Source organism: Hordeum vulgare, chromosome 3H, assembly GCF_904849725.1.
Source record: "Hordeum vulgare subsp. vulgare chromosome 3H, MorexV3_pseudomolecules_assembly, whole genome shotgun sequence".
NCBI lineage: Eukaryota > Viridiplantae > Streptophyta > Magnoliopsida > Poales > Poaceae > Hordeum > Hordeum vulgare.
The window spans coordinates 262,906,512-263,050,690 of NC_058520.1; the positions used below are offsets into that span (position 1 = coordinate 262,906,512).

The following is a 144,179-nucleotide window of genomic DNA, read 5'->3' on the forward strand; positions in this document are numbered from 1 at the left end:
TACACGGAACTCAGTTCCTAAGGACGGTTCCAATGAAACAACCCGCCATGTACTCCTACATAGCCTTTCACCGGTACCTTTACCAAATCAGGTTCAACACACAACCTTTACTTACTGAACACATTCTCACAATTCTGTTCATCTCCCAGATGACAGAACATACTCAACTCTAAGCATAGCATGCATAGCAGGATAAGGCACATCATGGCTCAAGCATCTACCAGGTATGCAAGGTTCAGCCATTTACTGTGACAAAGACAGGTCATGCAAAGGAAGTGGGTTCAACCAACCTGGCAAAAGCAGTTGAGCATTTGATCCTAATGCAATAAGTAAGTGCAGGAGCGAGAACATGGGATTTATCGGGATGATCAAAATGGTGGCTTGCCTTGTTGCTCACAGGAGGGACAATATCCGTCAGTTGGATATTCAGTGGAATCCGGAGGAGCGGAGCCTACCGAAGGAATGACAACAATCAATAACAATCATATGCAACAAAATGATGGATGAGCATGGCATGTGGATGCAAGATGGTAAGCTAATGTAGCTATCATTTGTTAGGTTTGAAGTTGATTTGAATGAGATTCAAATTTCACTTCAAACGAGGTATTCCCGAATACTATTTTAATTGATTCGACATGATGCTCAGATCAACTTGTTTTTAACATGCATGGGAATGATATGTTAAGTTGCTGGTTGTGATTGAACAATGTTTGATCATATCATTTGATGTGTAATTCAAATGATTTTCAAATTCCAACTCCAAAGCATTTATTTAGTTTAACCTATTCATTGTTCGACATGTTTGGTCCAGTAACATTTTCAAACATGTTTGAGAATGACATATTCAGATTCCTTGGATTTTTGTGATACTTTTTCGTATATAAATTATTTTCGTTGGAGTTACAGGTTAATTTCTATGATTTTTAGAAGTTTTGGGCATTTTCTGGAATTCTTTTAAATCAGAAAATCTTCACTGCATCAGCATGACATCAGCAGGTCCAACTGGCCGTTGAAAGTCAAACCTGACCAGTGGGACCCACTGGTCAATGACTCTGGTATGTTTTAGATTATTTTAAACTTAATTAGCTAATTAACAGCACTGGACCCACATGTCAGTGACTTATTAGATTAATTTATTTTATTTTTATTAATGATAATTATCCAGAGGCTGGCCCCACGCATCAGTGGCTCAGGCCAGCCGAGATCCACCGGCGGCGAGGTCGTCCTCGCCGGCGGTGAGCCTTCGGTGACCACTAGTACGGCGGAGGGGCTCGGAAACGGCGCATAGGCGGCCAAACTCTGCGCGGAGTGCACGAGAGGAACGACACGTCTCCCCAGGTTCATTTTTGCACTTAGACGGGGCTGATCTGGCCGAAGATGACGCCGGCGACGAGCTTGGCCGCGGCCATAGCTCGGGCATCATCGGGGTCATGTAAATAGAGGGAGCTACGCACGGGACTGAGTTCCTACGGCATCTACACGACGGCCTGAAGCTGCTGGTGGCCTCAGAAGGACGAGTTGTTTACCGGAGGGCTACCGACGACGAGCTCCCACGGCGTATCTCGTCGGGCTCTGGTGAAATCAAGGCTAGAGGAAGGGATCGAAGGGGGAAACTTGGGGGAAAGTTGCGCAAGCTCACGGGGAGTGCAGTGGTGGCGCTAGCTTGCTCGGGGACGGCCTGGAGAGGGTGAACGCCGACGATGAACTTCGGTGACCCGAGGAAGAAGACGACTGCGTCTTGTCGTTTCACTGCGTATCGGCGTCGGGCTCGTGGCTAGAAAGCTTCAGGGAGTTGCGGCAGACCTATTGCGCGCCTCAGGAGGGAAAGAGGTAGGCTAGAACGACGGCGAGCTTGAGCTCTGCTCGGGCTCCAATGGCGGCAGTGGGGAACGAAGCAGAGGGGGAGAATGAGGAGAGGATGAGCTCGGACACGTCTCGGGAGGGTTATCCCCTCGCGTGCCAGCGTAAAGCGGCGGCCAGGCAGGCGCACAAGTGCGTGGCTGCACCGGACTATGCAGCGGCCACCTCCTGCTGCCCACTGGCGGGGAGGAAGACGACAGGGAAGAAGCTGGGCCAGGCCAGGTGAGCGACAGGTAGTCTCTCCTTCATTTTTTTCTGTTTTGTTTCTGTTTTGCTAACTATTTTGATTTGCTATTTATTTCAGCTCCAAAATGGTTTGTAAAATTATTTTGAACACACAAGAATATTAGTTGGAATATATCCAACCATTCCTGAAGTTTTCAACATTTTTGAAAACTTAAAGTTTTTGAATTCAAATTTAAACTTGAATCCAGTAGCTTTTTGCATTTAAATAAAATGCCAGAAGTGTTATGAAAATAGTTTTCTTCACTGCTTATTTGCTTCCATGAATTATCAGAAAATTTGAACTTTTCTTGAGGCCATTTTGGGTTCATTGATTTGAACAAGTTTGGAATTTCTTTGAATTTGAGAAGTGGCTAGGGTTTTTGAGTTTTGCTTCACCACTTGCTTTGATCTTGTTGCAATTTCCTTGGATGCAATGCAAATAAGATATGAGCACAATGCTATACTTGATTAGGGTTCCAGGGATGTGACACTTAACGTGTATCTATCTAGAAAATCTACCGTGTACTATCAAAGCAAGCAAACGCTCCTTCGGTAGCAGGTACAAATCGATTGCCATGGTAAACTTTGTTTTTCTCCTCAGATCCAGTGCAATGCCCGACCAAAAAGTGTTGTCCTTTCCAATTTCTCGAGCCCCGGATGGATGAAAGATACCAACGATAGTTAGAACCTCTAGGTTTCACGGTAGCTTGCCCTTCGCTCGAAGTACACTTCCGGTGCACTTCTCACTACTCAACCACTATCGCTTGATTTCTCTCGTAGCTCTTCCACCTACTCCTTTGATGAAAGGAGAAGATTATTGGATCGATCCCTTGATTTGGACACCGTAGGAAGCTTCTTCAGTCAGTGGGCAACGAATTCCAGTAAACTCCCATACTTCCTTCTTTTGTTCGAGGGAGGCCATACATCTTCCTTCATTGGTTGGATCAAGGTCAGAAAGTTATAGGAAGGTGGTGTGCGCAAACAAGTGAGAATTTATAAGAAGGTGTGCGAGCAGTACACTACCCATTTGGGTACTGGCAAATCACAGTCATACTTCTTAGAGTGGGGTGGAGCACCACTACCTTAAGTTGCACCAGTATCTTAATAAGATAGACACCGATTAAGAAACCGAGAAGTCTAGATATGCACACTCTTTAAGTTTTTCTAAGATTTCTTGTGTTTGTACTACTTCACTTTAGACCCGACATATTGTATGTATCCTTTGCCCTTATTTGCAATTATGAGAATCCGTCTTCACCCTTCGCAGAAAACATGGTGGACAGAGAGAAGGTATGTAGATTAATAGAGTTGCTCTTAGTTTGAGAATATATCATGGATCCAAACTTGGTTCTCATGGATGAAGTATTTGAGTAGACAAAAGAAGAAGCTGCTACACGAAGTAAAAACTGGTGCTAAGAGCTGGAGATTATTATTTATGAGGGAGAACTGCTTGGCCCACGATGAGAGAGAACTTGTAGAGAAATGCTAAAAGTAAGTGTAAGTTAACAAGCATGAACCTCCTTGTTGAGCAGCCGCCTGAGCTTTCTCTTTGTTTAGAATTGAAAGAGAAGTTTTTTATAGTGGGGTCCATGGTGTATTAAAAGTGAATATAGGCCCCGGACAAGAAAGCCTTTTCTTAAGCACAAATGCGCTACTATTTTTAGCAAGCAATCTCTTCTACAATAGGCGGCCTGATGAATCCAAAATATTGAGGCATGATTAGGATTTAGAGAATCAAAAAGTGATCAACCATCCCCAAAGAAGTGTTGCTAGAGGGAAATTCTAAAGTCCCATTCCAAATTCCATGAAGGTTGTATTCCTACTAAGAAACTCTGGCCTATACTCTACATCCCATCGCAGCTCGTAAGTAATCCTATTTCTGTATTTGCCTTTGAACAACATGGGCCATGAAAGGACAGGAGAAGGAATGCAGTAGGATGATTCTATATTTCCTATGTATGGGGCCCACGATTCTCTTTCCATACACTAGTCAAAATCCATAATAGGGCGAGGGTACCTAAATATCCATCCAGAGCGAGCTGCGATTCTTTTAATTACAACTTTTTGAAAGATTACACCTTCGACTATATCTAAGCACGCATGTCCCACTATCTATATGTGAGAACACCCTGTAAGCACGCATGCCCCTCCTATCTATGAAAGAGAACTGGAATTCCCTACACCAACATATCTAGCTAGGGTCCTTCCAATCTGCGAAAAAGGGCACTACTAAAAGCTAATTAGTCAAACCAGTACCAAAATAGCGAGTGAGTAACAAGCATTATTTCTACCATACTCTCTTGTCCTTAGATTCCTGTCATTAAGCACTACATACGATAGTAGTCAACTCACTATTTGCACTCCTTACATTCCATGAGGTTTTCTTTCAATAGTAAGCAGGAAATGCGAATAACAAAAGGGTAGAAGAAGCGATTCCTACTAGTACTAATGATTCAAACATAGCCCCTTAGATTGATCCTACCACCTCCCCTGTTTTCAGTCAGAGTACCACGACAACGTGACTGGGCTTTCCCCCATGACCAGCAGCTACCACCGTCGAGATACCCGTCCCGTGACCAGTACCATCGAAGCCACGACCAGAAACTCCTACTCCATTACCTCCTCCACTAAGCCCTTCACAAATACCAAAATAGGAGCAACTTATTAAATAGGGCTATCTATAAAGTCGGTCAAATAGGATCAAGTTTTGCCAATTCCGAATTCAAGTACGAAAACTAAGAAGTTGGAGATTTTAACACAAGGAAAAGGGAGCCCACATATAAAATTGAAAGCGAGTTGGTGCTTGGGAAAGATACTGGTACCTTTAGACTAGGGTCAATAATTCATTAACATTTCTAGATTTTCTTGGCTTAAGGCTTTCACCGCAGTATTGTCTTATGATTTAGGCAAGTATAGCTCTAAATCTGTCTGGTTTGCCAATGAATCATGATTTCCCTTCCTTTTCAGGTAGCCTTGACATTAATGAAATGTGCACTTGACCGTTATCCCTTACTTTGATTACAATCTATCTATTCTGATCTCTTGTCAGGCCCCAATCCTTCTTCACTACTGGTAATCAGTTTTTTGTCGTCTGCCAAATCTTTGCCGTCTGCTGGCTGATGGCAAAGAGTGTCATTGTCGTCAGATCCCACAAAGCAGATGACAAAGAACTGGCTGATGGCAAAGAAGGTCTTTGCTAGCAGTCAATTCTTTGCCGTCTGCCGCCGACGGCAAAGAAGGGGACAGCAGACGACAAAGATGCTCATCTGGCCGGGGAAACCTTCGATCAAACTACGCCCTTCTTTGCCGTTTGCTAGCGGACAACAAAGATGCCAGAGGCAGACGGCAAAGAGTATAGACCCTTTGCCGTCCGCCAGCAGACGGCAAAGTAGACGAATCTACTAACATCCGTCCCAATCCTCTCCCCGTCCCGATCCTGTCAAATGCCACTCTCCCCCCCCTCCTCTCCCTCGACCGCCCATCGCTGCCACCACATCTCACTGCCGCCCCCGGCGCCTCCCCGGGGGCCCACAACCCCGCCGTCGCCGCCCCGGTGCCCACAGCTCATCGGCGGCGCCGGCCCACCGCCCCTGGTGCCGCCCCCGCAACCCCACCGCCGGCGCCGCCGCCCCACCGCCCCCGGCACCGTCCCGCAGCCCCCGACGTCGCCCCCGCAGCCCCAACACTGCCGGTGAGCCCCCACACCCCCACCCCCCATTGGAAATTTACTTGTTGTTTTTTAGTTTGTTGGAGGAAAAAGAAGAAGAAGAGGAGAAGAAGAAGAAGAGGAGTAGGAGGAGGAGGAGGAGGAGGAGAAAAAGAAGAAGAAGAAGAAGAGGAGGAGGAGAATAAAAAATAAGAAGGAGAAGAAGAAGAAGAAGAAGAGAAGAAAATAATAAGAAGGATAATAAGTAAAGAAGAAGAGAAGAAGAGAAGATGAGAAGAAGAAGAAAATAAGAAGGAGAAGAAGAGAAAAAAGAAGAAGAAGTAGAAGAAGAGGATAAAGAAAAATAGAAATAGAAATAAGAGGAAGAATAAGAAGAAGAAGAAGAGAAGAGGAGGAGGAGGAGGAAGAGAAGAAGAAGAACAAGAAGAAGAAGAAGAGGAGAAGAGGAGAAGAAAGAGGAAAAATGAAAAGAAGAAGAGAAGAAGAAGGAGGAGGAGGAGGAGGAGCCCTCCTTCTTCTCTCCTCCTTATTTTTTAGCTTCTTTAGCTAATTATCCTCCAAAATGACATAATAAGCTAAAAACCTTGCTTAGCTCATGAATATTATATTCTTAACTTGTTTTCCTAAAAAATTACATAATTATACATAATTAGCATATTTGTGTTGATCGGGTGGATTTCGATGTGACAGTTGTCTCGTCGCTGTGAGGTCTGTTGCGCAAAGACCTCCCCGTGCATTCTACGAGCTCCGCCCCTGCATTTGTGGGTCAATACAAATGTCATCTCCTCCTCGCCCCTACATTTACTTTGGATCGGTTTTCGTATGAAACTTGCTAGATTTAGGTAATTAAATTAATTTATGAGTATGCGTGACCAGTATGCGTCTCCCGTTCGAAAGGGTTACAGTTATAAATATGCATGCATTTTCTTATATTTATAACCATGATTCTTTAGAATTGTCCAAAGTTATCCATGGACTGGCCGAGTATGTGTAGATTGGGTTCGTTTTCCCATATGCTTTGTTCCGGATCCGATGCATAATTTTTTCAGTGCCTCCCTGTTGTTCTCCGGATACGAATCCTGTCTATTTATTGCGGAGACGTGTATCAGGAGAACAGCGGGGAGGTGCTCCCGAAATTTTGCGTTGGATCCGGAGCAGAGCATGGGAAAATGAACCCAATCTACACATACTCGGGTGGGATTAGGACCTAACTTTACCTATTAGCGTGTAGGATGCATGGACATAATAAAAATGGCGAACTTGATTAACTGATGAATATATATGCTAAATTATATATAAATATATTTCTTGTGTCTTTAGTAGCTAGGAAAGATGACTGATCGTGCGTGGATGTATACCGGTCACCCTAGTTAGAAAGAGATGAAGAAAGAATGGTTTCTAAAAACCAAGGAATTTGTGAAAGCCGTATTTGCAAATGGCCAGGAAAGAAACTATTACCCCTGTCCTGGATGCCACAACTATAAAAAGACGACAGAGGCTGTAATGATTAAACATCTATAGAGGAGGGGTTTCAAGCCTAATTATACGGTGTGGACACTTCATGGTGAGTCTATACAACACACCAGAGATGAGGTGGTCCGTCGTCGCACCGACGATCATGGTATAGGGATCGAATACATGGTTCAATACTTTGATGATGCTTGGGATTTGGAAGATGAGATGGAGGAATCTGCAAAGGCCTTCTATGAAATGTTGGAGTCTTCAAAACATCCTCTCCGTGAGCACACTAAACTTTCTCAGCAGGATGCAATTGCACAAGTAATGGCTCTAAAGGCTCAGTTCAATTTGGGAAGAGAATGCTACGACGCGATGATGACACTATTCGGACGCTTCCTACCCAAAGGCCATGTCATGCCTGCAAACCTGTTCCAGTCAGACAAAATACTTCGTGTACTTAAGATGCCCTATGAGAAGATAGATGCATGTGAGAAAGGATGTGTCTTATTTACGAAGGAGTATGCACACTTGGACTATTGTCCCAGTTGTGAGTCTTGCATGTATGTTGTGGTAGACAACGGTATGGGTGAGAAGAGGCTGACCAAAATCCCAGTTAGTCCTCTTCAGTATATGCCAATCGTACCAAGGCTTCAACGACTTTTCATGGTCGAAGAGACACCGAGACAGACGACATGGCACAAACTGGGCAAAAGAACCGAACTAGATGCAGATGGGAATAAGATGGTGGTACACACATCGGATGGAGAAGTGTGCAAACATTTCGATGGATCGCATCAGGATAAAGCGGCAGATCCAAGGAATCCTCGAGTCTGCGTCTCCACGGATGGTTTTAATCCCTTTGGCATGACGGCAAGCCAATACAGTTGTTGGCATGTATTTGTCATTCCACTCAATCTCCCCCCCCCTGGGCAAATTATGCAAAGAAAGAACATATTTGAATGTGTACCTACAGCCGCTTAAGGATGAATTGGAAGAAGCTTGGGATAATGGGGTCAAGAATATACGATGTCGCTATAAAAAAAACTTCAAAATGCATGTGTGGTACATGTACTCTATGCATGACTTGCCAGCGTATGCGCTATTCTCTGGATGGTGTGTGCATGGAAGGTTCCCGTGCCCCCAGTGCAAGGCAGCTCTTCGGTTTCATTGGTTGCAGGAGTGTCAAAAATATTCTTGCTTTGACTTGCATAGACAGTTCCTGGATCCTGACCATCAGTTCAGAAAAGACAAGAAGAACTTTACCAAAGGTAATGTTTTCAAAAGCATGGCACCACCTTCGTCGACAGGCCAACAGTTCCTTGATCAGTTAAACGCCCTCAAATATCGCTTATTTAAGTTCCTCAACCATATTTATGTCGTTGATTTAAAAACATTTGACAACTAATTTCTATTGACATCTTATTTTCATACTTAGCCCATTTATCTCCAAAATGACAACTTATTTGACAAGTAATTTCTATTGAAAATAATGACATACTTAACCCATTTAGCTCCAAAATGACATAATAAGCCCATTTAGCTCCAAAAAGACATAATTAGAAATTTTAGCTCCAAGAATAGGAGAAGAGGAGAAGAAATAGGAAAAATGAAAAGAGGGGAGAAGAACAAGAAGAAGAGAAGAATAAGAGGACGAGAAGGAGGAGGAGAAGAAGGAGGAGGAGAAGGAGAAGGAGGAGAAGACCTTTTCGTCCTTCTCCTCCTTCTCCTCCTTCTTCTCCTTCTTTTTGATTTGTTCTTCTTCTCCTCCTCCTCCTCTTTCTTCTCATCTTTCATATTCTCCTTTCCTTATTTTCCCCAACAATGACATAATTAGCCCATTTAGCTCCAAAATGACATTATTAGCCCATTTAGCTCCAAAATGACATAATAAGCTCAAGATGGCATAAGAACCTTGGTTACCTCATTAATATTATACACTTAGCTTGTTTTCCTCTAAAATGACATAATTAGCCCATTTAACTCCAAAAATACATACTTAGCAAATTTATCTCCAAGCATAGGAGAAGGGTCCCTCCTTCTTCTCCTTCTTCTTCTCTCCTCCTTCTTCTCCTCCTTATTCTCATTTTTCTTCTCTTCTTCTTTTCGTCTCCTCCTCCTTCTCCTTCTCCTTCTCCTTCACCTCCTCCTCCTCCTCCTCCTTCTTGTTTTTCTTCTCCTTCTTAGCTTCTTGCTTCTTCTCTTTCTTCTTAAATTTAGCTTATTTGTCATATATATGTTGTTGTTCTTCTTCTTCTGACTTTCTTATTCCCATTTTGCAGATTGGATGTACTACATGCATGGAAGATGGCATTGGAGTTCTTTAGTTCTAGTTTTCATTTTAGTTGATGAACAATGTGGGACTATATATATGTATGTATATATGAATGAACAATATATGTGTAACTATTTGTATATATATCTATGGATGAAACTTTGTATATGTTGGTTCTTTCGATCTATGGGATGTACATTGATGAACAAATGGAATTGATGAACTTTATATATATATCATATATGTGTTGTGACCTATATATCATATTTGTGCTATGAATTATATATATATGTGCTGTGAAATAGAAAAAATAAAAAAAATGTGACAATATGGGCTCTTTGCCATCTGCGAGCAACAACGCCTGGCCCATATAGGCTCTTTGACGTCCGCCTCCTCGGGAGGCTCACGGCAAAGCGGACAGTGCTAGATGGCAAAGAAGCCGACAAGCGCTGGCCCAACACTGTGCTGGCCAATAGAAGCAGATGGCAAAGAGGGGGATGGAAGCGGACGGCAAAGAGGGGGAGGGAAGCAGACGAGAAAGCCTCCGTTAGCCCTAACGGAGGCGTCGCCTGTCAGCTGCCATTTCAATCTCTTTGCTGACTGCTCAGTCTCTGACATGGACGGCAAATAGCTTTGCTGTCCACTTAGGGTAGGCTGACGGCAATGAAGCTACAATTCCGTCGTAGGCTGACGCAAAATCTTTGCCGAAAGGTGGCAGCCGGCAAATCTCTTTGTCGTCCGTGTGGACCTCTTTGCCGTCTGTGATGGCAGACGGCAATGAAGCTTCTTTATTCTTTGAATTCCAGGTGTCATCCAACATACCAGCAACATGTGATGATGCACCCGAATTCACTGCTTTGTGAAGTAAAGAGAAGGACGGGATTCCAAAACTTTCTGTTTATCAGTTCAGTCATAAACATATTGTGCTCTTATTTGTTTTTGAATTTCTTTCGTTTAAAAAATCAAATGTACAATCGGCCGATTTGAGGATGAAAGGAAGCTGGCAAGTAGATTTCTTGTTCTTGGCAAAGATTTTTCTTCAAGTGAAAGAATCATGTGCATGTAGATCCTGACGTAAGCTGTGAAAACACAATAGGTATGTGTTTCCCTCTTTAGTGAAGGGAAATGGTCTAAACCAATTAGCTAGTGTGGTCAGTAACCCAAGGATCTTTCATTTCAGGAAGGAATTTTATCAATCCAAAATCATTGGTTGTGGGTTCCGCTCCAATAAATGAGGCATGACGTCTTTTTTATGCGGGGCAGTAGCAGGTTCATCTAAAACAATGATTTTGCTTACCAATCATGGCAAGAGATACAATAGAGAATATAGGTCAGGATGCCACTACTTTTCTCTAGCTAGATAGATGTGACTATTCGATACAAAGGCTATTTACGACATCGGTATCCATTTTGGAAAGGTATCAACTGCATTAACCACCATGAATAGATTGACGGAGAAGCCGCTCTCGCCTCGTCGAACTTTTCTGCAGCTAAGGTGTCTCGCCTCTCGTGGGGAACGTATTGCATTTTACGCATTCTACTCCCGCTTCAATGATTGCTATTGCCCCACTTTTCCGACTCTTCTTTTGTGAAAAGGGACCTAGAAGATAGTAAAATTGGAAAGCAATGATGTTCTACTTACAGGATGTTAGGGATGTCGCTTCCAGCGATAAAAGAAGTAAGATCAAATACAAAACAGAACATCTTCAATACGTCTTTCTTCCCTCCCGTATTCCCTATTCGTACCACGTAATGCGAGGATGGCGACAACATATACTATCCATTGGTCTACCCGCCCGGTGCAACAAAACCACTTCCTATTTGATTTATGTCGCACAGATTTCAAATCAAGTTGAGCACCCTAGAGTGCAAGTAGAAGGCGCTTTTTCTAACTCAATGGAAAATAAGACCAATACTGAAGCGTCAAAGCAGTCAGTGACTGGTATGGCATCATGGTGAATCCACTTTCCTTTTACATCTTCTCTTTTTTATTTTGAAGATCCTAAGTTCCGTTCCGTAATTCTCTTTCTACGGTATCCTTGGGGACCCACACACACGAGCAAATGCCTCGATTCTGCGAGGTATGTTATTGAATCGGCCATGGATTCGAGGAGTGCGGTGAAGAAGAAACTTGACCTCCTTTTAATCCCTCTCGGGGAAATATGTTCAGTGGGGTCGAAAGATACAGGGTTTCAGCATTCTGACTCCGCTCATATATTGGCTATATCGTAACAGTCTGTATGGGGCGTGGATCTCTCTCATCATGAGATGTGTTACTACTATTTTTCTTGAGGTGTAAGTGAATGGACAATTACTACCGTCTTTCAAGACAAGTGGAAAAAGACAGGGAGATCTCATACCCCCATACCTTTTTCTCATCCGTGGGGAGGGTCTCTCGAGTCTTCTCAAACCGAAAAAATCCCTCTTGTTGATTCAAAGTAAAGTGTGCCGGTACATTATGGATTTGAGAGCTCTATGTATCTAGAAAAAAGGAACCTACCAAGATAGAAGCCAAGAGTAGGTGTGATTGAAGAATAAAATCTGAGGAAATTATCTAGCCATGTAGAAAAGTGCACAATTGTCCATATCTTCATCTAGAATTGGTACTCGCACTTGAATGCGAATTCAAATCAGATGACAAGCTCAATGAGGAATTGTCCATGTCGGCTGATCTTGGTGTGTTAATTATAGATGCTCTAGCTATCATTCCGATCTAGGAATGTGTGACAAAGCAAGCTTCAATAATGGGGATAATGCCCATTCTTCATGCATCACAAAAACAATCATGTCACTCTCTTTTTATCCTACTTCTATTCCTCATTGCAGCGAAAACCAATCACATTCACTGTGTAGTAGCCACAAGCGTAGAAGCCAGTTCAAAGGAAAAAACCTAATACACGGGGATACGAAAAGGATGAGACCCGGAGTTGAATCCTTGACTAATTGGAATAAGAATCTCTCTGTTGGTAACAAGTGATAATCAACTTTTTCTCATTTGTGGGCGCCTGAAGATGTTTAATTTTTGGTCAGGGGGCCACTAACTCACGTCATACTCAGGACTGACTTGTTTGAATGTGTTTCCTTATGACAAATGCATGATACTCCAGAGCATAGAGGGAAATAGGTTGGTCGGAAAGATCAATAAGAACATTGATTGTATCTAATTTTTGCTCATACGAACGGGTATCAATATCTCCTCCGTGGGGGACCACCCTCTTTTTTCAATTTCGCTTGGGAATTTTTTGGAAGTCAAGTTCTAATCTATAGTACAGAGGCTTAAAATTCAGTTTGGTTGATCTTTTGGCAGCTAAGCCTTTAACGGTGTTCTATTATATTCTATGACGCTCACCCTCAGGGAAGAGAATAAGCCTCCAGCTGAGATGACAGGACGGTTCTATCACCATTTTTATCCTCTAGATAAATATGTAGTGAACTTGAACTGGTCAGGGCTCAAGAGTGATAAAAAGATATATTCCTTCGCACGCACTCTTGCTTTACTCTGCTCTATTCCAGGCTTTATGAGCACCGCTTGCTTAAAACTAGTAGGACAAGGCTTTGTTTCCTTGAAGGATCAAGATAGTAAATATTTTTACAGCTGTCAAGAAATACTCCATGGTTGAAGAGACATGATCGGCAAGTTATAGGGCTACCTATCGAATTCATCTGAATCTTCTATTTGTTTCACTTGGCACTCCTTGAGATCTCGGAATAGCTCCGAACCAGCAACCTTGAGCGGGTCTCCTCAAAACCACCGTAACTACCCGTTGTGAGCCATGTTCCTTGTATGCTAAGGCGGAGATTAATTAATTGCTACCACAGCTGGCGCCTACCTGTAGACAGATTGGATCGATAAATCTAAACAAAACTTGTCAAGATTTGCAAAGTCCCCTTCTCAAAACAACAACAAGTCAGCACCAGGTCAAATTCTCCAATTACGGTAATATACCATAAACAATCATCCTCTAGGAGTTATATTATCCCTCTAGGGGAGCTAGTATAGTTGGCCATAAGGTCACACCCCTTCTTCATTCCATTTTCTATTTTAGAACTTCGGGTTTCAACCACTTTTCCCACAATAGAGGCTTTGTTCTTTTTGAGCAGAAAGAATGAATCTAGTATCGACGGAATGGTATCTATCTTCTTAATATTCCTTTTCCACGGGAATAAGCCAACACACACAAGAGTGCCTACTAGCTTGTCACGAACGCAGAGGAAAATTAGTAAGATACCCCCGCCCCCGAGCCGGGACCCCTTCTTGTACCGCTAGTTGTCTTGGATGAACAACCACAAGAGAAACCTGAGGTAGTCGAGGAGGAGCCACAAGAGCAAGATGGAGGTGAAAATAAGATATGTGGTAATACTTCTTTGGAATTGCCCCTTACACTACTTAGAGCGACTAGGACTAATGCTGGAAAGCCTACAGTCCAATATGTCTATGAGCATGACATTGCAAATTGAGTTTTAGACTATTATGTCTCACCCTCACACAAAGCATTCATTGCATCTCTACAACCAGTGTCTATACCAAAGGATTGGAAGGCTGCAAAGATGGATCCCCGGTGGAAAAAAAGACGCAATTAAGGAAGATCTTGGTGCACTTCAGAAGAACAAGACGTGGGATCTTCTTCCACTCCAAGCAGGAAAAAGAGCAATTGGATGCAAATGGGTGTTCACCTTAAAGAAGACTCCAGAGAGTAAGGTTGGATTTATAGAAGGCAAGGCTAATTGCAAAAGGTTATAGGAAGACGGGAGATAGACTATGATGAGACCAAAGCACCACTCACAAAGATGGACACGGTGAGAACCATAATCTCATGCGTAGTCAACTTACATCGGGTGGCCTTTACATCAACTTGATTTGAAGAATGCTTTCCTTCATGGTGGTTATTTACACGAAGAGATCCATATGGACATTCATCCAGGTTTTGGAACAAACAGACTGATGGGAAGGTGTGTAGGCTCAAGAAATCTTTGTATGTTTGAAACAGTGGCCATGGGCATGGACAGGTTCAGGAGAGTTGTTTGTGGTATGGGCTACTCTCAGTGTAATGGAGATCATATAGTACCGGCATATACGAATCCATATCACCATTTTTGCGGTGTATGTGGATGATACTGTGATTACTGCATACAATGTTGAAGAAATCATATGTTTGGAGGCAAGACTGGGAGAAGCATTTGAGGCAAAGGATCATGGACCTCTTCGATACTTCCTTCGGATTGAGATTGCTCTGTCAAAGAAGGGGGTAACATTAAGTATAGTGAATAGGTAGCTAATTGTTTTACTAAACGAGTAGGTCCTTGTGAGGTTTTAGCAATTTATAACAAGATAGGCATGTTAGATATCTTTAGCCGGGGGAGTATTGAGTATTGGGATGGGCTGTATAGTGTGTGTTAGGCCCCATGGCCCATGTACCTTGTATGTTTAACAACACATAGGAGCAATGGAAGAGATTGATGATCACTCATCAAATAATACCCACGAAATGAATCCAGACTTAGTCAGTGGTGAAGATCACTGACCAGAATAGGAATATGGAAGATCTAATTATTGAAGAGAATAGTACAATTAACAACTAAACCTAAAGGGATCCACTTCTCACAGAAGCATTTTATAACTAATTGGAAGCGCCTATCTCTTACTTGATATCTGGTTGATCTTGCAGAGCCGAATTAATTGAACTTGATCGACCTTAAACGCTAGTTCAATTCCAGGACGACATCATATAATATACATGAGGCTCAACCAATGATTTTGATTAGACACTTTTCCTTGTTGAATGAAGGAAGAGTGCCGAACGACTAAAGCCAACAACCAGCCCGGATACCAAAACTGAAGAGGATGTTCTACCATAGCAAGATATGATACAGACCAATTAACTGGTAAGCCAACCTTCCCCATTGCTTTTCTTTCAACTAACTAGAAAAAGAAGGGGGCTCTTACGCGACTAGGACGAGGAAACCTCCACTACTAGCTGAAATGAAACACATCATCCCATCCATTCCATCAAGTAAGTACGGGTCCCTAGTGACGTATTAAAGAATGTCAACTTTCTCCCAACCGGTTTGTGAGAAGAATTGCCTAGATACTTGGTATCAGGAGAGCTCGGTAAGCAGGCAAAGAGCAGGGTTTGGTCGGCTGAGCCTCTTCTGGGCAGGAAATTGGTCTATAACCACAGTTGCTTGTGTTTTTTCGTATGGCACTCTTGGGTGATTTGCGAAGTTGTTGTTTCTAACTGTAGCATGTAAGAAAAGAAGTGTGTCTGCATCGACCGCATAAAGTGTAATCTATGTTTTTCAGTACGTATTTCATTTCTGTGGGTTGTGGTTGGCCTTAGGTTTAGTAGAAGGATTGGCGCTTTCTTTTCAATGAGGGAATGGCTGGCGCTATCACCGATGGCACCTTCATCCTCAGTAAGAAGTGAGTAGTTGGAATTTCTGGTTTTCAAGCAAATGGATACAAATTGACCAGGTGGATCCAATGATACCATGCCTAGGAGACTTGAAGAAGAATAAGAAGAAGAAGGCGTAATCAATTCTTCAAGTCAAAGTCAAGGGCTACTAGCAGTTTCCTATCAATAATGATCCTTTGGATCGATAATCATTGAAAGAGGTCTCTATATTACAACAATTGAGAGTTGCCTCTTACTATCACTACCTCGTACCAATCAAGGAGCTCTAAAGCATGCTGAGCTGGCCGGGCGGGATCACTAGCTTCTGGTAATATGTGCTTGTCACTTCACTCGAGCCTTGAGAGAATCTGCCAAAGCATATATCTACAAAAACTAAAGATAAATAAATAAGCAAATCTGGATAAGTTGATAGGAGGGAGTGCGATGTTCTGTTCAAGATTTCTCTCAAGCCTAAACCTTCAAAGCTAACTAGTAGGCTTTGGATCCATGGCTCTGACCTGGTGGAAGATACTCTCGAGTAGCAAAAGTTAGTTCTACAAAATATAGTGATTCTGCTTTCCTCCGTAATTTGGCCCCTAGTAAGAAAAGGTAAGTTTGTGTAAGATATGGGTGTAGGAAGCCTAGACTGTGTTGTTGCTCCCGGAAAGGCTAGTTCCCTCAACTAACACTCGAGAAAGGGAAAGATCTACTCTAAAGATCAACGGAATTAAAGTTTCAAATCTAATCCTAACTTGGTAATTGTCGCTTGGCCTAAGCGTTCACCCGAAACTTTACAACTGAAGATGTTGTAATTCCTTGAACCAATCGATCATAATTCCAATCAGTGCTTCATTCGATCCAATTTAGAATAGTCTGACCTGATCTTGGTTCCAATGTTGCAGGGTTGGGAATTGAATCAAAAGTAGCATGTTATGTTAATGTGGGTTATCATAGCATCCTTGAAACTTTTCACACAAGAATCGAACCTACTTTGCTTTGCGAACATCTTCTTACCTTGACAATCATATTCTGATTCTGTCTTGATAAACATGGCATCGGTCCCACTTTCTTTTTAACACTACCCTTCTCCTTCATCTTGCTTGTTTACCGGTTAGCTTTTCTATATCACAGAGCTGCATCGCAATACCCCTACCTTATCGGAGTAGAGCAAGAACAAGCTTCTTATTCCAAACAGTCTGCCCCCATAGTATTTCTTATTGCCTCCTTGAACAAGATAGTTTTCTACCCACAGGAGCTTTTTTAACCGAGCAGCATTCACGTATTTGCCTTAAAGGAAAGATATAAGATTGAGATAAATTGGGGGGCATTACACAGTACCAAAACTATAGCTTTTCCTGTGTGTCTTTTCCGTTAGCACAAATCTGGGTGCCGATGACACCACTGACCTCGTTCTTTATCCCGACTGGACCATGCCTTTCACCTTTCTTTGTAAAACAAACCCAATATCTTGTCTTCCCAATGTCGCCAATGTTGATAGGCCAGGTACCATCTTGACTTTCCAATGTCGCAAGTCAATCAGAAAAGGAGAATCCCGGTACTGTCAACCAAGTTTAGATAACCAAATAAACCAGTATAGTATCTTTGGATCAATTGAAAAGCTTCAAGTCTGTTATTATCTCAATCCGTATATTTTGCTTTCTTTCGCGCGAGAAGCACAAGCCCTTGCTTGTTGGTCCTTCTCGAGGAAGACTACGTCCTATCTATCTACACCTCTCCAAACACAATATCTTGAGTACCCGGAACCATGTTCAGTGCTGGAAAAGCGCAGTTGTAGCGCCCTAGAATCTTCGGCTCCTCGTTTTTATTCAATTATGAACTGACTCATTTTGATGGAGATTTGTAGCATCATTCAAATAAATACAAATTGAGATCATAGAAACATGAGCTTGTGATATAGCTACACCTAATCCCACACCAATTAATGCTAGAACTACAAATAAGGGACCAAGATCTCCTATGAAATAGAAAATATTATTCAGAAATAGCATAGTCCAAGCAAACCCACTTAAAATCTTTCCTAAACTATGACCGGTCATCATATTACCAAATAAACGTATTCCTAAGATTAATGCACGAAAACAATAAGAGTTTAGCTCAAGGAGTACTAAGAAAGGTGCTAACGTCAGTGGGACTCCCGCGGGTAATAATAAGCTAAAAAATGAAGCCCTTGTCTTTGAAATCCAACGATCATAATGCCTATAAAAATGAAAAATGAAAGAGCTAATGTAATTAGGAAATGACTTGTCACTGTGAAGCTAAAGGGTATCATACCCTGGGGATTAAGAAATAACGAGCAAGTAAAACTGACCAAGATGTGAGGGAAAAACTTTTATTTCACATTTCCTGAAAGAGCACCTATTTGTTTGTTTACCAGGTTCAACACGAAATCCTAAATAAGCTCGACCAAGGATTGCCATGCATTTGGTACTGACTTCCAACCTCCCTTTTTCATAACAACAAAAAACAGAAAAACACCACAACGATAGTGAGCAACATATATAAGGACTGATTTGTAAATGATAAATAATAGTTGCCCACATTCAGATCAATTATTCGCTAAATGGTAAATTGATTCAATGGATTCTCAAAAAAAATTGATTCGGAGCAGGCTGCTGAAAGGCGTCAACAACTGATCAAGGGGAGGTATCCCCGAGAAAAGGAGTATTTGGATCACTGAAAGGACTATTCGGAGCCTTGACTAGGCTATCCAGCTGTAAGCCTTCAGCCTTACATATTTCGTGAAAAAGATGAGCCACGCCCGTCTCCCAAGTGAAGGTTTCGTGCCCATTGAAATGTAAATCTACAAAACTAGCCCAGAGACTCCGGGGTGAATCCAGGCGGAAAAACTAGTCACAAAACTTGAAAACATTATAGGCCGCTGGCAAAACCATTTGTGCGTGCCATAAGAATAATTCTATCATTTTGTTGATTTCAAAAAACAAAATCTCTCTATTTTCGGGTGAAATGCCATATATTTTGGAAAGGAGGTCCCCGTCCTTCAAGGTGGGTATCTCCATCCCTTACAAAAGCTGGTTCACAAGCTGCGGATCCAACGTATGATGGAAAAAATCTTTTATAAAAGAATGGACGTGAGAGACGCTTTGTACTGTTTGTACTGTTAATTCTAAATTTTCCATTTGAAGGCAACTCCATCTTTTCCACCTTTGCTCTCGAAAAGATAAAGGAGACTCATCTTGACGTCGACGTTGGTTTTTCCAACGAAACATTCTTTCACGAACTTTCATGACAAAACAAAATGCTAGTTGCCTCGTGACACATACACTGCAGCGTTTGTACCATCGACGAAGACTACTTACAATATGCGTTTTCTCAAGAGCAACAACGAAAAAAATAGGTTAACCAGGATACCATTAAAGAGAAAGATACATACTACCAAGAAACAACTTTTACTTATTCCTATCTACACCCACACAACCGAAAGAAGAAAGAGAGAGATCAGAAGAACGTGGACTACCTGGTCCATCTATTTCAGGTCAAAAGAACAGAGCGAGAAAATGGCTTGTGCTTCTTGCACGAATGCCTTTTTTCCAATAATATAAGAGCGAGTCTCCCAACTGAGCTATTTCGCCATTTTCTAAAAGACTCATTGACGCGAGAAATGCGATGGGACAATCTTAGTCTTACAACGATTTGGTTTACGGGAACTGCGGCCTTCACATGATGGAATGGCACAATTCTGTTGCAGTCCCATTGGGCTCTGCCATCTTATCAATCGAGAATGGTATCATCACAGAAACTCTTTCCATTTTTATATGCATTTATTAAGAATGGAACTTGGCGATTGTTCTCGGAATTCTTCTTTTTCCCATTCTTGAATTGTTTTGTATGAAAATTTAAGTAGACCTCTTAGGAAAGAAAGTGTGAGTTGACGATGAGCGTGCGATCGACCGGCTAGAAAGGAAATGAATAAAAAATCAGACAATCAAATAGCTAAAGGTAGAGGTAGAGACGAAGTATAACAAGAAATCAAGGACCTCGTGAGTACTACATAGGCAGTCGGCCTCATCAAATAGTCGTGCAAATGAGATATCAAGCCCTCGATTCTGACGGGGCTACGGACAAGAAAGATCCTTTCGAGATTCTATTTCCCCTTGGGTCTCTCATGCTGAACAGTTCTTGGGGATATAAGAAGAACACACTTAGACAACTGCCTACACTACCTCTTTAATGATCCGGATTCCATGACGCATTCATCTGTCCATATATATTCCTAATTTCATATTCATCACCATTTCAAATCGGGGAAGAAGAAGTCGTTGTGTTGGTTCTAGGATGGAGTGATCTTTTGATCCAAAGATGCCGGTGCTAAAACCTCCTGTGTCCCATTTAATAGGACCGCGAAGGCAAGAGCATGGAGGAAGCAAGGATTCTCCCATAACTAATTAATGCAGGAAAAAACAGGATTTCACTGAAAAAAGGTGCCTAACCCCCGAATTTTTTGATACTTTTCTTGATATTGACTGGATTTGGAAGAAAATGCACTGAACCTAACAAATCCTGATCAATTCAAGTGGTTAGTTTAAGGGGGTACATGGGGCTGACGCCGAAGGAGGTAGGAATGAAGTAGGGCTGGCAGCTACCCACGACTGGAATGCCCTATCGAGAGGGAATGCTGGTACCACCTACGGTGCTTGATAGTCTTCAATCCAGATGCTTTTGAGAGTACCTTGACCCATAGCATAGGGCTTGATGTTGTTTTTTGTACTAATCTTGTTTGTTCGGTAGCTCGCATCAACAGCTTTAAAAGGAATATAAAATGAGGCTTTTTCCACCACACTAGGGTCGGGCATTACGCTCAAGAAGGGGAAGTCAATTTGACTGCTACTCGAGAACCTGTTTAAACAATTTGTTCTCTTTTTATATGCTCTTTTGGGGTAGGCATTTCCAGTGGTTGACCTCGGTTTATAACCAATTTTGCACAAATAGGCTCAGCTTGAAACGAAAGACTCCATTGTTGGTAATGTTGATGGAACAGGGCCAATTTCTATTTAAGAAGGAAAGGAAAACGGTAACAGAAATCTCATTTAACACCCAAGTATGTGTCTCCACCCACGAATGCACTTAGAGCGGCTTCAGGACCTGATTTAGACGTGACATAATCAAACAAAGATCACGAGGATCAGTAAGAATGGTCCGCCAGAGCGAGACACTTTGGGAAGATACCGAGCCAAAGAAGTAACATACTGAGAGTTCAAAGGCCTGGCAAAGTGCTTACTTACCCGCATGTGAGCGGGTTTGATTTAAACAGGGATTCGTTAGAATTAACCAGCGGTTAATTATGGTAGGGGACACACATTAGTGGCTCATGGGATTAAATAACATTGGATAGTACCTAACCTAACGATGGCCACATAAGCCGGCGAGGATTAGGTAGTCAGCGACCTTTCGCCACGGTGGAAGGTGACCAGAGTGCCACATGAGCGGTCGCGAAGGGCACTAGGGCGAAGCCCACAACCCCGCACCAAGAGTGGCTCGTGGCGGACCGGAAGGAGGCCGAGGACGAGAGCCACGATGAGTTGGGCGGCAGCGCAGGCTAGGTCTCGTCAGGTTCGGCGCTAGAGTATGAATGCAACTGGTGGTGATAGCGAGGTCCGAGGAGCTCTCTAGATGGCGAATTCAATGATGTCGTGTGGCGGGCGTGGAAATAGAGGAGGACCGCGTTGTTGTCTTGGGGCGGACATGGCTTGAATCGTTTGGCGTGGATACAAACTAGAGCTCGACAGAGGGGTTGGACACAACTACACGAGAAGGAGTGGCCAGAGGCCATTGCTATGGCGATGGCGGGCTTCGGCTCCGCTCGAAAGAGAGCTCAGAGGCAAGAGCGAGGGGAAGAGGCGCGATAGAGAGTGGGATGGGTTAGGGACGTGCATAGCACTTTTAGCGTGTTGGGAAGGCAAGTGGCCAAGGTGGAACTAGCCAAGCGCATAGCCGCATGCACCGGTCGTGTGCCCATATCCTCCTCGGGAGAGCTGAGGGATGGCTCGCACTTGGGCCAGATGGGCCGCCTAGTGCTAGGCCGCCACGTAAGTCGGGTAGGTTCTTTTATTTATTTTTCTATTTTCTACATTTTGTTTGATTTCATTTGAATAACCAATTATTTTACAAAATTATAAAATTTTGCACGTGATCTAAAAAGTGTAAACAGGAGCCCCATAAAAACTTCCAGAATTATTGGACATGAATTTGATATATAAAAAATATAAATCCAATGCAAATAATTATTTGATTAAATGTAATTCCCAAAAATAAATATTTGAGTGATTCCAAAACTATTGGTCTGAACTTTACTTTTTGCCACTATTTTTGGGAATAATAGGAACATTTTCTGGGATTTTTGAAGAAAATTTTATTTGCCTCGTTTTGACAAAAATGATCTCTCAGGTTTGCTAAATCCTCAATTCAATTTCAAAAAAATTAAAATGCATGCATGAAACAGAATGGCAAACAAATCTAAAGCAAGGGCTGTGAAAACTCACCCCCCACTAAACAAGTATCTTGTCTCGAGATTCAGAAATTGTCGGGAAGAGGGCGGGGTACTCGAGTCCAAGACGATCTTCTTGCTCCTAACTTGCTTCATCCTCGAAATGGTGAGACTATTGAACATTGAGAAACTTGATGTCGCGGTGTCGAGTGTTATGCTTGGCTTCATTGAGAATACGAACAAGATATTCCCTATATGAAAGGTCGTCATGGAGATCAAGCATTTCGTTGTCTACTTCGCAGATGGGATCCTTCAAGGAATGCGTGAGTTGGGAAATGTGGAAGATATCATGAACTGTGGAAAGTTCCACGTATACTTCCAATTGATAGGCAACTTCTCCTCGTTTAGTGAGAATGCAAAAGGGAACTGTTGGCGATGCTAGGTCGACACCTATGGGTATCAACATGATACCCTTGTGATCGTAGGGCGGGGGAAGACAACGTCAAGAGCAGATCTAACGATCAATACCCAGTAAGCCTTTTTACCCAGGTTCGGGACACTTACGCGTAAAACCCTACGTCCTGATCGTCTGATCGTATTAAACGTTTTCCATTGTTTGTTACAGTGATGATAACCGTTTTCTTGGCTGATCTCCGAAGAGTCACACCCCTTGTGAATGAGCTAAGAGCCTCCTTTTATTGGCAAAGGGGTCACCTACAGTGCTCGATGGTTGGTTCACTTGATGTTACGGTGAACCTACAGAGGTGCTTATCCTTCTACCGCTGTCAGGTGCATTAAATGCATGTCTTGTCCTTGTCAGCTAAGTGCTGGTGAAGACATGTGTCCAGTTGTTTCGACACCTGGACGCCCCGCTGGCGCATGCGGAATGCGCTGGAACTCGGGTGGCGGTGGCACTATGGCAAGGGTGGTCGCCCTCAGTGCCTTGCCACGTCATCCCGACAAGGGTGCTTGCCGGGGCCTTGGGCCTTCGTCCCGGCAAGGAAGCTTGTCGGGGGCTTCGGTTGTTTTCCCACCGAGGGAGGCTCGCCAGGGTCTTGTACTTGGAGCGCTCATCATGTCCATTAAATGGACGTGGCCTTGGATGTCTTCCCCGCACGGCAGGCTTGCCAGGGCCTTAGATATCTTGGGTGTGCGTCTTGTCTGGACTCTGCCACGACCTTCCGTCAGGGGCTCTTTGCGCCCGTGCACAAGTCTGGGGCACTAGAGACCCCAGTGTTTAGTGCACCGATAGGAGCCCCCGGGCCTAGGCCAAACACGCGTGCGGAGCGTTGTTTGGCCAGTCCGAAATAGGTGTGCGGGCCTTCGTGGCTGGATCTTCTCGGGGTTGCCTTTCCGCATCACGAGCATCGGATGCGCAAAGTGGGAGATCATGCACGGAGTGGCCTCCCCGTCTCCTGGAACGCCTCTGCCACGCGCGTGGCATGCGCAGTCATTGATGGACAGGTGGCCGACGAGGCCTTGAAAGGTGTTGTAGTCGCTAGGCCCGCCCGTGCATGCATTGGCGCATCGGGGCGGTTCTCTATTCGCCCGTGAGCTCGAGGAATTTTTTATTAACGGGTGGTGGCTTCTGGAGTATGAGGGCCTAGCCCCCGCGCCCCGTCCTATAAATTGGGAGGGTTTGCGAGGGGTTTTGGTCACTCAACACCTCCTGGATCCACCAACTCCTCGATCTTGGCCTTTAGAATCTTCTTCTGTCTTCTGGTGACACTTGCCCCTAACCATGGTTAGGGGACGGGGTCGTCCACCATCGTCCGTGAGGACGGCGAGGGGATCCCGTTCGGATCATGCCACAGCTTCTGAGGGGGCCGCGGCGGAAGACGGCCCGGACGCCCGTGGTGGAGGAAGGGCAAGGGATTGAGGTCGCCGCAAAGGTCGAGGCCGGGGGAGACCGAGCGCTACTCCAACGCCTCCGCCTTCCACGGGGCCTGCTCCTATGGCGGCCCATGTCGGAAGGAACCCGATGGAGTTCCTTGTCCAACTGCGAGGGCATATCCGGTCCCGCCTCCGACTCCCTGGTGTCTTCTCCGAGGCAATGGAAGGAGAGGGGGACCCGACCCTGTGGCTCCGCATGCACGGCTACGACAATTGTACGGTGCCGGCGGTTGCGGTGTGCACTGGGCCTCGCACCCTGTTCCTCAGCCGCAGGTGGAAAAGCTTCGCCCGCGCCCACAACCTTTGGGATATTCATGTTCTCTGCTTCAAGAAGGTGGCGGAGAACACGCTCTCCGTCAAGCTATATGGGAGCTCGGGTGCGCGTCTCGGCTGCTGCGAAGCAAGCTCGAGCGTGATTGAAAGCCCTTCCTCGTGTGGGAGTAGTGAGGAAGGGACGTACGATGACGACAATAGAAGCGGGTCAGGTCCCCTGTAGTCCTTGTTTGCATGAGGGGCCCTGCCTTCAGGCTAACCGTCGGCCGTACCATCGCCATTAGTCTGCCGCTCGCCCTTTCCCGTGCCGGACCGACTGGAGCTCACTCATTTTCCCGTCAGCGCCCGGACTTGTGCTCCTCCATCTCTTCGGGCGTCGTTGTCCTCCGTGCAATGCTGGTCCCAGGGGAACCAGCCTAGATCGCGCGCAGGGCCGCTTCATGTTTTCTCGAGCTCTAGTCAAGCGAGCGTAGTTCCTCACCAATGACAAAAGTTTTAGGTTAGAGTAGATCATAACATCCATGTGACATGTTTGAGAAATACCCAAACAGATGAATGAAAAGACTGTTTTTCCCTTTTTCGATTCCGTTCTTTGTATGATTCATTTTTTGCATAACTTGGGAGCTTGCCGGGGACTACCGGTAAGGCTCCTTGCCTCGTTCGGTGCAACCATGGAAATCGCCAAGCGCAGCTTGAGACGAAATCGGGTGCTACATAGCCACTTGCTCTGTTGATCAGGTTCACAATTGTTTGAAGGCGGTCTGTGGCCATTCAGGTCGTTTGAACGAGTTCGAAACAAAGACAAAGTGCACCATGATTTGGGAAGGTCCCGGTATGCTCAAACTCCTCACACAAATATTAGAAACTTTCAAAGGGAAAAAGCAAAGGATCTATCTACTTCAAATCTGAATGTCAAACTTAAAAACTTATCTGTCCACGCCGTGGCTGGGAGGCGCTTGAATCTTTTGTCGGGCTGTCGGAGCCCTCCGCAAGAAGGAAAGCACCGCTCTTGGCGGTCTCTTCTCCGGAAAGGACTTCTTGCCCAAGGTCTGTGTCCATCGCTTGGAGAAAGAGCCAGCCAGGATGAAACCCCTTTGCTTTTCTCTTTCTAGGTTGTGCTCGCGGAGCCCCCGAGCGCGTCCTTGGGTGACGACACGAATCTCTCAGGGGCGCGACACTCGTGCTAGAGTGTGCGCCGGGACTTCGGGACCATGTGGCGCATCCTCAACGACTATGCATCGCTCCACGGAGGTACGTCCGACGGAGTATGCGTCGGGGCCTCTGTGAAGCGCCTATGCGAGCCCTCGAGAGCTGCGCGTCGGCCACCGAGCGATGCATCGGCCTGACGACACTGCTGTTGGAGCCTCCGCTCCCTGCCCGACACGCGCTTGTAGCAACGCGCTCGTGCAGCCTTGGCAAGCCGTAGCAAAAGGGAACATGGCATTGCGCGCAAACTTCGATGGAGCCGATGTTGAGTTTGCTCCGATTCACACTTCTCTCCCCCGCCCTCTACCTGGCGTGCCAAAGATGTTGGCGATGCTAGGTAGACACATGTGGGGATCAACATGATACCCTTGTGATCTTAGGGTGGGGGAAGACAACGTCAAGAGCATATCTAACGATCAACACCCAACAAGCCTTTTTACCCAGGTTCGGGCCGCTTACGCGTAAAACCCTACGTCCTGCTCGTCTGATCGGATTAAGCGTTTTTCGTTGTTTGTCACAGTGATGATAACCGTTTTCTTGGCCAATCTCCGAAGAGACTCACCCCTTGTGAATGAGCTAAGGGCCTCCTTTTATATGCAAAGGGGCCACCTACAATGCTCGATGGTACGTTCATGTGATGTTATAGTGAACCTAGAGTGGTGCTTGTCCATCTACCACTGTCAGGTGCATTAAATGCACATCTTTTCCTTGTAACCTAAGTGTTGGGGAAGACATGTGTCCAGGTGTTTCGACACCTGGAGGCCCGGTTGGCGCATGCGGAATGCGCTGGAACTCGGGGGGCGGTGGCATTGTGGAAGAGCGGTCGCCCTCAGTTCCTTGCCACATCATCCCAGTATGGTTGCATGTCGGGGCCTTGGGTCTTAGTCCCGGCAAGGAAGATTTCCATGGTCTTAGGCTGTCTTCCAGGCGAGGGAGGCTCGGCGGGGTCTTGTGCTTGGTGCGCTCATCACGTCCATTAAACGGATGTGGCCTTGGATGTCTTCCCGGCAAGGAAGGCTTGCTAGGGCCTTGGATATCTAGGGGGTACGTCTTGTCTGGACTCTGCCACGCCCTGCTATCAGGGGATCTTTGCGCCCGTGCACAAGTCTGGGGCACTAGAGACCCTAGTATTTAGTGCACCGACAGGACCAATGTAACAAGGAACCAATTTATCTTTGATAACAAAATGATGGGTTCCCTTCAGAGGTGTAACCCAAAGATAAGCCTTCTCATCTACGACATGACTTACTTCCTTATGACGACGGTCATACTGGCTCTTTTGACGAGACTGGGCAGTTTTCAAGTTTTATGGAATGATGCAAACTTGCTCTTTCGCCTCCTAAATCATATCCATTCCAAAGAAATTTCTTTCATCGGTTTCTGACCTGTTTAACGGCATTTGACATGTTCGTCCATACAAAACATCGAAAGGACCTTTGCCTAGACTGATTGGAAGTTATTCTTATAGGAAAATTTGGTGAATGGAAGACATTTCTCCCAATACATTCTGAATGAGATAACACATGCTCTGAGTATATATATTCAAAGATTTGTCTCACTCTTTCTAGTTGACCACTTGACTAAGGGCGATGAGCGGTGCTAAAGTAGTGATGGGTTCCCATAGCATTGTGAAAACTTCCGCAAAATTTTGAGGTGAAAACACTACCACGGTCTGAATTGATCTCTAGAGGAAAATCATGAAGAGAAACTGTTCGAGAAACATACAGGTCTTCTAAGTGACTGGGAGCTATACTGTCTCGAGTTGGAAGGAAATGAGCAACTTCGAAAGGCGATCGATGGTAACAAAGATGGTATCATCCATTTGTTAGTCTTTGGAAAGACGGCTATGAAATCCATACTAACCTTGTCTCATTTACACTCGGGGATAGCCTAGGGCTGAAAAGTGTGACTAGGCCTTTGATGCTCTACTTTAACGCAATGACAAACATCATAGTTAGCAATAATTGAGCATTTTTTGTCTTCATACTAGTCCAGGAGAACCTCTGGCATAGGTCCTGATACATCTTAGTACTATCGGGATCAATTATGAGAGGAGTTCATGAGCTTCTTTAAGTATCATCTCCCATAGTTGTTGCTTCCTTGGAACCACCAAGCGCTTCTCAAAGAATACAACACCTTGACCATCTACAGAGAAGGGACCAACAACTCTTGTGACAAGATAGTTCTTGATTCGAGAAATTCCCGTATCATGGTTTTGTGCTTCTATGAACTGATCCTAAAGATTTGGTTTCTCCACCATGTTAGAAAGGTATCCTTGAGGAATAATGTGAAGGCTAAGCTTACAAAATTCCTCATGGAGAAGTGGTTGAATTTGTAGCAACATGACGTTGTTACAATAGGATTTACGACTTAGTGCATAAGCCATGACATTCGCTTTGCCTCAGGTGTAAGATATTCCTAAGTCGTAGTTCGTAATCAACTCGATCCAACTTATTTGTGTGATATTCAAATCCGGTTGGGTGAATATATACTTGAGACTCTGGTGATCAGATTAAATTTCGCAATATTACCCAAAAGGCAATATCACCAGGTTAAAAGTGCATGAACTACAACGACAAGTTACAGATCATATATTTGACAATTCTCCTCAGGTGGACGCAACTATCGAGAAGCATAGGCAATCATATCGGGATCTTGCATAAGATTTCAACCTAGTCCTTGTCACGAGGCATCACGAGGCACAAGTAGAGAGGAAGTAGTCAGTAATCTTTACAACTCCTAAAAATGTTCGTGGCACTGCCGGGTCCACTCGAACTTCTTATCTTTCTTGAGGAATTCAGTTATAGGTTAGGAAACTTTGGAGAATTAGTTCTAAATGAAAGAGTGACAATAGGTCACTAAGCCAAGGAAACTCCTAACTTGCTACACCAATTCAGGTGTTGTCCAATCAATAATAGCCTGAACACTCTCGGCATTGACAATAATACGTTTTGCAGAGATTAGTGACCTAGATAGTCACTTCTCGCAACAAAAATTCACACTTAGAGAATTTGGCGTAAATGTGGTTCTCTCGAAGTTTCATCAATACCATCCTAAGATGCTTAACATGTTCTTCTTTGTTCTTCGAGTAAATCTGGATATCATCGTCGTAGACCACGATGAATTTGTCCAGATAATCTATGAGGACCGAGTTCACTAATCGGGAGAAGGTTGCTGGGGCATTGGTTTGACGGAAGCACATGATGGTGTACTCGTATTGGCCAAAACAAGTGATTAAAGTCGTCTTGGGAATGTCCTTGTTCCTCATTTTGATTTGAGGATAGCCTAATCTCAAATCAATGTTGGAAAAGACTGTATATCTAGCGAGCTGGTCTTATAGATTGTTGTTCCAAGGGGGCGGATATTTGCTCTTGATCATGACAACATCAATGGGTCAATAGTCTACAACCATCCCATCTGTACCATCCTTATTATTTATGAAGAGGACAAGAGAATCCCATGGAGAAAAACTTGGACAGATGAAACATTTCTTTAAAGATTCATCAAGTTGGGTTTTAAGCTCAGCTAACACTTGTGGAGACAAATTACATGTCCTAGCGATTGGAGCGGTTCATGGAATAAGGTCTATGGAAAACTCTACTTCTTTGTCTGGTGGAACACCAAGAAGTTCTTTTGGAAAGACATTCGAAAAGTCACGGACTACCGGTGTGTTTTCAAGGTCTGGAAGAGGGTTGGCATTAATAGCAAATACTTGGCGTTCCGAAATAAGAATCATGACATTGACTATGTGGACAGAAGGATGGGTCAGCTGAACACCCTAGAGAAACAATCAATTTTGGCATGATGAACTGTCATCGATTCCTTCCCCAAATGACATTGATGTCATATGTCTTGAGAGCTATCACATAGGCAAGGAATACTAAACCATCGACAAGAATTTTATTTCCATGGCTTACTGTCGTAGTCTGCCATCGAGATACCGGAGTTTGAATTTCTAGTGGAGTGGGCATATCTTTGAAAGCAATGTTATGCAAGACGACATAATGTTCACAAATGAAAGAGCGGGATGCTCTAGAGTCAAATAAGGCTGAAGCTGGATGTGAATTGACAAGAAACATCTTAAAAACGACATCACCATCGTCTTGAGCTTCTTCTGCAGATAGAAGGTTCACACATCCATGAGTTAGAGCAACTAACCTGCCATTAGGATTCTTGGTTTGCATCTTGCAACAAAAAACACCCATTCCTTAAGGGGGTGAAACATAACTACGTAGAGGACAACCCCTTGAGTAGTATCGTGGATGGCTACACTTGAAGCATGGTCCATAAATGGAACGTGGATCTGGGTTGATCCGCTGGTTGGCGAGGTTTCTTTGGGGAACACATGGCATCGGCAGTCGAGACACCACATAGGATGGCATCATTGCATATCAAGAGGAAGAGCAGTGTTCTGAATCCATATTCTATGCTTCTAGGATATAGAAATTGAAGATGATCCAACATCACCGTTGTGCTTGCAGGATTCCTTGTAGTTCAACTTACCAGTTTCTACTTGAATGGCTTTCTTCACATGGACCTGAAAGGTAGTGAACTCTAGCAAGTTGAGATCACGACAAATCTTTGAGTCAAGACCTTTCCTGAACCTGGATTGCTTCTTGTCATCTGTGGATACTTTCTCTAGTGCATAATGCGCAAGGCGTACAAACTCATGACTATAAGCACCGACATCCATCTTGCCTTGAGTCAAATTGTGAAACTTCTCTTGCTTACCATATATCAAGGCAAGCGGAATATGACGTTCATTCAAGTCCTCACAAAAATCCTCACATGAAGTACCATGGCCTGGAGGATGCATGGCCTCGAAGTTCTCCCACAAAAGGCTTGCGAAACCTTCAAGGTGATTTGTGGCATAGATAACCTTATTTCTTTCAGCCACGTTCGCATAACGCAGCTTGTGGGTTATACTATGGAGCCAATCGTCTATGTCAAGTGGCTCAATGGAGTGGTGGAAAGTGTGTGGATTCAATTTGATGAAGTCCTTGATGGATACTAGCTCATTGCACTCATGGTTTGTATTCTGCTCGATGTGCTCCAACAGACTGTTGGTGGCACACTAGTTCCTCTCTATTTCTAGCATAACATGTGCCAACGAAGTTGGGTCGGGAGGACATTCTTCATCCTTACCACCTCCATGGTTCTGTCCATGACCACTAGAACTTCGGGTAACTGGCGACATCCTGATGGAAACCTACCAACAACACTCGAACATACCAAAACCTAGGATAACTCGTACATCATAATGGTTGTACGAACGAGAAAATGAGGCAACCTGCAAGAGATTTGAGTAGCATGACAACTGTACATCATGGGTTCAAGGTAAGTGAGAACATAGGCATCACTTCTGATGACTCCGATGGAAACATGATTTGACATACGAAACCTTGCTGGTGAAGTAAATCATCGCCCCTACGATCCAACCAATTGGCACAAAATCAATAGATTCCTTTTTGGGAGCGATTCATCCTAACCGTATGCAGCATACAACTCCCCATTGTACTACGCTCTTTAAGTGTGTTTCTTCCTCCTTCTCCCTCTAACCATTGCAAGTCCTTGGGAAATAACTCCGATGGGTAGAAAAAGGAAGGCGTTAAGAGACCCTCGTGCCCTAACCCTAGACACTCTAAGATTCTTTTTAAACCTGCTCTGCTGCCATTTATGGAAAATAATTTCACTGTCTTCCTGAAAAGAAGGGAGGAATAGGAAAGTCCTATTGATTGCTGCTTTCTCCACACCACCGGGAAAATCATGAAAAAAGGCTCGAATGGTACGATCCCTCCGTCTCCGACAATGAAAGGGGTGATCTCACCCATCCCATAAGTCTACAGATCTAGTAACTCCTGATCCAAGTAGATAATTAAGAAGCCTAGTCCTTAATCCCCATAGAAAAGAAGAGGGTGACTCAGAATAGAGTGACACGAGTAAAGGAGTAAAAAGATCCTTGCATACCCTTTATAAAACTAAAGCATTACTAGAGTCAACATCAACGAGTTGGGCTTCATGATCCTACATAGAGCCCTTGTCTGATACCAACGTTGTCCGGGCCGTGATCCTAAGCCGTATGAATCTAGCATGCTCATACACTTTGTGACCTAACGCACTATATGCTCCACGGCTGCCACATTAATTTTGCCGGGACCATTTGAGTCTTTTGGCTGACGTATATGAGTATGTCGCTAGCAATCATATGTTAGGCAAGCTCGGATGACGTGACTAGTTATAGATCCAGGTGTCACAACCGTACAGGAACAGGCATACATAACCCAACTATGGGGACCCCAGCTCGTAAGTCGTGATAGTCGAATGCACGTGTACAGTGATCCCAGAGATCAAAGCTCACTTAACACACAGAAGGTCAATAACAAGAGTCCTACATCCATACATACCGTCTTATAAAGATATAAGACCATTATGGTCAAGTCTTACTTAGATAAGACCATGAAGGCCAAACTCCAAACACAACTAGCAGCGGAAATCATGAACAAAAACGTGAACCGATGTCATCTGCCTTAACCCTACAGACATTCTAACCGGGAAGCGTAACTAGTAGGAAAAACCTTATAGGTAGGAGCCAAGTAGTTTCGTTGGAATATGCCAAGCGCTGCTGCTACTTAGCACGAGCGCTGGATCTGCCAAGCGCTACTGGCTATGGCCTTAGCAGTAGCGCTTGATATGTGAAAAAGCGATACTGCTAAACATAGCCCAACAAGGACACCGACGGTAGCAGTAGTAGGAGCGCGCGCACGTAAAAAGCGCTATCGCTAAGTTTAATAGCAGTAGCGCTCGTCTAGAAGCACCACTAGTGCTATTGGGCCCCACTTAGCTGTAGCGCTGCTTTAGAAAAAAGTGCTACTCGTACGCGTGGCTGTGGGCAGGTTTCACCCGCACACCCCCCTCTCCCCCTTCCTCCCCTTGGCCCTCTCCCCTCCTTTGTGCTCTCCTCTCTCTAAGTTACTTCCCCACCATTGTTTCCCTTCTTCTCTCTTCCTTCTACCTCTCTTCTCTCCCCATTAATGCACCTCCACCTAATTATCCTCCATAAATGGCCTCTTCTAACTCTCTCCATACACACACCCCTCTCCCCTTTAACCCACACACACCCCACTCCCCCTTCCATACATATAGATCTAGCTAGCTAGGTCATCTCTCTCTCTCTCCACTAGTTAGCTAGAGCCATCTCTCCTCAGAACACAACTAAATCTAGCTATTTATTCAGTCGTGCACAATCTCTCTCGGGATATAGGTGAGTAAAAAGGTGTGCATTTCAATAATGGGAATATGCTGTTTGCCATATGAAGGGATTTGTGTCAGTGTAATGCCCTGTGAGTTGCTTATGTTTTGCCGAAATTTCCATTTAGTTCCATTTCGACGAATTTCGAGCAAACTCGATATGTCCTATTTTTAGGCAAGGTTATGCCAAATTTTTATATGACTTTGACGCATGCATGAATTTAGTTTATTATCCTTTTTCTTGTTATACCATGTAGTCATGAAGGTGAGTGGAATGAAGGTGGAGCGATACTTGCAATCCGCGGTGATGGACATGTATGCAAATAAATGGACTAGGTTTAGATGTCCGTGTACAAAATGCAAAGAAGTAGTAATTTTTGACCCTTTTGATGGTGGTAGTTTGAAGGCCCACTTGCAGATCAATGGTCTCATGGTACTCTATAGTCGGTGGATATGTGAAAATGATGACGAGGACGTCCACATGACAGGGAATCACGACATGGAACTAGACGAAGAGATGATCAATCGACACGAAGTCGATGGTGCCGAACAGGGCGGTGGTGAAGGGTCCGAACACGGTGGCGGGGAACAGTTCGTACACGGTGGCGGGGAAGAGTCCGGACATGGCAGTAGAGACGATTCTGGACACTGCAAAGAAGCAGAGTCCAGACATTGCGAACAAGAGGAGACGGACACGCCGCAAACTTTGACGCTACTAAGTTCAGTCATGCAGGAACCTCATGTTCGAGATCTTCTTTGCAAGAGTACGACTAGCGACAAAGTTGCTTCTAGAAAGGAGGACAAGCTAGCGCAACTTAAAGTAGACTTGAAGACTCCATTATATGACGGTTGTGATCCCGAGGTTACCCGCTTGAGTTTCACGCTCGAAGTTCTAAAGACGAAGGCCAAAAATAAATGGACAATCAAAAGCCTCGAGCATCATTTGGAGTATCTCCATAATAAAGTTCTTCCAAAGGGGAACCTGTGTCCTACTAGTGTGGATGAGGCCAAGAAAATCGTCGCCCTTTTGATCTACCACACATTAGATACCACGCATGCATCAACGATTGCATCATTTATCAGGGGCAACACGCGGAAAAAACCAGGTGTCCAGTGTGCAATGCTTCTCGATACAGGTGTGCCACGGATACTGTAGATGCACAAGGTACATTGATGATACAATGTCTCAGCAGCCTATGTCAACGGAAGATGGTGGATCTGGGAAAATTGTGTACATGGGGCATCGTAGATGGCTCGCAAAGAATGACCTGTGGAGAAAACGTGCAAATCTATTCAATGGTTTGGCTCAGCATCGAGGACCTCCACGTAAGTGGAGCGGCGCCGAAATCAACGATCTATTGAATAACTGGGAACAGTGCCCTGCACTGGGAAAGATGGAAAAGGCGCCAGAGCCGCTGCTGAAGCTATGGGAAATGAGGTCTATTTTCTTGGAGTTGGAGTACTGGCCCACTCATGACACGCCTCATTGCCTTGATCAAATGCATATCACTAAGAATATCCTCGAGAGCTTTCTTAGCGCACTATTGAACATGCCGGAGAAGACCAAGGATCGGCCGAAGGCAAGGAAAGAATTGAAAGATTTGGAGATCAGGGGGGATCTCCACATGCCCCGTAAAAATTGACGGAGAATATGGTGACGGAGATGGCGGTGGGGCCAAGGGGAAGAAAATCCAACAAGAAGGAGGAGAATTGTTCCCCCTTCTTGCGTCACCTTATGTCCAAAGGAGATCGATCAATTAATGAAGTGTCTGATGACCCACGAGTATAGGGGGTCTATCTAGTCATTTCGATAAGTAAGAGTGTGAACCAAACGAGGAACGGAAGGAAATGACAAGCGGTTTTCAGTAAGGTATTATGTGCAAGCACTGAAATTATCGGTAACAGGTAGTTTGGTGATAGGGTAATTCATGACGGGTAGCAAGTAAGAAATGTAATAATGGTGCAGAAAGATAGCCCAATCCTTTTTTCACGAAGGAAAATCCTGAACAAACTCTTATATAAGGAAAAGCGCTCCCGAGGACACATGGGAATTAATGTCAAGCTAGTTTTCATCATGCTCATATGATTTGCGTTTGTTACTTCGATAATTCGATATGTGGGTGGACCAGTGCTTGTGTGATGCCCTTACTTGGACAAACATCCCACTTATGATTAACCTCTCTTGCAAGCATCCGCAACTACGAAGGAAGAATTAAGATAAATCTAACCATAGCATGAAACATATGGATCCAAATCCGCCGCTTAGAAGCAACACATAAACTAGGGTTTAAGACTCTGTCACTCTAGCTACCCATCATCCACTTATTACTTCCGAATGGTTTCCCCTAGGCCCAAATAATGGTGAAGTGTCATGTAGTCGACGATCACATGACACCACTAGAGGAGAGACAACATATATCTTATCAAAATATCGAACGAATACAAAATTCACATGATTACTTATAACAAGACTTATACCATGATCTTAGGAACAAACGTAACTACTAACAAAGCATATTCATGTTCATAATCAGAGGAGTATTAATAATCATTAAGGATCTCAACATATAATCTTCCACCAAATAAATCAACTAGCATCTACTACAAGGACTAATCAAGACTACTAGCAACCCACATGTAGTAATATGAGGTTTTGAGACAATGATCGGATACAAGAGATGAACTAGGGTTTGGAGAGGAGATGGTGCTAATGAAGATGTTGATGGAGATTGACCCCCTCTCGATGAGAGGATCATTGGTGATGACGATGGCTTTGATTTCCCCCTCCGGGAGGGAAGTTTCCTCGGCGGAATAGCTCCATCGAAGCTCTAGAATGGTTTTGTCGAAGTTCCGCCTCGAGACGGCGGCGCCTCGTCATGAAAGGTCTAATACGATTTTTCCAGGTCAAAACCCTTCATATAGCAGAAGATGGGCACCGGAGGCCTACCAGAGAGCCCACAACCCTGTAGGGCGCGACCAAGGGGTAGGCCGCGCACCCTAGCTTGTGACCTCCTGGTGGGCCCCCTTCGGTATTTCTTTCGCCCATTATTTTTTATATATTCCAAAACAATTCTCTGTAACTTTTCACGACTTTTGGAGCTGTGAAGAATAGGTCTCTCAGATTTGCTCCTTTTCCAGTCTAGAATTCCAGCTGGCGGCATTCTCCCTCCTCGTGTAAATCTTGTAAAATAAGAGAGAAAAGGCATAAGTATTGTACCATAATGTGTATTAACAACCCATAATGCAATAAATATTGATATAAAAGAATTATGCAAAATGGACGTATCAACTCCCCCAAGCTTAGAATTCGCTTGTCCTCAAGCGAAAGCCGAGATCAATAAATATGCCGACATCTTTAGAGATAGAGGTGTCGATAAAATAAAATACGGACATGAAGGCATCATGGTTATCTTTAGAATAGAGATATATTGACAAAGAATACCTTATACTAGAGCAAAAATTCATTCACAAGGCAAAATATGAAACAAGAACTTTATTGAGAACTAATAAACTATGATTTCACTCATTGAAGCATTTCCAATTTATCGCAACGTAGGAAAGAATCAATATAAGAGCTAGTAAGGAAAATGCACATACTCAATTATCTTATGGTATTTCATAATTGCTTACACTCAAGCGGTACCTATGAGGTCAAAGCTTCGATCGGACACAGAGAAACATAGAGGCTTATAGGTTTGCATCCCAACTATTTACCTGAAGGGTAATGTCAACAATAAGAACTCATGAACATGCACATCCGAGTGGATATATTAGTCTAGATCATTCCCCAACACATGACGCTTGCCAAAAGATAAATGTGAACTACAGGAAATGGTGAAGATCACCACGACTCTTACATAAAGGTAAGTACTAGAAAGTAAAGGTAACAGATAGGCCCTTCGCATAGGGAAGCAGAGGTTGCCATGCACTTTTATAGTTGGATGTACAATCCCTTAATGCAAATGAACATCACTTGTGATAAAGAACTTTATTATGCAGTCCGTCACTTTTATTTCTTCTATATCACAAGTTCGCATAAAGTTTATTTTCCCCGCACTAATAAACCACATTGTCGGATTACGGGCTCCGCAGAACCCAAGGATTCGAACTCAGGGGCGGGCGAGGAGGACACTCAACAGATTCGATTTTTTAGGCTCGTCACTCGATGGGTAAGGCTAAGAACTCACGTGACGGTGAGGGTGGCCAGAAACACGATAGTTTACCCAGGTTCGGGCCGCCGTGAAGTGTAAAACCATACTCCTTCTCTTGATGGATTGCCTCTCGCGGAGGTGGTGGATGAACTAGTACAGTGTTGTCGATTCTCCAGAGGCCAAGTGGCTAGGTGTATTATTCTACCGTCCGAATGAACTCCCTCTCTCAAGTATCATACCCTCTCTATATATAACAGAGGCTCGGGTCCTCTTCCCTCATAGCTTCCACGGGAAGGGATCCCACAACGGCCAATTTTGAAGGGGAACAAGGGAACATGCTCCCCTACCCAAAGGTGATCTTTGCCTGCAAAGTAACTGTCCGTGCTACAGAGATGGGACCTTGGGTGACGCTTGCCCTACTGGCGGGTGGCGGTGGATTCGTTGCACCAGAAGGGAAACCTTTGGAAGATGCATTTGGAACCCCTGTACGCTCTTGCCTCCTTTGCACCAAAGGGGAAACTGCCCTGCTCTGCCATCTGCTGCTCGCCTGTCCTGGCCTGGCGTCACTTTTGACTCCTGAGGATGGGCCTTGCCTCGGAATGTCCGCCTCTCCTGAAGGGTCCTGAGGAGGCCTCCGGCGGGTCTTGACGGCGTTCCAGCTCGTGAGGCCTGGCCCCTCAGGAGGTCCCTGTCGAGCCTGCCGATTCTTGGTCGATGGAGTGGGCCAGCCCTGGGCCCCAGTCAGGCGAGTCTAGGTACCCCGATTCCGAGAACGCCGATAGTAGCCCCTGGGCCAAAGGCGTGCCCGGGCTGGCTTCTTGGCGAAGCCTCAGAGGCACTCCGAAGCGTCGCGGGCCCTAAATGTGTGCGGGTCCAGCTTCACGCACGCCACGCAGCCTGGTGGAAATAGTCCAGTTCCCGAGGCGCCTGGAGGCGCGCCTGGTCAAATTGATGTGACGCCTGGGTACAACACCGTCCATCATTGTTCCATGGGGGAGACACCCGTACGCCCGCCATGCGGGCGCGTCCCCTCGCGAATTGCACGGGCCCGGGGACGCGAAGGGACGCCAGCCTCCTTTGGGCAGCCTATTTAACCCGGCATGGGTGATAGGGCTTGCGTCGCCCAGTCTTCTTTGCCTCCCAGCTTGAGCCCTTCGTTCCCTCAACAGGGCATCGATGAGGAGATTCTCTGGTACCGACAAGGCGAAAGCCCCTAGTGAAGGTCCCGCTGCTCCACCTGCCAAGAGGGGGCGAGGCCGCCCCCGGAAGTATGCGGCAGGGCCGGCAGCGTCCTCCGGTGGGCGTGGTCGTGGTTCCACCCGCTCGGGGATCTCCATCGACGGCAATGGCGTGGCGCCGGCTAGATCGGGTGCCCGTGCCAGCCAGAGTGGGATGTCGGTGATGACCACCCATCCGCCTCGCCCGCGGCACCCCTTAGCCGATTCGGCGATGGAGTTCATGACGTGGGTGGAGAGGTCGTAAATCGCTTGGCTCCAGCTTCCGAACTTCTTCGTGATGGCGTTGCCGGCCGGCGGGCCTCACGCATGTGGTTGCCGGCTGGCGGCTGCTGCGGCGGGGCATCCTGGGTGGTGGTTGAAGTCACCCGTCAAGGTTACGTGTATCTGAACAGCGGGTGGCAGACCTTCCCCCGCGCCCGAGGCCAGAAGGGGAGGCGGTACCTCCTCTTCATGTACGACAGGGAGGCGACGCTCTTCGTCAATATCTTCAGGGTCGAGGGCGATCACCTGGGTTGCTGCCTGGAGGACACCGGTCGTGACGGTTCGGTAGATGAGCCAGTCTGTGATGGCGGGCGTCGATCCCCAGCGATGGTGCTACCTCCTCCGGAAGGAGCCCGAGGGTCAGCAGCTACGACGAGCCACCTGGCCACCGTGTCCGAGCCTTGGGGAGGAGCCCCTACGCGTTGTGTTGCCCGTCTGCTCCTACAACGCCTGTGAAGGAGGTGGAGGACACGGATTGATTGTGAGTGTGCGGGTGCCGGGCATCATAGGCGGCGACCGTCTTCCGGGATCTCAATTGCTAGTTGTCTCCTCCTTGCTTTTGACCTTGCATCCATAGAAACAGCGATAGGCCCTTCGGGCGTGTAATGGATTTGGGCGGCCGCCTTGTTTTGTTAGTGATGTTGCTTCTCTGTTCATTTAGATACTTAGCTTGGTAGGCTTGAGGGAAACTCTTCATTGCAACGCATGACTATGGTGCTCGGGGGGGGGGGGGGGAGGGGGGTGTTGGTCGGTTGGTCTTTTCCTTGCTCCAGGTGAAGTGGGTCGATGTTCTATGTCTGCTGGCCCCGGTCCCACACATCTCCCTACCGGCGTGGGGCACGACCCATTACCAAGGTCGTTCCTCACGGGGCAAAGTCGTGGCACCGGGTTGCCAGGTGGCTTTGTGACCAGTAAGGCTCCTGAGGCGTTGTGTTCAGGAGTCCCCTTAGACATTCAAGCGACTCTTTGTGGACAGGTCCCAGTCCCACACATTTCCCTCCCGCGAGGTGCGACTTGTCATGGTTGCCCCTCGCGGAACAAGCCCATGGCACCCGGGTTCCAGGTAGCTTTGCGACCAGTAAGATTCCAGAGGCGCGATGCTCATGAGCCCCCTTTGATGTTCAAGAGGCCCTCGCGAGTTCTATTTTTGGAGGTCCCTAATCTCCATTCAGGAAGCTCTGGGTCGGCAGGTCCCAGTCCCGCACATTTCCCCGTCGTCGTGAGGCACAACCCGTTACCAAGTTGGTTCCTCAACCGGCGTTGCCCCGGCACCGGGGTGCCAGGTGACTTTCTGACCGCTAAGGCTCCTGAGGTGTTATGCTCAAGAGCCCCCTTAGGCGCTCAAACTATCCCAAGATAAACAACTGTTGTGAGTAAAGACCAAATGTTGTTTCCTCTCCAGGACGGTGTGCCGAGCCGTGAATAGATCTCTTGAGCGAGTACTGGTTGGCATGAGTCTGCCGACTCGTCTGTGAGTACCACACGTGGATTCGGGTGCTAAGACCTTGACGAGGTGTCGGCACCGTGCCCCAGCCCCCGTTCGCGGGGTACGAGCAGGCAAGGGCATACAGATGATTGACTCAAAGGGAAAAAGCATGCTGCGAAGAGTTGCAGGGAAAATAAGTTTTTGTGCAAAGATTCATTTCGAAAGGCCCTGAGTTCTGATTTCAAAAAACCAGTAAATCCAAGCCAGAAAAAGCAAATGCAAGCCGCGTCCGGCACCTAATCTATTCTCCGCCTCCATCACCTCCCATGGGTGAGCATCGGGCTTCCACTAGGCATGGGGTGGACCCCTTCCACGTCCTCGGGGGGGCCTGGTTGTATACAGCATCGGCTAGTTATTACATGAGAGTGTGACGGTGGGCGTGTATCTGGGATGTCGGGAGGACGCTTTGGCCTCGCGAGTGTCCCTACCCCCGAGGCATTAGGCGCCTGATTCCGGGTGTCATTGGTTGACTGTGTTGATTTCCTTCCTCTTCCCCACTAGGTGTGGGATGGACCCCTTCCGCGTCCTCGGGGGGCCCTGGGCGTATACAGCCTCGGCTTATTATTACGTGAGGGTTTCACGGGATGAGATAGGTTCCATAAGAATTGAAGGATGATGGAGGGTTGATGCAGAATCGACGAGGAGGCTGTGCAGGGGCGGTGTAGAGTCGCCATGGGCAGAACTTGCGACAGTGCTGGATGTTCCAGGCATTCTGGATGGGGACTCCATCTTGAGTCACCAGAGGCACGGAGCTATGCCTGGAGACGAGGACGACCTTGAATGGGCCTTCCCACATGGGTGAAAGCTTATGCATGCCTTCCCTGGATTGGACCCACCTCAGGACGAGATCACCGAGTTCGAGGGCCCTGGAGCGGATGTTGCGGCAGTGGTAGCACAACAAGGTCTACTGGTACCTCGCGGCTCGGAGAGAGGCCCGGCGGTGCACCTCCTCTCCAAGTACGAGGTCTATCCCCCGCGCAGCCTCCTAATGCTCCTCATCAAACTCCTAGACCTGCGGGGAGCGGTGCTTGATTCATGGGGAAGGATCGCCTCTGCTGCGTACAGGAGGAAGAACGGGGTTTCGCCGGTGGGTTTGGTCGCAGTGGTTTAGATGGACCATAGTATCGACGGGAACTCATTGACCCAACCTCGGCCGCAAGCTCCGAGCTTCTTTTTGAAACTCCTCATTTTGAGCCCCCCTGCAGGACCTCTGCGTTGGCGCGCTCTGCCTGGCCGTTGCTCTGCGGATGGGCCACCGATGTGTAACATACATGTGTATCAAGGTTAGCATAGTAAATCCGGAAGAGCTGGCTAGTGAACTGCGAACAGTTATCAGCGATGATACGGTTGGGGACGCCGAAGCGGCTCACGAGGCCCTTGATGAACTTGATAGCAGCCTCGGCCAGGATGGTGCGCACGGGCTCCACCTCCGCCAACTTGGTGAATTTGTCGATGGCGAAGTAGCGGTAGCAGAAACAACCCGCGGCCCGCGGGAAGGGCCCCAATGTGTCCAGCCCCCAAACCTCAAAAGGCTAGGTGAGCGGGATGGTCTGGAGGCATTGCGTGGGCTGGTGGATCTGCTTGGCATGGAACTGGCAAGCCTCGCAAGACCTGACCAGCTCGGTGGCGTCGTCTAGAGTTGTGGGCCAGTAAAAACCTGACCTGAATGCCTTGCCTGCGAGTGTGCGCGAGGAGCAGTGATGTCCGCAGTCCCCTCCGTAAATGTCGGCCAGTAGCTTGCGCCCATGCTCCCTGGAAATGCACCGCACCATGACGTCGTTCGGGCGCCTGTGGTACATGGTGACGTCTGGCACGCAGTAAGTTGAGGCTTGTCGTAATAGGCGTTCCTCATCCTGTTCCTTGTCTGGCAATGTGCCATGGAGAAGATATGCTCCGAGTTCCTCCTGCAGATACGCCTCCATACGCTCATCATTGGGTGTGTACTCCTTTTTGGAGAGGTTGACGAGGAGCTGAGAGTCGGCCATCACAGTGAGGCGGTGGACCCCCAAGGCCGCCGCTGCCTTGAGGCCGGCGATGAGGCCCTCGAACTCTGCTATGTTGTTGGAGACTTTCTCCCCCCGTTGGAAGCAAAGTTCCACGGCATACCGGAGCTTGTCACCCATCCGGGAAGTGAGCCGGAAATGAGTCCCCGCTCCCATTCGCATGAAGGGTCCGTCGAAGTGCATTCTCCATCCCTCTGGTGCCTCCACTCCAGGGGCAAGGGACTGGTTCCCTTCGAGCCCCCGGTCCGGTGCGTCCGTACATTCTGCCACGAAGTCGGCGAGGCAGCTCCCTTGATGACCCTGGTCGTGCTGAATTCGATGTTGAAGGCCTGGAGCTCGATGTTCCACTCAGCAACTCTTCCTGCTGTGTTTGGGTTGTCCAGGATCTTCTCCAAGGGATAAGCGGAGACAACCTAGATCGGGTGTCCTTGGAAGTAATGACGCAGTTTGCGCGAGGTGACGAGGAGCACCAGAATGAGTTTCTGCTGCATGGGGTAGCGCGAGCGCGCGTCCCGCAGTACCGTGCTGACGGAGTACACTGGGTGCTCGACCAGGACGTGTCCGCCTGGGGTGTCGTGTTCCTTGGTGGCTTTAGGAGGACGGGGCGCTTTGTCGTCCGGAGGAAAAGCGGGAGCCTTGCGAGGACAAGGCTCTTCATGGCATGATTCGCTAGTCTAGGCCTCAGGTCCATCCGCTCTCAGTGGAGTTGGAGCTTGTGAGTCATGCGAGCCTTCAGGCGCATCGGGCGAGGGTCCGCTGGGGCTTCCCAAAGTAGCACACTTGCCGGCTTGCACTTCTCTTACTACCACCAACGCGGCACTGGCAGAGTGTGGGGTGGTAGCGAGGTACAGTAGCAAGGGCTCCCGAGGGCGAGGCGCCACCATGACCAGCGTGCTCGTGAGGTAACGCTTGATCTTTTCAAAGGCTGCATCGGCCTCCGGGGTCCACTCAAAGGGCCCCTCACTTTTCATGATTTTGAAGAAGGGCAGGGCCCGCTCGCCAATCTTGGAGATGAACCGACCTAGGGAGGTGACACACCCCACTAGCTTCTGCATTTCCTTGAGGGTTGTGGGTGCGCTTATCTTGTTTATGACATTTACCTTTACTGGGTTAGCATCCATCCCCCGCTGCGGCACCAGGAAACTGAGTAGCTTCCATGATGGGACTCCGAAGACGCACTTCTCGGGGTTGAGCTTCAGGTACACGTCCTGCAGGCTGGCGAAGGTCTCCTCCATATCCGATAGCAGGGTCATTGCTTGCCTTGACTTGACCACGTTGTCGTCGACGTAGGCCTCCGGGTTCCTCCCGAGCTGCGGCCCCATGGAAATATGCATCAACCGCTAGAAGGTTCCCCGATGTTCCGCAGCCGGAAAGGCATACACTCGTAGCAGTATACCCCGCACAGGTATAGGAAGGCTGTCTTCTCGACGTCCTCCACTGCCATCTTGATCTGGTGGTAGCCCGAAAATTCATCCATGGATCATAGGAGGTTGCAATCCGTGGTGGAGTCCACAATCTGGTCGATGCGTTGTAGCGGGAACGGGTCCTGAGGGCAAGCCTTGTTGAGGTTCGTGAAGTCTACGCGCATGCACTCCTTCCCACACTTATTTGGGACAACCACCGCGTTGGCCACCCATTTTGGGTAGCGCACCTCCCTTATGACCCCTGCTTCCTTAAGCTTGCGCACCTCTTGAGTGATGAACGCCTGCTTCTCCGGGCTTACCTCCTTGCCTTCTACTTCTCCGGACGCACGTTCGGGCACACCATGAGGTGGTGCTCGATGACGTCCTTCGGAACCCCCACAAGGTCGGAGGCACTGCAGACAAACGAGCTCTTGTTTGCCTTGAGGAAATCCACCAATGCCTTCTCTTGGTCTTGGGGGAGATTCGCGCCGATGGTGAAGGTGGGGGCCATGCTCCCTTCGTCCACCGCCACTTGCTTCGTCTCCGCCCAGTCCTGGGAAAACAACTGCTTCTTCTTCACGAGCACGATGTCGTGAACGTCTCCTAGGTCCCCCCATGGCACGTGCCCCGCCCTTGGAGTCGGCAAGCGCTGTGGCGGCGACCTTATGGGATAGCCCGAGCACCCATGAGGCATCCTTGATGTCTCCCACGAAGGTAAGCACGCTTCCACTCCCTGGCATCTTGAGAACGTTTTAGCCCGGGTGGGTCACTGTCATGAACTGCGCGAGGGCGGGGTATTCGAGTATAGCATTATACGGAAGGTGGATGTGAGCAACGTCGAAGTCGATCTTCTCGGTGCGGGTGCCAAACGTGACAGGGAGATCGATCCGTCCGATGGGAACGACCGATCCCGCCACAACCCCAGAAAAGGGCTTCGAGGGCGTGAGCTGCTCGCGGGGTAACCGCAACGCGTCGAACGCCTCCACTGAGATGATGTTGAGGCCCGCGCCGCCATCGATGAGGGTCTTGGAGACAGCCACGCTGGAGATGTTCGGCGTGCACAACATGGGAAGCGCCCCGACAGCCGTCGTGGCTTTAGGGTGGTCGTCGGGGCCGAAGGTGATGTTGACCTTTGGCCACACACGACGATCCATGGGCTCGGGCCTTAGGCAAGCCGTCCTCCCGCGATGCAGGAAACGCTTGACGTGGCGGCTGGAGGTTGGCGCCTGCGATCTGCCGAGAATGCAGGTGGCCGCAAGGATGACACCGCCTGCTCAGACGCCGTGTACCGTCGTGGACCGATGGTGATCAATGGTTGCACTTGCCATGGTGTTGCCGAGTTGAGATTTGGTTCCTGCTATTGGCGTGCAAGCTCCGACATGCGCCCCCTGCCTAGCGCGCCAAATGTCAGATTTCGGGCTCTTCAAAACCCAAGGATTCGAACTCAGGGGCGCGCGCGGGGGCCACTCAACAGATTTGATTTTCTAGGCTCTCACTCGATGGGTAAGGTTAAGAACTCACGCGACGGTGAGGGAGACCAAAACCACGGTAGTTTACCTAGGTTCGGGCCGCCGTGAAGCGTAAAACCCTACTCCTTCTTTTGGTGGATTGCCTCTTGCGGAGGTGGTGGATGAACTAGATGTCGGTGCACTAAAGACTGGGATCTCCAGTGGCCCAGACTTGTGCATGGACACTGGCAGCCCCCTCCACAGCGGCAAGGCGCGTCGCTTGGGCTTAGGGCGGAAGCGAGACTCAGAAACAAACAAGTGCAGATTGCAAGCCCCGGCAAGCACTCGCTTGTTCGAAAGGAAGAAGAGACCACGGCAGGAGTTCCCTCCAGGGGAGATAGACAACTCCGCAGAGAGGCCCTCTTGCCGAGGAAGAATGACTGAGCCCCGGCAAGCCACCCTTGCCGGGAAGGATGACAAGGCCTTGGGTGGCCATCACCTCCCTGTCAAGAGGAACAAGAAGAGCCCCGGCAAGGTAACCCTGTTGGGATTATAGAGAAAGGCCCGAGGAGAGGCGCGGGCCAATGGCGCCCTCGCGACCTGCGAACGCATCCACCGATGATGCATGCTCCACGCGTCTGCCAGCACACCAGCGCAATTCCACGGAGTTGCCACATGTGGGTACATGTCCAACCCCCCTTGTCGAGTTCAGGGAAGTCTGTCGAAGCATTTATTGCACCTCTAACAAGGGAGTAACACTATAACAGTCGATCGGCGCTGTTTCACCGTGAACCCACCGTTCTACCACGGAGCAACTATGGTAACCCCTTAGCCTACAAAAGGAGGCCTGAGGCTTAGTAGTAGTAGTATTTTCGGCTTTTGGAAAATTGAAAGGCTATAAAAAGGGACAGATCTGCAGTAACCCAAAACGAATAACTACACGCATGCAGGAGTAGGGTTTTACGCACCACGCAACCCAAACCTAGGTAAAAAGATCTTGTCGGTCCCTGACTGTTGGTTTTGCTCTTGCCGCAACCCCACTCCCCGCAATACCAGCGAAAAGGGGACCGTTGAGTTCCCTAAGGGTGTCAATCCTTCACCAACATCTTTGGCGCGCCAGGTAGTGGGATCGACGGAAGTAGGCCGGTGTCAGCGCCACCCCGCTCCGACGAGCTGCTCGTTGGCTCCACTGATCCTAGTTCACAGCTGCATATTCTCTGAGTGGGAGGAAGCAGTGGTTCGTCTGACCGCGCAAGAGCTACTAGCACCTCCATAGGAGCTATGCGAGCGCGTGTGGAAGGAGTGGAAGCACCAAGCTCCCCATCACCCGGCTGACCCACCTCCTTAGAATGTTGCGTTGTTGTCGAGGGCGTGACAGGGGGCTTCGGCCAGGCCTCCGACGCTTACTCCGACCGACGCACCTCTCCGGAGTGCTGCATGGTCGTCGAGGACGCGTCCAAGGCCCCGAACCGCCCCTTCACGCGCCCTCCAGCTGGAATTCCTCCTTGGAGCGCTGTGATGGCATAAAGATGCGCTCGGGGGCTCCTGCAGCAAGACTCTTGCAAAAGAGATAAGAAAGCATTACGCCCAGCGTGCCTCTTTCCTCCGGAGTGGCCAAAGGCCACTGGCGAAAACCTCGTCGGCAAGAAGGCCCTTGGAGGCAACATCAGCTGGCCGAGGGTATGGATACTCCTGCTCGGCAGCACCTTCTGATGCTACGGATAGGAATTCCACATCACGCGAGATAAGTACAAAATCAAACTCTTTACCAGAATCTTGGTAGACTAGTTGTATCCTTTTGAAGTATCCACTTTTGTATGAGAACCCCGCGCGTAGATGGACCTTGCTAGGATTAGTGCACTCCTACTCTATTTAGAGCCTGTTCAACGACTTGAGAGGCCATAGAGTGCCCTTATCTCATTTCGAACTTGCTCAATGTTTCAGATGACTACGTAGCACCTTATTTCGCATCAAGCCATGCTCGACGGTTTGAATGGTTGCACTGAGCGCGGCAAGGAGTCTTGCCGGTGATGACCTCCTCTTTTGAGTTTTCTGAAGATCCGCTCCTCTAAGGGCTCGCGACAGGATAAGTCAAACCGGCAAGCTTCCGGGAAGTGCGAGGGAATAATCATACAAAACGACAGTCGAATAAAGGATGCAACTATTCATTCATTTGTCTAGATACATTTGATACAACTTACAAAACATTGTTCTCCTAACCTAAAGTCTCTGTCTTTTAACGATGGGCGACCTATGCGGAGGGATTGGAGTTCATGAAGACGAGGCGCAGGAAGGCCCAGGGTACATCCATGCTGGCTCCTCCGGGACCAGCACTTTACCGACGAGAGCGGGTTCGGCCTCATCAAGCCACAGGAAGGGGCGAAGGACCCGGATCCGACGAGCGCGTCTCCTCCCGGGCTACAGAGCCAGCCCCCGCCCCGGTGAGGTGGCCCAAGGAGGGGGCTAGAGATGTTTGAGCTTGCAGGGGTGCCTCCTCTTCGAACACGAGACACTGACGCCTGCTCTGGCAAGATAACCCCGCCAGGCGCGGGAGAGGCATGAGCGGGCCTCGATGGCAGGGTCGACGGTCAGTTGGAACCCGGGGAATCGTACTCCGACTTGGCCCCCGAGATCCAAACCTGCCAAGAGCGCCACTGTCGACGCTGTCCTCCTCGTCGCTCTCGCTCGAGGAGGGACACTCGGCGCCGCTCAAGCTCTCTTCGCAGCAGCCGAGACAAACACCTAAGCGACCATAAAACTTGACAAATAGCATATTTTCCTCCGCTAGCTTAAAGCGGAGGATATGCCCATCCTCGAGACTATGGGCGTAGGCGAAGGCTTTCCAGCCCCGCTTGACCTGCATGGAGTAGCGCTTCGGGTACTCCACGCATGCCTGCATATCGCCATGGGAGCAGTCGTACGGCCGCAACCATAAGACACGGGTCCTGGCGGCCTCCATCGCCCTAGAAAAAGGGAGGGGGAGATGCAGATGGCCCCACATAATGTCGTGCAGCTCCACGGCGAACTCCAGCGCCGTCCCGTCCGAGTGCCCGCCAATCCCAGGAGAAGGCGGAGACGCTGGAGTAGCACTCCGCCTCCCTCGGCCAAGACCCCGGCATCCTCGGCCCCTCGAGCCTTTCCCCCCATGGTGGATGGGGCAGCCGCTGGATGCGGCCTCTGAAGCTGCGGCATGATCTGAACGGGATCCCCTTGCCGCCCTGGCGGCCTATGGAGGCCGGCCCCATCCAATAACCATGGTTAGGGGCGGGCGCCACCGGCAAAGCTGAAAGAAACAAGAGAAGGCAAGGCGACAGACGCTGAAGGCTTGGAGAGTGATATGGATGAACAAAACCTCCATGAAGACTCCCTCATTTATAGGGAAAATCTTGGAGGCCCACCCTCCTCGCTCCAGAAGCCACCGCCCCTCTATCCCAATCGCCCTCAAGTCATGAGCGGAATAGGGAACCGCCCAGCTGCACTAATGCATGTAGGGGCGGGCCCATCACCACTTGCCCGACCGCCGCTGCGCCTGTCCTACACGTGGGAGAGGCGTTCTCAGGGGGTAAAGAGGCCACCGCGCACATGTCGTGCACCCTCCCACTTTGCGTGTTCAATACGGGACGTGGGGGAAAGAAAGCCTATAACGGCTCGATTCCAATGAGCCCGGTGCCAGCAAGTCCACGCACCGCTTTGGGCCTGGGTCAACAACGACTCCCATGCGTTTGTGGCCCAGGCCCGGGGGCACCTGTTTGTTCACTAAAGACTGGGGTCTCCAGTGCCCCGGACTTGTGGGCGAACACCGGCAGCCCCCTCCACAGTGGCAAGGCCCATCACTGGGGCTTAGGGTGGAAGAGAGACTTAGAAACCACCAAGTGCAGATTGCAAGCCCCGGCAAGCACTCGCTTGTTGGAAAGGAAGAAGAGACCCCGGCAGGAGTTCCCTGCAGGGGAGACAGACAACACCGTGGAGAGACCATCCCACGGAGAAAGAAGGGTTGAGCCCCGACAAGCCGCCCTTGTCGGGAAGGATGACAAGGCCTCGGCAAACCATCTCCTCCCTGCCGAGAAGAACAAGAAGAGCCCCGGCAAGGCAACCCTGCCGGGAAGAAAGAGAAAGGCCCGAGGAGAGGCGCGGGCCCAGCGCTCGCTCGCGACCTGCGAACACCTCCACCAATGAGCACGCCACCGACGAAGCATGCGCCCCGCATCCGCCCACATGCCAGCGCAACTCCCCGTAGTTGCAATGTGTGGGTACGTGTCCAACCCCCCTGACGAGGTTAGGGAAGTCTGTCGAAGCATTTATTGCACCTCTGACAAGGTAGTAACACTGTAACTGTCGGTCGGCGCTGTTTCACCCGTGAACCCACCGTTCACCCACGGAGCCATTGTGGTGACCCCTTTGCCTATAAAGGGAGGCCTGAGGCTCAGTTGTAGTAGGATTTTTGGCCTTTGGCAAATCGAAAGCCTGTAAAAAGGGACAGATCTACAGTAACCCAAAACGAATAACTAACGGGGTATTACGCACCACTCTGGGCACCCCAACTTACGAGCCGAGATCACCGAATGAACGTGCTCAGTGATCCCCGAGATCAATGCTCACCGAACACACAGATACTGAATATTAAGAATCTGACATCCAAGTACTGAATTATTACATCACGTGACCGAATGGTCAAGTTCACAAGGTAGGGCCTATAAGGCCAAATCACACTAATACAACTAGTAGTGGAAATCTTAGGGCTAAGTGGGTGCCCATGCCATCAGCCTACACCGACATGCATTCTGACTGGGAAGCGTCCTAGTTCTCAGGGGCGTCTCCGAAGACGTACTCATCTCCAAACTCTGGTCCCTCCATGTCTGGTCAATAATATAACCAGTGGCAAGCCAATAAATACTTTTGAATGTACTCGCAAACATCCCATGATATGAACAATGCAAGTGAAGGACAACAATAATATGCATCTTTGGTGGATATCATCTTGGTGGTAGAGAAACATGATCATGGTATGCAACATAAGTTAAATGTTGATTTGAAGAACAAGTTACATATACCAACATATCTGTCGAGGACTGAACTCTTCGGGTTCAATCTATATGCCAAGTGACCAAACTTGGTCATATAAACTCTTTATTTTAACACCATGTACCACATACTCACACACACTTGGTTTATGCGGAAACGACTCGACGTAGTTTAAGCAGGATTACCCAACTATCCTTGACCGTGGACACAGCTATTCGAATAGTTTTACACTCTGCAGAGGTAGTACGCTGGACTCACGAGATCCGGGAAACTTCCGTGTCATCCACGACTCATGGTATTTAACATACCCGAGGTAAGTACCCGATCAATGCCTTTCCCATGACGATACTAGACAAAGAGGTCCACTCGTTTGGTACCCAGCCCACATGTCGTACGTCTTACGAGTACCAACTCTAGACAGTATCAACCACGCGGGGACCAACGAGGTGCTTGGAACACGTAAAAACGGCATAGTCGCCCTACCTGGCATGACCCCATCACGAGAGTGACCACACATCACTCCCGACACTAGTAATGTGGCTCTTTGCTAGCACCGACCAGAGTAATCAACAAAGCCGCGTCCCATAAAGGGGTAACCTGGTCGTACATTTAAGGTCGGGACGGTCGACACATCATAAATCTAATCCCATTTCCGAAACCATACTAACTAAAAATACCCGATGCACCACTTCTCCGAAAGTGGCCACTAAACTCGTCATTACCCTCGGGAATTAGTGGCACCCGACGGGGTTTTCATTAACCATTGGTTTATACCAACAACATGCTCATGCTACTGTTATTCTAGCTTTACTTGTCAACATGATATTAGTGTGACCCTCATAGGTGGTAGGATCATGCTCAAAATGCAAGTGCTCCTGAGGAGCCATGCGTAACATCACTTCAATGTTTTACCGGTACTTATGATCATATGCAACAGAAATATTTGCTACACTAGCATGCATAATAACATATGCTCAGTCCTGGTCAAAGGGCTGCTTGCCATCGTCAACTAGGTATCCGGGGTCTTCGAGGTCTTCCGCTTCGACTCCTTCGTCACACGGGTTTTCTAACGTCGTATAAAGATAAAATAATAAGTAGCTCACTCACAAACAAATCACAAAGTCATTTTAGAAATGTTGGTTATTTCTGATAAATCCAGGTTGTTATTTTAAAAATATTTACTTCTGTTTTTAGAGAAGGAATATTTTTAAAATAAACTAAGCAGAAGAATAATTATTCCAATTTAATCCTTTTATTGTTATAAAACATAATAGTTGCTGCAAACAATCAACCAATGGTTCTGTTAAATACTACATATTTTTAGAAGAATAAAAATGGAAAATTATATTTTTACACTGGTTAAATCTTTTTATAATAATCATTGAAAATCAAGTTTTGAAAATAACAGAGAAGGGCTACAGCCCCTGGCCTGGCTTGGCCTGGGACTGGGCCGGCCCAAAGGCCAGCCAGCTAGCCTTCCCAGGCTCGCGCGCCGTTAGGTTATAACCTGACCCGCGGGTCCCTGTGGTCATTGGCTGCGGGCTGTGAGGGAGAGAGAGATGGGCCATCGACAGGTCGGGCACATGCGTACCTTTGGACAGAGAGGAGGAGGAGCACGCCGGCGTGGCTACCGACGTCCTCAGGCCCTAAGGATGACAGGAATGGGTCTGGCACGTCGTCGCCTATCTGATGGTGGTCGAGACAACGCCGGAGAGGCTCAGGTTCACCGGCAACAAGGAAGCCACGGCGGAGGGGTTTCAGGCGAAGGTGGAGGTGGAAGTTAGGGGTACGGATTTGCTCGGGGAAGAGAGGGGAAGATTCCTCGTGCCACGGGGAGTGTTTTGGGGGGTAGAGGGACGCAGGAGCCGACGTGTTGCTGGAGATCGACCGGAGCTCCGAGGCGGAGGGGCCTCGGTCGATCTCAAGCACTGGGGCTCTGCTGGCTTACTGGGGTGGCTAGCGAGGTGCTAGGGGTTGCTGTGAGGAGGTTTGAGGTGTGCTGGGGCGAGGGGGAAGGCTATATATAGGCCCGTCACGGTGAGCCGACTCGGGAGCGCCGGTGATTCACTATGGCACGCATGGGGGTGCAGAGTGGAGCTAGGGTCGAAACCACGGTCTCAAGATGTGGTTTTGGACTGCCAGGGCTCACTGCGAGGAAGGGGGACAGAGGAGAGACGAGCATCCGTGGCCGCGCATCTCAGGCTGCTTCTGGTGCGTGCGGGCACACGTCGCACCAACTCTTAGCGAGGGAAAGGAGGGGCCCTGATGGTTGCCTGACGTAGAGGAGCTGTCGGGGAAGACGTTAGACACCTCGGGGGAGTCTAGAACTGGCCGAGAGCGTCGCCCCGACCTCGGTGTTCTCTATAGCGCGTCCAGAGCACAATTTTGGCATGCCACGGCATGCTGGCACGCTCTCGGGTGCCTTGGACGTGTCTAGCATATCTTGGGCACTGGCCGAGATGTGGCTAGCTGTTGAAGACCCGTGGGAGCATCGGCTGGTCAAGGGAGACAAGAAAAACAAGTGCTGTCAGCCTTGAGCTAAAGCTTAGAATGAGGATTTTGGCATTTCTACTTTAAACCAGAGAGGGGCCAGTTGAGTGGGGCTTGTCATTCATGCTGGCCACCTAATCTGAGAGTTTGGGAGAAAGGGTTGGGGTTTAGCTAAGGTTAGGATGGCTTTTACCCATCTGTCTGAAGATGCGCGAGAGTGGTTTGGGGTGGTTGCACCCCACCACTGGCTCTGCAACTTAACAGGATTGGGTTTGGTGCTAAAACAAGGAGTTTCACCAAGTTTGAGCTCCATTGAACAAGTTTAGCTTTGTAAACTTGAAAACAACACCAAATGACCAGATATGTTCCTTCCAAAGACAGTGTGGGCAAATTAAGTCCCACAAATCCCATTTTTGGTATGGAACACTAATTTGAGGTATTAGGCACTCCTGCAAAGTTTCAATTCCATTGGACAAACTTTTCTATGTAGAGTTGCACTAACTTCAATCTGGACAGAAGGGGATTTGGAGTTGTTTGGTGTCCTTAATCGTCTTGGATCAAGGTGAAACTTTATATGGACACCAAATATGGCTTAGGAATACCACTCGAATTTTCTAGGAATTTATTGAGAATATTTCCTTATGAAAATTTCAAATGGTCAAAACAGACAAAAAGGGTTTTTTAGGGTTTTACTCAAATAATAATAATATAAATAGGGGTTAAAAATCTTATGTAGGGATAATATATGTCCTTCTGATCATCTCCAAATTTTATCAGATTTTTCTAAGGCACAAAAGTATTTTTCCATATAGGAATACCATTTCTGCCCTCAGAAATGGACATGCAAATAAATTAGGAAAATAATTCACAAAATATTTATTTTGTGGTTTTAGTGCACTAAAATTGTGCTAGAACTAGATCACCAACTTTGGGTAAGTACACTTCTTGTCATCAAGGACTTGTAATGCAATCCCAAAGCAGGGTTTTATTTTAACAAGAAATAATAAAAAGGGTTTTGAAAATACTTAAGTCATGAGAATTGTGGTTTGTGATATCACATGATCAAGCATACAAGCATACAATGGCATTCATGGCACTCACAACATTAGTTTTGAAAAAGTTTTAAGAAACTCAGATTTTTGAATTACAGAAAAAGTGGTAGTGAAAACAGGGTGTGACAAACCTATCCCCCTTACAAGAATCTCATCCCCGAGAGTCCTAAGCTAGGTGCTAAAATGGTACGGAAACTCAGATTGGAGATAGTCTTCACGTTCCCATGTTGCTTCTGCTTCGGTGTGGTTGCTCCACTGAACCTTGAAATACTTCATGGTGCGGCTTCTGGTGCAACGCTCTGCTTCATCCATGATGCGGACCAGCTTCTCGTGGTACGTGAGGTCTGGTTGAAGGCCAATGCCCTGATGGTGAATGTCCGTGCAAAGATTGGGACGGTTTGGCGCCTGAAGACACTTCCGAAGTTGTGGCACGTGGAAGACGTTGTCCACACCTGAAAGATCTGGAGGTAGCTCCAACTGGTAAGCAACTTCTCCATGCCTTGCTGTGATCTTAAAAGGTCCAATAAATCTTGGAGCAAGTTTCCCTTTAACGTGGAAACTCGTGGTTCCCTTGACAAGTGTGAAACGGAGATACACCTAGTCTCCGGGAACGAATTCCACATCTCTGTGGTGAGAATCCGCATAGCTCTTATGTCGCGACTTGGCTGCTTTTAGGTTTTCACGAATAAGCTGGACCTTATCTTCTGCTTCTTGAAAAACTTCCAGCCTGAAAAGCAATCCTTCACCGGTTTCGTAACAGTTGAGCGGGGTGCGACACTTTCGTCCGTACAACACTTCAAATGGGGCCATCTGGAGACTGGACTGGTAGCTGCTATTGTATGACAACTCAACGAACGGCAGACAGTCTTCCCATTTGGCACCATGTGCCAAGACACAAGCGCGGAGCATATCTTCGAGTATCTGGTTTATTCTCTCCGTTTGTCGGCCCGTTTGCTGGTGGAAAGCGGTGCTGAAAGATAGTTCGGTTCTGAGGACTTCTTGGAACTTCTTCCAGAATCTTGAGGTGAACTGCGTGCCTCGGTTAGACACAATCTTCTTGGGAACTCCGTGAAGGCTCACGATACGCTCAATATAGAGGCTAGCCAACTTGTAGCCCACATAGGTGGGTCTTACCGGAATGAAGTGAGACACCTTGGTCAGATGGTCGACGATGACCCATATAGAGTCATGGCCTCTGCTAGACCTTGGTAAGCCGGTAACGAAGTCCATGCCTACTTTGTCCCAATTCCATTCTGGCACCTGGAGAGGTTGTCGCAGTCCAGCAGGTCGCTGCTGCTCAGCGTTCACCCGCTGGCACACAGCGCACTTGGCAACATAAGACGCTATTTCCCTCTTCATGCCATGCCACCAGAATTTTTCTCGAAGATCTTGATACATATTGGTACCACCGGGGTGAATAGAGTAGGGTGTATCATGTGCTTCCTGCAGGATCAAATCCTTCAGTTCTGCCTTGTTGGGTATGCATAAACGTTTCCCAAACCACACTACTCCTCGTTCATCCATTGAGAATTTTGGGGCCTTTCCTTATTGGATCTTCTTCTTAATGCCTTCAATGCTCTTGTGCCCCTTTTGGGACTCCTTGATATCGTCACCCGCCGTTGGTTTGACTTCGAGGTTGGCAAGGAATCCTGATTCCACTAGCTCCAACTCGAAGTTCTCCATTTCTTCATTAAGGCGGGTAGCCTTTCCTTAAGCATGATGTTCAAGGTGCTGGTCGTCCTGCTTAAGGGATCGGCCACTACATTGGCCTTACCGGGGTGATATTTAATGCTGAGGTCGTAATCTTTGATTAATTCCAACCATCTTGGTTGCCTCATAATGAGAGGTAATTTGGTAACATGAAAGTTTCTACCACAATATTTTCCTCTCTCATAGCAATTACATGTGGGATCATAATCAAATTCAACAATCTAGCTATCACAAAGGATATTCTTATCATGATCCACATACATGCAAAGTTGACGCTCTTCAAAAAAAGTGAGATTATCATCAACTAAAGTCATGACTTCTCCAAACCGGATTTCAATATTATTGCAAATATCATATTCATCATGAGGCTTAAACAAATTTTCAAGATCATAAGAAAAATCATTACCCCAATCATGATCATTGCAACAAGTAGTGGACATAGCAAAACTAGCATCCCCAAGCTTAGGGTTTTGCATATTTTTAGCATGATTGACACTAATAGGATTTATAGTGAAACCATTGCAATCATCCTTTTCATTCAAGGGACCCTCGTGAATCACTTCATGAATTTCTTCATCACGATTTTCAGATTCACGCATCTCAAGAAAAACTCAATAGAGAAAGTCAAGTGCACTCAACTCACTAGAAATTGATTCAACATACTCGGATCTCTTAAAGAGATTAGCTAGTGGATGAGGATCCATATCAATAGATTTTCAGCAAGCGAAGATGCAAGCATATTGAAGTCACATATCACACAAGCAAAGGATAGACAAAAAAAGGAAAACAGAAAAGGCAAATTGGTGAAGTGGGGGAGAGGAAAACGAGAGGCAACTGGCAAACAAAGTGAATGCAAGAGATGAGTTTGCGACACCTACTTGGATGAGTTCTTGACTTGATCCTCCCAGGAAACGGCGCCAGAAATTCTTCTGCTACGGTAAGAAAATTCCTTCCTTGGCGCTAGCAATTCTTCTTTCTACTTCTCTTGTTCGCGTTGGTTTTTCCCTTGAAGAGGAAAGGGTGATGCAGCACAGGAGGAGTAAGTATTTCCCTCAGTTTGAGAACCAAGGTATCAATCTAGAAGGAGGGTCTCGTCAAGTCCAGAGTACCTGCGCAAACACAAACAAGCTTGCAACCAACGCTTCAAAGGGGTTGTCAATCCCTTCAAGATTGTTTGCAAAGTAAGATCTGAAGGCGGAAAGTGTAACGAAGTAAAAAGTGTAAGGTTGAAAATATGGTGTGGAGTAGACCCGGGGGCCATATTGTTCACTAGAGGCTTCTCTCAAAATAGCAAATATCATGGTGGGTGACCAAATTACTGTTGAGCAATTGATAGAACCGCGCAAAGTTATGACGATATCTAAGGGAATGATCGTACATATAGGCATCACGTCCGAGACAAGTAGACCGATAATTTCTGCATCTACTACTATTACTCCACACATCGACTGATATCCACCATGCACCTAGTGTATTGAGTTCATGGCGAACAGAGTAACGCCTTAAGCAAGATGACATGATGTAGAGGGATAATCTCAAACCAATGATGAAAACCCCATCTTTTTACCCTTGATGGCAACAACACGATGTGTGCCTCGCTACCCCTTTTGTCACTGCGTGAGGTCACCGCACGGTATGAACCCAAAACCAAGCACTACTCCCGTTGGAAGAATCATAGATCTAGTTGGCCAAACAAAACCCACAACTCGAAGAGAATTACAAGGATATGAAATCATGCATAAGAGAGATCAGAAGAAACTCAAATAAGATTCATAGATAATCTGATCATGAATCCACAATTCATCGGATCTCGACAAACACACCGCAAAAGATGATTACATCGGATAGATCTCCGTGAAGATAATGGAGAACTTTGTATTGAAGATCCAAGAGAGAGAACAAGCCAAATAGTTACTAGCTATGGACCCGTAGGTCTATGGTGAACTACTTACGCATCATCGGAGAGGTCATGGTGTTGATTAAGAAGCCCTCCGTGTCTGAATCCCCCCTCCGACAGGGCACCAGAACGTGCCCCAGATCGGATCTTGCGGAGACAGAAACTTACGGCGGCGGAAAAGTGATTTCGATGATCTCCTGATTTTTTTGGGATTTTTTAGGGAATATAAAGGCGCAAACCCTAGATCAGAGGGCGCCCAGGGGTCCCACAAGCCTGTGGGCCACGGCCTACCCCCTAGCCGCGGGGTGGGGGCTTGTGGGGCCCCTGAGGCTCCCTTGCCTTGGCTCTCAAGCTTCCCGATCTTCTTCCATTACAGAAAAATCTTTTCGGGGATTTTCTTCCGTTTGGACTCCGTTTCAAAATCTCCTATGAAAGGGGTCAAAAACATGGAAAAACAGGAACTGGCACTTGGCACTGAGTTCATAAGTTTGTCCCAGAAAATATATAAAAGGCATGCAAAACATCCAAAGTTTGACAAGATAATAGCATGAAACCATCAAAAATTATAGATACGTTGGAGACGTATCAAGTAATGGGTCGAGCGATGCGGGATAATCCTTCTATGAACTTGCGGTAGTATCCCGTGAGCCCGAGGAAACTCCTACCTTCCTTCACATCAATTGGAGACTCCCAGTTGGTTACCATAGTAATCTTGGAGGGATCAACTGCCAGTCCACTTGTTATCATGGTATGACCCAAAAACCCAACTTCATTCAGCCAGAATTGGCATTTATTGAACTTGGCATAAAGTTAGTGCTCTTGAAGCTTTTCCAACACTAACCTCAAGTGTTTCTCGTGGTCTTCTTCGGAATTGGAAAACATTAATATGTCGTCGATAAATACGACGACAAACTTATCCACGTATTCCATGAAGACCGTATTCATGAAGTACATGAAGTAAGATGGGGCATTATTCAACCCGAAAGACATGACAATGCATTCATATAGACCGTACCGAGTCACGAATGTCGTCTTGGGTATGTCTTCAGGTCGGATCTTCAGTTGGTAATATCCAGATCGAAGATCGATCTTGGAGAATACCTTAGCTCCATTTAACATGTCAAACAAGTCTTCAATCTTGGGTAGTTGATACTTGTTCTTGATCGTGACTTCTTTGAGAGAACGGTAATGAGCGCAGAGTATGATAGTTCCATCCTTCTTAGACACGAACAGAATAGGTGATCCCCAAGGTGACGCACTCGGACGAATGAACCCTTTCCTGAGTTGCTCATCCAGCTGCTTCTTCAGCTCTGCTAGGTCTTCTGATCCCATCCTATAAGGCTTCATGTACATAGCCCTCGATCCGGGCATCAGCTCAATGATGAACTCGATGTCTCGGTCGGGAGGCATCCCTGGTAGGTCATCAGGAAAGATGTCCAGGTACTCCCATACTATTTGCACTCGGTCCATCTCTTCTCCTGACAGGCTTTTAACCTGCGGTACTTGAGTGGTTACTTGCTCAGAGACGTACTTGACTTTGACCCCTTGGTCGCTTGTCATGGTAATAGCCATGTTGGCACAGTCCAAGATGATCTGGTGTTTGGCCAGCCAATCCATGGCGAGAATTACTTCTAGGCCTTGCGACTTAATGACAACGAGGTCTGCTGAGAAGCTTATCCCATTGATAACAATTCCAACTTTCCCGCACCCTAGGTTGGTCCTTAACACTGCTCCCGGGGTTTGTATAGCCATTTGTCCGTTAAGAAGAGTAGGCTTTAAACCACATTTTTCCGCAAATCTTTGTGTAACAAAAGAATGCGAAGCACCACAATCAAGCAATATTATTGCTGGGGTGGAGTTGACGAGGAACGTACCCATAATGCAGTTCGGGTCTTCTGGTGCCTCTTGTGCGGAGATATGATTCATCCGCCCCGTGTTGTGATACTGGTAGTTGTGGGGAGCTTGGTTCCTCCCTGGTGCTCCTTGGACTTCGTTTGGCGCATTGGGGCGCGGTGCGTCGGGCTTCTTGTTGGGACACTGCCTGAAGTAGTGCCATGTCTGTCCACATCCAAAACAGGTAACTTGTGCTGGAAGGTTGGTCTTGACTCCACTGTTTTTCGGTAGGTTGATTGTTGGCTTGGTGTTGACTTGCTGCTGAGGCTGCCCGTTCTGGCAAAATGTCGGAGTCTTGTACTGCTGCTGTCGATAATTGGGTCTTGCTGGAGCTGAGTGCCATGGGCATGGCTTCGGGTTACTAGGTCCTCTACTACCCATCAGCTTGCAGTTACGGGTGTCGTCCATTGCACAAAGCTTATCCTCCAACATAAGGGCCTTATTAACCAGATCGCTGAAGGTCCGTCATTCACAAACAACCAGCTGATACTGGAGTGACTGTTGCAATCCTTCCATAAAGCGTTCCACTTTGGCAGCCTCAGTGTTGACATCCTCGAGTGCATATCTTGACAGGAGGTTGAACTTCTTCAAATAATCCTTCACGGATCCACTGCCTTGCCTTAAGGCTCGGAATTCTCGCTTCTTAATGGTCATCATTCCGGGAGGAACGTGAGCAGCGCGGAATCCCTCTTTTAACATAGCCCAAGTGATGACCTGCCCGGCTCGCATGATCTGAAATCCATGCCACCAAGCTCTGGATGTGCCTCTGAGACAGTGATAAGCATAGAGGACTTTCTCACGATCATCAGTGCATTTGACCAGCGCGAGGAGGTCTTCGATAGTTCGGATCCAGTCATCGGCATCCAATGGTTCAGTTGTCTCCGTGAATATGGGTGGCATAGTTCGCATGAACTCAGAGAGAGTAGAGCGACCATCGCCATTCCCGTTTTGTGGCGGCTTGTTCACCAAGACTTGAGGCAGCTGCTGAATAGCGGCATTATTGGCTTGACGTTCCTCGCGGAGAGCTTGAAGGAACTGAGTCATAGTCAAGCTTTCAGGAGGAGGCGGTGGCCGTGCAACATCGTCTTGTTGCTCTTGGTGATCTCCAGCTTGATCATCCCCTCCGGTTCCCTGCTGCTGACCTGAAGAGGTAGAGCTGGGGTTGCCGAAGGTGCTCGTGCGAGTTGCAATCACCATCCTGTCAGGGGAGTAGACAGGTTAATTTTCCAAACTGGCCGGAATCATAAGGGATGATGTTCTAGTAAAAAGGGGGTCTGATGCCATGCTAGTGTGAAATTTTTAAGCCAAAGATTTTTGGAAAAGCTAATGCATTGATTAAAACAAGTGATGCAGTCGCTTACAAGCTGCCTAAGGCAGAAATGTGGCTTGTATCCAAACATGCTTACACAACACTCATGGCTCGCATGAACCGATACATGAATCTACTATGCTTGGGGAAACTCCTAATTGCCTACGTCATGGTCCTAAGCGGCGGACTTCTCGGTCTCATAGGCGGGTTTTGCAGGATCTTCGTCTTCATCATAGTCTGAACTTTCCTCCTTTAGAGGAGTGTGAGCAGGAAGCAGTCCATCACGACATCTCTTGGTTGGGATGCAGCGAAGAGCTCAGTGTACTCTTCCGCGGTCAGGAAGCGACTCTGAATAGGAGTGGTCTGCAGCGGTGGTACTCCTCCTCGAAAAGCAACGTCTGATCGTCCTTCAGGTGCTCTTTCCTTCTTTAGCTTGCGTGTCTTCATCTACTCCACGCGGAGCAGATCCTTGACTTGATGCAGTTCTTCGTGAATCTTTGTTGACTCCTTGATCAATAGGTGCGTCAAAGTGTCGGAGGAGAGGCTGAAGTAGGTCTGAAACCTTAGTGGCGTCCCATCCTGTGAAGATTGGTTGAGTGTCCAACTCCCATCTATCCCGTCCTTAACAAAAGGTAGGTGACGAGTAGCTGGCTCGTTAGCCATCTCAGGAAGGATGTCGCGGAGATGCACGAGCGCCTCTCGTGCGGTTGTCTTCACTGCCAGCATCAGATCCTCCATTTGTGTGCCTTTGAAGAACCAACTAGTCGGGGAGTCATTAGCCTTCACTATCACATCCACGTGATATTCCTTGGTGTCGGCGTTGACCCAGTGCTCGTGGTAGAGGAAGATGGGCGTGCGGTGTACTTGGCACTTCTCGAGGCTATCACCCAAAAGTAGGGGAAAGCCCGTCTCTAGAAGCATCTCAGGTATGGCGGCCATCTACAAGATGTAGGGGAGAAGGTTAGAAAGTTTTTAGTGGGTGCAGAATCTCAGGTTAAGGTCTAGGTGCACTAATCGTCTTGGCTATCGTCCATGCTACCTAATTCTTCCTATAGTTAGGATGGCTGTGATACCAGCTCTGTGGGGACCCCGACTTACGAGTCGAGATCGCCTAATGAACGTGCTCAGTGATACCAGAGATCAATGCTCAGCGAACACACAGATACTGAATATTAAGAGTCTTACATCCAAGTACCGAATTATTACATCACGTGACCGAATGGTCAAGTTCACAAGGTAGGGCATGTAAGGCCAAATCACACGAATAAAACTAGTAGCGGAAATCTTAGGGCTAACCGGGTGCCCATGCCATCAGCCTACACCAATAGGCATTCTGACTGGGAAGCGTCCTAGTTCGCAGGGGCGTCTTCGAAGACGTACTCATCTCCAAACTCCGGCCCTTCCATGTCTGGTCAATAATATAACCAATGGAAAGCCAATGAGTACTTTTGAATGTACTCATAAACAACCCATGATATGAAGAATGCAAGTGAAGGATAACAATAATATGCATCTTTGGTGGATATCATCTTGGTGGTAAACAAACATGACCATGGTATGCAACATAAGTTAAATGTTGATTTGAAGAACAGGTTACATATACCAATATATCTGTCGAGGGCTGAACTCTCTGGGTTCACCCTATATGCCAAGTCACCAAACATGGTCATATCAACCCTTTATTTTAACACCATGTGCCACATACTCACACACACTTGGTTTATGCTGAAACGACTCGACCTAGTTCAAGCAGGATTACCCAACTGCCCTTGACCGTGGACACGACTATTCAAATAGTTTTACACTCTGCAGAGGTACTACGCTGGACCCACGAGATATGAGAAACTTCCGTGTTATCCACGACTCACGGTATATAACATACCCGAGGTAAGTACCCGATCAATGCCTTTCCCCTGACGATACAAGACAAAGAGGTCCACTCGATTGGTACCCAGCCCACATGTCGTACATCTTACGAGCACCAACTTTGGACAGTATCAACCATGCGGGGACCAACGGTGTGCCTAGAACACGTAAAAATGGCATAGTCGCCCTACCGGGCACGACCCCATCAGGAGAGTGACCACACATCACTCCCGCTAGTAGTAATGTGGCTCTTTGCTAACACCGACCAGAGTAATCAACAAAGTCTCGTCCCATAAAGGGGTAACGTGGTCGTAGATGTAAGCTTGCGACGGTCGACACATCATAAATCTAATCCCATTTCCAAAACCATACTCACTCAAAATACCTGGTGCACCACTTCTCCGAAAGTAGCCACCTAACTCATCATTACCCTCGGGCATTAGTGGCACCTGACGGGGTTTTCATAAACCTTTGATTTATACCAACAACATGTCCATGCTACTGTTATTCTAGCTTTACTTGTCAACATGATATTAGCGTGACCCTCATAGGTGGTAGGATCATACTAAAACTGCAAATGCTCCTTAGGATCCATCTCCAACATCACTTCAATGTTGTACCGGTACTTATGATCACATGCAACAGAATTATTTGGTACACTAGCATGCATCATAACATATGCGCAGTCATGGTGAAAGGGCTGCTTGCGTTGGTCAGCTAGGTAACCGGGGTCTTCGAGGTCTTCCGTTGTGACTCCTTCGTCACACATGTTTTCTATCGTCGTATAAAGATAAAATAATATTTACTCTCGAACAAAAAGTCATTTTAAAAAAGTTGGTTATTTTTGATAAATCTAGGTTGTTACTTTAAAAATATTTACTTCTATTTTTAGAGAAGGAATATTTTAAAAATCAACTTAGCAGAAGCAAAACTATTCCAATTTAATCCTTTTAATTGTTATAAAACAGAATAGTTGCTGTAAAAATTCAACCAATGGTTTTGTTAAATAATACAATTTTGGGAAGAATAACAGTGGAAAAATTATATTTTTACAATGGTTAAATCTTTTTATAAAAAACATTGAAAATCAAGTTTTAAAAATAACAGAAAAGAGCTACAGCCCCTGGCCAGGCTTGTCCTGGGACTGGGTCGCCCAAAGGCCAGCCAGCTAGCCTGCCCAGGTGCGCGTGCTGTCAGGTTTAACCTGACGCGCGGGCCCCTGCGGTCAATAGCTGCGGGCAGCGAGGGAGAGAGAGATGGGCAACCGACAGGTGGGGCAGACATGTCGGGGTTGTCTCCTACCTTTGGCCAGAGAGGAGGAGGAGGACGGCGGCGTGGCTACCGACATTCTCAGGCCCTAACGACGATAGGAATGGGTCTGGCACGACCTCGCCTACCTGATGGTGGTCGAGACAATGGCGGAGAGGCTCAGGTTCACCGACGACGAGGAAGCCGCGGCGGAGGGGTTTCAGGCGAAGGTGGAGGTGGTAGCTAGGGGAAGATCCCTGGTGTCACGGGGAGTGGTTTGGGGGGCAGAGGGACGCAGGAGCCGACGTGTATCCCGAGATAGACCGGAGCTCCGAGACGGAGGGGCCTTGGTCAATCTCGAGCACTGTGGCACTGCTGGCTTACTCGGGTGGCTAGGGAGCTGCTAGAGGTTGCTGCGATGAGGTTTGAGGGGTATTGGGGCGAGGGGGAAGGCTATATATAGGCCCGCGACAGTGAGCCGATTCAGGAGCGCCTGTGATTCACTGTGGCGCACATGGGGGTTGCAGAGAGGAGCTGGGATCGAAACCACGGTCTCGGGACATGGTTTTGGACTGCCAGGGCTCACTACGAGGAAGGGGGAGAGACGGGAGACGAGCATCCGTGGCCGCGCATCTCTGGCTGGTTCTGGTGCGCACGGGCACGCGTCGCACCATCTTTTAGCGCGGGAGAGGAGGGGCCCTGATGGTCGCCTGATGCAGAGGGGCTTTTGGGAAGAGGTTAGACACCTAGGGGGAGGCTGGAAGTGGCCGAGAGCGTCGCCCCCACCTCGGTGTTTTTCTGTAGCGCGCCGAGAGCACAGTTTTGGCATTCCACGGTATGCTAGCGTGCTCTGGGGTGCCTTGGACGTGTCTAGCATGTCCTAGGCTCTGGATGGGATGTGGCTAGCCGTTGAAGACCCGTAGGAGCTTCGACTGGTCAAGGGAGACAAGAAAAATAGGTGTTGTCAGCCTTGAGCTGAAGCTTAGAATGGGGATTTTGGCATTTCTACTTTAAACCAGAGAGTGGCCAGTTGACTGGGGCTTGCCATTGATGTTGGCCACCTAATCTGAGAGTTTGGGAGAAATGGTTGGGGTTTAGCTAAGGTTAGGAAGGCTTTTACCCATCTGTCATAAGGTGGTCGGCGGTGGTTCGGGGTGGTTGCACCCCACCACTGGCTCTGCAACTTAGCAGGAATGGGTTTGGTGCTAAAACAAGGGGTTTCACCAAGTTTGAGCTCAATTGGACAAGTTTAGCTTTGTAAATTTGAAAACAACACCAAATGACCAGATATGTTCCTTCCAAAGAGAGTGTGGGCAAATTAAGTCCCACAAATCCCATTTTTGGTATGGAACCCTCATTTGAGGTATGAGGCACTCCTGCAAAGTTCCAACTGCATTGGACAAACTTTGCTATGTAGAGTTGCACAAACTTCAATCTGGGCAGAAGGGGTTTTGCAGTTATTTGGTGTTCTTAATCATCTTGGATCAAGGTGAAACTTTATATGGACACCAAATACGGCTTAGGGATACCACTGGAATTTTCCAGGAATTTATTGAGAATGAATATTTCCTTTGGAAATATTTCAATAGGTCAAAACAGACAGAAAGGGTTTTGAGGGTTTTACTCAAATAATAATAATATAAATAGGGATTAAAAATCTTATGTATGGAAAATATATGTCCTTCTGATCAGCTCCAAATTTATCAAATTTTTGTAAGGCGGAAAAGTATTTTTCCATATAGGAATACCATTTCTAGCCTCAGAAACGGACATGCAAATAAATTAGGAAAATAATTCACAAAATAATTATTTTGTTGTTTTGGTGCACTAAAATGGTGCTAGAACCAGATCCCCAACTTTGTGTAAGTACATGTCTTGTCATCAAGGACTTGTAGTGCAATCCCAAAGCAGGGTTTTATTTGAACGAGAAATAATAAAAAGGGTTTTGAAAATATTTAAGTCATGAGAATTGTGGTTTGTGTTATCACATGATCAAGCATATAAGCATACAATGACATTCATGGGACTCACAACATTAGTTTTGAAAAAGTTCTAATAAACTCATGTTTTTTAATTACACAAAAAGTGGTAGTGAAAATAGGGTGTGACAACCACGCGGTCCGAAGCTGGGTAAAAAAGATCTTGCCGGTCCCTGATAATTGGTTCTGCTCTTGTCGAGACCCTTCTCTCCGCCATACCAGCGAAAAGGGGACCGTTGAGGCCCCCATAGGTGTCGATCCTTCACAGACACTAGTACAGTGCTCTCGAGCCTCTGGAGGCCAAGTGGCTAGGTGTATTGTTCTACCATCCGAATGAACTCCCTCTCTCAAGTATCCAACCCTCTCTATTTATAACGGAGGCCTGGGTCCTCTTCCCTCATAGCTTCTGCGGGAAGGGATCCCACGGCGGCTAATTTTGAAGGGACAAGGGGAACATGCCCCCCTGCCCAAAGGTTGTCTTCGCGTGCAAAGTAACTATTCGCGCTGCAGAGACGGGCCTATGGGTGACGTTCTCCCTACTGGCGGGTGGCGGCAGCTTCGTTGCACGAGAAGGGAAACCTTGGGAAGATGCCTTTGGAACCCCTGTACACTCCTGCCTCCTTTACACCAAAGGGGAAACTGCCATGCTCTGCCATCTGCTGCTCACCTGGCCTTGCCTGGTGTCACCTTTGACTCCTAAGGATGGGCCTTGCCTCGGAATGTCTGCCGCTCCTGAAGGGTCCTGAGGAGGCCTCCGAGGGGCCTTGACGTCGTTTCTCCTTGTCTGGCATGGCCCCTCACGAGGGCCTTGTCGAGCCTGCCAATGCTTGGTCGATGCAGTGGGTCAGCCCTGGGCTGCAGACAGGCAAGTCTGGGTACCCTCGTTCCCATAACACCGACACACACATATTTAAAGAGCAATTTTTATTTCTTGCACCAATGAAAACTTACTTCAAGGATCTTATTCAGTCCATAGGTAGGTATGGTGTACTCTCAAGGCAAAACTAGGTTAAAGGTTTTAGGATGCACAAGTAGATCTTTACTTGGTGCAAGAGTTTGTGGCTAATATGAGGTGGAAGCAAGCGACACATGTTGAAGGATATACAACCATATAACTTCTATTCAGATATAAGCAAACATAACTCATCATGTTGTCTTCCTTGTCCAACATGAATTTCTTAGCATATAATATTTTAATGAGTGCTCACAATCATATTTATGTGTGAACCTCTCTTTCTTTATTACTTCCTTTTAATTACAACAATGACCAATAGCTTTGTTTGTCAACTCACAACAAATTTCAATCGACATACTTTTTATATGTGAAGTCATCACTCCTCATAAGATCACTATATATGCTCTTTCGATTTTATTCTATACTTCTTTCTATTTTTATTTCTCAAGATCATAGCAAGCAAATCCCTCGACTCAAAACTACTCTTTATTATATAACTCTCGGACTTGCTTCCATAGGGGGAACAAAAAGAAAACTGAAAACTAGATCACAATAAAACTTTATTCTAATAGATCAAGATATAGCTAAAAGGATCGAACAAAGAAAAACAAAAAGTAAAAAGGTGTGATGGCGGTATGATACTGGGGGACCTCCCCGAAGTTTGGCACAAGCCAAGGGGAGTGCCCATACCCATGTGTTTATTTGTCTTTCCTCAGAGGTACTGGTGATGTTGGAGTTGTTGGTGAGGTTGGAAGGTTGTCCTCTATATTCCAAGCCATGGGCTCACCATCGTGAAAAGATGAACTAGTCTCCGGAATCTTCAAGCCTCCAACCAAACTCAATTTCTTAAATCTGTATTCATACTCACAGTTTTGGTTTTGCATGTCATAGTTTTGGGCTTGGAGGTGCTCGATTTTCTCGTAAATCTTGAAGGCGTGATCCCCGATGTTCTTGGCGTCCAACTTGTACTTATGGTTAAACTCCGCGATCATCAGGTGATTGGCATTAAGTCCTCGTTCCACGATCCCTTGGCACATGAAGACTTGTTGCTCCATTGCTTCGAGCCTTGTCTCCATGCTTCATGTCTTCTTTGGCCCCTTAACATCACGGATGTGCAGCACCCCCTCATGCATCTCAATTGTTTGAGGGTATTGCAGCACCTCTACAAGGTAGGGGTTGATGACCCTTTGTCCTTCAGAGTACTTGAAGACGCCATGTTGATCTAAATTTGTTGCGGAAACAAATCAAAATGAAAACATGAGGTATTGTCGAGATATGAAGGTCAAAACCTTCGGGAGATTATATAATGAATTTCTGCTGACCCGAAGGAGTATTCCACAAGAAAACGGAGTCCGGAGGGTTCACGGGGTGGCCACAAGATTGCAGGGCACAACCAGGGGAGTAGGCCGCCCCCGTGGCTTACCGTAAATTTTTTTAAAATATTCCAAAACTGGTAAAAATTGCCATTGAAAACGTTTTGGAGTCGGTTTGCTTACCGTAACACGTGCCTATTCCTTTTTGTAGTCCGAGAGGTTCTAATAGGTCTCCCTAATGTACTCTTTTGGAGTTAGGGTACTGATAATATTAGTTTCATGTCACTCTATGGTTTTACCTCACATCAATTGTAGTTTCAAAATCTGAAATTATTAAAAAAATTATCAAATGCTATGAGTGCCATGATTGTCATTATATGTGTCCATGATTGATTGAGTCACCCCAAAAACAACTTTTATAACATAACTTTTTCATAAAAACCTTTTTCTCATTTTTGACTATTTCAAAACCTTGCTTTGGGTTTGCACTACAAGTCCCTGATGTCAAGGGAGTGCCTTTACCCAAAGATGGTAATCTGGTTTTAGAACAATTTTAACTCTCCAATATCATAAAATAATTATTTTGTACAATATTTTCCTATTTTATTTGCATGTCCATTTGTGAGGCCACAAATGATATTTCTGTATGAAAAATTACTTTTGTGCCTTTGAAAAATCTAAGAAACTTTGGAGATACTCAGAGGACATATCTTTACAATACATAAGATTTTCAACCCCTATGTACATTCAAAATATTTGAGCAAATCCTTGAAAACCCATTCTGTCTATTGTGACCTTTTGAAATATTTCCAAGGACATATTTCCAATAAATTCCCAAAAAATTCCAGCATTCTCCCCAAGCTATATTTGGTGGCCATGCCAAGATTCACCTCATTCCAAGGTAGTTTGGTTCACCAAATAATCCTAAAAACCTTTCTGTCCAGAATCATGTTGAAGCAAGTCTACATAGCAAAGTTTGTTCCAATGGTTGAAACTTTGGAGGAGTGCTCAACACCCCAAATGAGGAGTCTATGCTAAAAATGGGATTTGTAGGGATGAATTTACCCACACTTGCATTGCCAAACTTGACCAATGAAGCTCAATTTTGGCGGAGCATCATATTTTTGCATCAAACTTAATCATGTTAACTTGCATCATCAGTGGTAAAATGTAGCTACCCCAAACACCCGTCGAACACCTTCTACCAGCTTAGTAAAACAGCGCTTACCCCACTCTACACCCATGCACTTTCCTCCAAACTCATATCCCAAGCACTCAACACCACACCTCAACTACAGATGAGTGGCCCCCCTCTGGTTCCAAGCAGACGAGCCAAAATCTCCATTTTAGTTTCTGGCTCAAGTCTGGCATAATCTCTTGAATCACTCCCTTTGACCAATAGTGTTTCTCCCGGCTCTCAAACGGCTAGGGATAATCTAACACCACCCCAGGACACACCAGACACGGCCAATGCACCCTAGAGCGCACTAGCATGCTGTGGCATGCCCAAATTGCGCTCTTGGCGCGCTACAGGGCGCACCCGAGAGAAAGGTGGCCAGCCCCGGCCGGTTCAAGCCTCCCCTCGATGCCTCTGCACGTCCCCGACAACCCTCCTGCATCAGGGCAGCCTTAGAGCCCCTCCTCCCTGTTCTGTTGACCGGAGCGACGTGTGCCCATGCGTGCCAGATTCGGCCAGAAGAATGCGGCCATGCATGCACGCATGCTCCTCGCTCTCTCTCCATCTCAGTGAGTCACACGGGTCCTAAACCACGTCTGCAATACCATGGTTTCGACCTCGAGCTCTCCCTGCCTCTCCTGCGAGCCATGGTGAAACCATCAGCGCTTCCTGCTCGGTGCACCGTCGAGGGCCTATATATAGGCCTTCCCCCTCGCTCTAGCAACCTCCCCCACCCCTCCAGAGCATAAATCGAGCCCCTAGCCACCCCATTCAAGCATAGCCAGCTCCGGTGCTTGAGATCGAACGAGGCCCCGCCGCTTCGGAGCTCCGATCTCGGGCTACAGGCCAGCTCTCACGCTCCTCGCACCTCCTATGTAACCGTGTGAGCTCAGGGAGCTTCCCCACCACTTCCCCGAGCTAATCCCTCCCCGTAGCACCCTCTTCATCGACGTCCGGAATTGGCTTCGCCGTTGCGACCTCGTCGCCGGTGACCCAGCCTTCGACCATCAACACGTAGACCGTGACGAGTTGGTTCCATTCCTACCGTCGTTGGGGCATGAGGGCGTCGATGTCGCCGCCTGCGTGCCTCCCCTCCCCTCTGTCCACAGGAGTAAGACGACCCCGACAGGTGTGCCCCACCAATCGGTGGATCATCTCTCTCTGTCACATCCCTGAACCCTTAAGCAAGTTAGCTTGTGCTCATGTTTTTCTTTGCATTGCATCTAGGAATTTCTCAACAAGAACAAAGCAAATGATGAAGGAAAATGCTAAAACCCTAGCCACTTCTCAAAATGAGGGAAAATTCAAACTAGTTAAAATCAATGAACCCAAAATGGCCTCAAGAAAAGTTCAAACATTCCGATAAATCATGAAAGTAAATGAGGAATGAAGAAAACCATTTTCTTGACACTTTAAGCATTTTAAATAAATGCAAAAAGCTACTGGTTTCATGTTTTAAATTTGAAATCAGAAACTTTAAACTTTCAAAAATATTCAAAACTTTGAGAATGGTTGGAAATATTCCAACAAATATTTTGGTCTTCCTCCCCCGCTAGTGGGCAGCAGGAGGTGGCCGCCGCGTACTCCGGTGCGGCCATGCACCTGTGCGCCTGCCTGGCCGCCGCCTCGCGCTGGCAAGCACGGGAATAAGCTCCCCGAGCCCATGGCTATCCATTCCTAGCGCCAGTTCCCCCCTCCTGTCGGATCTCTCCTCCCTCCTTCTACCGCCATTGGAGGCCGAGCAGAGCTCCAGCTCGCCGTCGTTCTAGGCTCCCCTCTTTCCTTCTGAGCCGCGCATTAGCTCCGCCGCAACCCCCTGAAGCTCCCTAGCAATGAGCCCAACGCCCAGATGCAGTGAAACGACGAGAAGCAGTCGTCTTCTTCCTCGGGTCATCGAAGATCGTCGCCGGCGTTCTCCCTCTCCAGACCATCCCCGAGCAAACTAGCGCCACCACTGCACTCCTCGTGAGCTTGCGCGTCTTTCCCCTAAGATCTCCCCGTCGATCCCCTCCTCTAGGCCTAGTTCCACCGGAGCCCGACAAGATCCGCCGCTGCAGCTCATGGCCGGTAACCCTCCGGTGATCAGCTCATCCTTCTGAGGGCACCAGCAGCTTCAGGCCGTCGCGTAGATGCCATAGGAGCTAAGTCCCGTGCGCAACTCCCTTTGTATCGATGACCTCGATAACGCCCAAACCTTGGCCGCCAAGCTCGTCGCCGGCGTCATCTCCGGCCAGATCAGCCCCGGCAAAGTGCAGAAATGGAACCGCGGGAGAAGTGTCGTTCTTCTGGTGCTCTTCGCGCAGCGTTTGGCCCTCTGTGCGCCGTTTCCGAGCCCCCCGACGTTTTGGTGCTCGCCGGAGGCTCCCCGTCGGCGAGGACGACCTCGCCGCCAGTGGATCTCAGCTGGCCTGAGCCACTGACGGGTGGGGCCAGCCTCTGGATAGTTTAGAGATAATAAAAATAAATAATATAAATGAATAAGACACTGACATGTGGGTCCAGTGAGTTTAATTAACTAAATAAGATTAATCCTAATATAAAATTGACCAGAGAGACTGACCAGTGGGTCCCACTGGTCAGGTTTGCTTTCAATGGCCAGATGGACTGCTGATGTCATGCTGATGCAGTAAAAGTATTTTCGAGTATAAGAATAATTACAGAAATGTTTAAAACTTCAAAAATTCATAGAAATTAATCTGTAACTCCAATGAAAATAATTTATATATGAAAAAGTATCAGAAAAATTCAAGGAATCTGAATATGCTGTTTTCAATCATGTTTGAAAAAGTTACAGAACCCAAACATGTAGATTAATGAATAAGTCAATTCTTATAATTACTTTATAAATGGAATATGGAAAGTATTTAAATTTCTTTTTGTTTGACATGATCAAACTTGTTCTAATAACAAACCAGCAACTTAACATGACATCCCATGCATGTTAACATCAAGTTAAACTGAGCATCAGGTCGAATCAATCAAATCGGTATCCGAGAATACCTCATTTGAGGTGATATTTGAATTTAATTCAAATCAACTTCAAACCTAATACATGTTGATTATAATAGTTTATCACCTTGCATTCTCATGCCATGCTCATGCATAATCTTGATTGCATATGCTTGATATTGATTGTTGTCATTTCCTTCGGTAGGCTCCGCTCCCCCGGATTCGACCGAATATCCGTCTCACGGATATTGTCCCTCCTCTGAGCAACAAGGCAAGCAACCATTTTGATCATCCCGATAAATCCAATGTTCTTGCTCCTGCACTTGTTTATTGCATTAAGATCAAATGCTTCAACTGCTTTTGCCACGTTAGTTGAACCCACTTCCTTTGCATGACCTATCCTTGTCACAGTAAATAGCCGAAACTTGCAACCTAGCATACCTGGTAGTTACTTGAGCCGTGATGTGCCTTATCCTGCTATGCATGCTATGCTTAGAGTTGTGTATGGTCTGTCATCTGGGAGACGAACAGAATTGTGAGAATGCGTTCGCTAAGCAAAGGTTGTGTGTTGAATCTGATTTGGTAAAGGTACCGATGAAAGGCTGTGTAGGAGTACATGGCGGGTTGTTTCATTGGAACCGTCCTTAGGAACTGAGTTCTGTGTATGTAATCCAAGACTAGATACTAGCACATGTTGGGCCCTGAAATATGACCCCGCTCGGCCTATTAATCGCTTAGTACTCGGTCCAGGAGTTGCATGTAGTTTCTGGTGTTTATAGTAATGCTGGAGGCCGTGCATGGTGCTGACCTGAGAGGTGGACCGTGATGCGGTAGGCAGTGGCACGGTGTACCAAGTGGCACCTGGATGGTGGGCTTGGGAACCCTGCGCACATCGTTTGAGGCCGTGGCGGAAACCTCGGCCGGACATCCGTACGGGTTACTCTCAGATAGGCGATAAACATGGACTAGGTACTAGTGTGGTTAATGGTCGTGGCCGACTCCCTTGCTGGGCTTCCGCTTGAAGGTTGCCGAGGTGCATGACATGCACATGGCGATAAGTGGCGAGAGCGTGTGTGACGAAGTACACCCTGCAGGGTTATGATCTACTCGAATAGCCGCGTCCGCGGATATGGACCACTTGGAGACATATGTTGTTCATAGATAACTTCAATGGCTACTCATAAAATTGTCAAGATAAGCGTGAGTGTCATGGACGGCATTTCTGTATGGAGACGAAATGATTCCACGATGTTGTACTGTTGTGGTGTTAGTGGACTCATGTGCGAGAAATCAAGTTGTCAAAATTATTTAAAAATGCAAGTTGTCTAGCCACGAGTCAAATGCTGGCTTTCCGCATGAAACCCCACAATACCTTATTGATACCTTGCATGAGTAGATAGTTATCCTAAAGTCTTGCTGAGTACCTTCGTACTCATGTTTGCTTAATAAATGTTGCAGAGGTTGCTAATGACCCTAATGGAGGGTTCTTCGTAGACATCGACGACGACGAGTAGCTGGTGTCCCAGCTACGATCTGGCCCTATGTTGGATCTGTAGTATAGTCAGGCCATGTGCCCTTTTAGTTGCACCTGTGTGTACTCAGACATCTTTAAACTCTTCCGCTGGCTTGTAACTGTATGACTGCTATTATGGGTCGTGAGACCCTTAATGTGTAATATTATGTGTGTGGCTCTTCGGAGGCCCTTAAATAAAGTTTGTATGTTTATGATTATGTTGCGATGCCATCAATGTATCTATACATATCCGTATGCCATGCGTACGTGTGTCGTACTTGATATGTATGGGGTTCGATTACCTAGTCGTGAACTTTAGTAGCACTCCTTACAAGGAAATGCCCCTTTGTGATCCAACGAGCCATGGTAGTTCGCTACTGCTCCGGACACATTGGTTGACCGGCATGTGTCCTTCTTAGCTGCTGTGTCTGTCCCCTTTGGGGAAATGTCACGCGATGTAATGGAGTCCTTGTAGCTTGCTACGACCCGTCTACACTCGCTGGTGACCGACACCTGCTTTGTTGGGTCATGTATGCCTGTCCTTGTGCGGTACTGCCACTATGGTTTGTGACTAGACATGTCGATCCGGGTCTTTGACATTGGAATGCTAGCGGCACTATTGCATACGTGAGTCAAAAGACGCAAACGGTCCCGGCTAAGGTAAGGCTGCAGCCGTGGAGTTAACCGTGCCTGAGACCGCAAAGGGATGCGATGTGTTACAGGCTGGATTCCTATGACTCAGGATCGGGGTCCCGACACTCTCCCTCTCTCCCCTCTTAGCCGCTGACCGCAGGGGCCCACGCATCGGGTTTGAACCTGATGGCGCGCGCGCCTCAGCTCGCTCGCTCGCTGGCCAGCTGGGCCGGCCCAGCCACAAGCCGAGCCAGGCCAGCGCTGAGCCCTTTTTCATTTTTGCTTTATTTCTATTTTAAAATATTTTTGTAGAGTTTGTTGTATAATTAAATTTAATTATTTTTCCACCATAATTCTTCTATAAGTGAGTAGAATTTAATAGGGCCATTGAACAAATTTTTATGACAACTTTTTTGTATAGTTATAATTAAAAGACTTATTTTGAATACTTTAGCTCGTGTTAAATTGATTTAAAAAAAAAAATTCAAGAAAACCATAGACAAATATTATTAAAACTATAAAACAGATTTATCAGAATAGGTAAACATTTTTAAAGTGAGTTTGTGTTCTGTTTTTGAGTGAGCTACTTATTTTATTATTTGTATTACGACGATAGATTCCATGTTTGACAAAGGAGTTGGACTCGAAGACAACGAAGACCCTAGATACTTAGTTGATCAAGGCAAGCAGCCCTTCGACCATGTTGACAAAATATTATTTGCATGCTAAGTAGAGTAATTATTCCCGTTGCATATGATCATGAGTATTCGGTAAATCAATGATATGATGTTTCTGATGGCTCCTCCGGAGCACTTGCATTTGTGGATGATCCTACCACCTATGAGGGCATGCTAATATTATATTTAAAAGTAGACAGTAGTGCTACACATAGTAGAAGCATGAGTATGATGATGGTAAATATCAAAGGTTTTATGAAAACCCCGTCGGGTGCCACTAATACCCGAGGGTGATGATGAGTTAGGTGGCAACTTGTGAAGAAGTGGTCCACCAGTTATATTTTGGTGTGAGCGGTGTCGGTAACAAGATTAGATTTATGATGTGTCGACCGTCCCAACCTTACTGGTGCGAGCATGATACCTGATGACCCACAAGTATAGGGGATCAATCGTAGTCCTTCCGATAAGTAAGAGCGTCGAACCCAACGAGGAGGAGAAGGCTCTGATAAACGGTTTTCAGCAAGGTAATAACTGCAAGCACTGAAAGTAGCGGTAACAACTGAAGGTGTAGTGAGGTGAAACGTAGCAAGCGAAAAGTAACAAGTAACAAGTAGTAGCAATGGTGCAGCAAGTGGCCCAATCCCTTTTGTAGCACGGGACAAACCTGAACAAAGTCTTATAAGAGGAAAAACGCTCCCAAGGACACACGGGAATTTCTGTCATGCTAGTTTCATCATGTTCATATGATTCTCGTTCGTTACTTTGATAGTTTGATATGTGGGTGGACCAGCACTTGGGTACTGCCCTTACTTGGACAAGCATCTCAGTTATGATTAACCCCTCTCGCAAGCATCCGCAACTACGGAAGAAGAATTAAGACAACGTCTAACCATAGCATTAAACTAGTGGATCCAAATCAGCCCCTTACGAAGCAACGCATAGACTGGGGTTTAAGCTTCTGTCACTCTAGCAACCCATCATCTACTTACTACACCCCAATGCCTTCCTCTAGGCCCAAATATAGTGAAGTCTTATGTAGTCGACGTTCACATAACACCACTAGAGGAAAAACAACATACAACATATCCAAATACCAAACGAATACCAAATTCACAAGAATATTATTAGGATGACATATCCCATGTCCTCAGGAACAAAAATAACTACTCACAAAGCATAAACATAATCATGATCAGAGGTGTAATGAATAGCATCAAGGATCTGAACATAAACTCTTCCACCAAGTAATGTAACTAGCATCAACTACAAGGAGTAATCAACACTACAAGCAACCTTACAAGTACCAACCGGAGTCGCGAGACGGAGATTGGTTACAAGAGATGAACTAGGGTTTGGAGAGGAGATGGTGCTGATGAAGATGTTGATGGAGATGACTACCCTCCGATGAGAGGAGTGTTGGTGATGACGATGGTGACGATTTCCCCCTCCGGGAGGGAAGTTTCCCCGGCAGGATTGTCCTGCCGGAGATCTAGATTGGATCTGCTCACGTTCCGCCTCGTGGCGGCAGAGAATCCACGGAAAAGCTCCACCCAGATTTTTTCTGGACGAAACCCTTCATATAGCAAAAGAGGGGGGCCAGTGGGCCACCAGGGCGCCCACAAGCCCTGTTGCCGCGGCCAGGGGGGTAGGTCGCGGCAACCAGGCTTGTGGGCCCCTGGTTGCTCCCCTCTGACACTTCTTTCGCCTAGTATTTTTTATATATTCCCAAAAAAATCCACGTTGTTTTTCAGGGCATTTGGAGTTGCGCAGAATAGAGGACTCAGACTTGCTCCTTGTCTAGTCCAGAATTCCAACTTCCGCTATTCTCCCTCTTCAAATAAACCTTGCAAAATAAGAGAGAAAAGGCATAAGTAAGGTTCCACAAAGTATAATAATAGTCCATAAAGCGATAAATATCAACATGAAAGCGTGATGCAAAATGGACGTATCAACTCCCCCAAGCTTAGTCCTCGCTTGTCCTCAAGCGAAAACAAAGACCCAAAACATGTCCACATGTTTAGGGATGAAGGTGTCGATAAAACATAATACGGACATGAGGGCATCATGATCACACATAGAACAACAATACATCATAGAGATTTTTATGGGAAAGTAACAATTCCTTCACAAAGCAAAGTATGAAACAAAAGCCTTACCGAGAAGTAGCCAACAACAATCCATAGTCATTGAAGCAATTGCAATTTATCATAACATCAGAAAGAGTCAAATAAGAGCTTGTAAGTCAAATCCTCATACTCAACCATCTCTTTTGTTTTCCACAATTGTTACAACTCACGTGGTACTCATGATATCAAAGTTTCAGTTGGACACAGAGAAAGATAGGGCTTATAATTTTGCCTCCTAACCATTTACCTCAAGGTTAAAGTCAACAATAATAAAGCATAAGTACTCAGCTCCAAGTTGATATATGAATATAGATCTTTCCCAAGCATATGACGTTCACCAAGATAATGGCTAAATAAGGAATTGGTGAAGATCACAATGACTCTTACAAGGGCAAAAAGTAAAAGTACAAGATAGGCCCTTCGCATAGGGAAGCATAGGTTGTCATGCGCTTTTGAGGTTTGGTTGCATTTCCTCTTAGTGCGGAGGAATGTCACTTTATATTGCCTCCTATGATAAAGAACTTTATTATGCAGTCTGTCGCTTTTATGTCTTCATCATCACAGGTTCGTACAAAGCTTATTTTCCACACACACTAATAGATCATACATATTAGAGAGCAAATTTTATTGCTTGCACCGATGACAACTTACTTGAGGGATCTTATTCAATCCATAGGTAGGTATGGTGGACACTCAAGGCAAAACTGGGTTGAAGGTTTATGGATGCACAAGTAGTATCTCCACTTGGTGCGGGAGTTTTGGCTAATATGAGGTGGAAGAAATTGTCACATGCTAAGGGATCTCTAACCATATAACATTCTTTGGAACTAAGCAAATACAATTCATTACGTTGTCTTCCTTGTCCAACATCTACTTCTAAGCATGTAATAGTTTGGTGAGTGCTCACAATTATATAAAGTGTCTAAGATGATATATTTATATGTGAACCTCTCTTTCCTTATTACTTCTTATTAATTGCAACAATGACTGGGGTCTATGTTGGTCTATTCTCAACAAGTTTCAATCATCATACTTGTTATATGTGAAGCTATCACTTTCCATAAGATCATCTCATGATCTTTCATGCTATCGTTCTTTTCATACTTTTGATCACGGCACAAAGCAAAGCCCTTAACTAAGATACTATTTATTATAAAGCTCGCAAGCTCGAATACATCGGGGCAGACACAAGGCAAAAGACTGAAACCAAACACTAAAGACTTATTCCACTAAGAGAAGAAATAAAACTGAAAAGGAAAGAATTAAAACATAGGTAAAAGCAAAAGATATAAAGGTGATACCATACCAGGGCAACTCCCCCAAGCTTGGCATAAGCCAAGGGAGTTGCCCATACCAATGCTTGGTTGTCTTCCTTTGGTGGTGATGGTGGTGGTGTTGTTGAAGTAGTCTGATCCTCCGTCTTCCAGGGCATAGGTGCTCCATCATGGCAGGATGAACGAGTCGCCGGAATCCTCAAATCTGCAGCCAACCGTATTGATTTAAATCTATACTCATACTCACAGTTTTGGTTATGCAGGTCATAGATCTGGCCCTGGAGTTCATCAACCCTGTCATGGAGCCTGGAGGGGTGCTTCACAATGTCAATGGCATCCATCTTGTGATTGCTGGTGAACTCTGTGATCATCATGTGGTTGGTGTTGAGTCCACGCTCCACCATCACTTGGCACTTGAAGACTTGTTGCTCCATTGCTTCGAGCCTCGTCTTCATGCTTCCGGTCTTCTTAGGCCCCTCAACATCCCGAATGTGCAACATCCCCTCACTCATCTTAATAGATGGAGGGTGTTTCAGCAGTTCCATGAGGTAGGGATTGATGACCTTCTCGAAGATCTTTCCCTTAGGAACTTTTGGGGAACTCATGATGGTCTGGATCTGCGACACAAACAAGCTCGAAATGAAAACAGAGGAAAAATGCGTGATACGGAGATCAAAACCCTCGGGCGAATATATACTGATTTTTTTCTCGACCAGAAGGAGTGCTTCGCAAGAAAACGGGGTCCGGGAGGCACACGAGGTGCCCACAAGCCCTGTTGCCGCGGCGAGGGGGGAGGCCGCGGCAACCAAGCTTGTGGTCGCCTCGTGCGCTCTCCGGACTGCTTTTTATTTTTCTAATTTTCCAAAAATTCCAAAATGGAGAAAATTTCCTATTGGAAAAGTTTCGGAGTCCAATTACTTACCGAAACAGATACCTCTTGGTTTTCAGGGTCTGAAACAGGCTGATAAACATACCTTATGTACTCCTGTGGAGTTATGATATTGATGATATTGGTCTCAACATTTATGGGAGTACCAGAGATGTAATGCTTGATTCTTTGCCCATTTACCACTCTAGGAAAATTACCTTCCGTGTTATTGATTTTGATGGCACCGAAACGATATACTTCCTCGACAACGTGGGGACCTTCCCATTTAGAGAGAAGCTTGCCTGCGAAGAATCTTAAACGAGAATTGTAGAGGAGGACATAATCACCTACATTGAAGTCTCGTTTTTGTAGTCCTTTGTCGTGCCATCTCTTAACCTTTTCCTTGAAAAACTTGGCATTATCATATGCATGGGCCCTCCATTCATCTAATGAGCTGATATCAAACAACTGCTTCTCACCGGCAAGATTGAAATCGAAGTTGAGCTCTTTGATTGCCCAATAAGCTTTGTGTTCCAGCTCAACGGGTAAAGGACAGGCCTTACCGTACACCATTTTATACGACGACATGCCCATGGGATTCTTATAAGCAGTCCTGTAAGCCCATAGTGCATCATCAAGTTTGCTAGACCAATTCTTTCGAGGCCTATTGACGGTCTTTTGTAAGATCAATTTGATCTCCCTATTACTCAACTCCGCTTGACCACTAGACTGGGGATGATAAGGAGATGCAACTCTATGGTTGATATCATACTTAGCGAGCATCTTGCAGAAAACACCATGAATGAAGTGTGAACCGCCATCAGTCATAAGATATCTAGGGACGCCAAATCTTGGGAAAATGACTTCTTTAAGCATGTTAATAGAGGTGTGGTGATGAGCATTTTTAGTGGGGATAGCCTCTACCCACTTAGTGACATAATCCACAGCACCTAAGATGTGAGTATACCCATTGGAACTCAGGAAGTTCCCATATAATCAAAGCCCCAGACATCAAATAGTTCAATGACAAGTGAATAGTTCATAGGCATTTCCTGACGCTTACTGATATTCCCTATTCTTTGGCATTTGTCACAAGACAAGACAAACTTACGGGCATCCTTGAAGAGAGTGGGCCAATAGAAACGTGATTGCAATACCTTATGAGCAGTTCTATCTCCAGCATGGTGTCCTCCGTACGCCTTGGAATGACACTTATGCAGGATCTGTCCCTCTTCATGTTCAGGCACACAACGACTAATAATACCATCTACTCCTTACTTATAAAGGTGAGGATCATCCCAAAAGTAGTGTCTCAAATCAAAGAAGAATTTCTTCTTTTGCTGATAGGTGAAACTGGGTGGTATGTATTTGGCTACGATATAGTTTGTGTAATCAGCATACCACGGTGCACTATGTTAAGTGCGGATGACATTCAATTGCTCATCAGGAAAGCTGTCATCAATAGGTCGTGGGTCATCAATGACATTCCCTAGCCTAGACAAGTTATGTGCTACACGGTTATCAGCACCCTTTCCGTCAACAACGTGCAAATCAAATTCCTGTAGCAGGAGAACCCGTCTGATTAGCCTAGGCTTAGCGTCCTTCTTCTCCATGAGGTACTTAATAGCAGCATGATCAGAGAGAATAGTGACTTTGGAGTCAACTATGTAAGATCTGAACTTTTCACATGCAAACACGACTCCTAAAATTCCTTCTCCGTAGCGGCATAGTTTCTTTGGGCACTGTCTAGAGTTTTACTAGCGTAGTGAATGACATTCAACTTCTTGTCAACTCTTTGTCCTAGAACAACACCAATGGCATAATCACTAGCATCGCACATGATTTCAAAGGGCATGTTCCAATCAGGTGGTTGAACAATAGGTGCGGTTATCAAGGCCTTCTTAAGTATTTCGAAAGCTTCCTGACAATCCTCATCGAAAACAAAAAGAACATCCTTCTGCAAGAGGTTGGTAAGAGGCCTATAAATCTTAGAGAAGTATTTAATGAACCTTCTATAGAAAGCAGCATGACCTAGGAAACTTCGTATACCTCTGATATCTATGGGCAAGGCATTTCTAAATTGCATCTACCTTAGCTTTATCAACTTCAATGACTTTCTCAGAGATTTTATGTCCTAAGACGATGCCTTCATTAACCATGAAGTGGCACTTCTCCCAGTTCAAGACGACGTTGGTATCTTTGCATCTCTGTAAGACTCGGTTAAGGTTGCTGAGGCAATCGTCAAAGGAAGAACCGTAGACGGAGAAATCATCCATGAAAACCTCAACAATCTTTTCACAAAAGTCAGAGAATATATCCATCATACATCTTTGAAAGGTGGCAGGTGCATTGCACAAGACAAAAGGGATACATCTATAAGCAAAGGTACCGAAGGGGCATGTGAAGGTGGTGTTCTCTTGATCAGATTGTGCAACAGGTATTTACGAGAAACCTGAGTAACCGTCTAGAAAGCAGAAGTGTGTGTGTGTGTTTAGATAGCCTTTCTAGCATCTGGTCGATAAATGGAAAAGGATAATGGTCTTTCCTAGTTGCCTTGTTCAGTTTCCGGAAGTCTATCACCATCCTATAGCCAGTAATAATCCTCTGTGGGATTTGTTCATTCTTATCATTAGGAACGATGGTGATACCTCCCTTCTTAGTTACGCAATGTACTGGACTTACCCAATCACTATGAACAACAGGATAGATGATTCCTGCTTCCAGAAACATTAATTCTTTTCTCACCACCTCTTTCATCCTCGGATTTAATATCCGTTGATAATCCGCAACTTGCTTAGAATCAGGATCGGTTCTAATCTTATGCTGACATAGAGTGGGACTAATACCCTTAAGATCGCCAAGAGTATATTGATACGTCCATTTTGCATCATGCTTTCATGTTGATATTTATTCCCTTTTGGGCTGTTATATTACTTTTGGTACCATATTTATGCCTTTTCTCTCTTATTTTGCAAGGTTTATTTGAAGAGGGAGAATACAGGCAGCTGGAATTCTGGACTGGAAAAGGAGCAAATCCTAGTCCACTATTCTACACATCTTAATATGCCCCGAAAAGTTACGTGGATTTTTTTGGGATTATATGAAAAATACTGGGCGAAAGAACTACCAGAGGGGTGCTGCCAGGGCGCCACAAGCCCTGACACCGCCACCCCCTGGTGGCGGAGTGGGGGCTTGTGGGCTCCCTGACGGCCCACTAGCCCCCTTATTTTTCTATATGAAGCGTCTTGGTCCCGAAAAAATCAGATGGGAGCTTTTTCGTGGTTTCGCCGCCGCCACGAAGCGGAACTTGAGCAGATCCAATCTAGAGCTCCGGGAGGACGATCCTGCCGGGGAAACTTCCCCCCGGAGGGGGAAATCGTTTCCATCATAATCACCAACACTCCTCTCATCGGAGGGGAGGCGTCTTCATCAACATCTTCATCAACACCATCTCCTCTCCAATCCCTAGTTCATCTCTTGTAATCAATCTCCGTCTCACGACTTTGATAGGTACTTGTAAGGTTGCTAGTAGTGTTGATTACTCTTTGTAGTTGAGGCTAGTTGGATTACTTGGTGGAAGAGTTTATGTTTAGATCCTTGATGCTATTCATTACACCTCTGATCATGATTGTGATTATGCTTTGTGAGTAGTAACTTTTGTTCCTCCAGACATGGGATAAGTCATGTTAATAATAGTCATGTGAATTTGATATTCGTTCGGTATTTGATATGTTGTATGTTGTCTTTTCCTCTAGTGGTGTTATGTGAACGTTGACTAAATAACACTTCACCATATATGGGCCTAGAGAAAGGCATTGGGAAGTAGTAAGTAGATGATGGGTTGTTGGAGTGACAGAAGCTTAAACTCCAGTCTATATGTTGCTTCGTGAGGGGCTGATTTGGATCCACTAGTTTAATGCTATGGTTAGACTTTGTCTTAATTCTTCTTTTGTAGTTGTGGACGCTTGCGAGAGAGGTTAGTCATAAGTGGGATGCTTGTCCAAATAAGGGCAGTACCCAAGCGCCGGTCCACCCACATATCAAACTATCAAACTACCAAACGCGAATCATATGAACATGATGAAACTAGCATGACAGAAATCCCCGTGTGTCCTCGGCAGCATTTTTCCTCATATAAGACTTTGTTTAGGCTTGTCCCTTGCTGCAGAAGGGATTGGGCCACTTGCTGCACCGTTGCTACTACTTGTTACTTGTTACTTTTTGCTTGCTACATTTCACCTTGCTACACAATCACTTGTTACCGCTACTTTCAGTGCTTGCAGTTATTACCTTGCTGAAATGCGTTTATCAGAGCCTTCTGCTCCTCCTTGGGTTCGACACTCTTACTTATCGAAAGGACTACAATTGATCCCCTATACTTGTGGGTCATCAAGACTCTTTTCTGGCGCCGTTGCCGGGGAGTGAAGCGCCTTTGGTAAGTGGAAATTGGTAAGGAAACATTTTTATATTGTGCTGAAATTTATTGTCACTTGTCACTATGGAAACTGTTCCTTTGAGGAGTTTGTTCGGGGTATCTGCACTATGAACGGAAGCACGAGGAGTTGTTCCTCAACCTGAGGTACCTACTGAAAATATCTTTTATTAAATTCCTTAGGGTATGCTTGAGAAACTGCGGGCTAATTGTAACGACCAAGATGCGGTCCTTTCCGATCTAGGGATCAAGGCCCCAAATTGGAAAGGAGCGCATCTAAGCGTCTAGCAAACAGGTAACACAGCATATACATCATAATAAAGATAGACAATCAGGGGTTCAATTGCCTTCTCATAAATAATTCAGTGTACATCACGCATACAACCAAGGTAGTTCCGCTACGGACTACAAAAACATAGAAAGGCTATGCTACCCTACCTGCTGGCCCGCGATCACGACCACACCTCAGTCTTCTGGATAGTTCATGTACATGCAGTCTGTCTCCTTATCGTACTGCTACGCCAGCTGCGTGCCGTCGGATCATCTGTCTCTAGGGTACCTGAACCTATTCGTATTGTGGAGGAATCCGTGAGCCACGGGGAGTCAGCAATCTAAGACCTTGGTGCCAGAACTAGTCAAGTTATTAGGTAGGATTAGGTGAAGTGTTTAAGGTTGCAGCATCCTAAGCTTGATTTGGTGGCTAACTTACGTAAGCATTTATGAAGGTGGTCTATACTAGCGGTCGTGAATACTTGATCACTATGTGATCCTGAACACCTACCTACGTCATTCATAACCCTACCGTGTTCCCGATCGAAGAGAGATCTTCGACGGGACAGTCACGGATACGCACACAGTTGGCAGTTTTATTAGCTTAAGTTTAAGTTATCTATAACCGGATGTTAACAAAATATTCCAAGTTGCCACATAAGCATGGGCACGGCTTTCCGAAAGATTAAACCCTGCAGGGGTGCTCCAACTAGTCCATCACAAACGTACAGAGGCTGCAAAGTAATCCTCCATCACGAATCTCGTGATCTCGTCGGATTCCTTAGAGGAAAACCTCAACTCTGGGGAAACCAATGCTTCACTGGGATTCCTATATGCAAGATATATCGCTAAGTTGAGACAAGACTAGCAGGACCTCCCGGTGTGTCGACTACCTCGATAAGAGCCGCGTATCTCAGTCTCAGGACAACACCGTCTATGCAAAGTGGACAAGGACCAAACCTCAAGTTTCCTTGGGGTGTTTTTGCTGACTGCTAGGTGGTTGGACCAACACTCATGAGGAGCACTGGCCCGGGTTGTTGGTTAAATTCCTCAGGGTAGCTATTCCCTATGCAGATTATTAAGTGATTAGCAAATAAAACCAATGTTGGGTCCTGCCGGACAAGTCTTAGCACTATGCGATTTATTGAGGGGGTCCCCATAACAACCCCGAACGTGTTAGGAGCGAACAAATATGGAATCAAACACCGGTAGCCGGTAACTATGGCGGCAATAACCGAACAAAACACCCGGCAAAGTCTAGGCCTTCCGTTATTTACCAAGTATATAGGTGCATTAATTAAATAACAGAATTTAAGATAATGATATCAAGGTCATGTTGTCACATGAGACAAAGCACCTGCATCTAGCAACGCCAACATTAGTAGCTGAGCAAAGCCTGCTTAGCCATTCAGGTTTGCTAGCAAGGGATCAGTGTTTGGGTTCATGGCATATCAAGAGGAAAATATTTCAGTGGTAGGCAGTGAGCAATATGACATGGAAACGCAAACTGGCATAACAAGTCTAGAGATGGAATCAAGGTCATATCATCTTGCGTGTGATATCCTCAGCTTGGAATGGTTCTTGTTCGTCCTGCACGTACTCTCCTGACTCCACGTATTCGTTCTCCGATCCCGGTGCTACCCAACATAAGAATAACATCCAATGAACAAAAGCACCCCAAGATGCAACAATCCCATGATGCATGAGATGAAAAATGAGCATGCATCACTATTTTCTATCACTAGCACAAGCAAAAGAAGCTAATACAAGTTCCTGGACAGAACTGTACCCTAAGATATTTTGACATGCAGGAGAAGGACATGATCAAAAGCGTCTCGTGAAAACGATGCAAAACCATATAAAGAACAATACAATCGGAGCTACGGATCAACGGGAATCAACGAAACAAGATACGAATCCCTACGTGTCAAAATCATCACCACACACTCAAATGGCACAAATCTGGTATTCCCAGGTTGCCAAGACTTAAAACAACCCATCATGGTTCGGGTGGAGCAAAGAAGAACACCACAACATCAACTAAGCACTCACAAACTTCAAAATGACAAAACTACATAATCTGCATCATAGCACTTTGTGAGCTACATGCAAATCACCTACAGCCACCCAACTATGACAAATAATATATGTGGCTGTAGCTAGCCAACAATACTACCAGCACAAGCAAGAATCACACAAAAAGGAATTAAACACGGGAAGATACAAGGCTGCAAACTTTCCCAAAACCATCACATCACAGGGACTTAGTGAAAATTACTGCACCTAACTTTCTGTCTTTGCCCTGAAGCTTTTTTACAGAAGCCAAAACAATACCTACAGGGCTCGAAATGACATTCAATTATACAGGTAGCTAGACAAACATATCAGGTCCAACTTTCTAGTTGAAAGCAAGAGCTAGATCACAACACAATGACCAGCACAACCTCATCTACAGGGGAAGAAAATATAAACAGATTCTCAGACATAGTGAAAATCTCAGATTTTCACTAAGCTGGAATTTCAGTCATAAGCCTACTTTGGATGGGCACAACTTGCACACATGGATTCCAAATTGTGAATTGAAACCAACATGTGGTAGAGGGGAACACCCTCTACTACCACAAGCAAGAAACAAATACAAGAGCACATCACAATCCATGGAACCAAGCTCTAAACCTAGAAGAAAAATGAAAATATGACCTTTCCAGAAAAATGTTCTAATGGCAAAAATGATTTCACCAATGGATTCCTGGGATCTTTCTACTACAAAACCATATATAAAACACATGCACTTGCTTGGAGCAAGTGAGCTCAAACTAGGAAGGAAAAACTACATAGAATCCAACATAGTGAATAGTGCAACATTTCATGCAAATTTCACTAGAACAAGTATCACATAGTTATGCTCATGTGCACAAGGACAATATGGACATGAGGGTTTGGACCCCATGTTGGTGTCAAGCACATCAACAACACAAATACTTCTCACTAAGTCACCCCCACACACACACATCATGCTCTCTCTCATATTAAACATGAGTCAGTGCACAACTTGCATATGGGGCTGTTTTACCACATACATATCACACTACAAGGAATATGCTAGTACACGATACTATATTTTCGTCGCTACATCGTCACGGTTTTTAGTTTACGACGATGTCACAACGAAAAACCAAGCTTCAAAAACGGAGCGTTAGAAATGAACAGGAGCGACGTTTTGATCAAAATCGTCGTAACCTTTACGACGATTCCTGGATTGTCGTAACCTTTAGGATGATCCTAAATCATCATTGGCCATCTAACCCAGTCCTACGTGGCAGTCCTACGTTGCAAAATTACGACGAAATCAAAACGTCATGGTTGAAATCGGCCCAACCCATTTCAATTGATCACATGGGCTGATTTTATTTTTTTGGGATTTTTATTATTGGGCTTCTTTTTGGACCTTGGCCTATTTATAGCCACTTTCAGTTTTTCTTTTTTGAAATTTTTTTTGGGCCCTCACCTTTTAGTGCCAAAATACATTTGGTCCAGTTTCAGATTTGACCTTTTTCATTTTTGAATTCAGCAACTTTTTTTCCAGAACTTGGTTTTTTTTTCTATTTATTGGGCATTTTCAACCAATTATTTGTCCAATATTAAATGCAGCACTATTTCATATTCAAATCAAGAAAACTCCAAGTCGAATTAAAATCATCCATCATATAACATCACATAATACATCTCCCAGGTTTACATAACACAATAACTCATCTGATTCACAGTTGACAATCAGATACCAGTTTTCACAGCTGAAGCATCAACCCATAAGAATCTCAAAAGAAAATACAGAAATTAGCACTCGTTGTGAAGAAGTCATCCTGCTCTTGCTTCCCCACTCCTAGTTTTGCATCCGTGATACCAGCTTTTATGGGCTCTAGTATACCTCCATCCAAACAAAGTAATGTATTATTGAGGCGCAGGAACTAGATGGCAATGCTAAATTGTAAAACGTCTTTAAAAGAATAAAATATCATCTCAGGTGAAACTGTAGCGTAAGTTTAAACAAAATATGAGGCAGAAATAGTTTGTGACTAGTAGTACCATCCAGACTCTAACAAAGGGATACATACACACGATCCAAGATAATAGAAGGACAAATCAGAGAGTTAACAAAATGTCGTGGCGAAATACCGAACTACACTAAGTTGCATAATACCACATACTTCTATGCATTAATGCAGAATATAAAGCTCACATATTGATGACTGAAATTATCGCTGAAATTATCGCCCTTGTGCTTCAGTACAATAGGTAAATTAGATTTGAAATTCATAGGATAATCTGATCCTACTCGAAGGAAGAGGCAGTTTAGAAATTGCTGAACTGCATTTTACTTTACTGTGTCAATCATATCAAAGATAGTAATATACTACTATGTAGACTGCTTGTTCCAAAAGAAGAGATTGACAGAACCAGCAATGCAGGACAAAAAAATCTACTTACAACAGTGACTCAGTCATGACCTTAAGTTCAATTTGATATGCTCGATAAATAGTAAATAACACATACAAGCAAGCATGTATTCCTCACGAGAAAGGAATGTATCATTGGTCTAGTAAGTATAATATCACCTGCGCCAATGAAGTAGCCGCATGCATGTTTTTTTTAATGATCAAGCAATGAAATGTGTCTCACTATGTATTAAAAAATATGCATGCATGTGAGGAACTCTTGACACAAGATATATGTGATAACTGAGAGCATGATAGGTTATTACAGAGAGGTAGGTAAGCACAAACGTAAAGATCTGAGTGGACTTGTGGATAATGCATCCGAAATGGGTTTTCTTTTTGTATGATTCACACTTATATGATGCAGGATAGGTGATAGTTCAGTTTATAATTGCATCTTGCATGCTACTAATAGAAATTTACAATGTTGATTAGATAGAACAAGCATAGCTGTGCAGACTATATATTCTTTCTATTATTTTGGGATAGAGTATAAATTAGAATCATTGGCCGCAACAATTTTGCTGTGTTAAATAATACATCTGAATATACAGCACTGAACAAGCATAATTAGAATCAAGCACACCAAGAAAGATGACTTATTTTGTTGCTACGAAAGCATGTACACCAGCAGGAGTTTTACAACAAAACAAAGCTCTGTCATTGTAGTGCAGAAATGGTAGAGGTTGATCTGTGCAGCAAAGTGTAGAGACCCACAGCAGGATACTCCATAGTCCTAACAATCAGGTAGATCAAGGCCAGATATACGGAAATGCACAAACAATACTAGCATATAACGGTGTTATATAGATGGACAGAATCGAAATCGCGTACAGGATGCAGAGTAGCAGAGCAGAGGACACCGGCCAAAGGGACGGGTATAAAAAACGGTTGATTTATTTGGGGGTTAGAAGCAACTAGCTAGTACCATCATGGCTGGAGTCATCTTTGAAATAGGACATGTGTAGCATCTGGCCGCTAGATCTTCCGTAACTGATGAGCTCGTCACGGAAAGAAGGGTCGACCTCGCGAAGGGCACGGTGTATCACAATTAGCATCTTGAGCGAAATCTAACGAATCAGAAACAAAAGTTTGTCAATCATAAGCACCATTCCACCTTAGTTACTGAACATCACCCAGACAGTAGCAACAGGACAGAACCAACAGTCTAAATTTTCGGGTAAAACGACACGGTGCAGAACTGCACAAACAGGACAAGTTCCATCCATGATCCATCTACTCGGACTCAATCTTATATACCATGAATATGAGGACATTTATGATGGTGAGACATACCACCCAGTTGCGCGTCTTGGAGAGGCGTCTGGCGAGGGAGCGGATGCAGTAGGCCACGTCCGCCCGAGCCCTCCCGGAATTAAGATGCATGAAGATATCTGAGAAGATGAAGCACATGCTTAGAACCGTGGCGTTTTCGAGGGAAGAAAGATCATGCTCTTCTTGCTCCTCCATGTAGGAACATGAGTTTGCTATTACCTCTGATGTACTTCTCCTTTGCAGGCCGTTCCACATGGTTGGTGGCCTTGACGATGGCGATGTCCAGTTGGAGGCACCGAACTAAGAAAAACTTAATCTAACAAGAAGATCACCTGGAAAGACTACCCATGGTTACAACCATGTTAAAATACAGCTGCATTGTACAATATAAAAAATACGACTAATATATGTACTTAGCCAAATCCACAGACCACAGGGCATTCAGCCAAACAAGGCACTTGATGATCAGGGACTCCTAGAAATGTTGATTTTGCTACTCACAGCGATCATATCTTCCTACAAAATAATCTGAGCATTCTAGTACTTAGTAATATAGGATCGCTAGAAACACAGAAAGAAAGTAACCAAGCAAGCTGACAGAGTGATAGTGTTATTAGGCATCTTAAGAAATTTCATAAACACATAAAGTTAAGTTGTTCATAAGGCTACTTTGGCACCTTGCAACAGCCTCTAATCTAAACCATCAGACTAACACCACACGGTATATAAACACAGAAAGAAAATTCCATTTCCACAGAAAAATGGACACCAACTCTCCATGATCACTACACAAACACATTCTAAAACTTGTAGAAACATCTGAAATAATCACATGTCATCGTAAACTGAATACAGTAGAATGCAGAACAAACCAATTGGTAGCAAGCAAGCAGCAACCAAAACACACCAATCAGTAGAATGCAGAACACACCATGAGCTCGAGGTTTACCAGAAGACGGGACACATCATTTGCGAGGCCACAAATTTGGGAACGATGAGAATCTGAACAATTTTTCGACAACAAGAGAAGAAAGTGCAGCAAGCAGCGAGGGGAGGGTATGGGATGGACTGACCGTAGAGAAGCTTCACCTTCTTCTTGTACACGATCACCATGCCACCTGCTCATTACGGACGCCACCCAGACACAAAGGCAAAGGCAACAAACGTGCGTCACATACATACTCGAATACGAGGGGAGAGCAAATCCAGCGAGGAAAGCAGCGAGATAATAATCCCCGAGGGGCGGTTCACCCATGAGGATCCTCGCTGCAGCATCAGACACATGGAAGCACACGCAAATTAGAATCACACAAGAACGGGCTACAGCGAGCTCAAAGCAGAGCGAAACCGGTCGGATCGGGCGGGGAGCTCACCAGATCTTGATGATGTCGAGCTTGTTGAGCCGCCTCCGGTTGATCTTGGCCTTGAACGTGGCGGCGATCCTGCGGAGTGGACAGGTCATAGGAACAGGGGAGCGTCATAAGGGATCGAGGGCGATGAGGATCCGCATCGGGAGTGGATCAAACGGGGGCGCGTCCCGAGACGCCCCGGACCAGGCAGGAATACGCGGGACAGGCGCAATCCGTGGCCGGCGGCCGCGACCGTGTGGCGGACGCCGGCGAGGAGGGAGCGGAGGGGAAGGGAGGGAAGGGGACGCAGTATATCTGGCCGAGCGACGCCTTCCGCGCGAGGAGCTGGTGCGAGTAGAACATCCCGTCCGTCGCCTCCGCCGGTTGGGCCGGGGAGCAACCAGATCCGGCGGTTGAGGCCGTGTCCGGGGGACGGGGTGTTTGTGGCATGGCGGGCCTTGAGGTGGCGGTGGGGTGGATCACCGGTCTGTTGCTTCTATGGTGGTACCGTGGGAGGAAGTTGGAGGGGACGGGGAGGAGGCGGCGGAGGCCAGCAGATGGGGACGAGGGAGGAAGGGTTGGACGTGGGGAGGGGGATCTAAGCTAGTGTTTAGGCTGCGGATGGGGTTATTTTTTCAGTTTTTTTCCTGTTAGTTAGATGGATGGATGGATGCAATCCTGGCCAAACGGTCCGTGTCTGGCGGGCCGTGCCTAGCGGGCCGGCCCGGCTGCCTGCGTGCGAGGGACGCCTCGGGCCCGGCCCGGCACGGACTAATCGTGCCCACGCCCGGCACAAGCACGCCCTGGGCCGTGCCCGGGCCGCCACCCCCAGCCCGCGTGTCGGCACGACACGACACGTTTAGGAGGGAGCGAGGCGGGCCGACGGGGGGCACGTCTTGGGCTGATAGATCTGGGCATCTAGGGACGCGGTCAGCGACATATCTGGTCAGCCGTCAGCGGGGCAGGGCCGCAGGGGCGGCTGGGTGGGACGCGCGCGGGAAAAGGGAGGGAGGCGCGCCGCGCGCAGGAAAGGGAGGGGGTCGCGCGGGAAAAGCGAGCGTGTCGCGTGGGAATACAAGGGGTCGCGCTGGAAAAAGGCGGGAGAGATGATTTTTTTTCGGGCCTAACGTGTCGCGGGCCGGCCCGATTAGGCAACGTGTCATGCTTGGCACGATTACGACGGGCCGGGCCGTGCTGTGCCGGGCCGGCCCGTTTGGCCAGGTATAGACGGATGTGGGATGGAGAGATGGGTGGATGAATGGATGGGCGCCATGTCATCGATCCGTGGGAAGGATTCTGATTGGTTCGGAAAATCAGTGATTTAAAATAGTTTTAAGTAATAAAAATAGAGAAATTTTGTGAAGCATCTATCAAAAATATTCTGCAAAAGGGAATCACATAAATTTTCACTAGAGTTAGACCACATTTTACAGATGAGGACCAATTTATATGAATTTCTGATCTTTCTAGCTATTTTCAATCATTTTTGGAGTGGCAAAATTTGGTTTTTGTGAAGAATCTACCAAATAATTGTTGAAAATTGGACACCATCAATTTTCTAAAATACTAGTCCATATTTAATATATAATTGACCAAATGGTTTGGTGTGAAAAGCTTTTAATATACATGTTACAACATTTTTATAATCGTCATAACAGTTATGACTATCTCATCTTATGCGGTTACGACGTTTTTGACTCACATCGTCATAATTTATATGTAGATTTGATCCCCTGAAATGGTTTACGACGATCCGAGATGAAATCGTCATAGATTTATGACGAATTCATCAACGACATCTTAAAAAACGTCATGTATGAGCATATTTCTTGTAGTGTCACCCCACAATCTCATGGCAAGCACTTACTCCCAAGAACCAAAATGAAGGGGAACTACTATACAAGATATATCATGGAACCATCATATCACCACACTCCTCCTAGGTGCCACATGAGTCAAACTCATGTGTGTGTGGTGCTCACTTACACACACCACACATACATGTACAAATACTTATCTCACTACTCCACATATGCACACACTAGTTGCAACCACAACATCTACACATACTAGCAAAGCCGTGATACTCACACAAGCATTAACACTACATACAAACATAACACACACACCTCACTCCTACAAGTGTGTGCACAATACACACACACACATCATCCTAGCACTAATTATCTAGCAGGCAATAGTAACTAAAATGCCAGTTTAATACCTATTGGCTTAGGCACAAAGTGTAGGATCAAGAATAGAAAAAAATAGAAATAAAATAAAGAAAGACAAAAAAATAGGCCACAGGAGCTTCTGGGATCGAACCCAGTAATTTCTGGTACACAGCAACAGAGCCTACCGCTACACTACTGCCACTTCGTCGACAGGGTAGGGGAAGCAAACAGGCTAACATGTCCCTGTTGCTACTGTGCAGTTAAAAACAGAAAACAAAATAGCGCCGAGGGCGATCAAACCCGTTCCCTCCAACAGGCACACCACACACACATACCATTGGGGTACGTTACGACTACTGAACTAATACGCGCAAAGAAATAGACGAAGGATCCTCTCTGCTATCTGTTACCGACGGTTGGCCGGAACACGGGAGGTGCTCGCCGGCGGTACAGGATAAATCCATCTCCGGCTCGTGGACGGGAGGAAGCCCACACCCACACGAGCTCATTCCAACCCCCAGCTATGCCCGAGGGGCTCTACCACGACGTGACCACGGTGATCAGCGGATCCGGCGATAGAGACAACTCGCCGACGATTTCTACCGCTATGGTGCCCGATCTGGGACACGGAGGAAGGAGGAGGAGCACTACCTCGCGTACGGGTCGAGGAGAGAGCGGCCCCTAGAGGAAGCAGAGGAAGAAGGCCTCCGGTGAAGCTGCTCGTCGAAGGAGAGGCGCCGTCGGGTAGTAGAGGAAGCAGTGCGGGGGAGGTCGATCCAGCGGCGGGAACGGGCTCCTAGAGATGCCCTCGAGCTGCTGGAGCCTTCGAAGATGAAGTAGGGGTAGCAGAACGACGGCGACGACGATCTTCACCCGTTGGTCATGGCGGATCCGAGCCTCCTCTTACCTTGCTGTGACGAGAGAGAGAGAGGGGGGTCGAGATCTAGACGGAGTGGCGGCAAGGAGGAACCCTAACGTTTCTGCACGGACGCCAAGGGGCTATATAGCGTGAGGGGAAGCGTGGGCGTGCCATCGGCCATGTGCGCTCGCTCTCTCTCGATGGAACAGAGGGGAACGGGAGAGAGGGGATGACAGCTGGGGTCCTCTGCCTCGCCGGAAAGGGGGATGAAGAAGGCGTCGTGCACGTGAGAGAGGGAAGGATGGGCCGGCCTAGGTGGGAGGAAGCCCACTAGGGCGGCAGATAGAGGAAGAAGCGCCTGGGCTAATTTCCATTAACAGAAAACCAGAGAAAAGGAAAAATAGACCAGGGCTTTTTGTAGGAGACAAAAACAAAATAAAAATGCCCCTCGTCATGAAAACATTTAACATATTTGAATAAAATACAAAGGGAATTATTGGAGCAACTTGAATAAATGCAAAACAGCAATTTAGTTTCTGTTTTGTATTTATTTGCACCCTCATCTCAACTCAACAAAAGACCAAATATGTCACTCCATCATCCTCTCAATATTCTCTAAACTATGGACATTTTAAAAATAGGGAAGGAACAAGTAAATATTACAACTAGGGAATAAAGAGAGAGAAAGGGGTTTGCAACCAAAGGGTTTTGCAAAGATCCAACACCACACTACCACTTCTACTTTTCACCACAACACATAAGCACCCACATCACAAGAACTCACAAGACCCCACATCATCACTACCACCTTGCAATCACAAAGTCACAAAGAAACAAGGAAGATATGATATGACATGCATGCATGCAAGGAAGAAAATACAAGGGACATCACATGAAGTCATGGCACAATTGATATCATCATATCCCTCACAAGGTGGACCCACTTGCAATAGGTTCCAAATAGGGAAGGTTTACACTTGGGGCACTACAAACTCTCCCACACTACAAAGAAGATCTCGCCCTCGAGATCTAATACTGAAAGAAATCGGGAAATTCGGAATGGAGGTGATCCTTGGGTTCCCACGTAGCCTCTTTATCAGAATGGTGTGACCACTGCACTTCGAGAAATTTGACAGTCTTGTTACGGGTCTTGCGCTCAGTCGCCTCAAGAACCGCAACTGGATGCTCACGATAAGAAAGGTCAGGCTGAAGGTTGATGTCTTGAAGATGCACACTGCGCTCGAGGGTCTTGAAACACCTCCGAAGCTGAGAAACATGGAACACATCATGGACATTTGCAAAGGTTGACGGGAGCTCGAGCTGGTACGCAAGGTCGCCTCTCTTGCCAACCACTCTGAATGGACCAACTAAACAAGGCGCAAGCTTGCCTTTGATGCCAAAGCGCTGCATACCCTTCATAGGCGACACCTTGAGATGGACAAAGTCATCAAGCTCATAAGACATGTCACGGTGCTTGCTATCATAATAGCTCTTCTCACGGGACTGAACTGCTCTAAGGTTGTCGCGAATGATCCGACACATCTCCTCAGCTTCTTCTATCATATCATTCCAAAGAACCTGACGCTCGCCGGTCTCGGACCAGTTGAGCGGAGTACGGCACTTCCTCCCATAAAGAATTTCAAACGGAGCCTTGCTAGAACTAGCTTGATAACTGTTGTTATACCAGAACTCCGCGAAAGGCAGACAATCTTCCCACTTCATGCCAAAAGAGATAACACAGGCTCTCAGCATATCCTCAAGAACTTGATTCACTCTCTCCACTTGACCACTAGTCTGAGGATGGAACGTTGTGCTGAAGCGTATCTTCGTGCCCATAGCAGAGTGAAAGGAGTCCCAGAACTTGGAAATGAACATACTTCCGCGATCTGAAGAGATCATCATAGGCACGCCATGCAAAGAGACAATCCTGGAGGTGTACAACTCTGCCAGCTGAGCTGCTAAAATGGACTCCCTGACTGGAAGAAAATGAGCCACTTTACTCAACTTCTCGATGACGATGAAGATAGCATCATTACCCTTCTTGGACTTCGGAAACCCGGTGATGAAATCCATCTCAATGTGATCAAACTTCCACTCGGGAATAGGCAAAGGCTGCAAGAGGCCTGCTGGGCGTTGATGTTCTGCTTTCACCCTTCGACATACATCACACTCGTTTATGAACTGAGCAATCTCACGTTTCATACGAGTCCACCAGAATGTCTGCTTCAAGTCCTGGTACATTTTGTAGATTCCAGGATGAATAGAGAGTAGAGAGTTATGAGCTTCTTCCATGATCACCTTCCTGAGATCACATTTCGGGACGACAAGGCGATCCTCGAAAAACAATGTGTCCCTAGCATCAACAGTGAAGCACTTATACTTGGGGAGACTCTTTCCCACGCCAATCTTGACCTTCTTCACCATAGCATCAAGAAGCTGTGCTGCTCGGACCTGATCTTCCAAGGTAGGAGAGATCTAAAGGTTTGCAAGAAATCCCTGAGGTACTAGCTGAAGGTTGAGCTTCCTGAAAGACTCAGAAAGACCCGGGTGGAGAGGTTGCAGAATCAGGTTGTTGCAATATGCCTTCCTGCTCAAAGTATCTGCCACGACATTAGCTTTGCCTCGCATGTACTCAACACTCGGATTAAAATCCTGGTGCATTTCCACCCAACGTGTTTGCCGAAGATTCAAGTTAGGCTGAGTGAAGATGTACTTGAGACTCTTGTGATTTGTGAAAACTTCAACCTTACGCTGCAACAAGAGATGTCTCCAAGTCATCAAGGCGTGTACCACAACTGCTAGCTCGAGATCATGCACATGATAGTTCTTCTCTGCAGGCTTCAACTGCCTGGAGGTATAAGCAACCACCTTCTTATCTTGCATCAGGACTGCACCAAAACCCTTGAGAGAAGCGTCGCAAAAGACCTGGTACGACTTGGAATCATCCGGAGGGGCCAAGACCGGAGTGGAGGAAAGCTTCTCTTTGAGTGTATCGAAGGCCAGTTGACACTCTGGAGACCAAGCATATTTAACACCCTTGTGAAGAAGACTTGAGAGCGGCTTAGCTATCTTGGAGAAGTTCTCAACGAACCTTCTGTAATAGCCAGCAAGCCCGAGAAAGCTTTGAAGCTGCTTCACATTCTGCGGAGGCTCCCATTCAACAATGGCCTGAACCTTGGACGGATCAACATTAATGCCATCGGCAGAGATAATGTGCTCAAGATAAACCACTTCTTTCACCCAGAACTCGCACTTGGTAAACTTAGCATACAGCTTGTACTCTCTCAGCTTATCAAGCACCAATCTGAGATGTTCTTCATGTTCTTCCTCAGTCTCAGAAAAGACCAGAATGTCGTCGAGATAGAGCAAGACAAATTCATTGTTGTACGGGGAGAAAATATAGTTCATCAAGCGACAGAATGTCGGAGGAGCATTTGCCAGACCAAAATACATGACCGTATACTCATACGAGCCAAAACTAGTCCTGAAGGCCATCTTCGGAATATCTTCCTCGCGAATGCGAATTTGATGATAGCCCATTCTGAGATCAAGCTTGGAGAATACTTTAGCACCTTTCAACTGTTCGAACAACTTAGTTATGTTCGGAAGTGGATATTTGTTCCTGATTGTCTTCTTCTTCAATGGACGGTAATTGACACACAGCCGGTCCGTGCCATCCTTCTTCTTGACAAACAGAACACCACAGCCCCATGGAGACGAGCTCGGTCTGATCAAACCCAGACGCTCCTGCTCATCGAGTTGCCTCTTAAGTTCCTTCAATTCTTCTGGACCCAGCTTGGACGGCCGTTTGCACACTAGCTCTGTGCCTGGCTCAAGCTCAATGAAAAACTCAACTTCACAGTGCGGATGCATGCCTGGCAGCTCTTTAGGAAACACATCTTGATATTCGTAGACCACTGGGACTTGCTCAATAGGATTGATATCACCCTTTACATTCAAGGAGAATAGACGGATTGTATCATCGCGCGCCGTGAATATAATCACATCCTCCGAAGAGTGGGTGAGCTTCACTTCTTGGGATTCACAGTCAATTGACGCCTTGTTCATGGCCGACCAGTCCATACCAAGAATCAAGTCGATGTCGAAATTGCCCAAGACAATAGGAGAAACCAGAAAAGCATAAGCACCCATCTTGACAGAAACGTCCGGAACCACCATGTGAGAATTCATGATCTTACCAGGAGACACAATTGAAAGTGGCTTAAGAAAATCACGAGTAGGGAACCCATGCTTAAATGAGAATGGCCTTGAGATAAATGAATGCGATGCACCAGAATCAAATAACAGTTTAGCAGGAATATCATTGACGAGGAGGTTACCCATGATCAAATCAGAGGAGTTTCCTGCTTCAGCGGCGTTCACCATGTTGACTCGAGCTGATCTGGTGTTGAACTTGAAAAGAGCGTTGCTTGGAGGTTTGCGTGGAGGACGAGGCGGCAGACGGGGCTGAGAAGTACATTTGTTGGCATAGTGACCCTTCTGCCCACATTTGTGACAAGTGACATCTGCTGGCTGCCGGAACTGAATCTGAGGAGGCCCTTGCTTGTGATGCTGGTATCTTTGTTGAAAGCCAGGATTGGGTGGGTGCGAAGAACCACAACCACCTGAGTGCTTCAGCTGCTGTGAGTGCCGAGGAGGAGGAGGAGAAACCCAAAACCTCTGTTGCTTCTGAACCACCCGAGTCGAGGAAGAGCTGGAATCTGTGAAGCGCTTCTTGGAATTTTCCACTCTGAGCAAGGCTGCCTCTGCTATGAGAGCTAGGTTGTAGAACTTGTCGAACTCCTCAGGATCGTGCAAGGCAAGAGCTAATTGCAAGTCTTCTTTCAAGCCACCCCTGAACTGATAAATCTTGCTCTTCTGATCCGCGATATCCTGCAGCGCGTAACGGGCCAGCTCGTGGAACTCAATATTGTACTTGTACACGGAATTGCCGCCCTGCTTCAAACGCCTGAACTTCTCACGCATCTCCTCCACAAAACTTGAAGGGATGTAGTGGGACCTGAAGTCACGACAGAACTCGTCCCAAGACATCACCCTGGTGCCTCTGGAGTCCTTCAGCTGCTACCACCATATAGAAGCCTGCCGCTTCAACTGGAACGTTGCAAACTTGACATAATCCTCTGGACGCATATTGCTACGCTCGAAATGTTTGTTCATATCACGGATCCAATCTTCTGCAGCAAATGGCTGGTCGCATGAAGTGAACGTCTTTGGCTGGTTCGACAGAAACTGACTCAGACTCGCAAACTGATTTCCACCATGTTGAAAATTGTCTGGCTGTTGGTTGGCTCTCTCTTGCAGCAACTGAATCAGCATCTGGGTGTTTGCATTAGTAGCTGCCATCACCGCTTGCTAGGCCTCTGCAGGAGGAGGCGGCGGCGGTGGAGGGGGAGGAGGTGGTGGAGGTGGCATATCCTCACGCCCTGGGTTCTGACGAGTCGGTGGAGCCATCCTGAAGACGGACAGCATATTAGTCCACAGAATAATGGAAGATATTGCTGAATCAAAAGACAGAATATCTGAACAGAATTTAGCAATTGCGCTTGAACAACATACCAAGAATGCATCCTCAAAGTGATGGATGACAAAATTCTGATAAGGACCACTTCAAACATATGATCGAGATTTTCCAAACCTCAATCAAGTGTCTGTAGGAAGATAGTCCTATAAGATACTACTTGATATCCCACCTACGAATTCCCGAAATAACTGGTCATGCAATCTGGTACACGGATACAAGGAGTATTTCACACAACTCCTAAACTAACCCGTCACCTGTATCACATCCTTCAACACACAACCAGCATCTCGGACCTTCATCTACAACAGATCCTCGTGATCACAACGATACCAAGTGTGGTAGTACCCCCGAACAATCTGCACCAGTACTGGGGACATCGGGGTTATCTCACCACTACGAGTATTGAAGCAATAACGAACATCCTTCCTTCTTAGATACTCAGAAAACTGAATGATGGCGATGTGCGCAAGAATCCCCTGGAGCTCAACTCCCCTGAAACTTAAAGCAGATAGGAGGCACTAGGACAGGACTCCGTCACATCGAAATCATATAGATTTCACAAATACCCGCGTGATCCTAAAAAAAATTGAGCGAGAAAAGGAGTAGAGTTAAAGATTTCCTAAGCCGGGAACCTCAACAGAGCATAGAAGAGGAGAAAAAAGAATCCTACTCTCCGATATAACTAAGACTCCAAATATTTTCTAGACTCGACTCGGCCAAGTAGGATCACACAAAGGCTCCTATGGTCGTAAGGCTATGATTACCAACTTGTAACGACCAAGACGCGGTCCTTTCTGATCTGGGGATCGAGGCCCCGAATTGGAAAAGAGCGCATCTAAGCGTCTCGCAAACAGGTAACACAGCATATACATCATAATAAAGATAGACAATCAGGGGTTCAACTGCCTTCTCATAAATATTTCAGAGTACATCACGCATACAACCAAGGTAGTTCTGCTACGGACTACAAAAACATAGAAAGGCTATGCTACCCTGCCTGCAGGCCCGCGATCACGACCACGCCTCAGTATTCTGGATAGTTCATGTACAGGCGGTATGTCTCCTCATCGTACTGACACGCCAGCTGTGTGCCGTCGGAATCATCTGTCTCTGGGTTACCTGAACCTGTTCGTATTGTGGAGGAATCTGTGAGCCATGGGGACTTAGCAATCTAAGACCTTGGTACCAGAACTAGTCAAGTTATTAGGTAGGATTAGGTGAAGTGTTTAAGGTTGCAGCATCCTAATCTTCATTTGGTGGCTAACTTACAAAATATTCCAAGTTGCCACATAAGCGCGGGCACGGCTTTCCGAAAGATTAAACCCTGCAGGGGTGCTCCACCTAGTCCATCACAAACGTACAGAGGCCGCAAAGTAATCCTCTGTCACGAATCTCGTGATCTCATCGGATTCCTTAGAGGAAAACCTCAACTCTGGGGGAAACCAAAGCTTCACTGGGATTCCTATACGCAAGATATATCATTAAGGTAAGACAAGACAAGCAGGACCTCCCGGTGTGTCGACGACCCCGATAAGAGCCGCTTATCTCAGTCTCAGGACAACACCGTGTATGCAAAGTGGACAAGGAACAAACCTCAAGTTTCCTTGGGGTGGTCTTGTCGACTGCTAGGTGGTTGGACCAACCCTCATGAGGAGCACTCGCCCGGTTTGTTGGTTAAATTCCTCGGGGTAGCTATTCCCGATGCAGATTATTAAGTGATTAGCAAATAAACCCAATGTTGGGTCCTGCCGGACAAGTCTTAACACTACGCGATTTATCGAGGGGGTCCCCATAACAACCACGAACGTGTTAGGAGCAAACAAATATGGAATCAAACACCGGTAGCCGCTAACTATGGCGGTAATAACGGAACAAAATACTTGGCAAAGGCTAGGACTTCCGTTATTTACCAAGTATATAGGTGCATTAATTAAATAACAGAATTTAAGATAATGATATCGAGCTCATGTTGTCACATGAGACAAAGCACCTGCATCTAGCAACGCTAACATTAGCAGCTGAGCAAAGCCTGCTTAGCCAATCAAGTTTGCTAGGAAGGGATCAGTGTTTGGTTTCATGGCATATCAAGAGGAAAATATTTCAGTGGTATGAAGCGAGCAATATGACATGGAAACGCAAACTAGCATAACAAGTCTAGAGATGGAATCAAGGTCATATCATCTTGCATGTGATATCCTCAGCTTGGAATGGTTCTTGTTCGTCCTGCACGTACTCTCCTGACTCCATGTATTCGTTCTCCGATCCCGGTGCTACCCAACATAATAATAACATCCAATGAACAACAGACCTCAAGATGCAACAAGCACATGATGCATGAGATGAAAAATGAGCATGCATCACTATTTTCTATCACTAGCACAAGCAAAAGAAGCTAATACAAGTTCCTGGACAGAAATGTACCCTAATATATTTTGACATGCATGAGAATGACATGATCAGATGCGTCTCGTGAAAACGATGCAAAACCATATGAAGAACAATACAATCGGAGCTACGGATCAACGGGAATCAACGAAACAAGATATGAAGCCCTACGTGTCAAAATCAGCACCACACACTCAAATGCCACAAATCTGGTATTCCCAGGTTGCCAAGACATAAAACAACCCATCATGGGTGGGGTGGAGAAAAGAAGAACACCACAACATCAACTAAGCGCTCACAAACTTCAAAATGACAAAACTACATAATCTGCCACAAACTGCATCATAGCACATTGTGAGCTACATGCAAAGCACCTACAGCCACCCAACTATGACAAATAATATATGTGGCTGTAGCTAGCCAAGAATACTACCAGCACAAGAAAGAATCACACAAAAAGGAGTTAAACACAGGAAGATACAAGGCTGCAAACTTTCCCAAAACCATCAAATCACAAGGACTTAGTGAAAATTCCTGCACCTAACTTTGTGTCTTTGCTCTGAAGCTTTGTGACAGCAGCCAAAACAATACCTACAGGGCTCCAAATGACATGAAAAGTTACAGGGAGCTAGACAAACATATCAGGTCCAACTTTATAGTTGAAAGCTAGATCTAGAGCACAACACAATGACCAGCACAACCTCATCTACAGGGGAAGAAAATATAAACAGATTCTCAAACTTAGTGAAAATCTCAGATTTTCACTAAGCTGGAATTTCAGTCACAAGCCTACTTTGGATGGGCACAACTTGCACACATGGATTCCAAATTATGAATTGAAACCAAGATGTGGTAGAGGGGATCACCCTCTACTACCACAAGCAAGAAACAAATACAAGAGCACATCACAATCCATGGAACCAAGCTCTAAACTTAGAAGAAAATGAAAATATGACCTTTCCAGAAAAATGTTCCAAAGGCAAAAATGATTTAACCAATGGATTCCTGGGATCTTTCTACCCAAAAACCATATATAAAACACATTCACTTGCTTGGAGCAAGTGAGCTCAAACTAGGAAGGAAAAACTACATAGAATCCAACATAGTGAATAGTGCAACATTTCATACAACTTTCACTAGAACAAGTATCACATAGCTATTCTCATGTGCACAAGGACAATATGGACATGAGGGTTTGGACCCCATGTTGGTGTCAAGAACATCAACAACACAAATACTTCTCACTAAGTCACCCACACACACACATCATGCTCTCTCTCATTAACATGAGGAGGTGCACAACTTGCATATGGGGCTTTTTTACCACATACATATCACACCACAATCTCATGGCAAGAACTTACTCCCAAGAACCAAAATGAAGTTGAATTACTATACAAGATATATCATGGAACCATCATATCACCAATCTCCTCCTAGGTGCCACATGAGTCAAACTCATGTGTGTGTGGTACTCACTTATACACACCACACATACATGTACAAATACTTATCTCACTACTCCACATATGCACACACTAGTTGCAACCACAATATCTACACATACTAGGAAAGCCATGATACTCACACAAGCATTAACACTACATACACACATAACACACACACCTCACTCCTACAAGTGTGTGTACAACACACACACACACATCATCCTGGCACTAATTATCTAGCAGGCAATAGTAACTAAAATACCACTTTAATACCTATTGGATTAGGCACAAAGTGTAGGATCAACAACAGAAAAAAATAGAAAAAAATAAAGAAAGACAAAAAAATAGCCCACAGGGGCTCCTAGGATCGAACCCAGTACCTCCTGGTACACAGCAACAGAGCCTACCGCTACACTACTGCCACTTCGTCGACAGGGTAGGGGAAGCAAACATGCTAACATGTCCCTGTTGCTACTGTGCATTTAAAAACAGAAAACAAAATAGGGCCGAGGGGGGATCGAACCCGCGCCCTCCAACAGGCACACCACACACACATACCACTGGGCTACGTTACGACTATTGAACTAATACGCGCAAAGAAACAGACGAAGGATCCTCTCTGCTATCTGTTACCGATGGCTGGCCAGAACAGGGGAGCTGCTCGCCGGCGGAACAAGCTAAATCCATGTCCGGCTCGTGGATGGGAGGAAGCCCAGACCCACACGAGCTCATTCCAACCCCCATCTATGCCCGAGGGGCTCTACAGCGACGTGACCACGGTGATCAGCGGATCCGGCGACAGAGACAACTCGCCGACGATTTCTACCTCTACAGTGCCCGATCTGGGACAGGGAGGAAGGAGGAGGAGCACTACCTCGCGAACGGGTCGAGCAGAGAGCGGCCAGTAGAGGAAGTAGAGGAAGAAGGCCGCCGGTGAAGCTGCTCGTTAGAGGAGAGGCGCCGTCGGAAAGTAGAGGAAGCAGAGCGGGGGAGGTCGATCCAGCGACGGGAATAGGCTCCTGGAGATGCCCTCGAGCTGCTGGACCCTTCGAAGATGACGTAGGGGTAGCAAAACGACGGCGACGATGATCTTCACCCGTCGGTCATGGGGGATACGAGCCTCCTCTTACCTTGTTGCGACGAGAGAGAGAGAGGGGGGGTCGAGATTTGGACGGAGAGGCGGCGGGGAGGAACCCTAACGTTTCTGCACGGACGCCAAGGGGCTATATAGCATGAGGGGAAGCGTGGGCATGCCGTCGGCCATGTGCGCTCGCTCTCTCTCGGTGGAACAAAGGAGAACGGGAGAGAGGGGATGACAGATGGGGTCCTCCGCCTCGCTGGAGAGGGGGAGGAGGAAGGTGCCGTGCGCGTGAGAGAGGGAAGGATGGGCCGGCCTAGGTGGGAGGAAGCCCACTAGGGCGGCAGATAGAGGAAGAAGCGCTTGGGCTAATTTCCATTAACATAAAACCAGAGAAAAGGAAAAAAAGACCAGGGCTTTTTGTAGGAGATAAAAACAAAATAAAAATGCCCCTGGTCATGAAAACATTTAACATATTTGAATAAAATACAAAGGGAATTATTGGAGCAACTTGAATAAATGCAAAACAGCAATTTAGTTTCTGTTTTGGATTTATTTGCAACCTTATCTCAACTCAACAAAAGACCAAATATGTCACTCCATCATCCTCTCAATATTCTCTAAACTATGGACATTTTAAAAACAGGGAAGGAACAAGTAAATATTACAACTAGGGAATAAAGAGAGAGAGAGGGGTTTGCAACCAAAGGGTTTTGCAAAGATCCAACACCACACTACCGCTTCTACTTTTCACCACAACACATAAGCACCCACATCACAAGAACTCACAAGACCCCACATCATCACTACCACCTTGCAATCACAAAGTCATAAAGAAACAAGGAAGATATGATATGACATGCATGCATGCAAGGAAGAAAATACAAGGGACATCACATGAAGTCATGGCACAATTGATATCATCATATCCCTGACAAGGTGGACCCACTTGCAATAGGTTCCAAATAGGGAAGGTTTACACTTGGGGCACTACACTAATCCTTTCACAGGAGATGGATCTTCACATCCAAACTTGCATCTAATCTATGTAGATGAAGTTTGTGGTTTATTTAAGCTTGCAGGTTTGCCCAAGGATGAGGTAAATAAGAAAGTCTTTCCTTTATCTTTGAAGGATAAGGCATTGACATGGTATAGGCTATGTGATGATACTTGATCATGGGGCTACAATCGGTTGAAATTGGAATTTCATCAAAAGTTCTATCCTATGCATTTAGTACATCGTGATCGGAACTATATTTATAACTTTTGGCCTCGTGACAGGGAAAGCATAGCTCAAGCTTGGGGGAGGCTTAAATCAATGCTATATTCATGCCCCAATCATGAGCTCTCTAGAGAAATCATCACTCAAAACTTTTATGCTCGGCTTTCTCATGAAGATCGTACCATGCTTGACACTTCTTCTACCGGTTCTTTTATGAAGAAGGATATTGATCACATGTGGAATTTACTGGAGAGAATCAAACACAACTCTGAAGATTGGGACCTGGAGGAAGGTAAGGAGTCAGGTATGAATTTCCAGTTTGATTGCGTTAAATATTTTGTTGAGACAAACACTTCTAGAGATTTTAGCGCTAATATGGACTTGACTCCAAGATAGTAGCTTCTCTATGTGAATCTTTTGCTGCTCACGTTGATCTTCCCAAAGAGAAGTGGTTTAAATATCATCCTCCTGTAGAAAGCAACATAGCCAAAAACCAATCTAGTTGAGGAGAAAGTCATTGCTTTTAGTGATCCTGTTGTTCCTTGTGCTTGCACTGAGAAACCACCATACCCTACTAGGATAAAGGATTATTATAAAGCTCCATCTTTGATACGTAGGGGTTACATTAGACCACTTGCACCCCCTGGAGAGATTAGAGTTGAACCTAGTGTTGCGATTATCAAAGATCTCTTAGCCGAAGACGTAGACGGGATGTAATCAAATTCGGTGAGGACTCCGCTAGAATTGCTAAACCTCACGCGAAAGACAAACACGGACCTGTAGTCGGCCTGCCTGTTGTTTCTGTCAACATAGGAGATCACTGTTACCATGGTTTATGTGATACGGGAGCTAGTGTTAGTGCAATACCCCGTTCGATATATGATGAAATCAAAGATGAGATTGCACCTGCTGAGTTAGAACCCATTGATGTCACTATTACGCTAGCTAATAGAGACACTATCTGCCCTTTGGGAATTGTGAGAGATGTAGAAGTCCTGTGTGGTAAGACGAAGTACCCTACTGATTTCCTCGTCCTTGGTACTGCACAAGATAGCTTTTGTCCCATCATATTCGGTAGACACTTTCTCAACACTGTCAATGCTCACATTGATTGCATTAAGCAGACTGTCACAGTAAGTTTCGAGGGTGTGTCTCATGAATTTAACATCTCCATGTTTGGAAGACAACTCCATGAAAGAGAGTCGTCTGGTAGAGATGAAATCATTGCTCTTGCCTCTATTCCCGTACCTCCTACGGATCCTTTAGAGCAATATCTTCTTGAGCATGAAAATGATATGCATATGGAGTAGAGAGATGAGATAGATAAAATTGTCTTAGAACAATATCCTATTCTCAAGAATAATCTTCCTGTTGAACTGCTTGGGTATCCTCCCCCACCAAAGGGTGATCCTGTGTTCGAGCTTAAACAGTTGCCTAATACTCTTAAGTATGCCTATCTTGATGAGAAGGAGATATATCATGTTATTATTAGTTCTCACCTCTCAGATCACGAAGAGAAGAAGTTATTAAAAACTTTGAGGAAGCATCGTGCTACTATTGGATATGCTCTTGATGATCTTAAGGATATTAGTCCTACTCTATGCCAGCACAAGATTAAAACCGGTCCTGACTTTAAACCAGTTGCTGATCATCGAAGGAGATTAAATCCTAAGATGAAAGAGGTCGTTAGAAAAATAAATAATAAAGCTTCTGGAAGCAGGAATCATTTATCCTGTTGCTCATAGTGATTGGGTAAGTCCAGTACATTGCGTACCTAAGAAGGGAGGTATCACCGTCGTTCCTAATGATAAGGATGAACTAATCCCACAAAGGATTATTACCGGCTATAGAATGGTGATAGACTTCCGGAAACTAAACAAGGCAACCAGGAAAGATCATTATCCTTTGTCGTTTATCGACCAAATGCTAGAAAGGCTATCAAAACAAACACACACTTCTGCTTTCTAGACGGTTATTCAAGTTTCTCACAAATACCTGTTGCACAATCTGATCAAGAGAAAACCACTTTCACCTGCCCTTTCGGTACCTTTGCGTATAGACGTATGCATTTTGGCTTATGTAATGCACGTGCCACCTTTCAAAGATGTATGATGTCTATATTCTCTGACTTTTGTGAAAAGATTGTCGAGGTTTTCATGGATGACTTCTCCGTTTACGGATCTTCCTTTGATGATAGCCTCAGCAACCTCTTCTTGAATTGGGAGAAGTGCTACTTTATGGTTAATGAAGGTATCGTCTTAAGACACAAAATCTCTGACAGAGGCATTGAAGTTTATAAGGCTAAGGTTGATACAATTGAGAAAATGCCTTGCCCCACAGATATCAGAGGTATACGAAGTTTCCTTGGTCATGCTGGTTTCTATAGAAGGTTCATTAAAGACTCCTCTACGATTTTTAGGCCTCTTACCAACCTCTTGCAGAAGGATGTTCCTTTTGTTTTTGATGAGGTTGTGAGGAAGCCTTCGAAATACTTAAGAAGGCTTTGATAACCGCACCTATTGTTCAACCACCTGACAGGAACTTGCCCTTTGAAATCATGTGCGACGCTAGTGATTATGTTGTTGGTGCTGTTCTAGGACAAAGAGTTGACAAGAAGTTGAACGTCCTTCACTACGCTAGTAAAACTCTAGACAGTGCCCAAAGAAACTATGCCACTACGGAGAAGGAACTTTAGCAGTCGTGTTTGCATGTGAAAAGTTCAGATCTTACATAGTTGACTCCAAAGTCACTATTCACTTTGATCATGCTGCTATTAAGTACCTCATGGAGAAGAAGGACGCTAAGCCTAGGCTAATCCGATCGGTTCTCCTGCTACATGAATTTGATTTGCACGTCGGTGACCGAAAGGGTGCTGATAACCCTATAGCATATAACTTGTCTAGGCTACAGAATGTCCTTGATGACCCACTACCTATTGATGATAGCTTTCATGATGAGCAACTAATGTCATCCGCACTTCACATAGTGCACCGTGGTATGCAGATTATGCAAACTATATCGTAGCCAAATACATACCACCCAGTTTCACCTATCAGCAAAAGAAGAAATTCTTATTTGATTTGAGACATTACTTTTGGGATGATCCTCACCTTTATAATGAAGGAGTAGATGGTGTTATTAGACGTTGTGTGCCTGAACATGAACAGGGACAGATCTTGTAGAAGTGTCATTCCGAAGCCTACGGAGGACACTACGCTGGAGATAGAACTGCCCATAAGGTATTGCAATAAGGTTTCTATTGGACCACTCTCTTCAAGGATGCCCGTAAGTTTGTCTTGTCTTGTGACGAATGCCAAAGAATAGGGAACATTAGTAAGCATCAGGAAATGCCTATGAACTATTGACTTGTCATTGAACCATTTCATGTCTGGGGCTTTGATTATATGGGACCCTTCCCGAGTTCCAATGGGTACACTCACATCTTAGTTGCTGTGGATTACGTTACTAAGTGGGTAGAAGCTATCCCCACTAAAAATGTTGATCACCACACCTCTATTAAGATGCTTAAAGAAGTCATATTCCCAAGATTTGGAGTCCCTAGATACTTGATGACTGATGGCGGTTCACACTTCATTCATGGTGTTTTCCGCAAGATGCTAGCTAAGTATGATGTCAACCATAGAATTGCATCTCCTTATCATCCTCAGTCTAGTGGTCAAGTGGAGTTGAGTAATAGGGAGATCAAGTTGATCCTACAAAAGACCATCAATAGATCTCCAAAGAATTGGTCTAGCAAACTTGACGATGCACTATGGGGTTATAGGACTGCTTATAAGAATCTCATGGGCATGTCACCGTATAAAATGGTTTACGGTAAAGCCTGTCATCTACCTCTTGAGATGGAACACAAAGCTTATTGGGCAATCAAACAACTCAACTTTGATTTCAAACTTGCCGGTGAGAAGCGGTTGTTTGATATCAGGTCGTTAGATGAATGGAGAGCCCAGACATACGAGAATGCCAAGTTGTTCAAGAAAAAGGTTAAGAGATGGCACGACAAACGAATACAGAAACAAGAGTTCAGTATAGGTGATTATGTCTTGCTATACAATTATCGTTTGAGATTCTTTGCATGCAAGCTTCTCTCCAAATGGGAAGGTCCCTATGTTATCGAGGAAGTATATCATTCCGGTGCCATGAAAATCAATAACACGGAAGGAAATTTTCCTAGAGTGGTAAATGGGCAAAGAATAAAGAATTACATCTCTGGTAATCCCATAAATATTGAGACCAATATCATCAATGTCATAACTCCAGAGGAGTACATAAGGGATGTTTATCAGCCTGTTTCAGACCTTGAAAACGAAGATGTATCTGTTTTGGTAAGAAACAGGACTCCGATGCTTTTCCAATAGGAAATTTCCTCCGTTTTGGAATTTTTGGAAAGTTATAAAAATAAAAAGCGGTCCAGAGAGCGAACGAGGCGGCCACAAGCCCTGCCACCGCCCCCTACACCCCTGGTGGCGGAGGGCAAGCTTGTGGGCACCTCGTGTGCCTCCTGGATTCCGTTTTCTTCCGAAGGACTCCTTCTGGCCCAGAAAAAAATCAATATATAGCCGCCCAAAGGTTTTGATCTCCGTATCGTTTTCCTCTGTTTTTGTTTCGAGCTGGTTCCTGTGACAGATCTAGATCAGCATGACTTCCCCAAACGCTCCTAGGGACAAGATCTTCGAGAAGGTTATCAATCCCTACCTCACGGAAGTGCTGAAACACCCTCAATCTATCAAGATGAGCGAGGGGATATTGTACATCCGTCATGTTGAGGGGCCTAAGAAGACCAGAAGCATGGAGACGAGGCTCAAATCAATGGAGCAACAAGTCTTCAAGTGCCAAGGGATGGTGGAGCGTGGACTAAACGCCAACCACACGATGATCACGGAGTTCACTAGCAATCACAAGATGGATGCCATTGATATTGGGAAACACCTCTCCAGGCTCTATGACAGGGTTGATCAACTTAAGGGCCAGATCTATGACCTGCAGAACCAAAACTGTGAGTATGAGTGCAGATTTAAATCAATTAGGTTGGCTGCAGATTTGAGGATTCCGGCGACTCGTTCATCCTGCAATGATGGAGCACCTATGCCTTGGAATATGGAGGATCAGACTACTCTGACAACTCCACCACCATCACCACCGAAGGAAGGCAACTAAGCATTGGTATGGGCAATCCCCTTGGCTTCTGCCAAGCTTGGGGGAGTTGCCCTGGTATTGTATCATCTTTATATCTTTTGCTTTTACCTTTGTTTTAGTTCTTTCCTTTTCAGTTTTTATTTCTTCTCTTAGAGGAATAAGTCTTTACTGTTTAGTTTGAGTCTTTTGCTTTTGTCTCTCTCGTGATGTGTTCGAGCTTACGAGCTATATAATAAAGAGTGTCTTAGTCAAGGGCTTTGCTTTGTGCCATGATCAAAAGTATGAAAAGAACGATAGCATGAAAGATCATGAGATGATCTTATGGAAAGTGATAACTTCACGTATGACAAGTATGATGATTGAAACTTGTTGAGAATAAATCAACATAGACCTCAGTCATTGTTGCAACTAATAAGAAGTAATAAGGAAAGAGAGGTTCACATATAAATATATCATCTTAGACACTTTTTTACAATTGTGAGCACTCACCAAACTATTATATGCCTAGGAGTAGATGTTGGACAAGGAAAACAACATAATGAATTGTGTTTGCTTGGTTCCAAACAATGTTATATGATTAGAGATCCCTTAGCATGTGACGATTGCTTCCACCTCATATTAGCCAAAACTCTCGCACCAAGTAGAGATACTACTTGTGCATCCTTAAACCTCCAACCAGTTTTTCCATGAGATTCCACCATACCTACCTATAGATTGAATAAGATCCTTCAAGTAAGTTGTCATCGGTGCAAGCAATAAAAATTGCTCTCTAATATGTATGATCTATTAGTGTGTGGAAAATAAACATTGTACGAACCTGTGATGAGGAAGAGATAATAGCGACAGACTGCATAATAAAGTTCTTTATCACAGGAGGCAATATAAAGTGACGTTCCTCCACACTAAGAGGACATGCATTCAAACCTCAAAAGCGCATGACAACCTATGTTTCCCTCTGCGAAGGGCCCATCTTGTACCTTTATTTTTTTTCCCTTGTAAGAATCATGGTGATCATCACCAATTCCCTATTTTTTGCTTTGTCTTGGCTACCGTCACATGCTTGGGAAAGATCTATATTCATATATCAACTTGGAGTTGAGTACTTATGCTTTATTGTTGTTAACTTTACCTTTGAGGTAAATGATTGGGAGGCAAAACTATAAGCCCCTATCTTCCTTTGTGTCCACCTGAAACTTTGACACCATGAGTACCACGTGAGTTGTAAAAATTGTGGAAAACAAAAGAGATGATTGAGTATGTGGGTTTGCCTTACAAGCTCTTATTTGACTCTTTCTGATGCTGTGATAAATTGCAATTGCTTCAATGACTATGGTTTATTGTTGGTTACTTCTCGATAAGGTTTTTGCTTCATGCTTTGCTTTGTGAAGGAATTGTTACTTTCGCATAAGAATCTTTATGATGTATTGTTGTCCTATGTGTGATCATGATGCCCTCATGTCCGTATTATATTTTATCGACACATTCGTCCCCAAACATGTGGACATGTTTGTGGAACTTTGTTTTCGCTTGAGGACAAGCGAGCTCTAAGCTGGGGGAGTTGATACGTCCATTTTGCATCATGCTTTCATGTTGATATTTATTGCTTTTTGGGCTGTTATATTATTGGTGGTACCATATTTATGCCTTTTCTCTCTTATTTTGCAAGGTTTATTTGAAGAGGGAGAATTCAGGAAGCTGGAATTCTGGACTGGAAAAGGAGAAAATCCTAGTCCACTATTCTGCACATCTCAAATGCCCTGAAAAGTTACGTGGATTTTTTTGGGATTATATAAAAAATACTGGGCGAAAGAACTACCAGAGGGGGGGGGCTGCCAGGGCGCCACAAGCCCTGACACCTCCACCCCCTGGTGGCGGAGTGGGAGCTTGTGGGCTCCCTGACGGCCCACTAGCGCCCCTCTTTTTCTATATGAAGCGTCTTGGTCCAGAAAAAATCAGACGGGAGCTTTTTCGTGGTTTCGCCGCCGCCACGAGGCAGAACTTGAGCAGATCCAATCTAGAGCTCCGGCAGGACGATCCTGCCGTGGAAACTTCCCACCCGGAGGGGGAAATCGTCGCCATCGTCATCACCAACACTCCTCTCGTCGGAGGGGAGGCATGTTCATCAGCACCATCTCCTCTCCAATCACTAGTTCATCTCTTGTAATCAATCTCCGTCTCACGACTCCGATGGGTACTTGTAAGGTTGCTAGTAGTGTTGATTACTCTTTGTAGTTGATGCTAGTTGGATTACTTGGTGGAAGTGTTTATGTTCAGATCCTTGATGCTATTCATTACACCTCTGATCATGATTATGATTATGCTTTCTGAGTAGTTACTTTTGTTCCTGAGGACATGGGATAAGTCATGTTAATAATAGTAATGTGAATTTGATATTCGTTCGGTATTTTGATATGATGTATGTTGTCTTTTCCTCTAATGGTGTTATGTGAACGTCGACTACATAACACTTCACCATATTTGGGCCTAGAGGAAGGCAATGGGAAGTAGTAAGTAGATGATGGGTTGCTGGAGTGACAGAAGGTTAAACCCCAGTCTATGCGTTGCTTCGTGAGGGGCTGATTTGTATCCACTAGTTTAATGCTATGGTTAGACTTTGTCTTAATTCTTCTTTTGTAGTTGCGGACGCTTGTGAGAGAGGTTAATCATAAGTGGGATGCTTGTCCAAGTAAGGGAAGTACCCAAGCGTCGTTCCACCCACATATCAAAGTATCAAAGTAACGAACGCGAATCATATGAACATGATGAAACTAGCATGACAGAAATCCCCGTGTGTCCTCGGGAGCGTTTTTCCTCCTATAAGACTTTGTTCAGGCTTGTCCCTTGCTGCAAAATGGATTGGGCCACTTGCTGCGCCGTTGCTACTACTTGTTACTTGTTACTTTTTGCTTGGTACGTTTCACCTCGCTACACAATCACTTGTTATCGCTACTTTCAGTGCTTGGAATTCTTACCTTGCTGAAATCCGTTTGTCAGAGCCTTCTGCTCGTCGTTGGGTTCGACACTCTTACTTATCGAAAGGACTACGATTCATCCCCTATACTTGTGGGTCATCAAGACTCTTTTCTGGCACCGTTGCCAAGGAGTGAAGCGCCTTTGGTAAGTGGAAATTGGTAAGGAGACATTTTTATACTGTGCTGAAATTTATTGTCACTTGTCACTATGGAAACTGTTCCTTTGAGGAGTTTGTTCGGGGTATCTGCACCACGAACGGAAGCAAGAGGAGTTGTTCCTCAACCTGAGGTACCTACTGAAAATATCTTTTATGAAATTCCTTCGGGTATGCTTGATAAACTACTCGCTAATCCTTTCACAGGAGATGGATCTTCACATCCATACTTGCATCTAATCTATGTAGATGAAGTTTGTGGTTTATTTAAGCTTGCAGGTTTGACCAAGGATGAGGTAAAGAAGAAATTCTTTCCTTTATCTTTGAAGGATAAGGCGTTTACATGGTATAGGCTATGTGATGATACTGGATCATGGGGCTACAATCGGTTGAAATTGGAGTTTCATCAAAAGTTCTATCCTATGCATTTAGTACATCGTGATCAGAACTTTATTTATAACTTCTGGCCTCCTGACAGGGAAAGCATAGCTCAAGCTTGGGGAGGCTTAAATCAATGCTATTTTCATGCCCCAATCATGAGCTCTCGAGAGAAAACATCACTCAAAACTTTTATGCTCGGCTTTCTCATGAAGATCATACCATGCTTGACACTTCTTGTACCGGTTCTTTTATGAAGAAGGATATTGATCACAAGTGGAATTTATAGGAGAGAATCAAACACAACTCTGAAGATTGGGAGCTTGAGGAAGGTCAGGAGTCAGGTTTTTAATAACTTCTTCTCTTCGTGATTCGAGAGGTGAGCACTAATAATAACAGGATATATCTCCTTCTCATCAAGATAGGCATACTTAAGAGTATCTGGTAACTATTTTAGCTCGAACACAGGATCACCCTTTGGTGGGGGAGGATCCCCAAGCAGTTCAACAGGCAGATTATTCTTGAGAATAGTATATTGTTCTAAAACAATTTTATCTATCTCATCTCTTTCATCCATATGCATATCATTTTCATGCTCAAGAAGACATTGCTCTAAAGGATCCGTAGGAGGTACGGCAATAGAGGCAAGAGCAATGATTTCATCCTTAGCAGACGACTCTTTTTCATGGGGTTGTCTTCCAAACTTGGAGAAGTTGAATTCATGAGACACACCCTCGAAACTAACAGTGACAGTCTTTTTAATGCAATCAATGTGAGCATTGACAGTGTTGAGAAAGGGTCTACCAAATATGATGGGACAAAAGCTATCTTGTGCAGTAGCAAGGACGAGGAAATCAGTAGGCTATTTCGTCTTACCACACAGGACTTCTACGTCTCTCACAATTCCCACAGGGCACATAGTGTCTCTATTAGCTAGCGTAATAGTGACATCAATGGGTTCTAACTCAGCAGGTGCAATCTCATCTTTGATTTCATCATCAAGGGACCAGGGTATTGCACTAACACTAGCACCCATATCACATAAACCATGATAACAGTGATCTCCTATCTTGACAGAAACAACGGGCAGGCCAACTACATGTCCATATTTGTCTTTCGCGTGAGGTTTAGCAATTCTAGCGGAGTCCTCACAGCATTTGATAACATGCCCGTCTATGTCTTCGGCTAAGAGATCTTTGATAATAGCAACACTAGATTCAACTCTAATTTCCTCAGGGGTGCAAGTGGTCTAATGTAACCCCTACGTATCATAGTTGGAGCTTTGGAATAATCCTTTTTCCTAGCAGGGTAAGGTGGTTTCTCAGTGTAGGCACAAGGAACAATAGGATTACTAAAGGCAATGACATTCTCTTGAACTAGATTGGGTTTAACTATGTTGACTTCTATAGGCGGATGATACTTAAACCACTTCTCTTTGGGAAGATCAACATGAGAAGCAAAAGATTCACATAGAGAAGCTACTATTTCAGAGTCAAGTCCATACTTAGCGCTAAAATCTCTAGAAGTGTTTGTACAAAACAAAATATTTAACGCAATCAAACTGGAAATTCATACCTGACTCCTTACCTTCTTCAAGCTCCCAATCTTCAGAATTATTTTTCATTATTTCCAATAAATTCAACTTGTGGTCAATATCCTTCTTCATAAAAGAACCAGTACAAGAAGTGTCAAGCATGGTACGATCTTCATGAGAAAGAGGAGCATAAAAGTTTTGAGTGATAATTTCTCTCGAGATCTCATGATTGGGGCATGAATATAGCATTTATTTAAACCTCCCCCAAGCTTGATCTATGCTTTCCCTGTGACGAGGCCAAAAGTTATAAATATAATTGCGATCACGATGTACTAAATGCAGAGGATAAAACTTATGAAATTCCAATTTCAACCGATTGTAGTCCCATGATCCAGTATCATCACATAGCCTATACCAAGTCAACGCCTTATCGTTCAAAGAAAAAGGAAACACTTTCTTCTTTACCTCATCCTCTGGCAAACCTGCAAGCTTAAATAAACACAACACTTCATCTACATAGATTACATGCAAGTCTGGATGTGATGATCCATTTCTTGTAAAAGTATTAGCTAACAGTTTCTCAAGCATACCCGAAGGAATTTCATAAACGATATTTTCAGTAGGTACCTCAGCTTGAGGAACATCTCCTCGTACTTCCGTTCGTGATGAAGATACCCCGAACAAACTCCTCAAAGGAACAGTTTCCATAGTGACAAGTCACAATAAATTTCAGCACAGTATATAAATATTTCCTTACCAAATTCCACTTACCAAAGGCCCTTCCCTTCCCCGTAAACGGCGCCAGAAAAGAGTCTTGATGACCCACAAGTATAGGGGATCAATCGTAGTCCTTTCAATAAGTAAGAATGTCGAACCCAACGAGTAGGAGAAGGCTTTGATAAACGGTTTTCAGCAAGGTAATAACTGCAAGCACCGAAAGTAGCGGTAACAAGTGAAGGTGTAGTGAGGTGAAACATAGCAAGCGAAAAGTAACAAGTAACAAGTAGTAGCAATGGTGCAGCATGTGGACCAATCCCTTTTGTAGCAAGGGACAAGCGTGAACAAAGTCTTATAAGAGGAAAAACGCTCCCGAGGACACACGGGAATTTCTGTCATGGTAGTTTCATCATGTTCATACGATTCGCATTCGTTACTTTGATAGTTTGATATGTGGGTGGACCGGCGCTTGGGTACTGCCCTTACTTGGACAAGCATCCCACTTATGATTAACCCCCCTCGCAAGCATCCGCAAATACGTTAAGAAGAATTAAGACAACGTCTAACCATCGCATTAAACTAGTGGATCCAAATCAGCCCCTTACGAAGCAACGCATAGAATGGGGTTTAAGCTTCTGTCACTCTAGCAACCCATCATGTACTTACTACTCTCCAATGCCTTCCTCTAGGCCCAAATATGGTGAAGTGTTATGTAGTCAACGTTCACATAACACCACTAGAGGAAAAACAACATACAACATATCAAAATACCGAACGAATACCAAATTCACATGACTATTATTAGCATGACTTATCCCATGTCCTCAGGAACAAAAGTAACTACTCAGAAAGCATAATAATAATCATGATCAGAGGTGTAATGAATAGCATCAAGGATCTAAACATAAACTCTTCCAGCAAGTAATCCAACTAGCATCAACTACAAGGAGTAATCAACACTACTAGCAACCTTACAAGTACCAATCGGAGTCGCGAGACGGAGATTGGTTACAATAGATGAACTAGGGTTTGGAGAGGAGATGGTGCTGATGAAGATGTTGATGGAGATGACTCCCCTTCGACGAGAGGAGTGTTGGTGATGACGATGGCGACGATTTCCCCATTCAGGAGGGAAGTTTCCCCGGCAGGATCATCATGCCGGAGCTCTAGATTGGATCTGCTCATGTTCCGCCTCGTTGCTGCGGAGAATCCACGAAAAAGCTCCACCCCGATTTTTTTCCGAACGAAACCCTTCATATTGCAAAAGAGGGGGGCCAGTGGGCCACCAGGGTGCCCACAAGCCCTGTTGCCGCTGCCAAGGGTGTAGGCAGTGGCAACCAGGCTTGTGGGCCCCTGGTTGCTGCCCTTTGACACTTCTTTCTCCCAGTATTTTTTATATATTCCCAAAAAAATCCACGTTGATTTTCAGGGCTTTTGGAGTTGTGCAAAATAGAGGACTCAGACTTGCTCCTTTTCCAGTCCAGAATTCCAGCTCCCGGTATTCTCCCTCTTCAAATAAACCTTGCAAAGTAAGAGAGAAAAGGCATAAGTAAGGTTCCACAAAGTATAGTAACAGTCCATAAAGCGATAAATATCAACATGAAAGCATGATGCAAAATGGACGTATCAATACCCCTTTATGGGACGGGGCTTTGTTAATTACTTTGGTCGGTGCTAGCAAAGACCCACATTACTAGTGGTGGGTGTGATATGTGGTCACTCTCGTGACGGGGTCGTACCACATAGGTCGACTACGCCATTTTTACGTGTTTCGGGCACACCGTTGGTCCCCGCATGGATGATACTGTCCAGAGTTGGTGCTCGTAAGACGTACATCATGTAAGCTCGGTACCAATCAAGTGGAACTATTTGTCTAGTATCGTTAGGGGAAAGGCATTGATCAGGTACTTACCTCGGGTATGATATATACCGTGAGTCGTGGATGACACGGAAGATTCCTGGATCTCATGGGTACAGAGTACAACCTCTATAGAGTGTAAAACTATTTGAATAGTCGTGTCCACGGTCAAGGACAGTTGGGTGGTGCTGCTTAAACTATGTCCAGTCGTTTCCGCATAAACCAAGTGTGTTTGTGTTCAAGGAGTTATCTGAGTAAGAGATGATATGAGCAAGTTTGGTGACTTGGCATACTGGGTGAACCAGAAGTTTTCAACCCGTAACAGATATGTTGATATATGTAACCTGTTCTTCTAAATACCATCTAGCTTATGTTGCACATCCATCTATGATCATGTTTATTACAATCAAGTTGCTTTCCACCAATGCTGCATATTACTTTTACTATAACAACTGCATTATCCATATCATGGGCTGTTTGCGAGTTCATTCAAAGTACTCATTGGCTTCCCACTAGTTATTTCACGGACCAGACATGGAAGGACTGGAGTTTGGAGAAGAATTCGTCATCGGAGACGGACTTGCAAACTAGGACCCTTCCCAGTCAGAATGCCTGTTGGTGTAGGCTGATGGCATGAGCACCCGCTTAGCCCCAAGATTTTCGCTAGTAGATGCATCGATGTTATTTGGCCTTATAGGCCCTACCTATGTGAACTTGACCATGATGGGCATTTTATGTATTAATCAGTATGTTGGATGTAAGACTCTTAATATTCAGTATTTGTGTGTTCGGTGAGCATTGATCTCTCGGATCACTGAGCATGTTTATTCGGCGATCTTAACTAGTAAGTCGGGGTCCCCATGGAGTTGGTATCACAGCCATCCTGCTTGTAGGAAGCCTTAGTTAGCATGGACGATAGCCGAGATGAGTAGGACACTCAGCACTTACACTTGAGATTTTCTACACCCTACTGCCATTTCATACCACCCACAAAATTTCTAACCCTCTCCTACAACCTTATAGATGGCTGCCGTACCTGAGATGCTTCTGGAGACGGGCTTTCCCCTACTCTTTGGAGACAGCCTGGAGAAGTGTCAAGTACGCCGCACACCCATTTTTCTCTAATACGAACACTGGGTCAACACCGACACAAAAGAATATCACGTGGACATGATAGTGAAGGCAAACGACTCCCCAACTAGTTGGTTGGTTGAAGGACCACAAATGAAGAATCTAATGTTGGCAGTGGAGACAGCCGCACAAGAGGAGCTCGTGCATCTCCGCAACATCCTTCCCGAGATGGCCAACGAACCGACTACTAGTCACCTGCCTTTTTATAAGGACGGGATTGACGGTAGTTGGACGCTTAACCCATCCTCGGAGGACAGGACACCACTCAGATTTCAAACCTACTTCAGCCTCTCCGCCGACACCTTGACTCATCTTCGATCAAGGAGTCCGTGACGCTTCGCCAAGAACTGCACCAAGGCAAGGACCTACTTCGCGTGGAAAAGATGAAGACCCGCAATGTCAAGAAGGAAGGAGCACCCCAAGGGCAGTCAGCCATTGCCTTCGGAGGAGGGATACCACCGCTCCAGGCCACTCCTATTCAGAGTCGCCGTCTGACCGCGTAAGAGTACAGTGACCTCCTCACCGCTTCGCCAACAAAGAGCCGCTGTGATGGACCGCTCCCATCTCCCACACCTCTGAAGGAAGAAGATACCAACGAGGATGAAGACGAAGGACCTGCAGAGCCTACATACAAGACCAAGAAGTTCGTCGCTTAGAGGAACGTCTTGAGAAAATTAGAAGTCTCCCAATGCGTAGTTGAGTCCGTGTATCGGTTGATGAGAACCATGAATGTTGTGTGATCATGTTTGATGCAAGCCTCATCTCTGCCTTAGGTAGCTTGTAAGCGACTACATCACTTATTTTAATTCAATGCATTAGTTTTCTCAAAACTTTTTTTCGACTCACACACTAGCACAATACCAAACCCCCTTATCTAGAAGCGTCATCCCTTATGATTCCTCAACCACTTCGGCATATTGACATGTCTGCTCCCCAAACAGGATGGTGATTTTAACTCGCACCAGCACCTTCAGCAAACCCACCACTGCCACCTCAGGCGAGCAGCTGGGAACAGGTGGATCCGCTCAAGCTAGATATCACCTCAAGCAGCACCAAGGCGCCATTCCCCCACCACCTCCTCCTCCGGAGAGCCTGACAGTGGTTGTGTTCCTCCAAGCTCTCCGAGAGGAACGTCAAGCCAACAATGCCGCCATCCCATAGCTGGCTCAAGTCTTAGTGAACAATCCGCCGCAGAACGAAAATGGCAACAGTCGCTCCACTCTGTCTGAGTTTATTAGGACTACACCTCCTATTTTCACAGAGACAACTGAACCATTGGATGTCGATGAATGGATCTGCACCATCAAAGACCTCCTAGCGCTGGTCAAGTGCACCCATGATGGAAAGAAAGTCCTTTATGCTTGTCACTGTCTCGAAGGCACGGCCAGAGCTTGGTGGGACGGGTTCCAGATTATGCGAGAAGGGCAATCTATCACTTGGGATGTATTCAAGTACGGATTCCATGCCGCTCATATTAGGAATTCCGAGCTTTGAGGCATGGAGTAGAACCGTCAGGAGTACCTACAAAAGTTTAACCTTTTGTCAAGATATGCACCAGAAGACGTCAACACTTAAGCTGCAAAGGTGGAACACTTTATGGAAGGATTGCAGCATTGCTTCAGTATCAGCTGGTTCTCTGTGAATGCCGGACCTTCTGCGATCTGGTGAACAAGGCCCTTATGCTGGAGGATAAGCGTTGTGCGATGGGTGATACCCGTAAGTGCAATCTGATGGGTAATGGAGGACCCAATAACTAGAAGCCATGGCCATGGCGGTCTGCCCCGGTAAGATCCAACTACCAGCAACAACATTATAAGGCACCAACGTTCCGGCACAAACTACCAATCCCGTCAACAAGTCAACCCCAAGACAGCAAGCAACCACCCAATCACAATGGAGTCAAGCGGAACATCCTAGGGCAGGTTACCTGCTTCGGATGTGGACAGACTGGGCACTACTACAGGCAGTGCCCCAACAAGAAGCCCGATGCACCGCGCCCCAATGCGCCTAATCAAGGACAAGGTCAAGGAGCTCCTGGGAGGAACCAAGCTTCCCTCAACCAGGAGTACAACAACAGGGGACACATTAATCACATCTCCACAGAAGAAGCACAGGAAGACCCAGACTGCATTGTGGGTACGTTCCTCGTCAACTCCGCCCCAGCAACAGTATTGTTTGATTGTGGTGCTTCGTACTGTTTTGTCACCCAAAAGTTCACGAAAAAATGTGGTTTTAAGCCTACCCTCCTTAATGGGAAAATGGAAGTACATACCCCGGGAGCAGTGGTAAGGACCAACCTAGGATGTAAAGGAGTTCAGATCAACATTAATGGGATAAGCTCCACAACAGATCTGATCGTCATTAAGTCGCAAGGCTTGGACGTGATCCTTGGAATGGATTGGTTGGCCAAGCACCAAAACATATTGGATTGTGCCAAAAGGGCTATTACCATGAAAAATGACAAATGGGTCAAAGTCATGTATGTCCCCGAGCCTACCTCCACTCAAGTTCCTTAGGTAAATTTCCTATCGGAAGAAGAGTTGGACCGAGTGCCAATAGTGTGTGACTACCTGGATGTCTTTCCTGATGAGCTGCCAGGGATGCCTCCTGACCGAGACATCGACTTCATTATTGAGCTCAATCCTGGATCAAGGCCTATCTATAAGAAGCCTTATAGAATGGGATCCGAAGAGCTAGCAGAGTTGAAGAAGCAGTTGGATGAGCAACTCAGGAAGGGATTTATCCACCGGAGTGCGCACTTTGGGGATTGCCTGTTCTGTTTGTATCCAAGAAGTATGGGACTATCACACTCTGCGTCGATTACCATTCTCTCAATGAAATCATGATCAAGAACAAGTACCCACTCCCCAAAATTGAAGATCTATTTGACCAGTTGAATGGTGCCAAGGTATTTTTCTAGATCGACATCAGATCTGGATATTACCAACTGAAGATCCAACTCGAAGACATACCTAATACGACATTCGTGACCCGGTATGGTCTATACGAGTGCACAGTCATGTCATTTTGGTTGACCAATGCCCGAGCCTAGTTCATGTACCTCATGAACAAAGTCTTAATGGAATTCCTGGATAAGTTTGTCGTCATCTTCTCCAAGTCTAAAGAGGAACATGAATAACACTTGAGGCTAGTGGTGGAAAAGCTTCGAGAGAACCTCCTTTATGCCAAGTTTAGCAAATGCACATTCGGGTTGCACGAAGTTGGATTCTTGGGTCATACCATGAAGGCAATCTGATTGGTTGTTGATCCTTCCAAGATTACCACGGTAACCAACTAGGAGTCGCCAATCGATGTGAAGGAAGTGAGAAGTGTCAACTCCCTGGAATTGGGGGTACCCAGACCTATCTGCCTGCGGCCCAGGACTGACCCACTTCATTGACCTAAAAACCAATGGGCCCGGCGTCACTCAGTACAAGACCCTCGCAAGGGGCCAAGACTCGCGAGGAGGGGCAGCATCAAGACCCGCAGGGGACCTCCTCAGGACCCCTCCGGAGCGGCGGATATTCCGAGGCGAAGCCCGGCCTCAGGAGTCAAGGGTTACGCAAGGGAAGGACAGACGAGCAGCAGACAGCAGGGCGGTGCAATTTCCCGTTTAGTACAAAGGGAGCAAGGACGAACGGAGGTCCCCAAGGCATCTTCTAAACGTTTCCATTCTAGTGCAACAAGACCCTGGTTGCCCGCTGATAGGACGGTCGTCACCCCTGCGCCAGCCCCTGCAACGCTGGCAGCTACATGGCAGACGAAGACCGCCTTTGGGCAGGCGAGCATCTTCCCCTGTTCCCCTTCAAAATTTGCCACTGTGGGATCTCTTCCTGCCGAAACAACAAGGTAAGAGGACCGGGGCCGCCACTATAAATAGAGGATAGGTTGCTTCGTAGGGGGATCCAATTCCTGAACCACTCATTCACCCACTAACACCCCGCAAAGTCATCCAACCTCTGGAGGCGCCCAAGCACTGTACTAATTCATCCACCAACCTCCATGAGAGGTAATCCACCAAAGCAGGAGTAGGGTTTTACGTTTCACAGCGGCCCGAACGTGTGTAAACTATTGTGTTCTGTCTTTCCCTCACCATCGAGTGAGTTCTTCGCCGTTCCCATCGAGTAGAGAGGTGGGCGAGGTTAGGCCCTGAGAGATCTTCATTCACGCCCCCAAGCTCAGATCCTTAGGGTTTTGCGAAGCCCGAGATCCGACATTTGGCGCGCCAGGTAGGGGGTGTGTCAAGGACGTCAATGAGCTTCATGTTCCCTAATCCCCGCTACTTCAATGGCCGATGCCAAACCGGCTTCTTCGAGCCTCATCGAGCTGGCCAACAACCACTACGTCAAGTTGGCTGGAAGCGCACACGCCGGCATTGTGGTACCGGGTGGCTCGTACTAGATCATCAACGTCGTCTCCACCAGCGCCACCCAGGCGCCCGTCATCTGGGTGGTGCCCCCGGCACCAACGACGCGTCGCATCAACTTGGGGAACCTCGTGACACACGACGCGTTGTAGATGGTGAGCGATATGCTCCATCAATGATCGATGCAAGGGGGCTTCGACGCCTGCACAGACCACATCATGGAGCTGATCGCCATTGCCCAGAAGGCCGTCCAACCCCGCTCTTCTTCTAGGCCGCGAGCGTCAGGCGCCGGGGGCTCGCACCTCATGCCGGCCCCCGGAGATGCGAGAAACGTGGCCCCTCCTATGCTGGGCGGGGCCAAGAGAGACGTGCCTCCTGTAGCCCTCCTCCTACTCCAGGTTCCAGCGGCCGGCCCCGAGGTGCATGACCCTGACAACCACCAGGGGCGCAAAGAGAACAGCGGAACGAACGATGCACACATCGGTGTGCATCACCATGACCAGGTCGGCCCCAATAGCCCGGGGCGGCCAGAAAAGAGCGCCCCCTCTGGCGCAACCAGCAGAGGGCGGAGGCATCGGCGCGGGCGAACTACGACAACGGAGACATGTCGGGGCACCAAGGAGGGAATCAGCACCGGGCGGCGCCGGGACCAACCATCGGCAGCAAGACGAACAAGCGACTTCGTGCGGAGGCCTATCGTAGGAAGATCTCCGAGCAGTATGGCCGGGGGGATCCCCCTCCACCACCGAGAGGGACCACCACTGTCTCACTACTGAGCGGCCATGGAAGGCGATCGAACGTCTACATGGAGCCGTACGTGCCGAAGTATGCGGCATCACCTGACCCTCCCGACGAGGAAGAGCTTTAGGCACCCCCCCCACGGGCGCCTATCATCCTCAAGAGTGAGGAACGCTTCGGGGGCCCTCCTTGAGTCGGGCCCAAGAGGCGCGGGCAGGGAGGCACCCTCGAACCGCGGTGATTCGACGCCAGCTGCCTCCCCCGTAGAAGAACTACGTAGGGCCGAACCCCAGGCCTCGGGAGGACGAGTCAAATGCGGCGATGAGACACGAGTGGCACGGGTCACCCACGGCAACCAATATGAAGGCGTGGGCGCCGAGGTCCAGGCCTCGCGGGGTTCTCCTTAGGAACAAGGAATCTATTCGAGGTAATTTTTGGGATCTAGTGCCTTAGGAAGTGACTGCTGAGCGCAGGACTTCCAATATTCAGGGTGTTCTTCTCCCCATCATATCGATTGCGCAATCTTCTATAATTTGTGCTGCATCCACTTGGCGACCTAACACACTGCCTTGCTTGCATATTTGGGCAATCTACCTCCTTCGCTCGGGGGCTCCGGCGGGTGCGCGTCGTCCCGATGCGGAGGTTGGGGAAGCCCCGCGTCTCCCCAGGACCACTCAAATGTTAAGGGGGGCTCCTGAGCATCGCTGCTCAGGAGCCTTACTGATCACAAAGCCACTTGACCAACCTGGTGCCGTCTAGTTTCGGTCGGTATCGGGGATGTCAGGGTCTTGTCTTGTGAGGCGCCTCACGACGGCAGGGAAATGTGCGGGACTAGGACCTATTGATGTAGAGCCATAAAAGAGCCCTTAACTGGCTTCCGGGGAAGGAGCACCCAGGACCTGCATCAACCCATCGCACCTCAGCATTGTCCTTCAATCCTTTCGGAACCTACTTCATCATGTTACACTCTCACGTAATAACGAGCCGAGGTTGTATATGCCCAGGGACCCCCGAGGACAGGGAAGGGGTCCACCCCACGCCTAGTGGAAGAACTATGCTCCGCGCCGGGTACAGACGGAGGAAATCAACACAGTCCACCAATGTCTTCTGAAATTAGGCGCCTATGCCTCGGGGGTAGGGACACTCGCGAGGCCAAAGCGTCCTCGCGACCTCCCATATACGCCCCCACCATGAGACTCTCACGTAATAACGAGTCGAGGCCGTATACGCCCAGGACCGCCCAAGGACGCGGAGGGGTCCATCCCACGCCTAGTGTCTGCCCTACGCTCTGCGCTGGGGAGAAGACGAAGGTAATCAACAAAGTCCACCAATGACTTTGCCCGCAGGTGGAAAGGAAAACCTATATAGTCCCCCAATGGCTATTCCAGCCTGAGTGCCGGACGCGGCGTTTGCTTGCTTTTATTGGATTTCAAACTATTTTTCACCGAACCAAAACATGTTGGTTCCAAAAGTTGTTTTCTAATTCTCAGTGCCTGACCTTCGAAAAACAAAAGGGGCGAAACATTCTCTAGCGCTTTCTTATTTCACTCGCTTTGAACCCCCCCCCCCCCCCGTCTGGAGGACGTGTTTGGAGATGAACATTCTGCACCGCCCCTAGGAGTCAATGGCGTGAAAGCAAGGACTTGCCACCCCAGGGGCAAACATTTTTCAGTACTCAACCCCCGCTCGGGTGTCCGGACAGAGACTTGATACCACCACAAAGAGTCTCGGGAGGCCTCAAGGCCCCCTAGGGAGATGAAAGAAGGAACGGAGTGCAGAATCGCTCGAGCGCCAGAAAGGGGGCTCCTGAGCACACCTCAGGAGCCTTACCGGTCATAATGCCACTCACCACTGTTGGCGCCGTTCGGGAGCTCCGGTCGTCTTCAGGAATGGAGGGGCACCGCCCTGTGAAGCACGAGCCTAACGGCGGTGGGGAATGTGCGGGGTTGGGGCCTGACGATGCAGAGTGGCTTGCGTGTCAAGGGGGGCTCTGAAGCAGCACACCTGACGAGCCTTACCGGTCACAAGGCCATCTGGCCTTTGGGTCAGGGCCTTGCCTTGTGGGGGAAAACCTTAGTAAGGGGTCGCGCCTTACACAGGAAGGGAAATGCGTGGGACCGGGACCCGCAAAAATAGAGTGCCGAAAGGGTCTTCACCCCGTCCCATCTACGAAACAAGAGCTACACAGGAGGGACTATGCAAGGGACCGACACAAACCCCCGAGCTAAGTAACCTAGAGGCCCATACTGGAACCTTCTCGTCTCATGTCAAACTAACAATGAATTAAAAACATGCGTGCTAACGAAGGGATGCAGATCCTATGGATTAAGCTACGGCAAGGGAGGAGGCCATCGACCGAACGTGGGGCGGCACAAGCGGTGTTTCGGGAGGACAGGACCTCCGGAGGGTCCCGGCCCCCGTCACCCCCAAGGAATAGCTGGGGTAATGACAAACTTTGTACCTCGAAGCCTAGCAGCGATGACCACGGACGAGCAAGCCATCAATTAAGGAGCAAAAGGATAAAGGAAAACGACCAAGGTAACGAACAAAAGCTTAATCGCCTGACAGGGTAAGTTTCTATATCCATTATTACACGGGACGAAGACGGAAGGTGAGAACGCCTAAGGGGAGGGGTTGCCGACATCACCCACGGCGCGAGTAGGCTCGGCGTCGGGGCCCTCTTCCTCGCTCGAGGCAGGCACCTGCACATACCGCTCCACCAAGGCGTCCACACGCGGGCGTACTTTGTCCTTGAGAGAACGTCGGGACGCAGCAGGCACGGGCTCGGCCACGCACTGGAGATCGAGCTCTGGGATGAGGCGGCGCAAGTTGGATAAGACCAGCGTCAAGGCAAGGCCGAGAAGCTCGTACGCGCTGGACGTGCTCTCCTCCTCCACCTGGGAGATGCCGGCCTCCAGCGCTTGCACCACTTTCTCAGAGAAGGCGAGGTAACCCCTGTAGCTCCTCACATTGTGCAGCGATGGGCCTCTCCTGCGAATTGGCGCGTCGTGGCAACCGCTCAGCTGGCTATGTCCCTCCACAGCACGAACTGTTTGACGCGTTGTGATGCCATCAGCCGGGCATACGACGCCTTGTCCTGGGCGGCTTGAACAGCGTTGCTCGCCTCGTTGAACTCCTGGTGCAGCGATTCCAGCTCCGACTTGGCCTCCGCCTCGCCATGGCGGGCAGCCTCGGCGCTGTCAAGCTGTGCCAGCAACCCTCGGCCTCCTCTTGAAGCTCCCCAAACTTGAGCTTCTTGGAGGAGGGTGTGCTAGAGAAGAGAGGAAATCAGCCACCAAGCAGCAGAAGAGGCGACAAGTAAAGGAAGTACAAACAAGGGGCTTACTCGCCGACCAGAGCCCAGTGGTTACAGGCATGTTGAGGCCCCGCGGGCCCTCCGCCGCTGCCTCCGGGAGGGGCAGAAGGATCCGGAGGCGCCGCGCGCTTCCCCTGGCCGAGACCGTCTCTGGGGGATTCCATGAAGACAAGGAACAAAGGGGAGAGGAGGTTTTTTCGCGGCGACCAGAGGAAGCGGAGAAGAAGCTCAAGATTGAAGTGCCTCCCCCTCGTGGGGGCGGGGCAGATTTATAGGCGAGTCACAGCCACCAACCATCGTGAGAGCGCGAGCGTCGCGCACCTCACAAGGGTCGCGAGGTGGGCCGACAGGAGCGTTGCCGCCCACGTCGCCTTACCTGTCAACCGAGCGGTCACGTCCGTGAGGGCCGTTGGGTGAGGTGAGGTCGCACCTGTGCCATTCAATGGGAGCAATGATGGCCTCCGCTGTTCTAGGAGATCGTGCCGTCGTGTTCTGACACAGCCCGGACGCCTCGAGGACGCTTCGAGGAGCGAGAGCATCGCCACATAGCTCCGAGACACGTGTGCCGCCTGGCCCGCAAAAAAATAGGGCTCGCGACGCTTCAGGTCGCCCTCCAGGCTTCCCCCAAGAAGCCAACCATGACATGCCTTGGGCCCGGGGGATACTGTCAGCGTTCTGGGAATGGGGGTACCCAAACCTGCCTGCCTGCGGCCCAGGGCTGGCCCACTTCATCGGCCTAAAAACCAATGGGCCCGGCGTCACTCAGGGTAAGGCCCTCGCGAGGGGCAAGCCTAGAGAGGAGGAGCAGCACCAAGACCCGCAGGTGCCTCCTTAGGACCTCTCCGGAGTGGAGGATATTCATAGACGAGGCTCAACCTCAGGAGTCAAGGGTGACGCAAGGGAAGGACATGAGAGCAGCAGACAACAGGGCGGTGCAGTTTCCCCTTTAGTGCAAAGGGAGCAAGGATGAACGCGGGTCCCCAAGGCATCTTCTAAAGGTTTCTATTCTGGTGCAACAAGACCCTGGCCGCCCACCGGCAGGACGAACGTCACCCCTGGGCAACCCCTGCAACGCTGGCAGCTACTTTGCCGGCGAAGACGAACTTTGGGCAGGGGAGCATGTTCCCCTGTTCCCCTTCAAAATTGGACACTCTGGGATCCCTTCCCGCCGAAACGATAAGGTAAGAGGACCGGGGCCGCCACTATAAATAGAGGATAGGTTGCTTCGTAGGGGGGATCCGATTCCTGAACCACTCATTCACCCACTAACACCTCGCAAAGTCATCCAACCTCCGGAGGCGCCCAAGCATTGTACTAGATCATCCACCAACCTCCATGAGAGGCAATCCACCAAAGCAGGAGTAGGGTTTTACGCTTCGCAGCGGCCCGAACCTTGGTAAACTATTGTGTTCTGTGCCTCCCTCACAATCGAGTGAGTTCTTCGTAATTCCCGTCGAGTAGAGAGTTGGGTGAGGTTAGGACATGAGAGATCTTCATACACGCCCCCTGATAACCCACAAGTATAGGGGATCGCAACAGTTTTCGAGGGTAGAGTATTCAACCCAAATTTGTTGATTCGAAACAAGGGGAAGCCAAAGAATATTCTGGAGTATTAGCAGTTGAGTAGTCAATTCAACCGCACCTGAAAAACTTAGTATCTACAGCAAAGTTTCAGTAGCAGAGTAGTGTGATAGTAACGGTAGTAGCGGTTACAGTAGCAGTAGTGACAGCAGTAGTGGTAACAGTAGCAGTATTGACAGCAGTAGCGGTAACAGTAGGAGTAGTGACAGCAGTAGCGGTCAAGCAACTTAGCAAGGACTAGGAGTAAAAGACTCATAGGCATTGGATCGGTGATGGATAATTATGTCGGATGACATTCATCATGTAACAGTTATAACATTGGGAGATATGTAACTAGCTCCAATTCATCATATAATGTAGGCATGTATTCCATTTTTAGTCATACGTGCTTATGGAAAAGAACTTCCATGACATCTATTGTCCATCCCTCCCGTGGCAGCGGGGTCCTAATGAGAACTACGGGATATTAAGGGTCTCCTTTTAATAGAGAACCGGAACAAAACATTAGCACTTAGTGAATACATGAACTCCTCATACTATGGTCATCTCCAGGAGTGGTTCCGGCTATTGTCACTCCGGGGTTGCCGGGTCATAACACATAGTAGGTGACTAGAACTTGCAAGATAGGATAAAGAACACACATATATTCATGAAAACATAATAGGTTCAGATCTGACATCATGGCACTCGGGCCCTAGTGACAAGCATTAAGCATAGCAAAGTAGTAGCAACATCAATCTCAGAACATAGTGGATACTAGGGATCAAACCCCATCAAAATTAACTCGATTACATGATAGATCTCATCCAACCCATCACCATCCAGCAAGCCTACGATGAGATTACTCACGAACAATGAAGAGCATCATGGAATTGGCGATGAAGGATGGTTGGTGATGACGAAGGCATCGATTCCCTCTCTTCGGAGCCCAGAATGGACTCCGGATCTGCCCTCCAGAGGAAGAACAGGTGGTGGCGGCGGCTACGTATCGTAAAACACGATGAACTTTTCTCCCTGATTTTTTTCCGGGCGGGAGAGAATATATAGAGCTGGAATTGGAGGCGGAGGAGCCACGAGGGGCTCACAAGCCTGCCAAGCGCGGCCAGGGGGTCGTGCCTCCTGGGCTTGTGGGCTCCTGGCTCCGTCCCTCCAGGTAATTCTTGCGCCAGTATTTTTTATATATTCCACAAAAAATCCTCATAAATTTCTAGGTCATTCCGAGAACTTTTATTTCTACGCAAAAGCAACACCATGGCAATTCTACTGAAAACAGCGTCAGTCCGGGTTAGTTCCATTCAAATCATGCAAATTAGAGTCCAAGACAAGGGCAAAAGAGTTTGGAAAAGTAGATACGATGGAGACGCATCACCCCCAAGTTCAAATCCTTAGGGTTTTGTGGAGCCCGAAATCCCACAAGAAGCTTCCTCGGACTCGTGTGATACTACCTCAAGTTTGTGGAAGGATACTTCCGCATCGCTGAACCAATGACTCAGCTCCTGAAGAGGGGCAAGAAGTTCGGATGGACACCGGAGTGCAAAGAAAGCTTCCAGGAACTAAAGAAGAGACAGACAACCGCCCTGGTACTGGCTACTCCGGATATCAGCAAGGAGTTTTGTGATATACTGTGATGCCTCAAGAACTGGGCTCGATGGTGTCCTAATGCAAAACGTCAAGGTCATGGATTACCAGTCACGGCAACTGTGCCCGCATGAGGAGAACTACGCCACGCATGACCTCGAGTTGGCAGCCGTAGTGCATGCCCTGAAGACATGGCGACATTACCTTCTCGGGGAGCGATGCGAAATATACACCGACGACAAGAGTCTGAAGTATATCTTTACTCAAAGGTAATTGAATATGAGGCAGCGAAGATGGTTGGAGCTGATCAAGGACTACGACCTCAGCATTCAATACCACCCCGGTAAGGCCAATGTGGTGGCCGATGCCTTAAGCCGGAAGGCCGGCACCTTGAATGTTATGCTCAAGGAAAGGCTACCCGCCTTATATGATGAGCCCGAGAGCTTCGGGTTGGACCGAAGCTAGTTGAACCAGGATTCCTAGCTAACCTCGAAGTCAAAACCACTCTAGCAGACGTCATCAAAGAGGCCCAGAAGGGGCACAAGAGCATTGAAGGCATCTAGAATAATATCCAGGAAGGCAAGGCCCCAGAATTCTCAAGGGATGAGAAAGGAGTTGTGTGGTTTGGGAAACGTTTATGCGTACCTAAAAAGGTTGAACTCAAGGATTTAATGATGCAAGAAGCTCATGACGCACCCTACTCAATTCAAACCGGTGGCACCAAGAAGTATCAAGACCTCCGGGAAAACTTCTGGTGGCATGTCATGAAGAGGGAAATAGCTTCCTATATCGCCAACTGCGACGTGTGCCAGCGAGTCAAGGCTGAGATCTTAGAGAACATAGCATGGGAAAAAAAATTCCTACGCACACGCAATACCTATCCATGGTGATTATCATCTATATTATGAATCTACATACCGTTGTAGATCGCTAAGCGGAAGCGTATATCACGCAGTTGATGTAGTGGAACATCTTCACGATTCAAATAACAGCCCGTCCCGCGATCTCATCACGATTCATCCCGCGATCCCATCATGATCCATTCCGATCTAGTGCTGAACGGATGGCACCTCCGCGTTTAGCACACGTACAACTCGATAACGATCTCTGGCTTCTTGATCCAGCAAGATAGACGGGGAAGTAGATGAGTTATCCGGCAGCGTGACGGCGCGCCGACGATGGTGGTGATCTATTCCTGCAGGGCTTCGCCTAAGCACCGCAGAAATCCGATCTAGAGGAAGAACTATGAATTTGAGGAGAGGGTTGCACGTGGCTGAAATTGTGTCTCAAAAACCCTAAAAATTCTAGTATATATAGGAGAAAGGAGGGGCTAGCCTTGAGCGCCAAGGAGAACTTCCTTGGGCTCGGCAGACGTTAGAGAGGAGGAGTCCTCCTCCAATCCTACTTGGAGTAGGACTCCTCCCCAAGTTGTCCAACTCTTTTGTTTTTTTCCACTTTTACCTCATGTGATTTCTTTCATTGACTAGTCAGCCCACTAAGAGTTATTGCGTCACCATCAAGTCCATGTGGCCCTCTTCGGGAGTGGTGGACCCACTTCGTGGTCCCCCGGTACCCATTCGTCACTCCCGGTACACTGCCGACAATGCCCGAAATTCTTCCGGAATACAAATATCAACTTCCTATATATCAATATTCGTTTCCGAACTATTATGGAACTTCTCGTAACATCCGAAACGTCACCGAACCTTAAGTGTGCACACCCTGCGGGTTCGAGAACTATGCAGACATGACCTGAGACACTCCCTGGTCAATAACCAATAGTGGGACCGGGATGTCCATATTGGCTCCTGTATATTCTACGAAGATCTCTATCGGTTGAACCTCTATGTCAAGGATTGAGTTAATCCCGTATGTTGTTCCCTTTGTCCTTTGGTATGTTACTTGCCCGAGATTCGATCGTCGGTATCTCCATACCTAGTTCGATCCCGTTATCGGCAAGTCTCTTTACTCGTTCTGTAATAAAAGATCCCATGACTAACTTCTTAGTCACATTGCTTGCAAGGCTTATTGTGATGTTGTATTACGGAGTGGGCCCCGATTCGTCACATGGAGTGACAAATCCCATCTTGATCCATGCCAACCCAACAGACACCTTCGGAGATACCTGTAGAGCACCTTTATAGTCACCCAGTTACGTTGCCACATTTGATACACATAAGGTATTCCTTCGGTGTCCGGGAGTTGCATGATCTCATGATCATAGGAAAAGATACATTGACATGCAGAAAGCAGTAGCAATAAACTGACACGATCATATGCTACGTTTATAGTTTGAGTCTTGTCCATCAGATCATTCTCCTAATGATGTGATCCCGTTATCAAGTGACAACAATTGTCCATGGCCAGGAAACCTTGACCATCTTTGGTCAACGAGTTAGTCAACTAGAGGCTCACTAGGGACAGTGTGTTGTCTATGTGTCTACACATATATTTGAGTTTCCGATCAATACAATTCTAGCATGGATAATAAACGATTATCATGAATAAGGAAATATAATAATAACCAATTTATTATTGCCTCTAGGGCACATTTCCAACAGTCTCCCACTTGCACTAGAGTCAATAATCTAGTTCACATCACTATGTGATTGCAATGAACCTAACACCCATGGGGTTTGAGCATATCTTGCTTATGAGAGAGGTTATAGTCAACAGGTCTGAACCTTTCAGATCCGTGTGTGCTTTACAAATCTCTACATCATCCTATAGATGCTGCTACCACGAATCATTTGGAACTTATTCCAAATGACTACTCCACTATACGTATCCTATTTACTACTCATAGTTATTTGTATTAGTGTCAAAGCTTGCATCAATGCAACTCTTTACGACGAACTGTTTAATCACCTCCATAATCAAGAAAAATTCCTTAGTCTACTAGTTACTAATGATAAATTTGACCGCTGTTCAGCAATTCAATCTTGGATCTATCTTTGTACCCGTTGACACACTCATGGGAAGGCACACATCAGGTGTGGTTACACATCATGTCATACTTTAGAACCTACGGCTAAGGCATAGGCGATGACCTTTATCCTTTCTATTTCTTCAACCGTGGTCGGGTTTTGATCCTAACTCAAATTTGCACCTTTACAACACAGCCAAGAATCCCTTCTTTGCCGATCTATTTTTGAACTCCTTCGAAAACTAGTCAAGGCATGCATTTCATTGAAAGTTCTTATCAAGCACCTTGATCTATCTCTATAGATCTTGATGCTCAATGTTCAAGTAGCTTAATCCAGGTTTTCCTTTGAAAACACTTTTCAAACAACCCTTTATGCTTTCCAGAAATTCTACATCATTTCCGATCAACAATATGTCAACCACATATACTCATCAGAAAATTCTATAGTGCTCCCACTCACTTTCATGGAAATACAAGTTCCTCATAAACTTTGTATAAAACCAAAAGCTTTGATCACTCGTCAAAGTACTTATTCCAACTCCAAGATGCTTGCTCTAATCCATAGAAGGATCGTTGAAGCTTGCATACTTATTAGCATCCTTAGGATCGACAAAACCTTATTTTTGTATCACATACAACCTTTACTCAAGGAAACCGTCGAGGAAACAATGTTTTGACATCCTCTCTGCTAGATTTCGTAAATAATGCAGCAACTGCTAACATAACTCCAACAGACTTTTAGCATCGCTATGAGTGAAAAAGTCTCCTCATAGTCAACTCTTTGAACATGTCGGAAACATCTTTGAGACAACTTGAGCTTTCTTAATGGTGACTTGTCACCATCATCGTCTGTCTTCCTTCTAAAGATCCATCTCTTGGATTCATACAAAGTCCACACTTTGTTTTCATACATGGATCATCTCTTGGATTCATGGCCTCTAGCCATTTGCTAGAATCCAGGCCCACCATCGCTTCTCCATAGCTCGTAGGTTCATTGTTGTTCAACAACATGACCTCCAAGACAGGGTTACTGTACCGCTCCGGAGTAGTACGTCACCTTGTTGACCTACGAGGTTTGTAGTAACTTGATCCGAAGCTACATGATCACTACCATCAGCTTCCACTTCAATTGGTGTAGGCGCCAAAGGAACAACTTCCTGCGCCCTGCTACATACTGGTTGAAGTGACGGTTCAATAACCTCATCAAGTTTCCACCATCCTCCCCATCAATTCTTTCGAGAGAAATTTTTTCCCGAGAAAGGAACTGTTTCTAGAAATAAACACTTTGCTTCCGGATCTGAGATAGGAGATGTACCCAACTGTTTTGGGTATCCTATGAAGATGCATTTATCCGCTTTGTATTCGAGCTTATCAGACTGAAACTTTTTCACATAAGCGTCATAGCCCCAAACTTTTAAGAAACGCCAGCTTAGCTTTCTCCAAACCATAGTTCATAAATTGTCGTCTCAATGGAATTACATGGTGCCCTATTTAAAGTTAATGTGATTTGTCTCTAATGCCTAACCAAAAATGATAGTGGTACTTGGATAAGGGACATCATAGTATGGTCTATCTCCAATAGGACGCGGCTATGACGTTCGGACACACCATCACACTATGGTGCTCCCGGTGGCATGAGTTGTGAAACAATTTCCATATTGTCTTAACTATGTACCAAACTCGCAACTCAGATATTCATCTCTATGATCATATCATAGAAATTTTATCCTCTTGTCACGATGATCTTCACTCTGAAATAGCTTGCACTTTTCAATATTTCAGACTTGTGAGTCATCGAGCAAATACTCATGTATTTACTCAAATCATCAATGATGTAAGAATATAACGATATCCACTGCGTGCCTCAACACTCATTGGACTGCACACATCAAAATGTATTAGTTCCAACAAGTACCTTTCATGTTCCATCTCACTGGAAAAACGAGGCCTCTAGTCATCTTGCCCATGTGTTATGATTTGCATGCCTCAAGTGATTCAAAATCAATTGAGTCCAAACGATCCATCTGCATGGAGTTTCTTCATGCGTTTATACCAGTAGGCATGGTTTGCATGTCTCAAACATATCAAAAATGAGTAGTACAAAGTTCCATCAACATGGAGCTCCTTCATGCATTTTATACCAATATAACTCAAGAGGCAGTGCCATAAGTAAGTGGTACTATCATTACTACTTTGTATCTTTTGGCATCAATATTATGAACGTGTGTACCACTGCGACCGAGATTCAATAAACCATTGAAGGTATTTATTCAAGCAAATAGAATAACCATTATTCTCTTGAAATGGATAATCGTATTGCAATAAACACGTTCTAATCATGTTGATGCTCAACGCAAACACCAAATAACAATTATTTAGATTTAACACTAATCCCGATGGTAGAGGGAGTGTGCAATCTTTCATCACATCAACCTTGGAAACACTTCCAACACATATCGTCACCTCGCCTTTAGCTAGTCTCCGTTTATTCCATAGCTTTTATTTCGAGTTACTAACACTTAGCAACCGAACCGGTATCTAATACACTGGTGCTACTAGGAGTACTAGTAAAGAACACATCAATATCATGTATATCCAATATAGTTTTGTCGACTTTGCCAGCCTTCTCATCTACCAAGTATCTAGGGTAGTTCCTCTTCAGTGGTCGTTCCCCTCATAACAGAACCACTTAGTCTCGGGTTTGGGTTCAACCTTGGGTTTCTTCACTAGAGCAGCAACTGGTTCGTCGTTTCATGAAGTATCCCTTCTTGCCCTTTCCCTTCTTGAAACTAGAGGCTTTACTAACCATCAACAATTGATGCTCCTACTTGATTTCTACTTTCACAATGTAAAACATTGTGAATAGCTCAAGGATCATCATATCTATCCCTGATTTGTTATAGTTCATCACGAAGCTCTAGTAGCTTGGTGGTAGTGACTTTGGAGAACCATCACTATCTCATCTGGAAGATCAACTCCCTCTCGATTCAAGCGATTGTAGCACTCAGAAAATCTGAGCACATGCTCAACGATTGAGCTTTTCTCCCTTACTTTGTAGACAAAGAATCTTGTCACAGGCCTCATACCTCTTAAAAAGGGCATGAGCATGAAATCCCAATTTCATCTCTTGGAACATCTCATATATTCCATGACATTCAAAACGTCTTTGGCGCCTCAATTCTAAGTCGTTAAGCATTACGCACTCAACTATCACGTACTGATCAAAAACGTGTATGTCAGGCATTCACAACTTCCACAGACGACGTTCTAGGTTCAGCACACCGAGCGGTGCATTAAGGACATAAGCATTCTGCACAGCAATGAGGACAATCCTCAGTTTATGGACCTAGTCCACATAATTGCTACAAACAACTTTCAACTAAATTTTCTCTAGGAACATATCTAAAAAAGTAGAGCTACAGCGCAAACTACAACATAATTTGTAAAGACCTTTTGACTATGTTCATGATAATTGAGTTCAATTAATCCTATTACTTAAGAACTCCCACTCAAATAGACATCCCTCTAGTCATTCGAGTGTCGGATGATCCAAATTCACTAACTCAAGTCCGATCATCACGTGAGTTGAGTACAGTTTCAGTGGTGAACATCTCCATGTTGATCATATTTACTGGATGACTCATGCTCGACCTTTCCGACTCTTATGTTCTGAGGCCATGTATGTACATGCTAGGCTCGTCAAGTTTAACCTGAGTGTTCTGCATGTGCAACTGTTTTGCACCCGTTGTATGTGAACGTTGAGTCTATCACACCCGATCATCACGTGGTGTCTCAAAATGACGAACTGTCGCAATGGTGCACAGTCGGGGGGAACACAATTTTATCTTGAAATTTTAGTGAGGGATCACCTTATAATGCTACCGTCATTCTAAGCAAAATAAGGTGCATAAAAGGATTAACATCACATGCAATTCATAAGTGACATGATATGGCCATGATCTTGTGATTCTTGATCTCCATCACCAAAGCACCAGCATGATCTTCATCGTCACCGGCGCCACACCATGATCTCCATCATTGTGCCGCCATCGAGTTTGTCGTGATATCTATGCTATCACTACTAAAGCTACTACCTAGCAATATAGTAAACGCATCTGCAAGGACAAACGTTAGTTTAGAGACAACCCTATGGCTCCTGCCGGTTGCCATAGCATCGACGTGCAAGTCGATATTCAAATATTACAACATGATCATATCATACATCCAATATATCACATCATGTCTTTGGCCATATCACATCACAAGAATACCCTGCAAAAACAAGTTAGATGTCCTCTAATTTGTTGTTGCATGTTTTACGTGGCTGCAATGGGTATCTAATATGATCGCATCTTACTTACGCAAAGCCACAATGGTGATATGCAAATTGCTATTTAACCTTTCTCCAAGGACCGCCTCGGTCAAATCCGATTCAACTAAAGTTGAAGAAACAGACACCCGCCAGTCATCTTTATGCAACAAGTTGCATGTAAGTGTACGAGTAATGTTGGTCCGGGCCGCTTCAATCCAACAATACCGCTGAATAGAGAAAAGACTAAGGAGGGTAGAAAATCGAACATCAACGCCCATAAAAACTTTTGTGTTCTACTCGAGATTTCATCTACGCATGAACCTAGCTCATGATGCCACTATTGGGGAACGTAGCATGGGAAACAAAAAAAATTCATATGCACACACAATACCTATCCATGGTGATGATCATCTACGAGAGGGATAAGCGGAAGCGTATACAACGCGGTTGATGTAGTGGAACATCTTCGCGATTCAAGTCACAACCTGTCCCGTGATCTCATCATGATCCGTCCCGCGATCCCATCACAATCCATCCGGATCTAGTGTCGAAAGGACGGCACCTCCGTGTTCAGCACACGTACACCTCGCTGACGATCTCCACCTTCTTGATCCAGCAAGAGAGACGGGGAAGTAGATGAGTTCTCCGGCAGCGAGACGGTGTGTCGGCGATGGTGGTGATCTATTCCTATAGGGCTTCGCCAAAGCACCGCATAAATCCGATCTAGAGAAATAACTACGAACTAGAGGAGAGGGTTGCACGTGGCTGAAATTGTGTCTCAAAAACCCTAAAACCTCTAGTATATATAGGAGGAAGGAGGGCATAGCCTTGAGAACCAAGGAGAACCTCCTTGGGCTCGACCGACGATAGAGAGGAGGAGTCCTCCTGTAATCCTACTTGGAGTAAGACTCCTCCGGAAGTTGTCCATCTCTTTTGGTTTTTTTCCACTTTTACCCATGGGCTTTCTTTGGTTGACTAGTCAGCCCATTAAGAGCTATTGTGTCACCATCAAGTCCATGTGGCTCTCTTGGGGAGTTGTGGGTCCACCTGGTGGGCCCCCGGTACCCATTCGTCAATCCCACTACACTGCTGGCAATACCCGAAATTCTTCCAGAATACAAATATCAACCTCCTATATATCAATATTCGTTTCCGGACCATTCTGGAACTCCTCGTGACGTCCGGGATCTCATCCGAGACTCCGAACAAAACTTGGGTTACCAGCACCTATATCTCAACTATACCGAAACGTCACTGAACCTTAAGTGTGCAGACCCTGGGGGTTCGAGAACTATGCAGACATGACCTGAGAGACTCTCCGGTCAATAACCAATAGCGGGACCTGGATGTCCATATTGTCTTATGCACATTCTACGAAGATCTCTATCGGTTGAACCTCTATGTCAAGGATTCTGTTAATCCCGTATGATGTTCCTTTTGTCCTTCGGTATGTTACTTACACTACTGGAATCCAGTAATTTGCCATCAGCCAGTTCTTTGCCGTCTGCTGGCTGATGGCAAAGAAGATCTTTGCCGTCAGCTGACCTAAAGTGGACGGTAAAGGGCTCACTGATGGTAAACAGAATGTTTGCCATCGGCCAGGGCTTTGCCGTCTGCCTGCGGACGACAAAGAGACCTAGGGCAGACGGCAAAGAGGGAAGATGGGTCCCACTAGACCTTGAGCCTGGCCAGGTCCAACGTACGGGCTCTTTGTCGTCCGCCTGGCCTTTGCCATCCGCCGTGGGGACCTTTGCCGTCTAGGGGCAGACAGCAAAGCTGACGTCCCTATAACGGCCGTCTCCCCCTAGCCCCTCGCTCCACTACCCCACTCCCCACTCTGTCTCTCTCTCCACCATCGTGCGCGCCTCCCTCCTGCACCACTGGCAGCCGGCCACCCCAGCGCCGCCCCCTACGCCGACCCCTGCGCCACCCCCTGCGCCGCCCCCTCCCCTCACATGCCCCGGCGCCGCCCACTCCCCTCACCGGCTCCCTGCCACCCCCTCCGCTGCCCCCTCCCCTCACCTGCCCCGGCGCTGCCCCCTCCCCTCACCGGTTCCCGACGACGCCCCTCCCCTCACCGGCCGTCCCCAACTTTGTTGAGTGCCTTCGGTACCCTATTTTTTCAGTTTTTTTCTTTTAAATTGGATAGTTAATTTAGATAGTTAATTTATTAGGTTACTACTAGTTTAGGTTAATTTGGTTAGTGCAAGATGAGAAGAAAATGAAGAAGAAGAGGAGGAGGAGAAGAAGAAAAGAAGAAGAAGAAGAAGAAGAACAGGAATAAAAGGAAGAAGAAGAAGAAGAAGAAGAAGAAGGGAAAGAAGAAGAAGAAGAAAAAGAGAAGAGTAGAAGAAGAGTAGTAGAGGAGAGGAGGAGGAGAAGAAGAAGAAGAAGAAGAGGAGAAGGAGGAGGAGGAGAAGAAAGAAGAGGAGAAAGGAAAAGAAGAAGCTATTTTTTAGTTACTTAGTGATATAGATTCTATTTTTGTTATTTTTTTGTTGTTTAGTGCTATATAGGTTTAGCGATAGGTTTAGTTAGCTTGGTTAGTTAGGTTAGTTAGTTAGTTAGCTTAATAGAAAGAAGAGGAAGAAGAAGAAGGGGAGGAGGAGGAGCAGAGGAGAAGAGGAGGAGGAGGAGAAGAAGAAGAAGCAGAAGAAGAAGAAGAAGAAGAAGAAGAAGAAGAAGAAGAAGAAGAAGAAGAAGAAGAAGAAGAAAAAGAAGAAGAAGAAGAAGAAGAAGAAGAAGAGAAGACAATAATAAGGAGAAGAAGATAAGAAGAAGATAAGAAGAGAAGAAGAAGAGAATAAGAAGGAAAGAAGAAGAGAAGAAGACATAATTAGCCCATTTAGCTCCGAAATGCCATAATAAGCTCAAAATGGCATAAGAACCTTGGTTAGCTCACGAATATTATATTCTTAGCTTGTTTTCCTCTAAAATGGCATAATTAGCCCATATAGCTCCAAAAAGACATAATTAGATCATTTAGCTCCAACAAGAGGAGAAGAGGAGAAGAAATAGGAAAAATGAAAAGAAGAAGAAGAAGAAGAAGAGAAGAAGAGAAGAAAAATACCTTCTCCTCCTTCTCCTTCTTCTCCTCCTCCTCCTTCTCCTCCTTCTCCTCCTTCTTCTTGATTTCTTCTTCTTCTCCTCCTCCTCCTCTTTCTTCTCCTCTTTCATATTATCCTTGCTTTAATTTCCCCAACAATGACATAATTAGCCCATTTAGCTCCAAAATGCCATAATAACCTCAAAATGGCATAAGAACCTTGGTTACCTCATGAATATTATATACTTAGCTTGTTTTACTCTAAAATGACATAATTGGAATATTTGTGTTGATTGGGTGGATTTACATGTGATAGTTGTCTCGTCGCTGTGAGGTCTGCTGCGCGAAGACCTGCCAGTGCGTTGTACGAGTTCCGCCCCTGCATTCGTGGGTCAGTACAAATTTCATCTCCTCCCCGCCCCTTCATTTACTGTGGCTCGGTTTCCGAATGAAACTTTGTAGATTTAGGTAATTCAATTAATTTATCAGTATGCGTGACCAGTATGCGTCTCCCGTTCAAAAGGGCGACATCTATAAATATGCATGTCTTTGCATATTTATAACCGCCATCCTTTCGAATTGTCCAACATTATCCATGGACAGCCCGAATATGTTGTGCTCTGGATCCGATGCGGAATTTCGTCAGTGCCTCCCTGTTGTTCTCCGGATGCACATCCTCTCTGTTTATTGCGGAGACGTGTATCAGGCGAACAGCTGGGAGGTGCTGCCGAAATTTTGCATTGGATCCGGAGCAGAGCATGGGAAAACGAACCCAATATACACATACTCGGGTGGGATTAGGACCTATCTTTACCTATTAGCATGTAGGTTGCCTGGACGTAATAAAAATGGCGAACCTGATTAACCGATGAATATAAATGGTAAATTATATATAAATATATTTCTTCTGTCTTTAGTAGCTACGCAAGATGAGTGATTGTGCGTGGATGTATACCGGTCACCCTAGTCAGAAAGAGATCACGAAAGAATGGTTTGTAAAAACAAAGGAATTTGTGAAAGCCGCATTCGCAAATGGCCAGGAAAGAAACTATTGCCCTTGTCCTGGATGCGACAACTATAAAAAGACGACAGAGGCTGTAATGATTAAACACCTGCAGAGGAGGGGTTTTAAGCCTAATTATACGGTGTGGACATTTCCTGGTGAGTCTATACAACGCACAAGAGCTGAGGTGGTCCGTCGTCGCACGGACGAGCATGGTACCGGCATCGAAGACATGGTGCAAGACTTTGATGATGCTCGGGATTCGGAAGATGAGATGGAGGAATCTGCAAAGGCCTTTTATGAAATGTTGGAGTCTTCAAAACGTCCTCTCCATGAGCACACTGAGCTCTGTCCGCTGGATGCAATTGCACAAGTAATGGCTCTGAAGGCTCAGTTCAACTTGGGAAGAGAATGCTACGACGCGATGATGACACTATTTGGACGCTTCCTACCCAAAGGCCATGTCATGCCTGCAAACCTGTACCAGTTGGACAAAATACTTCGTGTACTTATGATGCCCTATGAGAAGATAGATGCATGTGAGAAAGGATGTGTCTTATTTAGGAAGGAGTATGCACACTTGGACTATTGTCCCGATTCCGAGTCTTGCAGGTATCTTGTGGTAGACAACGGTATGGTGAGAAGAGGCAGACCAAAATCGCAGTTAGTGTTCTTCGGTAGATGCCAATCGTACCAAGACTTCAACGTCTTTTCATGGTCGAAGAGACAGCCAGACAGATGACATGGCACAAATTGGGCAAAAGAACCGAACTAGATGCGGATGGGAATAAGATGATGGTACACACATCGGATGGGGAAGCGTTGAAACATTTCGATGGATTGCATCAGGATAAAGCAGCAGATCCAAGGAATCCTCGAGTCTACGTCGCCACGGATGGTTTTAATCCCTTCGGCATGACGGCAACCCAATACAGTTGTTGCCCTGTATTTGTCATTCCACTCAATCTCCCCCCCCCCGGGCAGATTATGCAAAGAAAGAACATATTTCTGACGTTGATAATTCTAGGGCCCAATTATCCGGGGAAGAATATGAATGTGTACCTGCAACCACTTAAGGATGAATTGGAAGAAGCTTGGGATAATGGGGTCAAGACATACGATGCCGCTAGAAAAGAGAACTTCAAAATGCATGTGTGGTACATGTACTCTATGCATGACTTGCCAGCGTATGCGCTATTCTCTAGATGGTGTGTGCATGGATGGTTCCCGTGCCCCCAATGCAAGGCAGCTCTTCAGTTTCATTGGTTGTAGGAGGGTCGGAAGTATTCTTTCTTTGACTTGCATAGACAGTTCCTGGATCCTGACCATGAGTTCAGAAAAGACAAGAAGAACTTTACCAAAGGTAAAGTTGTCAAAAACTTGGCACCACCTGCGTTCACAGGCCAACAGATCCTGGATCAGTTAAACGCCCTCGAGCCTGATCTAGAGCGTCCAGGGTATTTCAAGGGGTATAATTCAAAACACGTCTGGACTCACAAGCCATGCTTCTGGGATCTGCCTTACTTCAAAGACCTCCTTCTTCCACACAATATCGACATTATGCACACTGAAAAGAATATCGGAGAGGGTATTTTTGGTACATTGTTCGACATAGATGGGAAGACAAAGGATAATATTAAGGCTAGAGTCGATCAAGAGACACTATGTCATAGACCGTTGCAAAACATGCGAGAAAGCAAAGGAAAACAGAAGTGGTCGAAGCCAAAGGCCTGGTTCAATCTTGGAAGGACAGCTATGAGGGAAATTATCTTGTGGGTCAAAATGCACTTGATGTTCCTCGATGGGTATGCAGCGAATCTAAAGAGGGGAGCGAGTCTTGAAAAATTTAAAATATTTGGTCTCAAGAGTCATTATTGGCACATATGGCTAGAGCGGGTAATGCCGGTGATGTTACGTGGCTTTATTCCTGAGGATGTATGGCTAGTACTGGCGGAGCTGAGCTATTTCTTCCGTGTTCTTTGTGCG

At 46.3% G+C, this 144,179-nt stretch overlaps 1 pseudogene; it reads right to left on the bottom strand.

The window, feature by feature from the left end:
• Positions 1 to 17,700: 17,700 nt before the first annotated feature.
• On the bottom strand, positions 17,701 to 21,141 carry LOC123441676 (annotated as a pseudogene).
• Positions 21,142 to 144,179: the final 123,038 nt, after the last annotated feature.